General features: G+C 35.4%; 1 protein-coding gene across 1 annotated transcript; it reads left to right on the top strand.

Moving 5' to 3' along the window:
* The first annotated feature begins 77,924 nt into the window (after positions 1-77,924).
* On the top strand, positions 77,925-104,732 carry LOC131062500 (calcium-transporting ATPase 10, plasma membrane-type). Its single transcript, XM_057996167.2, has 7 exons — positions 77,925-78,754; positions 82,987-83,041; positions 83,136-85,090; positions 85,178-85,336; positions 92,988-93,159; positions 93,503-93,801; positions 104,186-104,732. Exons 1-7 carry the CDS (start codon positions 78,578-78,580, stop codon positions 104,462-104,464), a joined length of 3,096 nt encoding a protein of 1,031 aa, XP_057852150.1. The 5' UTR covers positions 77,925-78,577; the 3' UTR covers positions 104,465-104,732.
* Positions 104,733-144,179: the final 39,447 nt, after the last annotated feature.

The raw sequence follows: 144,179 nt of genomic DNA, 5'->3' as shown, positions 1-144,179 counted from the left end.
ACTGGCATGGCCACTGGTTGCAAACTCCGCTTCTTATTGATTGAATTTGACAACCATAAAGGAACAGTGGGAGTAGTTGATATCATCTGAGTATCTTTAGTCGGAGTCAAGAAATTGGGTTGATCTGTCTTTGGAGTTTCAATGAATTGGACTTCATCGTCTGCTCCATCTGGGAAAGTGAACTTGTCACTTGAATCCCGCTCTGGTGATGTCATTTTCTGCTTCTGGGAACTAGGCTGCTTCAAAGCTTTGTTCCTGGAATGGGATCTCATCCTAGGAGCCGTGACTTGTGATCGGGAAGGAGACTTTATTTTCTTATCTGAAGCCAGTGCATCACCTGCAACATGAGAAAGTGGAATGTCAGATTGAAGCGGTTCTGAGAGAGAAATCACCTTAGGAGAAGACTCATTGATGTTTCCATTTCTTTTCCTTTGCAGCCAATCATCCGTATAAGTTAGTATGGATCTGGCTCTCAAATTAATATCATCATCTTCCTCCTTGCTCCAATCAGCTGTCAAGGATTTTGCTTCGTTTGATCCTTCCCATCCGGGTTCAACTAAAAATGAACCATCTTCGACAATTCCTTGTGTTTTGAACTTCAATTTGAAAGAGCTAATTTGCTACAAGGTGAGTCTAGAATGATCCCTTTTCAAGACTTCTTCTTCATTTTCATAGTCTTCCCATAGATCTTCTAGCTGCGGAGCAACTGATGAGTTGATTTCAAGGCCGAGGGTTAGGGCTGCATATCCCTTACTATCAAAGTTTCTCCTGCTGCAATAGAAACCTAGATTGAATCCCAACAAATTGCTTCCAATGATGGAAGCGTTATTCATGTTATTACAGACCAAAGAGCGCAGCTTAATAGGGAAAACCGTCTCCCATTTCTCCTGAGGGAGATTATCCTTAATAACAGCAGAAAGTTGCCTGCACAATTCGGCTAAAATGAAACAATCAAGTGCATATCGAGGCAACCTCACAGGTTCTTCCTCAAACCCTCCGACTCTCAAATATGTTAACCTAGGAAACTGAATAAAAGAACTCCCATAATGTTGAACCAGCCTCAGTGATTCAGGAGAGAGTCGTGGCATCTGAACACCTTCTAGAGCCGAATAAATGTTTTCAAACAATACATCATGCACCTTACGGAAATCCTCCAGAACTCTGTCTTTTTGCAACAACGGACAATATTGGAAGATGGTCATTTCCTCATTCCATACCTCATGCGGAAGAGTGGTGAGATCACACGTGCAGGCAATACAGTAAGTCAAATATGAGGCCATACGAAAATCTTCTCCAGACTCTTTGGTGCGTTTGAGCTGGCTTCTCAGGGAAGTGGCAATAATATCCGCCCAATCCATCCATTGTTCACCCTTTAAGATAATTTCAATGTACCTATACATCCATTCTTCGAACAAACATACATCAGCTGAACCTTTCACCCTGTGTAATAATACCACCAGGTCGTGTATGTGGGGTTTCATGTGGCTTCTAGTAATGACCTTGGGGAGTCTAGACCCACCTCCATAGTTAACCTTGGTCCATTTCCTGGCAAGGGTGCTTCGGTACACACTAGGGTTTTCCCGATACTCAGCTTCAGCTTGAATGGGTGAGAAAGCGGCAAAGGTACTTGCTGTTAATTTCAAAACAGAAGAAATGGTTTCCCTGGAGACAGGAAGTATGGTATTACCATTTTTGCTTACTATGCTCTTGCTTCTTACATCATAATGGTCAATGCAAAGTTGTAGGAGTTCAGGGTTTACGAAGGCGGGAGGAAACGCAGCAGCTTCAATTAACCCGCTCGTTAATATTTCCATACATCCCTTAACTTCTTCCGTATTCGCAAGAAAATTTGCTTGAAGACTTTCCACATTTACCCCTTCTAAATTGATATCACAGATCACTGGTCTTTTACATTCAAGGCTAGAAACATTACCGAGAAAATGCATAATCGACTTCATTCTCAACTTAAACAAGCGAGACCTCTTTCAGACAAACCTTTGAAAATAATAGTTTTGCAGAACAGAACAAAGATTACTAAACTCTCACCTGTTTTCCGTTGAAAAGCAAATAATCTTCTCTAGCTTCCCTAACTGCTCCTTCTCTCCGAAATCAGACCTCCTTTCCTTTTTCCTTTTTCTTTTTTTTTTGGATAACTTACCAGGCAACTGAATGAAAATTTATCACAGGGAAACCTTATACATGGGAAGATCGGATAATGATAGTTCATCACCTCACATCAGGATTGACATGCTCGAGGCGTCGATGCATAAATGCCTCGATTAATGATGTACCCTTTCGCATGAGTTAATAATAATTGATTTCATGCAGTATCCAGTCATTCCTAAAACGAAGGTCTACTCACACTCATAATAATGATGCCCTTTCCCTTGAAAAAGAAATAAAATCTTTTGATTTGACATGCTGACGGGACCATTGATTGCTTGAGAGAAAGGTAGCGCATCGTACTCCAAAAATAAACTCCCGCCGTTAACACTTGTCAAGAACCACTTTGAATAAGCTTGAACCGAGCTTCAAAACGGTTCAAAGTATTTCAAAGAAGACCGCCGCGATAAAAGATACTTCCTGCCAAAGAAAGAATGTTAGTGTGAAAAATTTGGTCGAACCACTTTGAACTACTTCGAATCGAGGTTCGAAATGATTCAAAGCGATTCAAAAGGAAGGGGAGGAATGACCGTGGAAGCTTGCGACCTTGACCAACTTCTTCAAAGGACGATAGACACTTAGATGATGAAGGGGAGGCCTCGAATAAGATAAGCGGGGTTTTTTAAGGGGAACCCTTGAATTAATATGGCGACTCTAAACACAACTAACAGTTTGGTCAAAGTATTCGTAGGCGTTTGTTGTTGAAATGAGAGCAATTTCTCTATATTTTAGGGTTCCTAGCAAATCTTCAAAAGTATATGTTATCAATAGAAATTTAAACATATAATTATTTCTATAGGTACTTCTGGATTTGATTGTGTGACTTTCTTTGCATCAACTTTTTGGATCACACTCTGTAATCCATCATTAGGATATTTAGAGAATGTCAGGATATGAAATAAGGTAAATTATTGTTGGAGTATTTCTATGTTTGTTATTTTTATTTAGCAATGGTTTGCACAATGGTACTAGAGGGAATCTAGCTCTAGCAAATCCCTCACCTTATATTAGCAGAATACACCTTAAAGCATGAGTGGGGAGGAGCTCAAAACTATTTTTTAGTTCAATCATAACAAAGCCCCAGGATCTAATGGGCGTTTGACATTATTTAATCAAACTTTTTGGCAAATTGTCAAAGAGGTTTTGATTCACACTATAAAGAATTCAAAGAAGAACAAAAGAGTGTTCATTCAAATCAACACATTCACAAACTCATTTAATTGCAGCTTGCCTAAAGCCTTTTCTCCAAAAAATCATTTCAAAAAGATAAGTTGCTTTCAATCCAAAAAATTAGATAGCAAACAGTTAATTCCAATTCAATTTTTTTTTACATATAGCCAAACAACAAAGACTAGTTGCAAAACTTAATAAATTTGGTATATATGATTGGAACTTCCTCCTTATAACTTGGCAAAATTTTATTTCCACAAATAGTTGATTGATTGGATATGAAGATATATTTGCATTACCATAAATGGAGGAACTAGGCAAGAAAATCCTCTCATGCATTCCTTTTCCTTATCATAAGAGAAACATGCTATAAAGTCCCACCAATAGTAAAGGGAGGAACTAGATATACAAGATACTACAAATATACCATCTTGTGCTCCACTTGTTGCCCTCCCTAAAACATAATGACTCAAAATTTGTCATTTTTCCAGTTATCTCAAACTACATAAAAAGGACAGTTCTTAATATCTTGGGATAAAATGAAGGCTAGGTGCCATTAAATTATCTTGGATTTCCAATGCATTGGAAAACAACAAATCAACAATGGGAAACATTTTTTTATAGAATACAAATAAGAAACTAAATAATGTACATCAAAATTGAAATTCATTTTCTGGTCAAATCCAACTCATTAGAGTAGCTCTACATGTGATTCTATCCATCTCCTAGTTGTCATCAAAAAATTTATTGGTAACCAAAAATAAATATTTACGTTACAAAGAAAATTTATATAATATATACCGATGATTTTACTTCTTTTTTTTTGAAAATTTGGCAATGTACTTGCAACAAGAACTTAAATTTGATGGCTAGCTTTTGTTACAAACTGAAATAATTCAAATACATGTAATATTTGAAGATAAATTTATAATCAATCATTTTCAATTCCTAACATAGCATTGAATTGAATTTAAATTATAAACATGTGAGTACCTCAAATAACTAATGATGAGACTAAAGAGTTTGAAATCAGAAAACTGAAAGCACTTAGATTTGACTAGAAAGATCACAGACTTGGGATAGGTCTAAAAGGTATTGCTTAAGGTGTTGCTTTAGCTAAGATAGCACTCCATTGGCCTAGCAAGACTTCAAACTTCCTCCAAGACACCTATCACCTGCCAAGAAGCACCATAACCTCCTTAAGATCACCCCAAGCCTTCAACAACCCCTAGTTATAAAACTCCAAAATGTTAAAAACAATTCTAACCAAACCATACTAAGTGTAGAAACCCTATTTTTTAATGTAAGATAGAAATCAACCCAAATGTTTAGTAGTATTATCACTTGCAATCCTAAACACAAAAATAATAAAAGACTGGCACATTGCATAAGACATATTTAGATTGATGATAATGAAAATAATTACTTAATTCATGTATCAAATATAGAGCTCAAAAACCCTTGGAAGGGGAGAGCTAAAATCTAGGGAGACAATGAAGTGTTGAAATCATATATCCTACTCAACAAGATAGAGTTGAGGATATCACACAACCATTAAGAATCAACCTTAAGTTTTCTTAAGAAAATACTTAAGCTTTCTTGTCACAAGACATGCCATTGTAGGATTCGAATTTGAATTCTATTGAAACTCCACTTTGCACCTCTTCCTTATTAAATTTGTACAAATTTCATTTTATCTATTCCATCCCATCCCCTTAGAGTATAGATCCGGACAACAAAACTAACCAATCCTAGTCATTATTGAAATTTATATATTCAAAGTTGTTAATATATCAAGTGGAACAAAGTGACCATCAAGGGGCAATGCCAATTTGGAATTTTAAAATTATTTTTACATATTCGCGTTTTTGATAGAAATATATCTGGAAACAACTGAAATATATCTAGAAACATTTGTGTTCATATCCTATTTCATTATTGATACTACATGTCCAACTTTTCGAACCCTCTTAGGATACAAATGGTTCTTAAAATATAACATGAACACAATTGTTTCCTAATATATGCTTGCCAAATATGCCACTTTATAATGTCGGTCTTGTTAATATTATATACAAATGGAACTGAAAATCGTACAAGCGCCTCAAAACCCTAAAGAGAATAGTAATACAAAACTGGCAAAACTATAGTAATAAGTTTTTACTAAAACTCTAGCAGACGCATAAACTCTAATTTTTAAATATTTAATGGACGCAAAGCCCATTTTCCTCTAAATTTTATGAGCACCATAAAATTCCAAAGAGTACATAAAGATGACTTTGTTAAATCCTTATCAGAAACATGAATACTTTAAATTAAAAAATATTTTTTTTTTAGTGAAACCCTACCAGACATAGAGACCATAATTTTTAAATCTTTCACGAACAAAATGCACGTATGCTAAAACTCTATTAGTGATGGCATACCCATACTTGATTATGCTCACTACAATAAATAATTCTATGCATTATAGGGAGAGGAAAATCAACAACATTGTGTAAATATTGTCACTTGATCTGATTGAGCATACATATGAATAACTTGATGGGGTAGCATAGGCAGTTGTGGAGGACGAGGCGACAAAGGGTAATGGTGATTCAATACTTGACCATAGTGATCTAATGGTGGCGGTGGAGCCCACTACTGTTGTTATTATGCACCTTGGAAACCCTTATTCATAATCAATAAGTCACACTAAAATAAGAAATCTCCGTACCTTTCACTAAAATTAGATATTTTTTCAACATTAAAATTCTGAAACCCATAAATGAAAGCACCAAACCCTATTTTTTCACACTCGTAACTCTAGTGCTACTGATGAGAAAGAATGGAAGAGGTTGCAGAACAAAAACCTTAGTGTGGATAATAAAATGAGATGATCAGTTGATTGCTCATGGAAAAAATAACCAAAATATGCTCAAATTTACTTCCACTCATTCTTTTGCCCAAAATGCATGTTCTTTTGTCTTGATTTTTAATTTAAGAAAATTAAAATAGTTTTAATTTTCTATTTAAGCTAATTAAAATAATAATTTTATATTTATGATAAAATATTAATTTTGTCTTTAAAAAATTTCTTAAAAGCCCCTTCTATGTAGTAGTGTTTTCTCAAAACCGTTTGAATACTTTTTGAAGAGACGAGGACTCACAAAACAACGAGTTTCTTACTCAAAATTCTCAATAGAAGAATTGAAATGAAAAGGAACATGAAAATAGATTAATTTGCATCTTGGTGCCTTAGATCGCGGGGTCTCGTGGACGTCGTTAAAATTCCTTCATTCATTCATTCAGACCATACTTATGACATTGTTGTACCAAGTGTGATGTAAAAAGACAGAAGCTGGTTGTGCTGGATATTGCAATCCATACAAACATTTGACCATCAATTCCACATGTACGATATATAGCATTATACCAAGTGTGATGTTAACCAACATGATATCCACCTATGGTTCACACATTGCCACTGAACACTTTCTTGTACACTTAACATCTTTTGATCACACATACCTAATATATGTAGATATATACATGCAATTGGAAACTCGTGCATGAGTATATCAAGTGTCAATATTCAAAAATATCTGGTGGGTCATGTAATATTTCATAACTCAAAAATATGTTGTGGGTAAGGCTTTAGTTGTATGTATGTTATTGTGTTTTATGTGTAGGTTTGTTGCCAGATGTATGTATAGGTTGGTTCAAAGATGTTATTGATATCATGTTATCTACACATAATGAATTTATAGTTCACCTTATTGGTTTATGTTTCACATAATTTGATTTCTCATTCATGAATGCATTAAAATTAATTGACATCAATAGTTACATGCATATATGCTAATGTGATGAAATTTAATAATTCATGTCAAAGACATATATTCTGATATGGAAAAATGATGATTGTTTAAATCAATAATGGTGCATTAGAAGTTGAACTAGTTGTACAGTGGAAGATGAATTGCATTGGGCATAATAATGAGTTTCATCTTGAAAACTATATTGAGTGATGGGGTCATATTTTATAGGGTCTAAATGTATGCATCACATAAAAGCTATAAGATTTGGCATTAGATACTAGAAATTGTTAGTATTTGAGTTTGGAAAGCTAATACATATGAGAATAAAATTTGAAACAAAGTTGGACACCCTAAACCAAAAATGGGAACTTAAAGTTAAGAATAAAAGGAAAAATTAAAAAATATGACAAGAAATATGAGGTGTGAAAAAGAATGCCAAAGTGGATAAGTTGGATTTAATGTCACATTGCATGTTTAAAGGTCCATCTCATTTTTATGAATAATTTTGAAACTCAAATTTGTATTATGGGGCGTCAATCTCTTGGGGAATAAGTTTTTTATTTTTATTTTGATAAAAGGCCTAGGCCTCAAATATATATTTAATATTTAAAAATATGCACACAAGTTCAAATACATAGGAAAGATAGCTATGAGAGAGGAGCAAAGAAATCCTCAGAGAGAGATAATCCTATAAACTACTCGAAAAATACCACTAGAATCATACATAAAGCAGACATCTAGAATTTAATCACCAACAATACAATGTATACGATCATAGTCTCATACAACAACAAAAATCTGAGAGAACAAAATAGGCAACACGAGCCCATAAGCTTATGCAAACAAAAACCCGCAAAGTAGCAAGCACCAAGAAGTGTTCAGACCACTAGGAACACCAAAACAAAAATCTTGATGCAGTATTAGTATATTTATACTTTAATTTTTCTAACACTTGCACCATTGTAATGTTTTTATTTATATTAGTAAACTTCAAATGTTTATTGATAGACACTAATTATATTTGGGATGAGTCACCATATGAAATAGTTAAATTTAATTTAAAATCAAAGGGACTAAGATGCATTGAAAATGACTCTATAATAATTGATTGTATGTGTGATATAGTCTAGGATGGGTAGTTCTCTAGAAACAAGGTTAGGAATATTCTTATGGTAGTTCAATGTAATATATAGTATTATTGGATTAGATTTTAGGGTCAATGTGTGCATCAAACATGACTAATTTAATGGTAGGACCAAGAATTTTGACAACCATGAATTGTTCCTTTCAATTTAACTCCATGTACAATAGATAGTGAGTGAATCTGTCGAATATCCATAGCATCACCATCAAACGGATTCAACACCCTAACTTTATCCCCTTCTTGTAGTTTATAGATACATTTCTGCAAAAAAAAAACACACACACACACATTATATTGAGATATAAAACATTCGATAACACAGATAAACATTCAACAAATATTTATAAGAAACTAGAAAATGATGATAGGAGTTATAGTCATTTATTTATTCATTTAAATTATTTTTGTGACTAATAGTATAGAGGAGTAATAGTCATTTATTTAATCATTTTTATTTATGCAACTAATTTTGTAGTTGTGATTTTTACCCGATGATCAAATTAGTCATTTATTTAGTCATTTATAGTTGTGTTACAAAAAATTAGTAGAATTTAGTCTTTTTTAGTTATCATGACTAAATTTTTTACATAGTCATTTATTTGCCAAATTCTACTAGTGTAATTCTCATAGGATCAAGAGCATCTCCCTCCCTAATAATGATAATCTTCTCAACATCCAATTTGTGGATGACACAACTATGTTCATTAAGCTTAGGGAGGAGAATATGGACTCTCTGATGTGAAAACTCAAGTTTTTTTGTGATGCCTCTAGTACAAGAATAGCCAACTCCAAATCTATCATGCTAGGGTGGATGGAACAACCCCCTCAATGCTTTGGTAAGTTCAACTTCCAATGGGTGACCTCACTAAGTAAGATATCTAGGCATCTCATTTGCTATCAAACCGAATTTGAAAGAGATGCGACTATGGATTAAAGGGAAAACTGAGCATATGTTAGGCAAATGGAATAAACAATATCTTTCCTTGGCTTGAAGATTGCAAGTTTTCCAAAAAAAATCTTTCTTCATACGATCTATATTATGCCTCAGTGTGGCTTTTTAGTAATTATCAAATCAATGACATCCAAAAATATATCAAAAAATTCCTACGGTCTAATGGCAAAGGACACAATAAGATGCACTCTGTGAAATGGCAATGGTGTTATCTTGACAAAAAAAGAAGGGCTTGGTCTTAAAGACCTTAAACTGTAAGGTATTGCATTGTAAACTAAGTGGATCATTAAAGCCTTGGATGGGAAAGAACCTTGGAAGATCCTAGCAAGGAACAACATTATTCTCTCTGTTCCCAAGAAAGTCATCACATAAATTCCTTCCTTTGAATGATCTACTGATTGGGAACTTCCCTATAACCCCTGCTAGTTCCAATGTATTTAAAACTATTTGGAAGGCCTAAGAGCATATTGCAAGTCTCATTATCCATAATAAGGTCATTGTTGATGGTAGTAGTATATGTGGGGAAAGATCCATAAGGTGGAATCTCCTCCATAAGGACAAGCCTCTAGCTATCTTACAGTGTTGTTCTTGCCGAGAACTAAAATCTTAAGGGAATTAAATATTTTAAAGATATCATCAGTAATGGGTAGCTTAAAACTTGGGTGGCTTTAAGCCATCAGTTTGACATTCATCCCTCTAATTGGAGGACTGACTTTGTCCTTACAGATGTTTGTAACCAATTATACCTCCCCAAGGATTGTTCCTAGGATAGTGAGAGGTTCAAAGCTTTCAATTAGTGTGATGGATCTACCTTGCTTAAGATTAGTGCAAAGATGATTTACAATTATTTATGTTGTGATATAGATTTAATCAATTTTCTTAATCAAATCTAAAATTTGAATTATTTTAACAAACAGTGGGGGGATATTTGGTGTAGGATTTGGTACACCGAATTGGAGCCTAAGAAGGATTGCTTCAAATGGTTGCTTATTTTGCAGAAACTTCCTTACAAAAGCACTCATCAAGAGTGTGATCTGTGCAATATTTGCAGGAAACCAAACATTATTAAACACATCTTTTTTGAATGTCTCATTGCCAAGGAAAATTGGAACATTTTTTGCTTTGATTTGTATGGTTGGGACAATAGTTCCACCAGTCTTGAGATGGTTTTTGGGTTTGTGCATGGATTAAATAAGCTATAATAATTTTTGGTCAATTCTCACTATGAAATCTTTTGGCAAATCTAGATTGCTAGGAATGAGGATAAGTTTCAAGAAAGTAGAAGGGTGCTTACCGAGTCTTTTAGGAGACTCATATTCCATAATGTTGCTTTGTAGGCTACAAGCACAATGAAGAATGCAAACCATTTGTGAAAGGCTTCCAAGATTTTACAAGGGAATACAATGAAATCAAATGGAACAAGCGGAAAAATTGAGCTATACATCAGAAAGACACTAACTGCAAAGCAAAGGGAGTTACATTCCACATGAACCCAAGAGATTGCTCAAGTATTGAGGTGGTAAACGCCATTGATGGTATAGGAACTTCTAGGGATAGCAAGATCTTCTAGACTATTAGTGTCAAATGTTATATGCATATTCTCCATTTTTTTTGATCTTATGCCACTAATAAGCTTTATATGGTTGTTATAGTCAATTGTTTGGGATTTACATTGTGAATTGTTGTAATGTGAACAATTGTAACTCTCTACTAGTTTATTTGTAGTGTTTTCATTGAAATATTTTTAATATATATAAAAAAATCTAAAAGCTTTGACCAATAAGCATGAAGAATTAAATTATGTGAACTATTTTTCTAATGCTTTTATCCTTTTATATTTATTGAAAATCTACAAATTTATTTTATCAGTTATTCTATTGGCTAATAGTAGTGTACAATAATATTATGATGATGTCAGCTTGAATTGTTTTGTCAAAAAATTTAGGCATTTTTATAGTACTATTGATAATTATTTAAATGTGGACAATAATGTTACTATTTCAAAATAGTATTAATGATAAATTTTTAAATTTGGACAATAATGTTACCATTTGAAAATAGTCTTCAAAAGTTTGACATACTGATAGGTAGACCATTTGTGTTTTTGGAACCGACTAATAATTTTGAAATAATAAAAATTTTTAATCACTCACTTTCAACAATGTGCATTTTATAAACAAGAGTTGCTGAGCAACGAAGTTCCTGCCAAAGAATGATAAAACAAAATTGTTTTTGTCTATTTTGGCTTATGAACCATTCCATTATGCAGAGGCAACACGTTGACAAGGACAAAAAAAAATAGGTCACATACATATTGGTAATTGAGACAACTGCTGAAATAAATTTTGTTACAAATTGTCTTTTTATATATAAATGGCATATTGAGAACGATATTAGAGAAAGAGGTCCAACAAGTATTTAGACAAAGAAGATTGAATCTGCAGTGATAAGTCCAATTTGCACAGGATAAAGATGACGCCCACGAAAGCTCCCATACATGAAAGGAAGTCCACCTTATGAAGCTTCCATATGAAATAAGTTGCATGATAGTCTTTGAGACCCAGAACTGCTCCAACTATTATGGTAGCCAAAACTACATTAGGAGTGTAGTACAAAAGAGGAGTAAGAAGTAGAAGACTGATCATGACTGATACAACCATTAATAAGGTCGAATCAATAGTTTTGCAACTTGTTGGAACCCTAGATTTTAGCAAAACTTTAGGATCTCCTAAATGAGATAATTTAGTGAACACCCCAAAAAATGCACCCATGAATCCTGCTCCCAATGGGCAATTTGACCTTGCAATTATTTTTACCACCCATAAATAAGTATGATCATCTATATTGAGCTTCCCAGAATCAAATTTGATACCTCTGTCAAATAGCAAAATTTAAGTGCATACTAGTCTGAGTCACAAAACTATTCCAAGTAGCCACTTTTGAGAGTTGATAACTTGGTCCCTATAAGCACTCATTCTAATCCAATTGTTCCACTCAATTTTCTATATGAAAATGAACTCCCGTGTCAGTTTTTAGAGACCTATGACCTCATTTGCTATTTTTCCCAGGTCAATTCCATTTGTGATTTATTCATTTTATTACTTACACATTGCAAAATCTACCAAAGTGGCTTGCTATTGAAATTATTATTTCACACTTGGATTACAATTAGACTAAACCAATTGATCCACATAATTGTTTGTATCACAATAGACCACAGTCCAAGGTTCTGGAACCCTACTAATCCATTTGATAATTTTCTTGAGCTTAAACCAAATACAATTTATGCATATCTGGAACTTGCATAAGGGTAAAATTGATTGTGGAGCCTACTTTGGAAATTAATATCTTTCACCTCAGAAAGAATTTATCAAAGTTGTCACTTGCATTGCAATCTCTGGTTAAATGTCTACATGATTGCCAACTTTTGTGACCTCATGGTATGATTTGGATGGTTTTCAACATTGATTCTGGATGCAAAAATCATGATTGGACACTTTTTACAAAATATTAGAGTGCACAATTTGATAATGTTTAATCAGTTCATGACCACAAATTTACTCTGAATTGTTCCTATCACCTGTTCAAATGAATTATTTGGAAAAATAAGTCAGAGCAAGGTATGGAGTGTTAATTCAAGAAGGATGGCTTATTTGATCATCAGATAAGGTTAGCATTGTTACAAGTTCATTAATGAAAGACATCTTCTTTATGAAATTTGATAATTCAATACATTTGAATTATTGAAACCAAATGTTTACTATATGTGGGAATAAATGCAGCTCCCATAAGGGTAGAGCCCAACATATAGTTTTAAAATCGGATCGACTTTCATCTGTGCAAACCCATAATGGCTTGTTATTCGAACTCCAATAATAATATTTGAAATGGCCACATTATATGTTTGAAGAGGAATAACACTCAAGAGAAACCAAAATTTAAATCAATCAAAAATGATTTAAATTAATCATTATGGAGCATTATAAGAAATGATCTTATATATAAACTATATATGTGATGGTAAAACGAAAACCATTAAGTTGGTTAATATAAGCCAAAGTGGTGGACCTCGCAAAGAGAAGAGTTTGCTCAATTGTGTTATCGGCAAAACAAGGCTAATCTACATAACAAAAAATAGCTTCTCCGAAATGGTATGTTACAACGAAATAGTGTTGCATATTTTGATTAACACAATCAAAAATATTGGTGGGCCCCAAGTGAATACAATTATCTGGTGTAAGACCAAATTTCATGAAGAAGATATATTAGTGAAAGATGAATATACTTTCATAAAGAGATTTTGATAAGTGAAAAAAACATAGTAGCCAAGTAAAAGTGTTTCATTTAAAGAAGGTAAAAGTGTGAAGATTAAGTGGGTGTGAAGTTACAAATAAAATTATATGAGAGAACAATCAACCAAGGGTAATTAATGAAAACCTTTCAGAAAACGTTTTCACATTTAAAAGGTAATTGTTTATCCATTTGCATATTGAAGAGGAATTGATATATGCTAAGTTGAAGTATTATTACACCAATAGAGTAATTAATTTTACAAAGGCAAAAATGCAGTTAGATGTATCTTTTATGAATTATTTCATTAAAAGGTAAAACATACATGGTATGACAGGCTATAACCTCATAGGAGCCCGTCATATTGTGATCAAATCTGCTCATTAATGAAGATGAATTTATCAAAATGGTTTTCTTGGTTAGTTGCTCCTCGGCACCACATTTTGAAATTCTTAATTTCGTTAAGAAAAGAAAAAGTTATGGACATTCTATCAAAACTAGTTTTCAGCAAAAATAAATTATCAAATAAATTGATAAAACCTCTCAATTGAAGTTGGACAAAAATACTAAAGATGGAAGAGGTAATAGTTTTCAAAGATTTTATAAGGATATAATTATTCTACCCAAAGCATTTACTTCAACATTTTACAAGACTTGAAGGGAATGATAATGAATCATACGAAAGAATGAATGAAGTGGGAATAATAACTTAAGTGGTGAAAAGATGGGTGAAGTATTTTGAAAGGGAAGAATTATTTTGAGAAAAATAAAATCATTTCAAAGAGTTTTACATGGTGAACGTTATAAAGTATATTATGATAATTTGTTAGCCTCCACATAAAATCAGGTCAGAAAAGATTATTTCACTGTGAGGTGAAAAATAAGTAAAACATTTTTACTTGATTTATGAGAAGTGGGTGAAGTGTTCAATCAAGGAAATATTTTATCAATGACCAAGAAGAGTATGATAATTCACAATGGACACTTTTAAATATATTTTTTCCATATGAAATGCATTATGGTATTTTCTTATTTTTAATACCCACAGTTTGTGCAAGGAAGGATTATTTTTCAAGTGAAAATTATTACGAGAAGTTGTCAGTGAAGGAGAGTTATCATAGCTATCTTCAAGAAATACAAAGGGACTAAAATTAAAATATTTTTAACCTATTGAAGATGGTTAATCAAATGAAAGATTGCATCACTCAAAGTGAGGGGTTATAACCCTAAAATTGTAGTGTAAATTAACAAAGGTGGTAATTAATATATTTTAGGGCAACATGACTTTGTTATTAAGCATTGTAACAGTTTGAAAAAACTCATTGAATATTATAAAAGGAGAAATCAAAACCGAAGATAAGGATAATAATTAGAGAAGGAGTAGATTATAGCCTGAGGCTTACTATTGTACTATTTTGGCGAATATATATAATATAATCAATCATTTTTCCTTTGTGTATGTGTTGCGGATTACTGCATTTTCTGTAGGCAGTTGCTTATGATATTATCTAAAGGAGATAAGGTTATTTATGTTCTTCCAATAAAATTTTGTGTTTCATATTGTAGATTTGAATCAAAAAAGATTTACTTGCGAATTGTAATTGTTCCTTGTATTTCTTCCTTGGATGGTCTCTTAAAGTTAGGGTTAAATTCATTCAAGCAGTTTACAATATAGACATTGAAGTAGAGCTCATAAGAAACAGTAACTGACAGACTCATCGAGAGGGGGTGGGTTTAAAAACTGTCTCATAAGTTTACACAATAAGTCCTAAAGAAATATAAAGAATCTGTAGCAGCAAAGAAAGGCACTGGTCATCTATAAAATACAACTCATCAGTTCATACTTTCACATTAAAAGTAATAGGAGTAGCTGAGTAGGAATTCTAGAATAAATTAGCAATAGTGTATATATATATATAAATTTCAAGCACAAAGATCAAATAGCTTCTACAACAACAATCTTGAACTCATCTGCTATATCTCCATCCTAGGAACTTATGTCATTCTGAGATAGGAGGAAGTCAGATCAAGACACTAAATCTGCTATAAAAAGCATTAGTTGAAGGAATAACTAGTGAGTAGGTATACCCGACTAGGTTCCGCAGAGCCTAAAGTGAGAGAGTTTGAGCAGATCAATTAGAGGGTTTGAGCATAGGAGCTGGCATTTCCTTAGAACCTATCCAATATGTTGATTTGGAACCCAACACAACTGACATTGTAATTCACTGCAAAGTGAGAGAAAGATCTTGCAATGGAGGGTTTCATACTTCAGTTCATTAAATTGCTCTTAACTTTGTCTAATTGATTTGAATTGAGTTTGTATTAACTATATACCTGTTGTAACATAGCAGGAGGTGCAAGAGCCTGCCATGTTCATCAAGCCAATGGCCATCATCTCTTTGTTTACATCAACATGGTAATCATTGATTGAAGCAAATGTATTCCCACATATATACCTTCCTGTAAAATTACTTAACTCCCTTAAAAGTAACCCAAGGAAAAAAAAGAAAAAGAAAAAAGATATTTTTTTCAAAAAACAATGGAAAGTTGTTATTGATCTACCAAATTGGAATGATGGGTAATACCATAAGAGAAATAAGTCCAGTGACAAGGCATGTTTTTATTATTAGTGCCAAATATTCACCACCAAAAAGAAACATGTAATTACAATGATTTAGTGAAGTTAATTTGATTTTTGTCAGTGATTTACAATGTCCATGAAGTATAATACATTATAACAAAAATCATATTATTATACTTCGTGGGCAGTTAATTTGATTTTTGACAGTGATTTACAATGAGTTTTTGTATTCTTGGTTCCCTGAAGGTTAGACCTCTAAAGGAAACACTAGACTATTAGGAGTAAGTTCCTCTAAAGAAACCTAAGCAAAAATAAATTTGGCCTTAGAAAATATAGAATATCCCAAATGTTAAAACTAAGCCCTTTTCTCTGAATACTGAGAACAAAAAGCATATAGGTGTATGATTTACTTGCCCCTTTCGAACATTCCTTTGCTAATGGTGATTATTCTCTTTGAAAATATCATGGTATGTACAAGCCATTGCAACTTCATTGCATTGCTTTCTTTTAAGGCCATAAAGCTTCTACTAATTGGTGAGAACAAAACATGATGGACATTGATGAAATCCAACTAAGAACTAGTATGGTACTAGTTTGCAAAGTAGCTGAAAATTTACTGAAGCCTTTTTCTCAAATTTAAAAGGAGATGAAAATTTTGGAAATCCAACTAATTTTTTTTTGAAAGTCATATTTAATATAGTCTGGTATATTTAGTCTTCAAAGTAGTTGAAAAGTTATTGAATTCACAACATTCCAACCCTTTTCACAATGTAAAATGCAGTCCAGTATTAGTCTGCAAAGGATATTCTAGTTGAAAAAAACTTGGACAATATAAAAGGAAACGACAAAATGCAAGGCATTAGAGATGAAACATACATTTGTATATAGAGAATAGACGGAAGCATGGTCAAGTTCTTTTGAGCGGTCTCTCACAATAAAGAATGTACAATGGCTAATATAGGAGGAAGTGGCCTACATAACAAAGACCTGCAAAACAAAGACAAAACATAATTTCAATATTCTTATAAGGTAGAGGCACATATCAATTCTATATAACCGAAGCCCCCACAAACATTTCAAAGATGCTATAGTCCCATAGCTCATGACTACAAGTCAATTGAACCCAATGAACAGTATGATAGACTTGTAAAGCACTGAGAGGGGAGGGGGTGGTGAATCAGTGATACAAAAAACAAAACTACTTTAAACATTGACACGTAGAAATACTTAACAAGTTTTTTTAAACAATATACATGCAATTCAAAATGATATAACAACATCCACAATAAGTATAACATCCACCATAACACAAGTGTTTATACGTGGAAAACCCAAATAGGTAAAAACCACGGTGAGATGGGACTCACAAGTTAACTATCTACAGTAATAGATAACTGACCGGTTAAGGTCTACAAATTGCTCTGCTAGGAGTGAATCATGTTAAAGATCCCAAAGCTTAGTTAAAATCTATACCATGTAAAAGGTAGTACCCTGTAAGGAGTAACCTCGGTGGAGGATTTCTGAATCCAAATTAATGGATCACCTGGTTAGAGGATTTGTACAATGAATCTTGTTAGAGCTTACTCGATTAGGGGATTTGACTGTTGCAATGATTAGAAAACAACAGGTTGTGTGATCTAGTAGTAGCATAACTTGCTTGTATAGATACTCTTTTGTGCACTCAACACTTCTTTACCATCATACTCTACAACTTAATACTTCTGCCTTCGCAAATAACATATCTCCTTCACTCATACAAAATAATTCATTGTGATGTCAATATATATAGACATTTAGATTTCATGTCGGCCTCTAGAAATCATATCACAATTACCTAGGTGCAGTGTATCTGGTCAATCAATCATAATGCATCACAAAAATACCGCCAAGAATTGTCGGTAAGGATAACTCATCACGACTAGTAATAACTCATCACATTATCAATGAATACCGGTTGGAACAATCAATACCGGTTAGAGTTAAACATATAAACCGTTTATCCTTTGATGCTCCTTTGATAATCTCCACTGGATCTTCATGTTGATGCTGAGTTAAGTATAATCACTGGTTGTCTCCATGCATATACCAGTTGTCACCATGTGTCGGTTAGATATAAACCTCTAGTATACCGGTTGTAATATAAACAACTTTGAAGTCACACCGGTAGACAATTTGAACATATGTGTGTGTATGTGTTTCATCAATGACAACATATGATGAAGTTAATCATTACAATCACCATCAAGCCAACACAGTATCAACGCAATATGCAATGTTTGGACTAACATCACCCTGTGAATGAAAGTAGACAACATTACCAACATACTCTATTTACCAAACTATTAGCATCTTGGCATGAAGAAATAAAAAATAGATTTGCTTGGAGACCCAATTAACCAAGGATTGCCAAAAACCAGTATCTCAAGGAGACAAGATAAAACCAAAATGCAATACTTGGACCAACATACCCCTTAAACCAAAGAAGAACAAAATATAATGCCAAAAAAAGATATCTTTCGACACTGAGTTTTAACAATTGCGATTAAAAGATCAATCCATGAATGCATAGTTTTCAGATTTGAATGCAACTTATTAAGCTGAAAATTAAAGAATGTATAAATTAGCAACACAATCTCAATAATCAATTAGTAAAATAATCAAACCCAAGTCACATTGGTTTCTAATGTGGAAATAAAGCATATTACCAAGAAGGGACTTGAAATTACTAAAAAGTAATTTGATCAGCAAACCAAAATCGAAGCCCATTGTAAATGGTACAAACAATACCATCAGACTACTCAAACATCATGTTCAATACCAATTCAACCAAATTCCAAAACTTTGGAGGACAAATGCGAAAAAACATTCAATGCACAATGCACTTGGAGAAAATTTTTGAGCAAAAAGGAAACGTATTGAAGCTTTCTAGTTATTGTATATTAAATCAAAACTAGAACCATAATAACTATCCGATCAACTTTAATACTTGCAACTAATTATTACAAGATTCACTCAACTCTTCATTGCTATGCTTTTAAAGATAAGTAGAGAAATCTATGCAAGAAAGGAAATCTTGGATGAGTAAAGCGAACTATAAGAAGGCCCCGCTCAAGTATAAAGAATTGGATGTCCATAGGTCTCTTCTAAACCTCCACATTTGCAACAGTAATGGTTGAAGCTTATTGAGTCTGGCTTACACCTGCCAACTGCATTTGTTTGAAGGTTTCTAAAAACCTTTCAACAAATGCTTTATGTGCATATCCTGCAATCGTTGCAATCCATGAGACTACATCTCTTTGAGGCATTCTGTCAAGAATTCCACATTTGACATACACATCTACCAGGGCAATTGTAAACACGTCTAAAAAACTAGAGCTCCCATTTTGGCATAGGCATGGAGGATGGTGGCAAAGGCTATGGAATTTGGCTTGATACCTAATAATTATATTTGCTAGAAGTTTCTGAAGCATTTTTAACAAATCCATTTTGTGCATATCCTGAAATCATTGCAGTCCATGAGGACACATCTTTTAGAATCATTTTGTCAAACAGTTCATGCACCCTATCTATGCCTCTACCTAAGAACTTGTACCTCAAGGCTACACTTTTAGATAAGTAATGTTCTCAATGAATTAATGTCTTCAAAGCATTTCTAGTTTTGCAATAATTTCAGAAGTGTGACAAACAAATACGATGGACACTTGTTCACTATTTTCATTGCAAAAAGTTTACAAGCAAAATCTGTTCATTATGAATCAATCTAGCAAGATGTTGACGAAAATAAAATTAATAAATCAATAGGTCTTAAGGGAAAACAAAACACATTAAACGCTTAGCCTAACAATAAGCATTGTACAAGATATGGAAAAGTTTTGGGCAAAAACAAATAACAATTAAACCATCAAAGGCATTGGTCCACAAGAAGACATTATACATATACGAGGGAAGAAATCTTGAAACCATATGACTGACATTTCATATTTTCATAAATCCACCTAACAACCTCTCCATTTACAAGCTAGAAGAGAATGAAGTAGTCGATCATTCATAGCCAGAAGTAGAAATCTTACTTTCATCTTCATTTTTTGAGAGAGGCTTGTGGGCTTCTAAGGACCTTAGTCTCATTTAATCTCTATGCTCCTCTTGGATATACTCAACTAAGAGAGTTGTAATTGACTAGATCATTTATGTATACGTCCGCTCAACGTCATAGATCTAATACAAATTGGAATAAATGGTATCATATGCTACATTTTCAAATCGTTAAAAAAAATAAAATTGATTGCCGACTAGAACTTTTCAATCAGATACAATCTGAATGCTGGTTGAATTTTTAGAAAATGAAGCACCCTAAACAAAGGAAATCGCAAAGATTAATGACTATTGTTCAAAATTTACTCACATATGCATTCAAATATGTTAAAATTTTCCACTAAATTAGAAACCATATCTCACTAGAGCTCATATATAGAGACTTACAAACTCATTTCCAATGCTACTTGAATTTCATAAAACAATTGGGGCATAAGAAATTCAAGGCAAAAGTATTTTACATATATCTAAATTATTGATCTCATCTGAAAGGAAAGTCGCCTGAAAAAATAATGTGAATAGGAGACACAAACATAGGCTAGGTACTTCAATTGGCATGGACATCAAACCCTAGGGTAGAATTCACTAAACCTGCATGGAGTAGATGTCATATTTTTCATCAATATTAATTATACTTATTACCAATTCATCAGCCACCATTGCCATTGTGAGAAATGAAAAAGCACAGTTTATTTATGGAGCATGGTTGAAGAGCAATCCCTCACTAATCTGAGTAGAAGGATATATGTCTGTAGAGAACACTTCATAAACCCTTAGACTAGAGTTGATGTACCATGCGGGATCGTCTCTCCGTCTGCCTCTCGCCACAACTGCTCCCATATTGCATATGGTGAAATAGATACAGGTATAGGCACAAAGAGCATAAAAAATGTGAAAAAGGTGTAAAATAAATGAGTATGCAAGATGTTGAAGCAGAGTTAAGGCATGTGGATTATGAACAAATGCCATCTGGTCCTGAAAGCCCCCATATCCTTGATATTCCCCAATAGAACATAGGTTTTTGTGCATGGATTGTCACCCTGTCTATGGTGGTGTGGCAAGTGTGGAAAGAAAGAAACTACAAAATATTTTATAATCAATCTTTGTTTGTAGAAGAGATGTTGGCAAGGATTGAGGGGTGTGTGAAGTGGTGAATGCCAAGATGGGTAGAAATAAGATCAAGTTCTTTTCCATGTGGGAGAATGAGGTTCAGAAGACGTAGATTTTCTCAAATCCCCAAAATTGCCCCTTCTGACACTGCAAAGCCAAGGGTGAATATTAAGTGGGTAGCTCTAGGGGGGGTAGATTTAAACTCAATGTTGATGGTGGTGTTGTAAAAGGAAATCCAGGGAAAGCCAGTATAGGGTGTATTATCAGAGAGTTTTGTAAATGTGTCTAGGTGTTGGCAAGAAATATTGGGCACTCAACCAATAACGAAGTGAAAATGGAGGCCCTAATTCAAGGATTGTTTTCGTGCAAAGAAAAAGGAATTAAAGATCTGGATATTGAGGGAAACTCAAAAATTTGTATTAATGCGATTTGTAAGAATCAAATTTGTAACTAGAAACTGAAGCCTTGTCTGTCTCAGATTAATTCATGTCTACAGTCTCTTGGCGATACCTGTATTACTCATATTTTTAGAGAATCCACTAAAGCAGCAGATTTCATGGCCAATATTGGTGTCAATCTGAAAAATGGTGAGATTATCACAGTTGACTTAGATCGGTAGATTGAATTGGCTAACATTCTTGATGAGGATTGGAGCCTCGTGGTAGATCTCCCAAGGTCAAGCATTGATTAAATTATATGTCTCACGAGTTGGGAAAAGAGGCAGTAAGGAAGTATTTTGATCTATCTCATCCCTCCTAGGTATGGTTTGGAATCTTTGACTGACAAATTTGCTAATTATTTTTTAATCATTTCTACTAAAACTTTGTAAATGAATGAATTTTGGGAAATGTTCTAGATAAGAAAGATGTGGGATGAAGGTTCCAATAAATATGACAAGGTACCATTGTACCAAAAAAAAAAAAAAAGATCGATGATCTGAATGACTCGACTGTCAAGATCTAAGAACACTGATTTATTGAGAGAATTAAAATGATGGAAGAGTATTTTCTAGAGGACGGTATAAATCACACATTAAGATTTGATTTCTATTTTTAAAAAGTTGTAAACATTCAGAATTGGCTGACATTCTGTAGACTTAATTAATATATTAGTGTGTGGTTTCTCCACATAAGAACGATACTAGACAAGATTTAAAGTTCAACTCAGCATATCTCCTACACAAAGAAAAATGGAGAGCTTTGAGACAGGGAATGGGTAATCATTAGATCATAATGGAACAGAGTCTTTATCAATCGGTGGTCTGTGTTTTCGTAGCAGTCTTCACGCAAAAGGTTGCCTCACACTGAGGAGAATAATGTTATCGATGTAGCAGATCTATGGATTTGTTTTCAGTCCACTCTTTATTATAAATGTGTGCAAAATGTGATTGGTGGCATAATACTTTAAAGATATGTCATGTCTTAGAATACAACGATCACAAGATACATGCAAAATGTGGAAATTGTTATAAGTACACTTGACGACATTGATGCAAAAATTGTAATTGGCTTGGTAGAGATATTACTAAAAATTGAAAATTTAGCATTACAACAACCATTGGTATTTGCTTAAGGTTTTAGAATTCTTTTTTAAACAAACCCATTTTGCTTGCACTATTTTTTTTCATGCTTCGATGAATGCTCATACTATGTATCAAAGCTTCCAGTTTAGTGATGGCTTATCATTTACATTTGGTTGAAAGTTACGTGAAAGGAAGTCAAAGTGCAGAATAATGCTTCCAAATGCTAAATCTAACAAGAGAGGTGATGCCGAAATTTCTTACAAACTTTTAAACAATTGTAAAATAGATAAACATATATAAAATCAGATTTAACAAATGAAACCACAACATCAGATATACGTGGGAAAACCCTTTCAAGAAAAAAACCACACTCCAAAAGCCAGACTCAATTGTATTATCAGCAACAACAACAATTCCAATACAATGTACAAAGACAATGCTCTTCAGGAGTAGCTACAACAAAGATTTCGAGAATAATTCCAATAACATAACAACGCCTTCAACCTGTCTCATCCAAAACCACTAAGGCATCAACATATTTATAGAGCTCATCACAAAGTGGTATGTGCCCATGGTTTCCAAAACCAACTTCAAATCACAAGAGGTAAGTTGTGTCACAAGCAACATCTTGCTAATCCAATGACATGTTGCACATAGCAACTTTCGAAGCAACAACACCTATCTCTTCCATAACGGTCATCTTGCCAAATATAATGTAAGGACAACATAGAAGTTACCATGACCAAATAGGTACCTTCCTTACCTCTCACCACTTGTCAAAATTGAACTCAAAACCTAAATACAAACTGCCAAAATATAACTCTTCATGACTCTTCCACCGAACTAGAAACCGCCATAGTCATACTAGAGATTTTATCATAATCTCAACATAGCAACCTATGACACTAGTTTCTAAAACTTCGGGACTTCCAAGATGAAATGAAAAATAAAATAAATAATTAAATTAGTATGTTTGAACTCTAAGATTGAAACACCTTAATCCCAACATATTGAACCCCTTTTTAAGGAATTCATAATGTATCCCTGCAGCCATCGCATTGCATGAGAATGCCAACAAAGTTTACAACGTTAGGATATGTTCCAGAGTGCTTCATTAATTCAAAAAAAAAATCAGATCTTCCTTGCAAAATCCATTTTGTGCACATTCTGCAATTAATTTCTTTCATTCTTTGTGATGACATCTTTGGAGGAATTCTTTCAAACAATTCAAAACTTGTGTATACTTCCACATTTTGAGTACATGTCTATTAGTTACACTTCTCTGCAAGCATTCCATAAGAGTTTGGACGTGTTCTTTCAAACAATTTGTGGGTTTTGTCTTGGCTCCCACATTTTGTATTCATGTCTGCCAAAGCATTTAACAAGGAATTTCTGAAGATTTTCGGCAAACGCATTCTCTGCATATCGTGGAATCATTAAATGATATGATATCCCTCTCCCTCGATGTATTCTGACAAATAGATCATGTGCCTGTCAATGCTTTCACATTTCAACTATGTTTCAAACAGAGGATCAATTGGGGAATTTGGCTTTGCCCTGCAGTTTGCATTTGCTTGAAACTTGATAAAGCCTTTTCAACAAATCTATTTTGTGAATATCGCTGAATTATTTGCATGAGAGGGAGGATTAACCAAGAAAATATTAGAAGTATTCTATTAAATAATTCAATGTTTTTCTATTTTAAAACTTAGTGTCTTATTTCGGAAAAAACACATAAGTTTTGATTGGGATTGAATTTGGTTGCGAAATTTTAATATCAGTATCAAAGATTGCTAGATGAGCTTAACCCAAAGATTTTTCTTCATGACAAAATCTAAGATACAAAATTTTAATGTTTTATGAACATGAGACGTCAAAAATTGAAAGATTAAAATCTCTTAAACTATGAACTGGTTTCAGACGAAAATTGTACCCATGACTCAAAATGAAGCTTAGGGCGTGTACCTAAACTGATTTCCCTCAACATCTTGTAATTTTTTAATTTTTTTTTATGGAGGTCCAGACCTGTGAGCACGACAGCCTAGCAAGGGCATGAAGCCCGCGAGCTGCTAGCCCAGTGAGGGCCTTCACAAAGTATTTTTTGCCACCCAATATGGGAGCATGAGCCAATAGGTTGAACCTCTTTGGCTAAGAGCCAAGGACTAAGGGGTATCCATTCTGCCAAATTCGCCTCAGGCATGATCCCGACCTCATCCCTTATGATGTCGGAGCCTTGCACTCGGCAAGACTTGATCCCTGGTGGGCTCATTTGGAGCCATTCAAATTCACCAGTAGACCAAAGGCCCATTGACAACACCTTGTAATTTTCAAGATTCATCCATTTTGTGTTTTGACTAACATATTTTAGGGTTGACGATGATGGGATTTAAAAATGACAACCTTAGATAGCAATGACACACGTTTACACATTTTGGGAGCTCACAAAGACATATATTGATACTTCATAATATTACATCACCCTGAATGCAAAAGTTTAAATTTTGGATGTTTCAAAAATAGGACCACACACACATACGCATACACATACACATACACATACACACGCATAAAAATGAAATTTACACCTTGAATTTCCTGTGCAACCTTAATTGATCCAGGTGGAAACATTGACGGCCACCAAATATTGGAATGTGGATAGCTTGTAAACCTTACATGTTTTCCTAGGTCTACAGATTGTAGCGTTGCATTAGAAGAACATATCATCTAGGGTTAGGGCACTCGTAAAATAGTGAAGTTGTTATTGACAAATTTCACGTCACAGACAATGCATTTAAGACGGTTTATATTTTGTCAGTAAGCCAAGTTACTTCCAGCCATTAGCACAATTTTTATGGTGGGACTGCAACTTGGATTTGATAGGTTATTTATATTTTGTTAGTAAGTTAAGTTACTTCTGGCCATTACCACAATTTTTATGGTGGGAATGCAATTTGGATTTGATAGGTTATAAAATATATAATTACAATCATTAGTGGTAACATTTGTGGTAAAAATGTAATTTAAACTTGAGATTTTATAAAATATATTTGTCTCTCAAAATTTTATGAAAGAAATATCTCTTTCTTTTATTTCAATTATTGAAGATTTTGTATATATATATATATATATATATTCTCATATATATTCTTTTATATATTCTTATGTCCTCTTGTTGTTAGATTAATGTAATTAGATGAATCTAAGTTTTCAATTAGATGTTTCTAATTTTATAATTTATAAGTTTAAACTTTTCCTCTCATTGGATCTTTCTAAGATTTTTTAATTGATTCTATTTTTTTTAACTTAAATCTTTCTAACTTCACACTCTTCATTCCTTATACATGTATTGAGGATGTTTCTAAATTTCAAATTTAAGAATGATATCTTATTTACAAATGTAGAAAATATATAAAAGTGATATTTTCTAATTATTATTTGAAAATAAATATATGTAATATCTGGATATTTTTCTTGTAAATAAATAGACTTAATTATTCATTTAAAAGAAAACAATATAACATAAAATAAAATGATAATAATTATAGACTATGTAACTATGGAATAGTAAAAAACTATTTCTATGTACTAGCTACTGATTTGCCTATCGGCTTTAAATTATGCCCTCCCTTTGCATTATTTGAAACCCTAATTTTTTTTAAGTAAAATACATATCAACGATTATAGGAATTGAATGCCTATATAATTTAAATATGATTAATAAATAATTAGTTATATATTTAGAACTTTAAATTTTGCTTTAAATTTCTTATATTTGTTTATTATTTCATATTATATTACATTTAACACAATATAACTTGTTTGGTAAATACAATTTTAGAAAATTTTAAAATAGTTTAATAAGTAGAATTTATATTTTGTGTGTATTGATGTGATTTTTATGCGTCCTTTCTCTGTATTTGAATTTTAGTTTTTTTTTAAAAACTAATTGTCAATTTCAGTCTTTTTCCCAATAATTGAATGGACAATTTTGTTTTGACATTTCATAGTGCTTGAATTAACAAAAGAGATTGTTACACCTACCGATATGTTTTCCTTGATTTAATACCTATACTTTCTTCTACTTCATTCTTCTCGGGAAATGGCTAAGCATACAAATAGTCATGGAATCGTTCAACTCTTCAATGAAGATACAACCAAAAGTATCCAAAACCCCTTAATACCAGTGGATGTCACAACTACAGAAGTTGAATCATGTTTTTTTGTGAATCAAACAGAATGTGTTGGAATTGATGTCCAAAATCTTGCTTCTATTGTGTCAGATAGTTGTCATGATATTGTACAAAAATTCAAAATTTCTTGCCAAACAACACGTCTTATGGAAGAATTGGAAATCAAAAAACTTCGAGAGACGGTTTCAACATTCCAAGCCACTTGCATCAAATTAGAGGGACTATGCGATTTTCTTAAGGAGTTATATCGTAATGAAGTCTACTCAATTAAGGATACCTCCAAAATCATCCATACTTATGAGATGATTAGTTATTTCAACTACTTACAATGTAAAAAGCCTAAAATTGTCTTCTAACTACTTATAATGTAAATAGCCTACACTTATAGCCAAACTTCTATTTTTCTACAATGGAACCTACCTATATCTATCAATGTAAATTCTTGACACATTATATAATGACTCCTCTTTTGAGAAGAAATGTTAATTAAATGATTTTTTTCTTATATTCAATGATTTGTCATGCATATAAAAGTAGTCTACATTCAACATTCATCCTTTGATTATGTTATTATGTATTTTAAATTTGTAGAATATTACTTCCTTAGACATATATTCATAATGTGATTCTTTGAGGTTCAACCATTCTTAGATTTTACAAAGTAGATAATTTTAAAATGTTGTTTTTTGAAAGTTTGTTTCCATTTACCAATTCATATTGGTTTATTTTAGAATTTTCTTTTCAACCACTCTAAAATGTTGCAACTTATGTATTTTATAATGCAATGTTCTTTAAAGGGGACATATTATAAAAATATTATTCCCACTCGAATTCAACATCATGGCAACACATTTGTTTTATCGCTATCTAATTCTCATATTTCAGCTTATTCACATGCCAGATTCCTCCGACCAAGTTTAAATTGTATTATGGCAATGTTAATTGCAGATGCCATTACAAACATTCTTGCAGGGATGTCTCTTGTTGCCCCTTCTTTGCAATGCCCAAAGTGTTCTACTTATCTATCTGGCAACTTCTAATGTCTCACTCAAGTTCCTCACTCACCTCTGTAGAGAAAACCATTTTCTTATCGTCAACACATCTATTTACAAAAAATGAAATGGTGTCATTGCATAATAAATGCATGTTGTTGTATTTAGCAATGTCTATTGCCCTATCTACTGCAGAAAAACTCAGAGGATTCACATGCTCTAATCCATATGAAGGACAACTTCAATCAAAGATCTTCTTGTGTACCAACCAAGAAGTTATGTATGTACAAATCTATGGGTAGAAACAAGACTTGTCAATGGTGCACTTAGACAAATCAAAATAATTATATACAATGATGGTGAAAAACCACCTCAACTTCCCTTTATCGTTGTTGTTCGATTCAAACAGTACATAGGCCCAGCTTGGGATCAAAACAACCCACAAAATGTACAGGTGTAACTCTAATAAGTCGTGGTCTTCGACGTCCAATACCACTAAAAATGGCATGGGGCTTAACAATACACAAATCACAAGGGCTCACCCTTCAAAGAGAAGCAATCGACATTGGTGACATTGATCGACAAGGCTTGACATTTACAACTATTCCAAGGGTCCATGAACTTGCAAGTCTTCGTATTCACCCTCCATTCACATTCCAAAGATATGCACGCATACAAAAAAACCCATATGTTGCTCAACAAAAAGAAGAAGAGGCACGACTGACAACATTATCAAATGTACACTCTTCATCCAACCAACCATAGCTACAAAACTCCATGTTTGTTCCATCTTCTATTTCTACAATACTTATACCTATCTTCTAAATCTTACTAAGCATGCATTATCAAACATTAATAATTTTACTATGTTCTCATGCTTCTATACATAATGAATGCCAAAATTTTCTGAAATTTTAAAATCTTAAATAATTGATAAAACAAATTTTTATATTTCAATCAAAATTAATGTAACATATGTTCAATTGCCTAGAGTTTGTAACTATATGGAAAATGTTCTATAGAACTCTATTTGACAAATTTGTGGTGTTTGTAATAGTGTGTGTGGTGTTCAAAAGAATGATATGAATGAGGAAGATGTGCAACGTATGCAAAAAAAATAGGACCTACTCTTTATATGTTACTTATGCATTTGCTTGAGACATTCCAAAGAAATTTCAAATGTAAAACTTATGTTCAATTCCATAATGTTTACGATTATATCGTGCATTTTCGACATATTTGTTTTTTTAGAAACTATTAGTCATTGATCATATTTCCATATTTATATATGCTACAAATTCTGAAATTTGAATCTTCGTACCCTTCATTCCAATCACCTTCTTTTGCTGATAGATGAAAAATTGCTTAACTTGTTTAGCTTCTTCAAAAAATGAACTATAATATATAAAGTTAACAAATTTGACTTTTCCACTATTCTTTTATTTCCCCTCTTCAGTGTTTTGTCCAATGTTATTGCATTTGGCGTAACCATTGCACACCAAGGTGCAATTTCTAGTCTTAATCATAAATGAAAGTGTAGATTTAGTTCCAAATTTTGGACCAAAATGAGTCCTCAAATATAATTAAAAAAACTAAAGCCAATTTTAAAACACAAGTGTTGCCTTGGAAAATTTTTAATTACAAGCTATCTAGTGAGGATAGATTGAAATGTATTATGGTTTAGCTAGTTGACTACTCTTTTTGCCAAAGTCTTGAAAATATGAAACATAGCTTCTAGGATTAAATATTAGTTAAGAAGCAACGAACTAATGTGTTTAAAAACTTGAATCCTGTCATTTTTTATCATGAGTTGGATTGGAAAGAATTTGGTTTTGGTTTTGGCAAGCATATATTAACTAATGTGATCATTGATTCAATTGGCCAATTTTTTTAAAACCACACATGAAAAACTAAATTTGCTATCATGTTTTTTTAAATATTTTTCATCAAGTAACTAGTAATACTTTAACATCTTTTTTTAAGTGGTATTTCTAGTTTCGCAACGCCAAGTATTAAGCAAGAAGAATGTAAACGCCATGGATTGGCTCCGACAAATCAAGTAGCAAGTTTTGTTATTTTTGTCCGAAAACAAGTTTAGTCAAAGTAAAGTGATTCTTTAGTTTATGAAATGATATTATATTGTGTCTCTCTTTTAGCCATATAGTGGTTGAGCCGTAATTCTTTGTAGTCTAGATTTCTCTTTCAACTACATATTGGTAGCTTTCATTCTTGTAACCACTTTGTTCCCTATTTCAAAAAATTAGATCCAACTAGAGCTACTAAATCCTTAGTATAGTATGTGTATATTATCAGCTTGGTTTTTAAACAATCACATTCAACTAGAGCTTTCTCTAGTGTGTGTTGAAAGTCCTCGCCTCTTCTCCCGTCTTCGCTGCATGGTCACCCTCATCTTGAGAAACCTTCCTCTACTTACCTTACTCCATTAACCTATCGTATTTAGACCTTACCTTTGACTTGGCACATCAATGAGCACTGTGGGGTCATCTTCTTTGAGAAAATTCTATTAGATAGATCAACTCAGGTGTATTTAGTGGGGGAATGTCTAGCTTCTATTAAGAAAAGCATCTATCATCTATTCTTTGTCATCATTTACTACATCTTATATTTATTTTTTTATAATTATTTTGCTTATATTTTAATTCCTTTATATCTGCCTAGATTTCTAAATTTTAGTTTAATTCTTTTTCTCACTATCTTAGAGATTCTTGTAATTTTAGGAAACTAAACTAAATCACCTTCATTGTTTATGAAATTTTTTGATAACAAATATCAATTGCAGTGTCATAAATTGTACTTCTTTAACTAATGAGGCCAATTTCACACTCTCCTAGCACTCATTTTAGTGTTATGAGACCATTTCTAGCCTTAAATTAATCTTTAATACAATAATATGAGTCCTTTCTTATTTTAAAACCTCAATGCATTCTTATTTAAGCCCTTATTTTGGGTGTACCCTTTAATATTGTTTTATTTTAATTCCATGTGGGTCCCATCTCATTTTAAGTTTTACCCCCATTTAAATTTTTTCAATCTTAATATAAATTATAGATCCAATATCAAGGCCCTAATATATCGCTTCCCTTAAAATTCGAGCCCATTTTGTCAAGACTATGACAATCGTTACAGTTTCCGACAATTTTTGGTTGAAATTTTCAAAGTAATGTGTTGGCCTTGGCATTTCCAAATTTTTCCTCAAAATTGGGATATGACCATTTTGAGTCGGTCTTTTATCAATTCAAAGTTATAATTTCATATATAAGAAAGTTAGCCTTCATCGTTTGCCAAGCATTAGGAAGTGATTTTGAAGTGCAATTCTTATGATGAGAAAGCTCTACTTGAAGTTAATTTCCTTTGCAGATTCAAGGATAAATTAGCAATATCAAGTCTTCATCAACATTTATTCATCATAACGGAAGCTTCAAGGAATGCTGGAGGATGATAGGGAGTTGGTGGCTGATGATCGAGGCTTGTATGTCTCTCTAAGGGGTTTGGTATGATTTGGCACAAACCATAAGACATTGACACAAATATAACAGGTTGGCAAAACAATCACTTAACCTTCCAAATGTCTACTCTAGTCAACAAATGGTTCTAGAAAGATCAAAAGCCATAATGCAAAGCACGTAACAACATCATATCAATACAACATCATTTATTTACTATTTTTTCATGTGGTTATGTTCAATTTAACTAGTGCAAATCAAAATATATTGAAACCAATCATCACATGCACGCTAGACAACATAGTCATGAGATGTAACAATTAGGTTCATACTTAAAATACAATTGAACTCCTAAAAATTGAAGAGAAGTAATATATAGACAATATAGTTAGATTCTCCAATTTGCAAGAGCAAATAATGAGATGCAAAGAACTGCAGAGCATTCCTCTGACCCATCTTGATGAATAGTAGAATAGTCTCAACTTAGTAGGCCTTGGAAATGGTAATATTGACTTTGGTGACATTAAAAGAGAAACATACAAACTAAACATCCTCCTTTGTCTTACTTTCAAACTATGCACTCATATCTTCAACTGTAGAGAAATGCAATAAATCTCTTGAGCCAGAGACATGAATACTAGCATAACATACTTGAACTATATCTTTACAATAATCGATCAATTAGAAACATTTTGACATCTAATCATGAAATTCAAATCGTCACATAATTTGGCATCCAACCATGAAAACAAGTTCAACACATTTTGACATCCAACCATGAATATTCAAGCATAGAAACATAGGTTGAACACACTGTCACCATAACATCAATCTCTTCTTTAGGATATCTAATTAAGATTATTCAATACACAACACACTACTCCATATATGCAACACAACATACTGCACCAATCACATCATCAATGAAAACACCATATTTGCAATTGTATCCAATTAACATTGATGACAACACCATATATGAAACAATATCCCCCTTTTTTCGTTGATGGAAACACCTACTATGTGCTCCAACACTCTCCAATTTCTCTCCCCCTTTGAGACTAAGGGTAAAGGGTAAGGAGTCTTCATTACAATCTACAACTATAAACATGCTCCCCCTATTAGCATGAACTACCTACTCCCCTTGAGAGGTAGCCCACATTAATCTAGGAAAAAGATATGAAATGAATTGCTCCCCCTAGATAGATGCAACATATTATACATCTAGTTGGAAGGATGGGAAACAATGCCTAATTTTAATTCGAGATACTCAAATGTGTCCTTTGAAATATATTTTGTAAAAAAATTGCAAGTTGATCCTTTGTAGGTACATATTCCAATTTTACTTCTTTCTCTACAACTTTTTCACTTAGAAATTGATACCAAATAAATATATGCTTGGTTTTAGAGTGCATCACTAGATTCTTTGAAGTATTAATGGAACTTGTATTGTCACAAACAATAGGAATGGGCTCATCATATGTTACCTTTATTTCCTCCAAGGTCTCTTTCATCCACAAAACTTGGGTTCAACAAGGTGTTGTTGTGATATATTTTGCTTCTATTGTTGATAGGAAAACTAAGTCTCACTTCTTACTAAACCATGGGACTAATCTGCTTCCCAATAAAAAGGTTCCACCTCTTGTATGTCTTCTATTATCCACACTATTGGACCAATCAACATCAGTTTAAGCACTCAAGTCAAATTCATTACCCTTTGGGTACTATCCAAAGTCCAGAGTGTTCTTCAAGTATCTAAAGAATCTTTTGACTGCCTTCATATGAGTTTCTTTTGGATTTTCTTGAAATCTTGCAACTAAATACCGCATGCACAATATCAGGCCTGGATGTAGTCAAGTATTGTAGGCCCCCAATCATAGATATATATTGAGTTTGATCGGTAAGAGGTGACTCACCAACCTTGCTCAAATGACAACTTGTTGTCATGAGAGTTCTCAAGGGTTTGCATTATTCCATACCAGACTTCTTCAAGATTTTCTTAACATATTTAGCTTGAGAGATAAAGATACCATCATCTAATTAAGAAATTTGAAGTCCGGGAAAAAATGACAACTCACCTAACATAGACATATCAAAATTCCTTTAGCATTTATTCAACAAATTTGTTACACATTGCATCATCTCAGCCAAATATTATATCATCAACATTATTGTAACGATAATAAGATTTATTTCATCCTCAATTTTGGTATAAATATTGCTATCTATGGTACCTTTCTTGAAACCTTGTTGATGTAAATACTTGTCTTGTCTTGCATATCAAACCCTAGGGACTTGTTTGAGCCTGTATAGTGCCTTCTTAAGTTTGCATACCATGTTTGGGCCTCTGAATAGTTGAAATCCATCAAGTTTCTCAATGTAGACTTTTTCTTCTAGGTCACCGCTCAAAAATGTAGATTTGACATCCATTTGATATATCTTGAAGTTTTTATGAACAACAAAAACAATAAACATTTTGGTTGCTTGCATTTTGACATCTAGAGAAAAAAAATCTTTAAAATTAATTCCTTCCACTTGAGAGTAGCCTTTACATACCAACCTTGATTTCTTTCTTAGAACCTCTCCACCTTCATTCAATTTGTTTATAAACATCCATTTTGTTCCTATTACACTCTTGTCTACAAGCCTTGGAACCAATTTCCAAGCTCTATTCTTCTTAATTGATATAATTTAGTTCTTCCATTGCTTATATCCATCCTCATCTTGTTAGAATCAGAGATCAGTGAGAGGAGGGGGGTGAATTAGTGATCTACCAGAAATCAAATCCTCAAACTTATTATTTATCCACCGATTAGCAATGCATAACAAAAAAGAACATAAACATGCAACAAAGAGTACATAAATCCACAACACTAGAATTTTTACGTGGAAACCCGGAAAGGGAAAAACCATGGTGGGGCTGGAACCCATAATATTCATATACTATGGCCAAGAGTACATAAATATTACATAGATGGGGAATGCACTTGCATTCAGGCTCACTGCTCAAATATAGTTGTCTGGAAGGCTTCAACCTTGAGGGAAGTCTCATTGAGTTACAATTTGATTACAATGAGAATATACAATGAAATGAACTTTTAATTAGCATCTAACTATGCAAGAATGAGTTCCAGTTAAGCACTGAATCTCTAACTGTCTTTGCTCTGTTGAATACTCTGTTTTTGTCTTAGTCAGCTTCTGGTTGGTCTGAAAGAAAAGTCCGCACGTGAAACTGCGCTCAATAGCACCAAAATGGATCACCACACCACTAACACACACCGAAAATAAATCGCCAAATCGATCTTATATATCTGTTCTTAACAAAAAAGCAATCTCCTTCAAGTCAGCTTCAGTCTCGAACAAAACATAGCACTGGACCAAAATATTATAATCACTCGCTTCCTAAGGGTCTTCCCAATCACCGAGATCACAAAAACAATCACCAAAAATACCGCAATCATCAAAAATCATTCCGGACCAAAACATTACCGAAATACCCTATTATACAAGTTAACTCCCTACCGGTTAACTCTAGCTTTCCGATAAGATGAATCACGACTGCCAGATAGAATCACCAAGAAGATTTGCCATCAATGACAACCCTAGGCCATAAATTAGGCATCGAAAGTCACTGGATGAGTGTCAGTTTCCAACAATCTCCCCCTTTGGCATTGATGGCAACACCTGTGAAAAATGGCTGAGTGTTGAAACCTATACACCGGATGAAAGAATAAAAGAATTCTAAGCCTCGACAATCTAAAAATCTGCATCACCAAACTATACACTCTATACACAATTACTCTGTACATTTTTCACCTCACCCCTCCCCCTTTGACAACAATGCCAAAGATGGGGTGTTGCCCAAAATTGATATACAGATTACAAACATTTTACAAATACTTGAAGAGGTCAACATAAATAGTCTTCCAAAATCCCAGGTGAGTTTCCCACCCACTCTTTAGGTTATCCATAATTGTGATAAATGCATTAAGTATAGTAGCATGAATTTCTAATTCTCTCAAATATGATGATACAAGCCGGGCAATTTCCTTCATACAGTTTGCCTTATTACTTAGCATAGTATCTAACCGAATGGCAATCAAGTTCCAGAGTTCACCCTCTTTCCTCGAAACTTTCTCCTTATCCACTTGAAGGCTTGAGATCTGATCATTTAAGGCTATAATATGTCCTTCAATACTTCTGGTTAATGCTACATTAGGGTCAAAAGATTGAGAAATACTAGCAAGCTTGCCCTGGTAGACACCTATCTATTTATCAATATCAATAGTGAACTTAAGCAAAGTGAGGCAAGATTTATATAATTTACCGACTTCTGACAATGTGTCATAAATAGTCTACAATCTCTTATTCAGTGTTACCCTATCATATTCAATCATTTTCAGGAATGTTTGTTTTCTAACTTCCTTAAACCTGTCCAAAACTTTTAGAGTAGTCATCTTCTCCAAAGAATCAAAATTGGTATTTACATTGTTAATCAATTGTAATAATTTATCGGAGGGGCTGTTATTTGAATCTAATTGTACATTGGAAGCCACCTTCTGCAAAACATCTATAGACATCAAAATTATCTTTTTGTCTTCATTCTCTGATTTCACCAGATCTTGACTAGCTTGAGCTTGCACTACAACAACAAGAATAAGCTTCTCGGCAGGTGACATCTTCCCAAGATCAACTGAGCCATCAAGATTGATCAGAATCTGAGGCAGGATCCCTATAACTAGAGGAGTGGCAATTGTCGGATCAGCTATGCCTTTACCTTTGTCCACCTTAGTTACCTCAGCTTCTCCTGACATATGCATCCTTCTTCTCTCCATTCTCCCCAATATCAGTCTATTGAATCACAGGGGCTACAGAGTTATCTATCACCAGAGGATTGTCACCAATCTCAACATCAATTGTGGTATTACCTTTGTCTTCCAGTTGATCTTCAGACTGAGTCTCAACCTTCTGACTTCCGGAATCACCTTGCTTATCTTCCAGCTAAGATGGTCTAAATGCATCTTTGTACAGAGGGTCATTCTGAATAATCTTTTCCATATTTCTTTTGTCTCTTTCCCCACCTCCTCTACATTCCCAATCATTAATCTGTTGATTTTGTTCTTACTTTTGAATTCCTTTCTGTTTTCCTCTTCAATTAGTCTCTCTGCTTCGTCATGAGTAATACAAGTATGTCTATTTACTAGCTCTCTCTCCTTCATTTCTCTATCAATTTTGCTTTCATTCATTCTTCTAGCATCTATTAAACTGTACAAGTCCTTTGGAATTGACTTTTCTAATTCAATTAATGTCTTACTAAAATTATGTAAGTATAATACTACTGCTTCCTCAACTTTCCTTTGGTCACCATCATCAAAATGCTCAAAATTTGTTTCAAGATTCTTCAAATTGCATCCACTAATATTTCATTTATCAACTGATCTGTTGATAGTGGAGGAATGATAGTGTACTTACCTTGTATGTTGTCAGACTCAAGGTCTCTGTCGAGTTGAATTTTGACCTGTCTACCTCTTTGGGATCTTCCAGTAGGGGTAGGATCTGACTTAGTCTTTTTTCTTTGTGCTCCACCAGATTGAGGTTTTCTCACTAGTCTAGCAAACTCTCCCTTTTTCTTAGCTCTTCCTGCCTCTTCCTCAAATCCAGTTTCTAAGGCCATCAGAGATACTACAACATAGGTTCTTTTGGGTTCTTCTTTCTTCTTCAACACACCTTTTCCAGATGGGCTAGGTTTTGCAGGTTGTGCCACCGGAGTGGGAGTGAAATTAGTTACCTTAGGTTTTTCCTTGGAGGGAACCGGGTCAACCTTGGGTTTCTTGGTTTCCTCTTTGGCCTCCTTTTGAGCATGTTTTTATCTTGCTTTCTTCACCTCGTCCTTGGTGAAACCCATTTGAGCAGCTACTTCTTCTGCCATCTCAGTGACTTTTCTCTTTCGGGTAGGAGCAGTGAACTGCATATGTAAACTAAGGTCCTTTTCCTTGAATGTGCCAAATCTCCCTTCCTTGGGATCCACTAGTTGACTCGGAAGGTGTTGTGCACATGCCTCAAGTGTACCAAAGTCAACTTCATACCCATGGGCATGATCTAGACTATTTGGGGCTCCACTACTTCCATCAAACACTAATCCTTATCAACCATGAAGCAAATAGTTTGCTCATATTTCTCAACTACCTCCTTCAGAATCCTCTCCCTATTCTTCATTGTGGCTTGGAAGTTTTAAAAATATCCCAGAGGGTAGATATCCTCATGGTTGCATCACCAACTCCCCATAGACCTTCCTTGATCTGCATGGCCACCGGTCTATCATAGGCCCATTGGACCTTACTGTTGATACTGGGTATCTCATTTAGGAAGTAAAGTGCCAGACAAATAAGGAGTGTACCAAATTTAAAAGTATTCTTTTTATCCTGCTTAACTTTCTTCAGATTGCTCAATAATTCATTCAGAAGTGCAGTGCACAAATCATACTTATTATCTTCCTTGAGCATTTGGTACACAGAGTAGATAGCAGTACTGGAGACAGAGTTGTATCGATTAGATTGGTAAACCTTGTATCTGACTACCATTGAAGCAAAATTCACATCATTCTCCAAAATGTCATTCACAGTCATGGCTCTGGTGTTAAATTTGGATCCAGTGGTAGCTATGACGGTGTCATTTGATACTTTTCTTAAACTGGGCACATCACCAGTTTCAACTAAACCAGTTACAACATGGATTGCTTGCTTGTTGATTTTGTGAGGCCTATCAAGCCATATAAACTCATCATGTACGCGGCTAAGGATGTAGCGGATCCATTATGCCTCATCAAATAGCAGAAAATGCATGAACTATGAGAAACCCTTATCCTACAACACCTTATATTCGGGTTTGAGATTTCCCAAACCATCGGCCAAATGCTTGTTGAATAGGTCCAACATGTCTGCATTCCCAATCTCTTCAAGATCACAATGAATGTATGCCCTGATATCTTCATTGTGCAACACGCCATAGGGCATGGATGAGAATGCACCTTTCTGATGATCCTCGACCGATTGAAATGGATGTTTCTTAAAGACTGGACAAGCCCTATCCTTAATTTCAACCACCAAAGGAGTCACAATACCAGAAACTGAAGCCATTTCAAATCCTAGGGTTTGTGAAAAACTGAAAAATCTAAACAGATAGATACCTTGCTTCACAACAGGGCGCTAAAATTCACTTAGAAGTTTTTGAAATTATTGTTGAGGTCACCAAGTTGCTTTTCTCTCTCCTCTGCTCTTACTCACTTGATCGCATTGGGACAAATGAAGTCTTGAGATGCACTTTTATCCTTCGAAAACCTATTTTTTTACTGTAATAAATGCAGTAATTGATTATCATGATCTTCATGAAATTTCATACCAGAGAACAAGATCCTTCAGAAACTTTCGGATATCATCTGCACATATGATTCAGTCCTTCTGCAATCTTCTGGAATCGATTCTAGACCACCAAAGAGGGGGTTCTTAGAATCTGCATGAAAAGCTCCCCCTAAGGTATAAAGCCCTAGTTACCGATTGAAGATCCTGCACCGGATTTGGGTGCAAACCCGTTGTCAACTTTGGATTCATCCTTTCTCACCCACATCTTCTCATTCTTCTCCTTGATCTCTTCTATTTTTGCTTTTCCTTTCTCATCTGATTTGTTCTTGTCTATCAGAGCATTGTTCTTGCTTTTGCAATACTTTGCAATGGGACCAGTTTTGTTGCATGCTCGACAAACAACATTATTCTGCATAGGTCTGAAGTTCATCTGATTTGGTCTTGTCCTGCACTGATTAGAGATGTGTCCAAACATTCCACAAGCATAACATCTCTTAGCTTGAAGGTTATTCACTACTGCTCTACACACATTTGACTTGAGTCCAAAGTTATTGCATATGAAACACTGACCAGTAAAGGTAGGAACATTATTCATGTTGTTCATCATATTGTTATTGTTCATCATTCCATTATTCATCCTACTTCTGCACTGACTCACCATATGACCAAATTTGTTGCATGTAAAATATATACCATTAAATTTATGAGCATTAGGTTGTCTTATCGAAGGATTCTTTCTCTTCTTCTGATCAGGTTTAGCATTTCCTTGTCCAGATCTGAAGGATTCACCTTTCTCAAATCCTAGACCTCGCATATCCTTTCCATGTCTCTAACTTTCCAGCATCTCATCAAGCCTTGCTAAACTATCTTTGAATTTGTCTTTGTATTCATTGGCAATAGCAAGTTCATCCCTCAAGGTAGCAATTTGTCTTTCAAGTTCTTGACCATTATTCCTTGATTGTGTCAACTCATCATTCTCATAGGTAAGTCTGAAGCATTCATCAACTCTTTCCTTCAATGATTGTGCCAGATTCTCTTCATTCTTCTTCCAATTCTCAATTTCCTTAGTCAGTCTCATCACAATGGATTGCATCTCATTCTTTAAAGCAACATTTTATCTCTCAAGATTGTTAACCTCATCAACTTTGTCATGGTATTCCATGATCTGATCTTCTTTCTCCTTCAACTTGTCCATTGATTCCTTCCTCTTTTCTATACAAATACTTTCTTGATCCTTTAGCTCACTAATGAATTCATCAACAGCATTCAGGTTCTTCTTCGAGGTACATACCTCACTTCTAGTTGCATCAAGATCCTCAAGTGCCACATTGAGTTATCTCTGCAAACCAGAATCCATAGAATCAATCTCCCATATCTTCCTCAAGCGGTTAAGCTTCCTTCGAGGAACTAGGATCTTATACCAATTGTTAGAATCAAAGATCACTAAGAGGGGGGGGAGGGGTGAATCAATGATCTACAGGAAATCAAATCCTCAAACTTATTCTTTATCCACCAGTTAGCAATGCATAATAGAAAAGAACATAAACATGCAATAATGAGTACACAAATCCACAACACCAGAATTTTTACGTGGAAACCTGGAAAGGGAAAAACCGCGATGGGGCTAGAACCCACAATATTCATATACTATGGCCAGGAGTACATAAATATTACATAGATGAGGAATGCACTTGCACTCAAGCTCACTGCCTAGAGCTCACTGCTCAAATATAGTTGCCTAGAAGGCTACAACCTTCAGGGAAGTCTCACCAACTTACAATTTGATTACAATGAGAAAATACAATGAAATAAACTCTCAATTAGCATCTGACTATGCAAGAATGAGTTTTGGTTGAGCACTGAATCTCTGACTATCTTTTCTCTACTGAATACTTTGTTTTTGTCCCAGTCAGCGACCAGTTGGTCTGAAAGTAAAGTGAGCACATGAAACTACGCTCAATCGTACCAAAATGGATCACCACACCACTAACGCACTGAAAATCAATCGCCAAATCAATCTTATATATCCAGTCTTAACACAAAAGCAATCTCCTTCAAGTCGGCTTCAAGATGTGTAACATGTAGGTCCAAGTCAACTTCAATCTTGAACAAAACATATCACCGAACCAAAAGATTATAAGCACTCACTTCCTAAGGGTCTTCCCAATCACCGAGATCACAAAAACAATCACCAAAAACACCGCAATCATCAGAAATCAATCTGGACCAAAACATTACCAAAATACCCTGTTATACCGGTTAACTCTAGCTTCCGAATAAGATGAATCATGACCTCTAGATTGAATCACCAAGAAGAGTTGTCATCAATGACAACCCTAGACCATAAATCAAGCATCGAAAGTCACTGGATGAGTGTCAATTGCCAACACATATTTGCTGGCATCTTTAACAATTCTTGGTTCTATTTTTTACAATAAGAAAAAGTTCACTTCTTCATTCATCTTTGCAACTCTTCTCTTGGTATGCACACCTTTATTTTTATCTCCAATTATCTAATCTTTTGGATGATTCTTCTAAACATATTTGACTAGAGTTTTAGGATTCTTCTTAGGTGTTTCCTCCTTCTCTTAAGGTACCTCTTCTTCTTTTGTGCTTGGAGGTTGAATCTGATTTGTAGCCTTTTGCTTCATATGTGTTATGATTTAAATCTTCAGAAGCTCTAACATTTGCACTTTCAACAACCTTTTTCATTCTTTTAATGTATCATCTATAGGCTTTGCTTCTAGTTGAGTACCCAAGGAAAATTCCTTCATCAAATCTCGAATCAAACTTCCCCAAATCTTCTTCATCTCTCCTGATATAACTTTTCACTCACAAATAATCTGAAGTACTTGACAATATCAGGTATTTAATGCCACAACTCATAAGGAGTCTTGTCACTGTTCACTCATAGTTGTCCTTTGTTAATAATGTAGACTACAATATGAACTAATTTCTTCCAATACATATCAAGTAAATTAGTTTCTTTCAACATTGTTCTTTACATCTCTTGAAGAATTATATTTTTTGTTTCTACTAGTCCATTTTTCTTAGGAGTTCTAGGACTAGAAAAATGCCTCTTTATCCCATGTTCCTCAGAATTTTTTTGAAATTAATTTGATGTGAATTCACCTCCTCAATTAGACCTTAGACACTTGATTCTACTGTTCATTTCATTTTTAACTGTTGACTTAAAAAATTTAAACATGCTAAAGGCCTATGATTCTTCTTTAAGAAATTAACCCAAGTCATCCTATAAAAATCCTCAATTAGTAACATGAAGTATCTTTCACCTTGAATACTTTTTGTCCTAGTTGGTTCACATGAATCAACTCCAAAGGTTTTTTGGACAATAACTCTTTTATCTTGAAGTCCTTGTTTGGTTCCCAGTCTGACATTCTTTGCATATTGTGTTTGCAGGCTTGACAATCTTTGGCATGTCTCTGATTGCATGTGTAGAGTTGATCTTTACAAGATTCTCAAAACTCATGTGTCCCATTCTTTTGTGTCATATCCAACATTTAATGGTTTGCCCTAGAAGTTATCTCCTCTCATTAGCTTCCCTTGAGTTATATATATTGCCTTCAGTCCTAGTTCCTTATGTCATCAATCTTCCAGACCTTGCCTTCCTAATTTCACAACCTTTTATCATAAAAAGTAAGATTAAAACCTTTGGCTCATGTTTGACTTACATTTAGAAGATTGTGCTTGAGACCCCTGATATAGAGAAAATCTTATGTCTTATTCTTTCCATCAATATTTACTGTGCCTTTTCCACAAATCTTTGTAGAAGAATCACCCCCAAAGTTAATTGATCTTCTATTTCACTTTTTAAGATTGATGACCTTACTTCTATCATTTGTCATGTGGTTAGAACAACCATTATCAATCACCCAAGATTTTGTCTCTTCTTTTGCATAAAACATGGTCCACACAAGCATGGGCCTTTTGATGTTCTTATCATCTTTCAGAGTGCAAGACATCTTCATAGGATTAGGATCTTTAAGAATAGTCTTCTTCACACATTTTCAAGGTCACTAGTATTGTTTCCAACAATCAGGGCCATGAAGAGAGCTTCATCTCCATCATCATCAAGAGCACTGAAATCCTCATCATTCGAGGAGTAATAGATCACTTTGGAGTATAGAGTTCTTTTGGAATTGTTTCTCTTGAAAATATTGTTATTATTTGATTCTTTATAGGGGTGTTTAGAAGCATAATGACCAATTTTTCCATAATTTAAACATTTGAAAGGTAAATTACCTTTGTATTTTCCAATTCCCTTCTTCAACTTTCTAACAAAGTTCACTTCTTCTTCATCAAAACCATTGCTCTGATTAGATGCTTCAATTCTCTTTTCCTTTCTACTAGTTTTGAAAGTTGCTTCCTTCTTAGGGGATACTTTATCACTCTCTCATTTCAAAAGCAGTAAGTGCACTAAATAGTTGATCCATTAAAAAGATATTTAATTCTCTAGCTTCCTCGATAGAAGACACTATAGGATTATAGTATGTGAAAAGATACCTAAGAATATTTTGCACCACAATCGGTTCTTTCAATTCTTCTCCAAGGCCTCTGATTACATTGACTACTTCATCTACAAAAACAGATAGCTAGAAATCTCCTCATCTTCTGACGTTCTTAGGTTCTCAAATTTACCTTTGTAGATTTATAGCTTGTCTTGCTTTACTTTAGTATCTCCTTCATAAATACCACTAATATTCTCCCAAACATCCCTTGAAGTGGAGCAATGCATCACCTTTATGAGAGCAACATCAACTAGTCCACTCAAAAAACATTTTTTACATTAGCATTGTTTTCATATGCCTTGATCTTTGTCAAATAAGTTGGAGGAACAAGAGGAGTATAATTATTCTCAACAAATTTCCAAACACCAAACCCTAAAGAGGTCAAATAAGATTCCATCCTTATCTACCAAAAAGTGTAGTTTGTTCCATTAAACCAAGGTGCCTTGTGAGATCCTTCTTGTTCCATCCTAAATCTTCCTCAAGTTGTTAGGCTTATTCCAAGGAACTTGGATCTAACACCAATTGATAATCACATAGAACACTAAAGGGGGGGATAATTGTTGAATGAAATCTTAAAACCCTTCAACACCAATGAAAGCCAAATACTTCTTACAACAAATCAACAAAAATGAAAAATAGAAAGAACAAAGCATTGAACACCATTGCATACGAGAACACCAAATTTACCAAGAAAATACAACAAGGGAGAAACCAAAATGAGCAAGTCACTTGAATCTACTATCCAAACCCAATCTTATAATAAAATAAATAGATTTACAACTTTGTTTTGGGGCTACAACCCAAGGAAGATACAACTCCTTGAAAAATAGTTTTATGGCTTTAACTAAAGGAAGTTCACTACTCCCTAATGATTAAAATATTAGCAAAAGAGGATACAACCTCATAGTATCATAAATAATTGTTCAATTCCCACAACAACACTTATGCACCATCGACTACCTTCGAGTCACTGCCCCTATCAAAATTTAGGACTTATATGTATGCAGATGCCTTCAACTCACTACCTCGGTATAAATTAAAAAAAATTTTGCACACTTCACAACTGCCACACAACCACCACTCCTTTTGCAATGATTTGATCTTTCATTTATATAATTTACAATCATCAACAAACTCTCCAAGTCAGTGAAAATGAAGCATATGAACACGAAACATGCATTGGCCAAAGAGGTCAGCCTTAAGAACATCCACAAAGAGAAGAGAATAGTTGTTGTCCAATCCAAAGGATAAACAAAACCTAATTCAACTTAGAACACACATCCATGCTTGCCAAAACATCAACAAGTTGGCACACATTGTTGGCATTTCATGAAGATTGCATTAATGAAGTTTAAGTGTTGTCATTGATGTCAATTGTAACTGGTAATGGAGTTTGCAACCGGTAGTTGAGCAAGTGATGGAAACCGGTATTATAATTGAAGCAGTGAGATCAACCGGTAACTCTACCTGTTGATATGCCAAACCCTAACTGATGGAGCTTGGTGAATCGGTTGTGTTGATCTATGATCAAATGATGATCGGAGATGATTATGCCACGTATGCATGATGCACGTGATGAGTTTCAAGTGGTTTTTGGCAAGTAGAGATACCTGTTTTATCTTGGGAATGAGCGAGTACATTGCATGAAGTGGAAACCGCGTGATGAGTTGCAGGATTCGATGAGTGGTGATTAAGATGCGGTCAAGGTTGTCTTGAACAATGTGCTGATGATTTCTATGTGATATAACGGTCATGTTTGAACCAATTTGTTTGTAATCTCTATGAGATATTAGGTTTTGTGATGTGTTACCGACCTATTGTTTTGCTTATAAGGTCGATGAGTTGTTTTGTTGTAGAGTTGGCAATTTTGGTTAAGTGTCAGTGTGATTGATTGTTGAACCAGAAGGAGTGTCTGCAAAATGTTTGAATCCAAATAGGAGCATGAAAAGGATCTGATCAAGCATAGTAGTGCTATTACCAAATCAGCAAGACCATGTTGTTCTCTAACAATTACAACAATTAAATCCCTTAACCAGGTAAGCTTTAACATGCTTAGTGTTTTCTAAATCCTCTAACCAGGTGATCCATTAGCTCGGATTTCAAATCCTCTATCGAGGTTACTCCTAACAGGCTATTACCTTTAACAGGGTATTGTAGTCAATCCCTTAACAGGGTTGTCCTTAACTGGACTTGTTCCTAACAAGACATTTTTGTAAAGCTTCTAACAAGGCTTGGCTCCTAACAAGGCGAACTTTAGAAGAGATCATAATACTTGTGGGTATTCATCCCCACCATGGTTTTTCCCATTTGGGTTTCCACGTCAAAAATCATTGTGTCAAGTGGTGAATGGTTTTTGTGGTTATGTTTTGATATGGTTAATTTGTCTAACTGGTAAAGTCACCTAGATATGTTAAGATGACTGGAAGCGATCTAAAAAGTACATTTACTAATGTTAGTAAAGTGTTTTGATGTTTTGGTTAAATGGTTTGAGAGTTTCAGATCTATTACACTGTTATTTTCTTATGCCAGTCAACCGGTATACTTGATAGTGCAGTTGCAGTTTGTAGTTCAGTGTTTGAACCAGTTAGTTCAATGATGGATTTATGAGTTAGGTTTGAGTTTGGTGAAAGTTTAGTTTATTTTCTATCTACTGATTCACCCCCCCTCTCAGTAGTTGTCTGAATCCTTATTGATTCATCATATCATCACACATACTCCAAGTGAATTGACATGAAATGTATAGGCATGAAATGTGCACCCCTAAAGGAGTTCAACCCTAAACACTTTTGCAATGCGAGTTAAATCATTATTTACATCATCAACAAACTCTCCAAGTTAGTGAAGATGAAGCATATCAACACGAAACGTGCATTAGCCAATGAGGCCAGCCTTAAGAACATCCACGAAGAGAAGATAATAGTTCTGGTCCAATCCAAAGGATAAACAAGACCTAATTCAACTTAGAACACACATCCATGCTTGCCATAACATCAACAAGCTAGCACACATACTCCAAGTCGATTTGTATGGAATGTATAGGCATGAAATGTGCATCCCTTAAGGAGTTCAACCCTAAACACTTTTGCAATGTGAGTTAAATGTGGACCGAGGTAGGAGATAGACTGGACCCAAATCATCATAGCACACCTCTCCATGTTGGCACAAACCGCAAGACATTGACACAAATATACCAGGTTGGCCAAACAACCACTTGACCTTCCAAAAATCCACTCAACAAACAATTTTGAAAAGAATAGGAACCATAGTGTAGAGCACATAACAATATCATTACTATACTATTCTTTCACACCGTCACATTCAATTTAGCTAGCACAAACCAATAAATAATCAAACCAGTCATCACATGCCAAGAAACACAGTCATGAGATATAACAATTAGGTTCATACTTGTGGTAGACCTTAACACTTGAAACTCGAGGAGACATAATATACAGACAATATGGACAAATCTTTCGAACTATAAGAGAAAATAATGAGATGCAAAGAAGTACAAAGCATTCCTCTGACCCATCCTCATGAACAATAGAACAGTCTCAAGTCAACAGACCTTGGAAATGGCAATATTAACTTTGGTGATCTAAAAGATAAACATACAAACTAAACATCCTCCTTTGTCTTACTTTCAAACTGTAGATTCATATCTTAAATTGTAGAGAAATGTGGTATAATCTCTCGTGCTAGAGACACCAATACTGGCACAACATACTTGAGCCATCTGTTTGAAACAATTGATCAATCAAGAACATTTTAACATCCATGACTGGACTTCAAAGCATCACATAGTTTTACATCCAACCATGAATTTCATATCAACATATTTTTACATCCAACCATGAACATTCAAGCATACAAACATAGGTTGAACACACTGTCACCATAGTAGCAATCTCCTCTTTGGGATATCCAATTAAGAGTGTTCAATACACAACACACTAGTCCATATTGGCAACATAACATAATGCAACAATTATATCATTAATGACAACACTATATATGTGTAGACGCCTAAAATTATCCAATCTAATTAAATAAATATCTTTATTTATTTAATTATTTTAGCCTAATTCTTCTATTAATTGAATAAATCTTTATTTATTTAATTAATTCATTTATCCTCTTCTAGCCTTATTTCTCATTTAAATAAATACCTTTATTTATTTAAATTGTCATTTTCTTAAATTAAATAAATACTTTTATTTATTTAATTGATCCCACTTCTTCTATTAATTAAATAAATCTTTATTTATTTAATTAATTCGTTAACCTTTTCTACCCATGACACATGCCATTCATCTCTTAATTCCTACACTACCTACCCTTTCATTATTTTATTATTTTCTCTACCTACCCTCTAATCATAGCCGACCATTTATCTTTTACACCTCTCAATCTTATCCCTCCATTTCTTATAGTGTCTTCTATATAAGGAGATGCTTCCTTCATTATCAGACCCCTAGACATATACATTCTAATCAAGCATCCTAGCATTTGAACTTTCATATGCGATCCTACTTGCAACCACATTTCCGTTCTTTGTTGAACTCTTGTGCACACATAAAATCTGAGAGCAAATATATCAAGCAAGATCAATGGAGATAGGAAGAATGGAGATTCAAACCCTATTGGACATGTGATGGTATAATCTTTGTGATTTTATTTGATTTGTATTGTCTTAGGTAATCTTCATATGTTATGGTGGATCTTTGTTGTTGTCAGGCTAGGGTTTTGTGGTTGAATTCATTTAGTCTTTCAATATTGTTGTTATCCATTTTCACCATATACAATATGTACAACAATCTCCAGTTGATATCAATGACAATATTGTTGGAAGTATGTGTTGATGTGTTGTTGTGTTTGTCATTGATATCAAACTTTTGTTTCGGGTCGGTTTAGAATGTGTATGGTCTGGAATCTCTATGGTGCAGAGTTATCTTGTTGTGTTGTTGATGTTGTAGTTGTTCTATTGGTTGTTTCAGAAGTACTTGGGTCCAGAATATGTTGCTGGTGTTGAGTATTGCTGTTATCTTCATTAGATATAGTTTTTCGTATCATGAATATGATGGTTTTGTGTTCCAGAAACATCTTTGTGTTCTTCGGGTGTTGTGTTATTGATCGTTGTTGGTTGTGAGATTTTATGTTTGACCTATCCTTAGGTCCAGATATGATTTGTGGAAGCGTGTTTGATATGTTATGGGTCTCACCGTAGCATGTAGAGATCCGGATTTGAGTTATTTGCATTGGAGAGTACGTTCTTGACCACTAATTGCTTATATGGATGCATAGTGTGTGGATATTTTGTTGGTTATGTTCCAGTGATTGTGGATCAATGTTCATTGATTTTTGGAAGATGTGTTTTGGTCCCCTCTTTCTCTTGGAGTGGATCAATGTGTGTATTTTTGGTTCGGAAAATGTATCTTGATTTAGGCTGACTTGGTTTAAGCTTTGATGATCTATATCGTATATAAGGATGTGTATGATTGAGTTGTGTAGTAAAGCAAAGAAGAAGAAGAGAGAGAGGGGCAAGGAACGAAAGTGTGTTGAATATAGATGCAAGGATAATCAATGAGGTTTGGTAAAGAGCAGAACAAGAGTTGTGTTCGAATGATATTCAAGTTGTGTTGAGAATGTGACAAAGATTTGAGATAGAGTGTTGGTAGTTGAGATCAAAGTTTTGTGTGTTGATATTGGTCGCTTGATGCAGAGTTCAAGGACAACTTCATGATCAGGAGATCCTTCTTTTCATATCATTTTTTGTATCTTTCCCTGAGTGCAGTTAGCTTTAGGTTTTTCAAGTCCTCTTTTGTATCTTGCCCCATGAGCAATTAGCCTTGGTATGCAAGTCTGAAGTAGTTAGCTCTTTTCTTTATAATCTGACATACATAGTGGATATATTTTTGTGGGTAGGTGCTCACCATGGTTTTTCCTTGTTTGGGTTTTCCACGTATAAATCTCGATGTTCATGTGTTGGATGTGTGTTGAAGTTTAATTGTTTATGTGTTGCATTTAATTTTTATTTTGGATTTATCCCTGTCCCCTATCAGTCTTGCCTTGGGCTCAATAAATACCATATTTGCAATAGTAGCATAGTGATGAAATTAAGAAAATGATAATGGTAGACATGGTCCTTTGCTGAATATAATTTTCATTATAGGGAATATGGATTTTTCATGCAAGCTTCACAAGATTTTAAAGAGATCTTGTCATGCATTCTTGGTTTGTGCTTATATTAATGAAATGTCTTATAGCTTGTCAATTGCAATAAATAAATTCCTAGAATGATATTTTTTTTAAAAATTGTTAGAGCAAATTGAAGAAAAGTTACAGTTTCCAAGTACTATCCATCAATGTACAACATTTTTAAGATTTCAAAATTACCTTTGGGGAGCTTCCAAGGTATTGTTTTATGGATGACTATGTTGAATATATTACCATAAATAATTAAATGACAACCATAGATGTTGGTGATATTCAAGGTTGTGTTTTGCATCTAGCATACTTAATTGAATTCCAAGTAGCTTATAGTAGTTGTTCTAGTGTTGTTTTCACTATAATGTCTTTTTAAAGTGACTTGGAATGGTTGTCTCTATTTTGCACTCATTTTAAGCATAATTTTCTAAAACCGTTTTATATTTTAGTGTGAACAAATTTCCACAATCCATGAAACTATCTATTCAATGCTTATGGATTTGAAATTTTCAACTCCTTGAGCTCTCTCTCATCCTGGTGATGGTTCACTAGTGTGACCTTAAACATTGATGCTAAAAAATTTACACGCAATCAAATCCAAAAACACTAATTGATAGTTTTATATTTTGTTATCTTCAAGATTTGTCTTTATTTTCATCTCTTCCATAATTATTATTAAACAATATTTACGGCTACATAATTTTTAACATTTTGTAAAGAATCTTGATTAAACAAAAGATAAATAAAAAATTGCTATTTAATTATTTGTCATTAAAAACAATTGCATTGAATTAATGTATTGAAAACTAATAATAATATATGAATTAAAAAACTTAGGTAGATAAGATTTTGAACACCTATGTCATTAGGTAAGTTAGATTAAAGAAAATGGAAGTTTTGTTTGGGTCTCCTTAAGTATATATTCTATTAAAAAATAATCATTTAAAAATAATTTTATTGCCCATCATATTTTATAATAGATTCTAAGCTTCGTACGGACTTCCCGCCATTTGTCCTCTTTTTAAGTGCAAAACGAGTGCAAGGTGGTCCCCACACGCTATCCTCATAAGTGCACAACGTGTGGAAGGTGGTCCCCACACGCAATTTTCTGTAATTATCCTCATAAGTGCAAAACGTGTGGGTGGTGGTCCCCACACGCTTTTATTATAAAGATCGTCACGCGCTTTTAATAATGCGCTAACCTTCCGGGAGATTCTCCTGTTAAAAGACGGACTTTTTTTTTTGCTTTAAAGCTTGCTTTTTTTTTTCCCGAAAAAATACAATCCTTAAGAGAGAAGTATGATAATATTTTAGTGCACACCCAACAAATGTGAATCTATTAAAGTAAATGTTCTTCAAAGTTGAATATTGGGTCTCTTTTCTTTTTTATGAGTGTGATGGATGTGCTTTGATATATTAGTAATCTGTTTTTTTTTCATTTGATTCTTGTTATGTAGGGTGGATTCAATTGGCAATAGCTTGTTAGTGGAGTTATGATCTCTTTTAATGTTTTCGACAATCTTTATAATATTATAAATTTTGATTAATTTTGATTAGATTATGGACATTTGTTTAGTTAGATGTGCGTTTGATTAAAGAATTCTTATAATATTTGAAAATTGCGAGTTACAGGAAAGTGAAGAATGTCAAGCTTTTAAAGATATATAGAATTGAAAAAATAATTAAATAGTCAATCTTCAAATGTTTGAATTATATCTTGTTTACAAATTTTATAAACTATATTCTTAGAAATGTTATCTACAAAGAGGGCTACTTTTCAATATAGCACATGGTTAAAGATTATGTGCATTGGATAGAAAATGAGAAGGCAAAATGCTTGGCGAAAGGGACACAACCAAAAAGACATGATAGTATGTTCTTTTTTACATAAGGGGTTGAGATTGAATGAAGCAGAAATAGATGTTAATATTGAGTTTAGATTGAAGAAGTTTCTAGGCTATAAGCTAGGCTCGAGAGTTGGCCTTGAATTTCTAGAGGGCTAAGACATTGGAGTTGGAAAAGGTGTGCTTTCATTTAGCATTCAACTTCTATTTACATTGGAGAGAGAAGGGAGGATTTGTAAATAAGTTTAAGCGGGAGAGCAAGATTTTACATTCATTTGACCACCTCAAGAAATTTCTAATATAAAAAATGAACATATTAAGTAGGGGAGGAAGTGAAACCAACAAGACAATTTGAGAGATGACTAGGGATAGCTTTATATGTATATGTATGTGTGTGTGTGCTTGTATGTATGCATGTATGCACACGAGCGCACACAGACACACACACACATGTGTGTGTGTGTACACACACGTACATACATACAAACATACATATGAACACACACACCCACACACACATATATGTGTGTGTGTGCACGTGTGCATGCACACACACACATACATCATATATGTATGTGTGTGTGTGTATATGTATATACATAGATACACACATATATAGACATATGTATGTATATATGTATGTATGTATGTATGTATACACACACACATGTGTGTGTGTGTGTGCACGTGCGCACACGTGTGTGTGTGTGTGTATCCATCCTCCTTTATGAACTTGAAATAGAGTGCACCCTAATTTTGTTTGATTTTCTCTTTGATAGTGATGTGGATTTTTCTATAGTAAAACTAGCATAACCTTGGTATGGAAATGATAATGAGATGATAAAAGCATAAGTGTGCTTGATGTTGATGGATAGCTTGATTAGGTTGGATCCCTCTAGTTATAGAATTCGTAAGAGACAAAATCAAGGGATAGGATTGATTGAAGATGGATGGTTAAGATTGATTGAGGATTAGGGTTTAGCTTAAAATTGTAGCCATGTGACAAGGGTCGCATGAGGGGGAGTATCTAGGTTTAAGATTAGTTTTAGGGCAACATCCTTATGTAAATGGCTAGAATTAAGAAGTTTAGCTCAAAATAAATGGATAAGACATAAAGCTATGTTGACTTTTAGGAAGGCATCTAAATTCAATGAATGGGAACAAGGATTAGTTAAACATGTGAATGAGACACTTGTCACATGATGGAAATTTTAGATTATGATCCATGCGAACAAGTTAAAGGGCTATGATTTAATGGAGAAGGATAAAGAGATAAAGTTGAATAATGAAATTAATTATTATTATTTTGATAGAGTATAAAGCATACAAAAGGTCGTACAATTTGAAATTTTAGGACAACATACAGTTGCATCATTCAATCAAACCTAAACAAGTAGTAGATCATATTTCCTATACGATATATGTCATTCTATTACCTACCATCCTACTATGTATATGACTGTTTGAAATCATAATATACAAAAAAGATGCCACGTGATTGCCAAGATTTGCGTGTCATATTTTAAAACTACTTAGAATATTAGTAAATTGTGTATCTTTAGGGAACTCAGATCTTTAGCTTTCCTGCATGATAGATTGAGATCTTCCAAAATCATAGAGATAGTAGCAAATTTGGGAGACTTTGGGATTCATGTTGTTTGTCTTCGAAAGTTACTATTTGCACTATACTTGTCTAAGTCTCTCCATCCAAAGGGGGAGTCTATGTCTAAGATTGCTTCATTGGAGTTAACCACTTCAACAACAAAGCTCTCCCCTTGATTGAATTGAAATTTGGCATTACATTGCTTCTTCTCTTTCTTTTCTCTACTGGACTACTTATCATTGCCTTTATCCTCTTTCATCTTGCCTTCATTATATTCTTTGAAAAATTTCCTCAATCCTTGTACATAGGGTCTATTTTACTCTTTGGTATAAGCTCATGTGTGCCTATACATAGCCTCAGATGAATTTTCCCTAGTTGTGCCATCCTCTAATAGCTACATGAACTTGAACCTTGAAATATCTATGGTCACAGTTACTTGCAATGCAACATTGACAAAAATGAGTCTCTTACAATACTTAGTAAGTGCCCTCTTACTTCCTTGAAACTTCTCCTCATTCCTTAACAATCAAATATGTCAAAGAATTTTAGTAGAAAGTATTAGCCAAAAAAATTACAATTATTGTTCATTCCATGAATAGTACCAGTTAGAATTTTAGCAATAACAAATTCATTATACCATCATTTCAAGTTATAGAAAAACAAATTCCAAATTTCTTTAGCCATGAAACAATCAAAGAAAATATGATTGATATTATCAGGGTTTCTACACACATTGCTTAATTCATCATTGTTGTTGAATAATTTATAAGGCAAACTTTGCAACAAAATTAACCATTTAAAAATGCCCCCATGGGCTCCATAGCATTGTTCCAAAGCTTACTAAGAATTTTGCCTGATTTTGCTTGACCAAGTAACCTACCAAACCCAATTAAGATAGTAAAAGAGATTAGTACCATTACAAAGAGTTACATAAGTAGATCAATATAACACTAGTTTTATGCAATGAAGTACCGTTAGACCATTGAAACTTACTATAGTTGTCATTATCAAAGTAACATATCTCAGGGAGAGAAAGAGGAGTGCAAGCTTCTCTCAGCATACTGTAAGTTCTTCAATTAGATTGAGGGAGACCAAATTCTTAGCCAAGAGAGGCCCGAGACCTCAATTGCCCCTCATGTAGGATGTCCTTAGCAGAACATCCTTGAATAAGAGAAAGAGGCCTATCTTTATAATACAAATTTCACTATATGGATCTCTCTCTATTAATCCTATTACAATAAAAAATGATATCTTTGTTGGTAACCAGGTTCTTGACTTGCTCCCAAGCTTTCCATATAGATTTGAGTACAATAGATCCAATAGGGTTAACTAGGAAACTACCCATTAGTAAATCATTGAGAGGAAGCATTTTCTAGGCCTTAGCTTGTTTGGGAATAAAGAGGCTAATTTTGTTTCTAACCAGTACCTTCCAAGGTTCCTCCCCTTCAAATTCTTTAATGATCCATTTGGCTGTAAGGTATAATATGCCTTTGATCTTAATATATTTTAGACCAAGCACTGCCCTCCCCCCCCCCAACTTCTTATCCATACAACACCATTGTCATTTTAAAGAGTGTTGTTTACCCTTCCCTTTTCCGTCAGACCATAGAAAGCCATACATGCATAGTAGATGTCATAGGAGGAACGAATCTTCTAACGAACTTGAATTCTTCCCGCAAGAGATAATAATTGCTTGTTCCACTTCCCAACTTCGTATCGGTTCTCCCTTCAATCCAACTCCACATGCCTCTTAGGCATGGATTGATTGCAAATGGGATGCCTAAGTATCTAGCTTTCTTGGTAGGCCCGCCCCATTGGAAGTTGTATTTATCTATCCATTGTGGGGGCTCTTCATTCCACCCTAACATAATATAATTTGAGTTAGAGAGCTTTGCCCAAAAGCATCACAAAACCATGTGAGTTTTTTTTCATCATGGATTACATATTCTCTTCATTGAGCTCTAGAAATAGAGTTGTATTATAAACAAATTGTATATTTAGTAGATTTTCCTTATTGGTGAGTGAAATTCCCTTTATCTTGGGAGAGAGGGAGGATTCTTTGGGTAGATAGTAAATTGTGTCTAACGCAATAACAAACAATGCAAGGGCTATGGGACAACTAAATTTGATGGACCTTTCAAGGTAGAATCGTTTAGTAAGAGAGACATGAACATCCACTTGAGCATTATCATTTTTCATAAGCATTTTAATAATATGATAGAAATTAGCAAGGAATCCAAATTCTTCAAGGGTCATGATTAGGAAGGACCATTCAACTCTATCATGTGCCTTTTCAAAGTCTTGTAGGAACATGACAACATTTTGATTGGATATTTTGGCCCAATTCATGACTTCCCAGCTTGTCAAGTGGTTTTCCAGAATATACCTACTTTTGATAAATCATGTTTGGGTGTTGCTAACAAATTTATGAAGAATAATAATCATCCTCAATGCAATAATCCTAGCAAGAATCTTGTATGGCACATTTATAAGATTAATTGATCTTCAATTCTTAATGAGGGCCTTGCCTCCATCTTTAGGGATCATTTTTTAGATACCTCCATTAATATTGGCTCCCAAAGGTCATTTATCCAATGCCTCTTTGTATATACCTTTAGCAGGTCTTCATTGATTTAATCAATACTTTTTGTAAAATTTCTCTAGAAGCCTATTTGTTCAAAGAGATTTATCATTATTGAGTGTATTGATTGCTTTCCTGATCTCCTCTAGAGTAACCTCCTCCTCAATATTGTCTGGGTCTTCCTTAGCGAGCATCTTTGGAATGAGTTTCCTACAAAATTTTATGGAATCTTGACATTTGGGGCTATGACCCTCAACAGTGAATCATATTTTGTAGAAATCAACAAAAAGGTTTTTGATAACCTCTTGATCTTGGACTATTTAGTTCTCATCCCATGTCTTATTAATTATTTCTTTGTATTCTTTATGTTTTAGATACTCGAAGAAGAATTTGGTCTCTCTATCCCCTTCTTCATCCAATTCACCTTGGCTCTCACTCTTAGGCCCCAAATATTTTTAATTTTGATTCTTCTCAAGGATTTTTTTACCAGAATCAGAGTCTCATTAATCCCTGTGTGGGTTGGATCGTTTGGGAGTTTTAGTTATGTGATCAATAGTTCCTCATTCAATAAATCCTCCAATATTCTTTGACCAATTGCTTTCTTCTTCTCAATTGTTTAAAAGATAGTCTTCCAAATATTGACATTTTGTTCCCACCTCTCTATAGTTGAATTATTCTGCATACCCCACTAGTTAATTTGTCTCAAGATATAGATAACATTGAGCTGCAATCCTCATCCTTAAGGAGGTTAACATTGAGCAAGAAGTTACTGCTCTATTAGGAGTTACACCAGGTGAACCATATGGAGTTGTGTTCATCTCGTGTGCCTTAGAGGGGGTCAAATATGCTTAAATTTTCTTTCATTTTAGACCAAAAGTATTTTTATTTCCTTTCTATTCAAGTTTGGACCCCCCCCCCCCCCGTTTTGTCTTCTTGGTGTTCAATCATGTTAAAACCCTTCTACCCAACAACAATAACAAAGTCAAGGCTAGGCTCTAATAACAATTGAAAGGAATCAAAGTGTAGAATAACGCTTCGAAATGATAAATCTAATAGGAGAGTAAATGCAAAAATTTCTTACAAATCCTTTATCTAATATAGATTAGATAAGCACATAACACCAAATTTATGTGGGAAAATTCTTTTGGTACTCCAAAAGCCAAAGCTCAATTGTATTAATAACATCAATCAATGAATACAATACAATTCATAGAGACAATGCCCTTCAAAAGTGACTATATCAACAAAGAACTTAGGATAAAATTTAGCACATAAAAGCTTCTTAGAAGATATCCAACTTATCATACAAAATACTCTAAGAAGCCACATATTTATAGAGCTCAACACACGCGGAAAGCATCCATGATTTCCAATTACAACTCCAATTCCAAAGAGGTATGTGGTGTCACAAACAATTCAAGTTGTCATTTCTACGACACGTTGCACATAACAACTTTCCAAAGCACTAACATATAACTCATCTATAATGGTCAACTTTCCATATGCAACACCTACCTCACACCACTTGTCAAAAGTGAACTCCACCATAAATATCAATTGTCAAATGATAACTCTCCATGACTCTTCCATCGAACTAGTTATCATCATAGTAAATAAATGAAACTGTCATAGTTCCAACATAACAACCTATGACACTAGTCCCCTTATTCTAGGACTTCTAAAGTGGGTGCAATAAAATAAATAATAATTAAATAAGCATGTTTGGACTCTATGGTTGACAAACCCTAATCCCAACAACCTTATCCTAATAGATATCTAGGGTAGATTGTAAAAAAAGTGCATGAATGGCTATAAAGAGCTCTAAAATGCCCTTCCAATGTCATAAGAACTATAAAAAATGGAGATCCAAATAAATATTTATAAGCTCGAGAGCCAAACATGAAAATCCAGCTTTAATAGGTGATGAAATATAGCAAGAAAATTGAGAAAAATAACCACCATCAAAAAATGCTTAGAACTAACCTTTCAACAACATCTCATTTACCATTGAATTACAACATTGTATGCCCAAGTTATACCAAAAATGAAAAAGTATCTCTTTTAAGGCAAATCAGGGCTAGGGCGGTCTAGTGATGTACAACTAACGTCATGTTGAAGTTATTTGAAGTTAATGGATGTAATATGCCTCCAAATGCTAATATATACCAACTTGTTAGAATATTTGATGGAATCTATGAAATAATAATGAGAACAAAAAATTATTGTCCTAATTTGTAAAACTGCCTATAAGTCATAAAAAACCATATAATTTAGTTGCAAAAAACTATTGAGAAATGTCTAAAACCATTGAGGGAATCTTGAAACTTCTAATAGTAAAAAATTGTCATCTTTGAATGAAAAACCATTGAATACAAAAACAAAAAACCTCCAAAAGTTGTTGAAATCTAATTATCGCTTGAAAAAGACAGTCTCAATTGTTGTTTTTGAAACCATTAGTAAAACAAATGGTTATCAATGTTGTACGTTGATTGCCAATAGAGCAAAGGATATCACTAGTAGAGTGGTAATAAGTGGCAAGGTTGGAAAACCTAATATTGGTGGAAAGCATTTGTCACAAAAATTAAAATGCTGCTGATAAATGAAAAAATGCCAAAAACAAATGTTAACCTACCAAAAAAATTATAAAAACATAAAAAAACTAAATATGCACTATCTAAAAATGAAAATTGGCTAATGAAATTTGATGCAAGAAACCATAATTTTATGCAAAGTTTGATGCAAGCCTTGCATAGCGACTACCTAGCAATGGTTATGCCACACAACATTATATGGTTGTACAATGTTTATTGAGATCTATGCAACCCCTCAAAAAAGTTGACTCTGATTTCAACATTTGGATAAAGTGTACATAGAGTTTTTGAACAATTTGTATGCAATAATGAGGTTTGATTTTCTTTGAGATGTACAATTTTATCACTCAAGACCAATTTTTTTTTTTTAAATGAATAGAAAATTAAACACATATCACAAAAAGAGAGAAAACGTAATAAGAATTACTATGGAGGTCAAAAGGTCTATTGATCCAAAAAAGTCATGAGTAATTATGAATATGCAATCTTCTGATGTGCATTAATAAATAGTACAACGTTGAATCTTTATAATAAGAAAAATGCAAAAAGCAACGCTAGATGAAATCCTACGTGAAGATAAAATTAGATCATGACATGTATCCTCATCTTATGACTTGAGATAAAAAAGAACATGACCTAAGTAAGCTTAAGTATCTACTATGGAAACTGATCTAATTAGTTATGTAGACACATAAAAAAATTCATTAAAATGTCCTCCTAATTAAACTTAAATTTTCCCATTATCGGGTGGATACTTATTATATAATATCCTTATTATCCATTATTCATAATATATTATCCATTATTATTCTTTGCTAGATTATAATATTCATTCATCAATATTCACTATTTCATTATTTCTCATTACATCATAATAGTCATAATATATTATTAATTCATTAAAATCCATTAATATATTATATTATTAAAACCATATTCGATCCATCCTCTATTTATCTTGTTTCACTCCCACCTATTACGCTCACCTAATGAATATTGGATAAACACTTACACCTCCAAACCAATATTTAATCCCACATTCATCCTACAACTTGGATCCACCCTCGGGATATCTATTTAAACCCAACTGTAGACACCTAAAAATGTCTAATTAATCATGTACTAATTATTCGTCTAAATTAGTTAAATAATTATTTAATTATTTAATTAAGTTAATTAATCTTATTCTTCTAAATTCATATTTCTTCATCATCTTACTAATTATTCTACTTTCAATTATGTCATCGTTTAATCATTTAAACCATTTTCTAATATTAATTAAATATTAATTATTTAATTAATTATGATTTTTAATCCTTCAATTTTTTTTTATTTAAGGGGTAAACACTTTTGACCTGGAGCTATGAACCAGTGAGGCCACAAACGGGGGACCCCATCCCCCTGAACCTTGGTGGCCGCTTCACCAACGAAGTGTTTTAACCGCAACACTACATGTCCAAAGACTTTAATCCTTCAATTTAAATAATCTTTATTATTTAAATAAATTCATTCTTAATTTCTATTTCTAATAATCTAATTAACCCTTTTCTAAATATTAATTAAATATTTTTCTTCTAATTTCAAATACATGTGCATTATTTCAAAAATCAAATTGAAAATAAAAGTCAAGTTCTAAATATATTCAAATATCAAATTGAATTTAAAATAAATTCAATATTTGAATTAAATCTCATGCAAAGATTAAATTGAAAATCCAACTTAAAGTTCAAGCACGTACTAAATTAATCAATTCAATCAATTAATCAATTAATTCAATTATCTCTTCAGTCTCTATTTCTATCTTTTAGTTAGCTTTTTCTAAATAAAGCTTTCTTTGTCATCAATCAATTATCCTCCAATCATCCTTTTTCATCTTTCAATTAGTTTTTTTCTCAATCAGTTAACTCATTTAATCTATTTAATTTATTATGTTTCACCTCAAAATTAGCAGTTCAACTATCAATCAGCATGTGATCTCACCTGAGTTCCACCTCTCAATCAATCTCACCCAAAAATCTATAAATTGAACATTCAATCTCCATTTTCAATAATCATGATGAATCACAAACTTTGAATCTTTGTGCCATTTGCAGGTTGCCAGCACGATATCTGAGAGCCACCATACCACAAAGAAAATCTGTCCACTTAATTAAATGAATATTTAGTATTTATTTGATTATTGTTACCGCGTCATTCTTCCTTCATAATAAGAGTAAATTCCCCTTTAAAATTTCATTTGGAGTCTTTGTCTTTCTTGCAATGCCTCGGTTTGAGCCCTTAGTCCGTTTGTAAATTGTCTTTAAATAAAAAAATGTCGAGTTTTAGTAATTGGTTGAACTCTGTAAATGCATTGAACCATCTTGAATCAGGTTCATTCAGTTCAATTAGATTCATTCAGTTCAATCGGGTTCATTCAGTTCAATCGGGTTCAAAAGTTTAGTCGAGTTCAAAATGGTTCAAAGTAGTTCAATAGGATCCAAAAGTTCAAACAGTTCAGGAATGTTCAACATGTTCAATGAAGTTCAAAGGTTCAACGCACAACCAAAATGGAGAGGCAAAGCAATCAGTGGACAAATTTGGTCAACCAACAAAAGTTTGGAAGAGGGATATTGATTCACCATTTACTCAGGCAACAATTGGTTATTTTTTTTAGAGGATTGTGAAAGAGTTAGCATGAAGAATGTTTATAAATTTCAATGCAGCCTGTAAATACAAATTTTCTGAGATAGCAAAATCAGTCTCTGTGCAGGGGGTATGTCTCTCACTTCAATCATTGGATCAAGTTGGATTTCGGATATGTTTTATGAAACCTATTTTTACAAGTTCTCACCAAAGGAATTATGGAAATTCAATCTGGTCTGCAAGATACACTTAACAGAATACAAGTCTAGAACAAAGAACATTTTCTGATTTTTGTGACAGAAAAACCATCATGTTGCGGGGGGAATATCTTTTTATTCCACCGTTGGATGTTTCCCATTTTTTGATATGTCGTGCACAGACAAGTTGTGCATGTTTCCACTGGAGAGATTAACCGAATTATGTCTCCTTCAAAAGATATGGATGACTGAGTGCGGGTTTGTCCAAAATGACCAACAACAACCAAGTTTCTTGTTTTCAAACATTAAAAAGGCACGACTTATATTTGTAACAATGAAGCCCATAATTAATTCATAAAGCTTATGTGTTTTAAGTTATAATATTTTCATATTAAAACATTATGATTAAAGATTACATTGAAGCCAAGAAAGTGTTGAAAGAATGAAGACAGTTATTTATATCCAGCTGTCAGCATATGATATGTTAAGATTCAGTTTTTGGAACTGAAAGTGTCTCGCCAAGAGGAAAAGAAGGATAAATATGCAAAGAAAGAGATAGAGAAGGGGTTAGAATAGTTGACTTACTTTTCTGGTTTTTAGAAGTTATGTTTCATGAAGTTTCTGTTTTGAAGAAGGAAAGATCAGACTTTTAAATCTAAAATGGAAAAGGATTTATAGATGTATTATCGTGCCTTTGTTGCAGGAGAATATATATATATATATATAAAGATCATATTGTTTTTGGGAGAAGGAAAATCTGTGGGTTTTGAATTAGTGTAGATACATATCTTTGCATATGCTTATCTAATCAAATAGCAGTAATGACCTTTCTATTGCAGAAAACTATTATTTTTCTGGTACTCCTTCCTTTGGGTGTTTGTTCTTAGGAAATGATTTGTGTTGGAAAACATATTCGTTTTCTCTCATCTGTTCGTTTCTTATTGGAATTGTGGGAATGGTGTTCTGAACTTTGATTCAGTTACTTTCATCTCTTGCATTGTAAAGATTAGAAAGATGGTTTTTTTTGAAAAATGTGTGAAATATTGGCCTCTCGTTTAAGAATGAAGCAGGCAGCCTTTCTTGCTTTCCGGTTAAAAGCAAATGTGTGGTTAGAACCAATTAATTTATTGAACATCTGACCGGAGAGCTGTACCTTGTAAAATTCAAAGGAAGATTATCAATCCCATGATAATCGATCCAACTGTTAGTGCTTTTTGTCCTTCATTCTGGGCATTGAGAGTTAATTTGCATATTCATTTTTGAAAGACAAATCTGTTCACTAACAATTATTTAACCATCAATCAATAATTAATTAAATTAATATTTAATTAATTCATCTTAACCCTCTTCTCCTATTAATTAAATAAATTATTCAATTTATTTGATTTAATTCACTTAACCAAATTCAGACTATTAATTAAATAAATAAATCATATTTGTTTAATTAAATCTTCTCTCACATTTAATCCCCCAAAATCCCATCTCTCACATTTAAATAAATTGACATTTATTTAAATCACCTTTATCCTCCACCCACTTGCATTTTCCTACAAATGCAAGTTGTACAACTATTTTAAATAAATAAATTATTTATTTAAAGTCCTATTTATCCTCACCCACTTGAAATCTTTAATGGTTTCCTTTAAAGCCTTCAAACTTAATGACTTCCTTTTAGAGTCTTCTCAAACCTTTAATGGTTTCCCTTAAAGTCTTCAAACTTAATGGCTTCTTTCTAGAGTCTTCTTAAGCTTTTAAAGGTTTCCCTTAAAGTCTTCAAGCATTTAATTCTTTATCTTCCTTTTCTCATGTAAATAAATTAAGATTTATTTAAATCCAAAATTCACATTCATATTTAAATAAATAAATATTTATTTAAATATCTATCCAAATGCAAATTACACCATTTAATTGAAATAAATGATTTTATTTTAATTGAAAATCCCAAAATTCTTCCCACTTGCATTCTCCTACAAAATCCACTTGCATGCCTATATATCTTCTAGATTCTTCTAACTCTTCTAATTAGCCTAATCCTATCCTAATCATTGTCACATTCCTAGATAAAAAGGAAGTCACTTCTCAAAAACCTCTAAAGTCTTCCAAACCATTAAAGGCTCTTACATAACCATTTATGGTTAACTCACCTTTTACCTTTGGTTAGAGACTTTCCTCTAACTTAACCATCCTTTTGACTCATGGGTCTCTTCAAATCATTTATTTCTTTGACTAAGGTAACCATTTAACCCTTGCACATTCATTTATCCCTTGGATAAAAGGAATATCCATTAACCTAACCCTAACCCAACCCCCTAGGGTAACCATAATGTCTCCTCAAGCATTCAATGCTCCTTATCTCTCTTCTCAAGCCTCCTCATGGTGACACTTGTCAACATGGGATTGGGTTGAAAGTCTCACATGGATTGAATATATTTCAATCCTAACCCTTGTTAAGATTGCTCGATCTTAACCCTTCATTTCCCCATTTGTTTTATAAATATAACCCTACTCCTCAAGCAAGGAAGGAAGCATTAGAGTATTGTTGTTATACGGGTATTAGCATAGAGCTTTTTCATAGCATCACTATCTACACTTACATAGCATTTATTTATCATATTCAACCATCTTGAATCTCCATATGGCATCCATGGCTAGTGCTAAAAGCTGAGAGCTAAACTCGTGTGGAACTTGGAGAGGAGAGGAACAAGGGAGAAGCATCAAAAGGCATCATGGAAGCATCTTAGGGAGGCTCTTCTCCTTTCTTTTGTTTCGTTAAACTTCTTTCATGCTTTTTGAAACCTCTTTTGATATGTTTGGAATGGTTTTTAGTTCTTTGTTTTGGTTTTATGGTTGAAACTAACTTACTAACATTGAACTTTGGGACATCTTAGCAAATGATATAGTAGGAGTGGTGGAGGAGTCAAGGATAGGGGGTTTTGTTTTAAAGAATTTCAACAACACTTTTATAGCCTTAATTCCAAAGAAGGCAGAGTACACATCTTTTGATGACTTCCGCCCGATCTCATTATGCAATACCATATACAAGATAATATCCAAAGTCATGGCAAATAGATTAAAACTAGTCCTGGATTTGGTCATTTCTAGTGAAATTCAAGGACAGGGGGTTTTGTTTTAAAGGATCTCAACAACACTTTTATAGCCTTGATTCCAAAGAAGGCAGAGTACACATCTTTTGATGACTTTTGCCCGAGCTCATTATGCAATACCATATACAAGATAATATACAAAGTCATGGTGAATAGATTAAAACTAGTCCTGGATTTGGTCATTTCTAGTGAACAAAGCGGTTTTGCCCCAGGTAGATCTATTTATGAAGGTATCATCCTCACACATGAAGTTGTTCATTCCATTCGGACAACGAGGACATAAAAGATGATGGTTAAGGTGGATATAAGGAAGCTTATGATGAGGTGAATAGAAACTTTCTTATGAAAGTCCTTTGGAGATTTGGTTTCAGTAAGGAATGGATTGCATGGGTGCAAAGTTGTATCAGCTCCCCTCGATTTTCAGTCATTATAAACGGAAGCCTTGAAGGTTTTTTTGAGTCTAAGAAAGGTATTAGGCAAGGTGATCCTCTCTCCCCCTTTCTGTTCATTATGATGGCAGAGGTTCTTGGGAGGTTCATTTCCAAGAAGTGGGAAGAAGGGCTTTGGAAAGGTGTGCAAATTGTAGCAGGAGTGAATCCTTTAACACACCTGCAATTTGTAGATGACACTTTTCTGGCAGGGGATGCGACAGCTCGGGAAGCTCGAGTTATTAAGGAGGCTTTGGATGTGTATGAAAAGGATTCTGGTCAGAAAGTAAATTGGTTCAAATCTGAAATTTTCTTCTTTAATACTAAACCTTGTAAGCAGAGGGACATTTGCAGAATTCTGGGCATGAAAGTGGGGTCTCTTCCAGGTAAATATTTCAGAATTCCTTTTTTCAGGGGTGAAAATAAGTTTGATCTATGGAAGAATATGATTGATAGCTGCATAAATAGAATGGATGGGTGGAAAAGCAGATGGCTTACTTCAGCTGAAAGAATTTTAATGTTAAGATCTGTTTTGTCTGCTATACCTATACACTCAATGATGTGTTTAAAGATCCCGAAAAAGGTTATTAATGTAATTCAACAAATGGTGAAAAAAATATTTTGGAATGGAGCAAATGATCATGACAAAATCCCCCTATTGGCATGGAACAAAATTTGTCAAGCGAAAATAAAGGGCGGTGTTGGGTTGAGAGGTTGGCATAAAATGAATATTGCTTTAGGGGCTAAACTGGTGTGGAGTATATACACCAAGCCAGACCAAATGTGGGTCAAAGTGTTGCGAGCAAAATATCTGGATTCTCCAGAAGATCATAGAATTTTCACAATTCGTAACCCCCTTAAAGGATCAACCATATGGAATTTCATAATGGATTGTCGAGGGGTGGTCACTGATCATCTCACGCGACAGATTGGTAAAGGGTCAAAAGCAAAGTTTTGGGAAGACTCTTGGGCAGGTTTCTCAGCCATTAGAGATATAAGGGACTTCTCAGAGATAAAGGATCACTTGGTGCAACTTTGGGGTGACCGAGTAAAGGGCTATATGAGGGTTGTTGATGGATATTTTGGAAAGGAATGGGTATGGAAGGATCTTACGACAATTGATTTGTCTGCTTAGTCTCAGCGATGACTTATGGATGTTTTGGAACAGAGGAAGAACTTTCTTTCAGGTACAAAGGATAGGGTAATTTGGTGTGGTGCTCAGGATGGGAACTATTTAGTTAAATTGGGTTATCAATATCTGGAAGGCGGGGAGGAGAGTCAATCAAGGATTTGGGACCTTTTTTGGAGTAAAGAGTGCCTTCCGAAAGCTGGTGCTTTTGCATGGTTAGTTGTTAAAGGTATAATTCTAACAGGGGAGAGAAGGAAAAGGATTGGTTTTATGGGCCCTTCTATATGTGTGATGTGTAGCAAGTCGGAGGAGTCAGTAGATCATTTACTTTTGAGATGTGAGGTTGCACAGAGGTGTTGGTCTGATCTTCAAGAGAAACTAAATTGGTAGGGCCCTCTTCAATGCTCCCTTAAAGAAGTCTTTGAAAGTTGGCCAATGCAGCCAAGTAAGTTGACCCTCTCAAGTGTATGGTGAATAAGTCCCTCTGTAGTCATATGGAAGATTTGGAAATAGCACAACCGCAGAATATTTCAGGATAAGGTTGAGGATGTAAGCAGACTACTGCTCAGAATTAATAGGAAAATTGAAGAGGTTGTAGGTGCAGCAACTTCCCAATGTTTTTCGGTGACTTCTCCCTTCACCTTAATGGATAGGAATATTTAGAGAGCTTGGCCGGGAATCAAAATTAGGCATGGATCAGTGACAAACAATAGGGGGCAGAATAAGAAAGCTTTGGAAGCTCGGTGGAAACCTCCAGAAAAGGGTTGGTTTAAAGTAAACTTTGATGGGGCAGCTCAATCTAGCAGAAATGTGGCAGGAGCAGGGTTTGTTTTGTGGAATGATGTTGGAGACTTAATTAAGTGTGGAGCTAAAAGACTTAGGAGATGCACGAATAACAAGGGTGAAGTGCAAGTTGCTCTACTAGCTATTGGATTGGCCAAAATCCAAGGTGTTCGAAACCTCCATCTAGAAGGAGACTCCCTAATTATAACTCAGGCCATAATGAATGGGGAGATCAAAGCATGGCATTTACAAGGATTTATTGCTCTGATTAAAGAGGAGTTTTTTTTGTGTTGAAAAATTCAAAATTAGCCACATTCAAAGAGAAGGTAACCAGACTACTAACAAACTTTCCAAATGGGTTGTCCTTTAAGTTAGAAGGCGAAGTAAGACTAGAAGATTTCCAAGGGATCTCAATATTGGATGATGCGACAGTGCAATGAGTGGGTTTCAGTCGGGGGGCGAGTGATGTTAGGCTAGTGACGTCATCTTGCAGTATAATATGTGCGGCTCCCTCTCTGGGAAGTTGATTTGATGTCTCACACATGGATTGGCATGATGATCCGATTAGAAGTGGTATTAACAGTTGAAATCGGCAGCGTTTATGAGATGTCAAAATTTTTTAATGAGAGGGATTTCTGGGACATCACATTCAAAATCTTTCACAAAGATTGGCGAGCATGTTAATATGGGTGGCAGATGAAGTGAATTCTCCAAGGACAATGGGAAGTGTGATGGCATGATTAGTAGGGTGGCATGTCAAATCAATAACTCAGGACTGCAAATGGCCTATAAGAAGGCGAAGTTCGCCCGGTTAAAATTGACAAAGAACGAAGTGGTAGCATTCATGAGCATATTAGCTTAGGGAGGAGGTGAATTGGCAGAGTGTAGGTGCTCTTAAAAATAAAAACATGGATGCAAATTTCACAGTAACCACAAAAAAATAGCAAAAGGGTTTCAAGGGAGCTGTGAGCAAAGATAAAATGTCGGGGATATTATGATTCAAGGATGCAGAGGCGGTTAACATGACAATGGAGGTCGTAGGGCTTTATTTCATGGAGAATTCATCAAGGTAGAAGGTGAATTTAGATGTTATATCAATAGTTATAGCTTGGGGTCTGGAAATTGGTGAAGACACAGAAACAGTAAAGTGGGCAGCTACATCCATTTTTTATGATGCTTTGCTCGAGGGTTTGCACACCATATTGGAGTGGGTTATGCTTGGGGTTGGATTGGACTACTCAGAAGGCTTTGAAGAGGAAAAGGATGTTGATGAATTTGGCATAGTTTCCTTTGTTCGATGGATTGGGAAGGTGGACAAGGAGGCCTATGTTTTGGAAAGAGCGTGGGCCTGGGAAAAAATCAAAGGGATAATTATGTGTCATGAGAGGGAAGACAATGAGCTGACACAGGCATGGCCGAAGGTGATTCCCAAAGGCAAGCGATCAGGGGTTAGGAAAAGAAGAGTGACTGATGCAAGCTTCACAATTGACATTGGTTTTGTTTTTGTTTAGATTGAGTTGAAGGTTTTAAGAGTATAGGCATTACATATAAAGTGTCATAAGATAGTTGTAGTTGGTTTTTTACAGTGCATAGTAGAATATAGCGGCCTTTAGTTGGGTCAAATATTTTCTGCAAGATGCAATAGGGTTAGGGTGATTTTTGTTGTTGGAGGTAAGGGAGTGTAGTTCATTCTGTGTGAAGGAGTGAGAAAGCTTAAAAATGTGGGAAGGGTCTGATGTTAATGGTGTTTTTTATTTTTTGGCTAAGGGGTTTGGAATTTCAATGATAAAGTATGTAAGGATAATATCCATAGTAGGGCTATTTTGCAATCCGGAAGCCCAAATTTTTGTTGTAATCTCTATATTTTATAATGCAATAAAATACAAATGATTATCGACCAAAAAATAAAATAAATAAATAAATTCAATATTTGAATTAAATCTCATGCAAAGATTAAATTGAAAATCCATGTTAAAGTTCAAGCACATGCTAAATTAATTAATTAATTCAATTATCTCTTCAGACTCTATTTCTATCTTTTAATTAGCTTTTTCTAAATAAAGCTTTCTTTGTCATCACTCAATTATCCTCCAATCATCCTTTTTCATCTTTCAATCAGCATTTTTTTATCAATCAGTTAACTCATTTAATCTATTCAATCTATTATGTTCCACCTCCAAATTAGCAATTCAACTATCAATCAGCACGTGAGCTCACCGAAGTTCCACCTCTCAATCAATCTCACCCAAAAATCTATAAATCGAGCATTCAATCTCCATTTTCAACAAAATCACGAACTTTGAATCTTTGTGCCATTTACAGGTTGCCAATGCAATATCTGTGAGCCACCATTCCACAAAGAAGAGAAGAGCAATGGAAGCTATATGCAATCATAGAATAGGGAGAATTGTTTGAATATTTACATTCATGTTTCTTGTTTTGTATCATTTCATTGAGTTTTTGTTTGAATTCTATTAGCATAGGGATTCGTGATTTCCCTCTGATTTCTAATTGATTACATTATGAATTTTTACATACGACACCAACTCCTCTCTCTTTCAATCATCTACCAATTCAATCTTTCATTTGCATGCTTGCATTTTTGAGGTTTTCTCTTGCATTCAAGTTTTCATATTTGTTCATTGTGCTCATTGAATCTCCTTGATCTCTCATCTCTATGTCATTTCATCATATTTGATATCTTCATATCCGTCCATCATAGCTTCTTGTGCAGGTGCTTTTGAGAGCGCCCATATCTCAAACACAAGATTTTGATTGGTAGGAGATCAATGGAGTGAGATTTTTTGTTTAACGCATGTGTGTGTATGTTTCATTTTCAGTTTTGCATGTGTGTTATTGTAGGTACTCCATTAATAAGATGTTGAATCATCTCAATCTTGTGTCATACGATTTTAGATTCTATTCTCTCCATCTTCAAGTTTAATAGTTAATTAGAAAACATCTGTTTACTCTAACAACTATAACACGATTGATAGTTACATGCAAAAAAAATTAAACTCTACTTTACTAGCCTTGTTATTACCTACACCTAGTGGTTTTTTGTACATATAATGTAAATTTGTTCATAATTTTATTGAAATTGTAGATGACCACATAGTCAAATCTGTCATGCACACATTAGATGTTAATAGGTTGGTTATAGATTATAGTGAAATCAGTTATACTAAGAGTGGATGTGAAGCAGTATAACAATATTCTTTTTTAACCTTCTAAAACTTATTTAATTACTTCAAGACTTAATTCTAAATTAACACATGAGAAATCAAACAATGAGCAACACACCAATAATAAATTTTATGTGGAAATCCTTACAAGAGAAAATCGCAACAAAAATATTGCTTGTGTTAATTGTTTTGTTACAAAATTTGTAGGCACCAACCTACTGAAAGGAAACTTGCAACCTTATATAAACACTTTCCACATAACCCAATTGAGAAATCAAGCAAATAAACTAATAGAATCCATATGCAAAGAATAGAAAACATACCCATCAAATATGACACAAGATATACCTTGGGAAAACCCTCACGAGGGAAAAACCCAGCCTCCAAAAGCACCTATCATCCATGTATTATTAGCAATGCAACATTACTGTAGTGTCCTAAAATTGTGACACTTGCAATTTCGACTGCATTTGGGTCTTCACGATGGCGGCGCAACATTGAACCTGAATGGAGACCCCGAAACCTACTTACGACATCAAAAACTGCATATTTCTGCACCCTGGCCTGATCCTCCTTGCACCCTGTTGTCCCGGGAGGTGGGACCATGGCGCCCAGCGCCCTGGTCCCTGGCCCTATTTTGGGCCCGGTCTCTTGTTGGGCATCGGGTCTTTAAGTTTGCAATTCGGAAAATGATGCTTCTAGGTCGGCCTAAGGTCAGAAAATCAGTCTCTCAACCCTAATTGACAAGTATATAAACTACTTTTCCTCTCCTAGAAAGGGAGGAAGAAAATAAGCAAGAGCAAGACGCGAAAGCGATATTCAAACATTCAAACATTCAAGCATTCAAGCATTCCTTCAAGCAATTGAGTATTCTAAGTCTCCATTCAAGGCTAGGTGTTGCATTCAAGACAAGGATTCAACCATTGAAGAGGAGATCACTTACAACATATAACGTACAACATTCATTACACCTTCGCATGTAAGAATACAAACATTCTTACAACAAGGTATCAGTACTTGTTTACATTACAAATTACATTTATAGCATTCTCATTTCTTGGTTAATTCCAAAACCGGGGTTTGACCTAAAGGCAAACCCCTAATCCTTAACCCCCCAATCATCCTCTCTTTTCTGTGTGTAGGTTGCAGGTACGCGACTGTAATTGAAGATCTGGAATCCTTGTGCAGATTCGAACGGATCCACCTTCATTTCGCGGATTTTTCGGAGGACCGTGTGCACTCCGGGCGCCATCGTCACGTCAACTTTCGCTCAAATTTGTAGGACAACATCGTCTCGACATTTTACTGCTAATTTCAGGTCCGTAGCTTCATCTCGTATCCCTATCTTTGTTTATAAGTGAATCTTTCCTACTTTGCATGCATTCCTAGTTCAATCATTCTATCTACATTATTTACAAAAGAGGGTATCCTTGATGTCTTAACCCTTGAAACTCATTTAGAATCCAGTCTTGCATTGTGTGGGATTGGATCTTGTGGGTTTCAACCCCTCTTTTGAATGTAAAGTCTCTCCCAAGTGAAAACCGTCAATCCTAGTGACCCTCCCTTCTCTCTCCTTGGAGTGGAGTGGAGGGAACATCTAGAGTTTGATTTTCCGCTTTACAGTTTGGTGAACCCGACGTGAACATTCTAATTCTGATTATTCATGGTTAGATTTGAAAAATTTGTTTCCTTAATTACATTTCCATGTTTGATCTTTTGCAAATTTTAGAGGTTAATTGCATAAAAACCCTAAAATTTTCTTTTTAGTAATTGAGCTTGTGAAATGTTTAATTGTTAATGCTTGTTTCAGATCTACCCTTCTATTGCAAATTGTCAATTCATATTTGTGCTTTAATTCCGAAAATTAAGTGGTTAAGTGTCAAAACCCTAATTTTTAAAACCTTCTTGATTCAACCTTTGACCGATGATTTCACTGATCAAAACACCTCCAAATCGGCTGTAACTTTGGATTCCGCAACAAAATCACAATATCTCTCATCCTTGAAAATTTTGAAAAAAGTTGCGAGGACTGTGTGCACCCCGAGCGCCATCGTCCACGACATTTTTTTTGAAATTTCGGGAGCTAGATCTTATTGTATTTTTCTGCTAAAATCCAGAATCTTGGCTGATTTTATCAATTCTAACACTTTCAAAATTAAAGTCAAAGTTGGTCTAGTGATTGCTTGGATTAGGGCTTATAATCATTCAAAAAATTGTTGAAATTGAAATTTGTGTCAAAATTGTGCTTCTTACAGTCCTAAATCTGAAAAGTGTGTTGGCATTCATTTGAAATTTCAGTGCTTTATTCAAATTCTTGCAGTTTGTGACTTTTGAAATTAAGTGTTTAATTGCAACAACTTTGATTTCCGCTTTCAAATTTGAATTTTTGCATGAAATTGAGTCAACTTTTAAATTTCAAAGCTTGCATTGCTTTCAGTATTCCCTCTAAAATCATAAAATTCAAAATTTCAGTTTCCCTCTCTTTTTCAAAATTCAAATTTTGCATTTTTCAACAATCTTGGTAGGGTTCAATTTTGAGATTGCAACTTTAATTTGGCCTATCTACAGATCGTAAAATCACCCAATTTTTTCAGATTAGCTTTAAAATCACCATAACTTTCATCTCTGAAAATTTTGAAAAAAGTTGCGAGGACCGTGTGCACTTCGTTCACCACGGTCCCCGACATTTTTTCTGAAATTTCGAGAGATTGTCCTGATTGTATTTAACAGCTTAAATCTAGGAGATTGGCTGATTTTATTAAAATTTGCTACTTCTAAATTCAAAATCTTCTCTCTCTCTTTAGTGCATGAGTTTTACAACAATAAGCCCTACTTACACTATTCTCGTTAGACGAAGCCTTAGAATTAAGTCTTTCCAAGGTTTAATTACTGAGGAGATGGAACATAATTTGAATGGCCTTTTTAACGAGGACATGGGTAATTCCTCTAATCCTCTTAATGATGAAGAAGCTCTCCATGAGGTTTTTGTAGAACAACTTTCGAAATTGGATAACCAATTTGATGATTTTCGACAATGGATGTCTCAAGAATACCCTGATAGTGAAGCTCTTTCATTAATTGAGGGTCTAAAATGTATGGTTCAAAGTGATAAGAATGGAATTGATATTTTGCGTAGTATTGCACACATTGTGGATTCGAATGTGATGCCTATGAAGAGTTGCGCCAAAACTTTAGGTTATACACAACCTCCTACTCAAGTTAATCATTCTATTCCTTTGACAACTCCTATTGCTAGTATACCTACTTTTACATCAAACATAATGACTACTTCAATACAAGACATTCCACCTATGATCACCAGTCATGGGGGCAATCCTTCTTCTTCAATCAACCCTCTTCCTTCATTCAATCCAACTTCTTCATTCATTCCTTCAATGAGTGTTCCTATTATATCTCCACAAATGAACACGACGCAAGGGGGCAATTCATTTAACCATTCCATTCCTCATAGTGTTCCTCCTTTCCAATCATCTCCTATGACTAACTATCATAGTGTCCCACCACCTTACTCTCAATCAATACCTTCTTTCAATAACATAATACCTCCATCACAATCTAACACGTCTAATATGAACTCTTCGACTGAAGCGACCATTAACAATCTTGCACAAACTGTCTCTTCTTTACAGCAACAAATTGCCTCTATGAATCAATCTAAGTCTAGTGTGCCCACATTTGATGTTGCGAGCCCACTTTCTCTTGACATTGTTCGAGCTATTCCCCCTAAACATGTTGAAATCCCGCAATTGGAGCTTTATAATGGTAAGGGTGATCCTCTAACACATGTTAAGACCTTTCAAACAATATGTACCGATTTTCCTTATGACCAAAGGTTGCTTGCAAAACTGTTTACTAGAACATTAAGAGATAAAGCCCTATAATGGTATTGCTCGTTGCCTTCTTATTCTATTACTTCTTTCCAACAACTTGCAAATGCTTTTATTCAAAAATTTCAAAACAATATAAGCCCTAAAGTTACTTTGATTGATTTAATGCATTGTAAACAAGGTGTTAAAGAAAAAGTGACTGATTTCATTGGTAGATATAAGCATTTGTATGCTCAAATTTCTTTTCCAGTACCTGACAATGATATTCAAAGAATCTTTATTTCTAATTTACAAAAAGATATTAGAGAAAAACTTTTGTTTTCTGAGTTTACTTCTTTCCAATAGTTGTGCGCAACTCTTCACAATTATCAATTGACTGTGAGTCAAATGGAACAAGCAAATCCTATGGCTCCGATTGATAAGGGTGATAGTAGTCAACAACCATTTGGGAAGTTTAAACCGAACAGAGAGTCCATTAAATTCAATGAAAACATCATCAACAACAATGTGAATGCAGCATCAGGTGTGCCTCCTATTTCTAAGTTTTTCAAGAAAGAAAGAAAGTTTACTCCTTTGAATGAATCATTGCATAGTATTATGAATAAGTTATTGGAACAAAATGTTCTTACTCTCCCTCCTATAAAGCAAATAGATCCTACAAAGATTAATTCGCCCTATTTTGATAACAAATCTTTTTGTCAATTTCATCGTCAACCTGGGCATGATACCGAAAAATGTTTTGCTTTAAAAGGTAAAATTCAAGATTTGATTGATAATAATACTATCTCTGTTTCTAGTGTGAATGATAAAGGCAACACATCTGTAGCCCCTCCTAACCAAAATCTTAAGATTTTTACCGATCCATTACCTTCTCATACCTCTAATGTGGTTGAGACTAATGATTCCTCTTTTTCACCTGATAATCTTGTGTCTATGACTTCGAATGTGATTAACTTTGTGGAACAGCAGAAAATCCCTAAAGAACCTTCCATCACATTTGATTCCAGTGAAACTATCAGGGCACCTGATGGTCCTTTATATATAGTTGCAAAAGTTAAGAATACACCTTGCCGTGGAGTGCTTATTGATCCTTCTTGTATGATTAATGTTATTACTGAAGAATTTCTTTTCACTTTGCAATTGAATCAAGTGATCTATGATGAAACAAATGTGGTTGTGAAATTATTTGATGCATTTTCTTCTCCTGCAATTGGTTCTATTACATTACCTATTGAGGTTCATAACAAATCCCTTGATGTGGACTTTGCTATTATTCCATTGTCCGAACAATTTCGTGTGAAGCTAGGCTATCCTTGGCTATCTTCCATGAAAGCTATTGCTTTTCCTATTCATAAGTGTTTGAAATTTCCCCATAATGGTGAAGTTGTCACTGTCAATCATAGTCTTTTTAAACCGGCTGAAAGAACTTCTAGTGTTCCTATTGATTATTTTTGGCCTAAACAATTCCAATCTCTTCCACCGCGAAGTGATCATCTTTTCAAATCTTATCAAAAGTGGAAAAAAGATATGATCCTATCTCTAAGTGAACCTAGAACACCCAAACTTGATATTCCTATCGTTCTTGAGAAGGAAGTTCTTCCTTTGAAAGATAAAACTAATGTCTTTCCTCAAGAAGATTCCCAACCCATCCCTATGAATGTGATTATGCCTATATCTAATAAACTTTCTAAAAGTAGACTTATACCTCCTCGTCATGATGGACTTGGTCTCCTTCCTAAACCAAATATTCCTCCTTTATATGGAGCAGTTCCTCCTCCTTCCTCTTATGGAGAGAAGAGACTTTCCTCTTCTCCTATTGTTCAACCCAAGAGACCACAACCTAAACACCCAAGTGATAAGGATGAGAACATTCCTCCTCCTCAATCTTCTCAACTTCCTACTAAGACTAGACGAAATCGTTCTGCACGCGAATGCCGACAAAAGCGTCGTCTTAGAGCTCAGGCAGCTACTTCTCAAACTTTGCAATCCCCAAAAACACCGTCAGCTAGTATTATTCCATTTTCTCCTCAGCCGAAAATCAAGCCAAAATCTCCTAAACATAAGATGCATGATGGTCTTGATCCTGTGCGAGTTAAAGATCCTATTTTTATAAATCTTGATGATGATATAGATGAAAATGTTATTCATGATGAAAATGTTACTCCTCTTTCTTCTGATAGTGAATATGAATATGTTGATGTTGATAACCATTTATCTAACGAATTTTCTAAAGCACTTATCCTAGCTCCTAGACAAGAACAACGTGGCTCGGAACATGAACATAGCCCTTGCTTGGATCTTGTGATAGCTCCATCTGCTGTGTTGGATGTTCCTCTTCTAGCATGTTTCCTGCCTTCCCGAAATATTGATCAGCAAGATCGGGGGGTGGATGACGTGCTAGACTAGTAACATTAGCATAGCAGACTCTCTCCTCCTCTCTTGATCTCTTTTGTTATTTCTTCTATGTGTTATTCTCATTCTTCTATTTGTTGTCCTTAGTGTTGTCTACTCGAGGACGATGCAAAGCATTGAGATCCAGTGGCAGTGACATGGTGAAGGGTAGGAGCATTCATGTATGAGATGGTGGTCACTTTGTTTCTTGTTGCAAGTATCTCGATGAAGCACGTGGAGCACTTGGATTCCATGACGGTATATGTGCTAGAGGGATTGTTTCCTTATTCATGTTGTGGTTACTTATTGCCCCTTATGCAATGTATACAACAAGTGGGAGAATGTTGGGAAAATAGGTGTTGTACAAGAAGTGGGAGAATGCAGTCCTTTATCGCCCCTTATGCAATGCATACAACAAGTGGGAAGATAAAGTCCTCTATTGTTAGTTGATCCTATTACTCTCCCTTCATCCTCCTTCCCTCGTAAAAAAGAAAAAAAATCAACCTTAATATTAAAAGATTTTATTTTTTAAAATGTGGGTTATAATAAAACTTTCACCATTAAATGAGAGCATTTAACAATTAATTGATACTTTGATTTATATAACAATGATCTATAAACGATAATTATGTGAGAGGTGTTCTACAAGACACCAAGACAAGAGAACATCATGTTATGATTATGTAATTACAAACTAAAATATATTTAAAAAATTGAAATGTAAAACAACTCTTAAATAAATAATTTTAAAATAATTTAACATAAACTAAAATAACTTAGATCAATAAAAATAACTCAAAATTGTCTTTCATCTCGACTTTTTGAAGTAGATGTATTTAAGATATCACTATTTAACATCATTAACATTTTTGAAATTCTGTTGAATGTATCCAAAAGTAAAAGAAGAACTAGTCCAAGACAGACCTCTATCTTTAGACTTTTTATAGTAAATTTATTTAAGATATCCCTATTTAACATCATTAACAAGTTTCAAACTCCCTTCAATGTATATAGAAACAATAAGAAAAAATAGTGTAAAGCTTGTATACGGTGAAAAATGATGATGAGAAACTATTGCAAAACCACAAAGATCCAACCACAATAAACCCTAGTCCTACAATGAAACATTCACCATACACCAACGAAGATATGTAAGAACATGCAAATCAATACATTGAACAATAATACCATTCACATGTCAAGTAGGGTTTCAATCTCCATTGATCTTGTTTGATATATTTGCTCTCAGATTTTGTATGTGCATAAGAGCTCAACAAAGAACAGATTGTGGTTGTGAAGTCGCTTGATTGCAAGAAGGCTTGATAGTCGCATTAGGTGTTAAAAAGAGAGAAATAATCCTGTTTATATAGAAGATTCTTTAGAAAATGGAGGGATAAGATTAAGAGGTAGAAGAAATAAGTAGTCGGCTAGGATTAAATGGTAGCTAGAAGAAATAAAAAAATATGAAGGGGGTAGCTAAAAGAAAATTAAGAGATGAATGACATGTGTCATAGAAGGAAAAGCTAACGAATTAATTAAATAAATAAAGATTTGTTTAATTAATAGAAAAAGTGGGAGCAATTAATTTAGGAGAGAGATAATTTAAATAAAGAAAAAATATTTATTTAAATAAAAAATGATTAGAAGAGGATAAATGAATTAATTAAATAAATAAAAATATTTATTTAAATAAATAAAAATATTTATTTAATTAAACATAACGATTTTAGATATCTACAAAACTAATCTATTTCTTAAGTAAATGTATTTAAAATATAGCTATTTAACATCACTAATGCCTTAAAACTCCCTTGAAATCCAAGATTCATCTCTCTATCTCTCAACTTTTTAAAGTAAAGGTCTATCTCTAAACTTTTTTAAAGATATTTGAGATAGCACTATTTAACATCATTGTGACCTTTGAAACTCCTTTGAGAATAACAAGAAATAATTTTAAAAAATTCCAAAAAAAAAAAACAATAAAAAAATAAATATCACCATTTTTTAAAAATAAATATAAGAGACCACTACTTAACATCATTAACCTCTACGAAACTCCCTTGAATGTACCATACCCTGGGGTGATAAAGGGAAATCGGTCCAATGATGTATTTCGGGCAAAATAGCAGTGCTCAATTTAGAGTGCCTTCTGCTATCGTTCGTAGAAAACGTGCAGACAGAGGAAACAAGAAAGATACCAGCAACTGCATAAAAATTGCATTGCAAGTTTAATAACTGTTAAAGATTGAATCTTTACAGAGAAAAATTGCTAAAGAACTTGCTGTGAAATAATGGTCGAAGAAGCAAAACCTCCAAAAGGAAAAGAAGCGGAATGCGTCAATAATTTAATCCACGACTATACAATAAACCAGTAATAAAAAATTGAGGTACACAGTTGCTTTTTTGGAGGGGGAAAAATGGGTTGAATAAAATATAGATTTTTAACGCTGGCCTATGGACTACATGGAATACGAGATTCTGTAATTAGTTTGTTTTTATCTCTCTTTCTTTTTCAGCCTTCCATTTTTAACCAAATCTCAAAAAAAAGAGCTGAAACCAGAATAATTCTTCCGAAGGTTGTGATAAGCTTCTGCGAAACAAATCATCTCCACAACCCAAAAACATTGCCTGAAACGCGTACCATTGCTTTTACTTATAACCCTTGAATACACAGAGCAAAACATAAAGAGTTGACTTGTTCGTAAACATGGAGAACTATTTGAATGAAAACTTTGGAGGAGTGAAGCCCAAAAACTCATCCGAAGAGGCTCTGAGAAGATGGAGGAAGTTATGTTCAGTAGTGAAAAACCCAAAAAGAAGATTTCGGTTCACTGCAAATTTGTCAAAGAGATCCGAAGCAGAGGCTATGAAAAGGACAAACCACGTGAGTACCCTTTTACCTTACTCTTATTCTCTCTGTTTTTGTGTACTTTGAGTTTCATCGATTTGTTTGTTTTTTAGTATCTGATCTGGATCAAACAAATATGGTAGATTACCATTTGAGGATGCTTAAAAGATTTCATTATTTCAGACATACATAATAAGAAGGTTTATGATTATAGTGATAGACGGCCAGTGGTGCAATGATCACATCAATCAAAAACATTTGCAGCCAGCGGAACAAAATGAAATACCCATCTTACTAATTCGGTCAGAAGTGAGCGCAACACCCATTTTAATTATTTGATTACAACTCAGGAAGTAACTGGCATTGCCCTGAGTCTCACCAAGTTTAAATCGAAAAGGAAATTTCAAGTCTTAAGACTGGAAATATACCCAAACAATTAGAGACCTATAGCCTACACATATCGATGATATATATGTTTCCGATACAGTAGCCATAAGGAAATGCAATCCTAATCGCGAGTACATTTTGGTACTATTAACATAGATACGGTGAACACCGTTACAACTATTTCCGTATCACACATCATACTCTAAAAAGCAGTACGAAGTTGTAGCCTAATCCAAAGCAACCTAATCGATTGCCCTGCAGGAACCATAAACAGAACAGAAATAAATGGAACCAGTGGGCATACACGTTAAGACTGCCATTATATATAAAATACATAAATTAGGGAAACGGAACAAGGAGGAGAACCTCTGTTTGTGTGTTTCTGGTATTACCGTGTGAGAATTTTAACCACTGTGTAAGGTCCAAACATGTAAGGCAGAACTTATCACTGATTTTAAGTTGGCTAATTCGATTCGGCCTCCTATTAGAACCCTATCTAATGTGTCTCATTCTCCTTCTGTGCTCTGTTCCCATCTGTGCGTTTGGCCCCAATTTGATAAAATTTCAAAATTTGTTTAAATCCGTGCTTTGTTCCTGTCATTTGTTCCACTAGTAATAACGGCTAAGGACAAGTAAAGTTTGCAATTTTTTGTTGTCGGGATGTTTGCAAGTCTACAAACTGCCCAAAACCCCAACAACGTAAAGTGTTAGAGTTCAGTATGTTGGTGAGTTAACAAGTTTGCAAACTCACCAAAAGGCTGACAAGAAATAGCTAAATTTGAAAATTTGGCAAGTTCACAAGTTTGTGAAGTAGTCGACAAGGTTCAAAAAGGGCCAAATTCTTTGATATAGAAAGAAATTCATTGTTTAGATTTCAAATGTTGGCAAGTTTGGCAACTCCCCAAAATGTCAACAAAAGAAGGCATTTGTTCAGAGTGTCGATGAGTTTGTAGGTTCATTACTTGTTGAACCTCCGATATGGTTCATGGAAGACCCAAAACCCCGACAAGGTAGGTGAATGTGAAGAAAAGAAGACAAGAGATGTTGGTAGGTTCAAGATTCTTTGAACCTTCTAACACAATTCAAAAGCTGTCGAGTTTCCTCAAGATGGCCAAAATGATGAAAGGAAAAGTTAAGGCAAGAGATTGTTAGCAAGCTCAACATTCCTTGAACTCATCAATAAGGTTCAACAATACATGAAGTTGTCAATGAAGACAAAATTTCAAGAAGTTCCTAGGTTCATGAATTCCTCAAAATCTTGACCAAGGTTCAATATACACCTCGACTCTCGCTCTCTCGCATTCTTTGCCTCGTCTCCTCCCTGCATTCCCTTTCTCCTCATGGGATAATGGGCTTGTGGGTGGATATTGGCACCAAATTTGTTCCTCCTGAAGTTATACCCCTTGCGTCTCCTCTTCACCTTGGGCCTTCCCTTCCCCACTAGGTGTAGACCATTGGGTGGAATCGGGACTTTGGAAACTAGTTCCAAGATCCTTGTTTTCCCCCAATGCCTTGATCCTTGCCATCTGACGTGTTCCCCCTTTAGACTTGGACCCTCAGGATGATTTGGGACCTTGAAACCTAGTTCCAATATCTGTGTTCTTTGTGTTGACCTGTTTCCCATGATCTTTCTATCCTTGTAACTTCTTCAGTCCCGAACCTAGGCTCTTTTGTGGTCTTGGTCCTTGATTCCTCCTTGCCTTCCTTGGTCCCTAATTCTTTTTCCCTTCCCACCGCTAGAGCTTGGTGTTCATATCCCTTTAGACTCTAGACTCTTGGGGAACCTTTCACCTTTGGACTTCTCCCTTGTTTTTCCTTCCTTTTGAGATCTAGTCTCGGCCTTTCCTTTCCCCATTAGTCCTGCCTCCCATTTTGGTTCTTGTGTCTCACAACCTTTTCATCTCATCCCCGATTCTTTGCTAGGCACCACGACAACCAAGAAACCCTTGCTCGATGCACTGTTTCACCTATCCCTCTCCCACTCGAGGGACATTTCATCTAGTAGGAGTAATCGTGCTCATTTTTAATGAGCATCTCTATAGTTTTTGAAGGCTTTCCTCATGTGCTAGCACATCATGAACTAGTTCACCATTAATGGCGAAAGGCGGCTGCAGATCAGAGTAAAACATTTCTCCATCCTTTATAGGTGTAGCTGGACATCTTAAACCGTGATTTTGGGTGCGACCTAGGGAAAGGCTACACCTGACGGACATGGACATCCCTAGCTGCGTGCCGGTTGAAGGATTTCCATATTAATGCACATTTTGATGCCCATCTCCTAGGGTTGCGGGTATTTGGGATGTTTCTTTCATTTGGGGAACTCCCGACACTAGGCAGTTTTGCAAGGTATTTAAGGCCTGAAATTTTATTTGTGAAAGGGGAATGGAAAACTGAAGAGGAGCATTTGCAGAGCCAGCAGCAAGGAAACATTACAGGAAGCCCTAGGGTTTCAATTTCAGTTATGGGTATCCTGTTTATGGTATTGTATTGATGTGGGTACATTCAAAATTTGTAACAAACTCCATGTAACCTTTGAAGAACAAATATAAAGTGGCTTATTAATGGTATATTTCTTAGGCCGCTTCTATATACATAATATTGAACATTAAGCCCATCATCTGTTGCAGTCCATTGACATAACACTTTGGCATACTTAATGCCGTACCTTTCAATAGTGGGAGCAAATTTGGCTACAATCGATCAGTGTTGACATTCTTTAAGTGCTGGTGTGAATTTTTATCACCATGTTTACCAAGATGTTATTGGAAAATGCTGGGACATCAAATTGGATGGTATCTACTTATCAAAGATTACATATGCAAATCTTGAGTTCAATTTAATACTGATTTGTCCTCCGAAAGGTTGATAGTATGCAAAATTCCCTTTCTTAGTTTTCAGTGAGCCGTGTGAGTTCATCTGATCAGTTCTCAGTTACAAAGAAGATAGGTGGTACTAGAACATCAAAACTAATAGTAATAATCTTTTTCAACATTTATGTCTTGAAAAGATGCATATCACATAAAAACTAATATTTATGTGGGGCAACCCATGCCCCAAGTTGAGTGGATTGGTCTCCTCCAGAAAATATCCTAACTTTGGATTTTCTACGGACTATGGCAAGCCATAATTTAGAATTAGATAAAGATAGCTTTTATCTTTTTAAAAAGAACACATAACTGGCCGCTGTAACTTTTAGTGAGTAAATATATATTTTTGCAGTCATGTCCCCTTATCAATATGCTTTTTTTTTTCATTAACTACAAAGGAAGACTGATATGCCTCTATTCAGAATTATGTTAGTGCAGAATTTGGATTGTAACTGTAAAATCATAAGTAACTGCATTGGGTTCCATTATATTTTTGGTAGGATGTTTCTAACCTGCTGTTGTTGCTGAGAGATAATATCTCAGCTTGGTCTATCTAGCTAAATATTGAAAAAATGCTCCTCCTGTTGCTGAAAATAAATGAATTATAAAGCTTGTCATTTGATAATTTTGTTATTAGCAATTGTGTGTCAAGAAATTGATTTATGACCAATCTTTTTGGCTCAAATTTATGAGTGTTAAAACGTTGGTCATGGTTGGCTTTGTGAGATTCTCCAGATGTTTAAGTATTGTGCATTTTGCAGCAAAAAACTCATTCAAATGTGCATGGATTTCTTTGAATGAAACCCAGAGTGCATTCTCAAAGGAATTTTTCTGTTAAAAATATTGTTATTTCATTCCTTTTTTTGACTTGTGTTTAGTTTTCTATAGATAACATGCCTGACATCTTTATGTCAAAATTTTATGCCGTAGAAAATTCAAATTTTGAATTAATCACAAGGATAAATATATGAAAGAATATTTGATTTGTCTTTGTGATCATTTTGTTTGTAACAGGAGAAGATAAAGGTGGCTCTTTTAGTTTCAAAGGCTGCGCTTCAGTTTATTGATGGTAAGTCTGTTATCAATTTATGACTTGTCCGTACAATTCATCTTTCATATGGAGTACTTGCTGTTTTCTTATATTTTTTCTTATGATTGGAAAGCTGGCCTTTCGGGTTCCACTGATTATGAAGTGCCAGAGGAAGTCAAAGCATGTGGTTTTGGCATCTCTGCTGATGAACTAGCATCCATGGTAGAAGACCATAGTCTCAAAAAGTTAAGAGCCCATGGTGGAATTGAAGGAATTTCTGAGAAGCTTTCTACATCAATTACTGATGGGATCAATGCTGATGAAGAAAGCCTGAAGCACAGACAGAATGTCTATGGTCTTAACAGATTTGTTGAGAAACCACTTCGAGGATTTTGGGTATATGTATGGGAGGCATTACAAGACACGACTCTCATGATTCTTGCAGTCTGTGCAGCTGTGTCTTTGGCCGTTGGGATTTCTACAGAGGGATGGCCTAAAGGAGCCTATGACGGTCTTGGCATTGTTCTCAGCATTCTTTTAGTTGTATTTGTAACTGCAATCAGTGATTATCGACAATCTTTGCAGTTCAAGGATTTAGATAGGGAGAAGAAGAAGATCTCAATACAGGTTACTCGAAATGGCTATAGACAGAAAATTTCAATATATGATCTTGTTGTTGGGGATTTAGTGCATTTGTCAATTGGTGACCAAGTGCCAGCAGATGGGCTATTTGTATCTGGCTTTTCATTGCTTATAAATGAGTCAAGTCTAACAGGTGAGAGTGAACCTGTAACTGTGAACAAAGAGAAGCCATTTTTCTTATCAGGAACGAAGGTCCAAGATGGTTCTGGCAAGATGTTGGTAACAACAGTTGGCATGAGAACTGGATGGGGTAAATTGATGGCAACCCTGAGCGAAGGCGGTGAAGATGAGACACCACTACAGGTCAAGCTCAATGGTGTAGCAACAATAATTGGAAAGATTGGATTATTTTTTGCCATTATTACATTCTTGGTACTGACAAAGGGATTAATTGACAGGAAGATCATCAGTGGGCAATATACGAGCTGGTCTGGAGACAACTTTATTGAGATCTTAGAATTCTTTGCAATAGCAGTCACAATTGTTGTGGTTGCAGTACCAGAGGGACTGCCTTTGGCAGTAACCTTAAGCCTTGCCTTTGCCATGAAAAAGATGATGCATGATCGATCGCTGGTGCGTCATCTTGCAGCATGTGAGACAATGGGATCTGCAACATGCATTTGTAGCGATAAAACTGGGACTTTAACAACAAACCATATGACTGTTGTTAAGCTATTTATTTGTGGCAATGCCAAGGAAATTCAGAATGCTGAGCAGGCTAAGAAAGTTAGAAAGGAAACATCTGAGCATGTGTCCAAAATGTTAATGCAGTCAATATTCCAAAATACAAGTGGTGAGGTGGTGATGGACAGGGATGGAAGACGGGATTGCATAGGCTCACCAACAGAGGCTGCCCTTTTGGAATTCGGCTTAATGTTGGGTGGAGATTTTGGTGGATTGCGCAAAGAATCTACAATTATCAAAGTGGAACCTTTCAATTCACACAGAAAAACAATGGCTGTTTTGCTGGAGCTTTCTGGGGGACGATATCAATGTCATTGTAAGGGTGCTGCAGAAATTATCTTGAATATGTGTGACAAGGTATTAGATTCAACTGGACAAGCTGTTCCACTTGATGAATTAACCATGAACAGTCTAATGAATGTTATTGAGGGTTTTGCTAATGAGGCTTTACGAACACTGTGCCTTGCTTATATGGACATAGGAGATAATTTTAATCCCCAAAATTCTCTTCCAGGACATGGTTATACATTTATAGCTATTGTTGGTATCAAGGATCCAGTTCGTCCTGGTGTCAAGGATGCTGTTCAAATCTGTAAAGCTGCTGGAATCACCGTACGAATGGTTACTGGAGACAATATTAACACTGCAAAGGCAATTGCCAGAGAGTGTGGCATTTTGACTGATGATGGTTTGGCAATTGAAGGTTCTGATTTTCGTGGAAAGAGCTTAGAGGAGATGAGAACGCTAATTCCGAAAATTCAGGTAACAGGGCCTTGAAGTTGCTTTTGGTAGCTTACTGCAGCAAATTGAGATGCATATTTTGAGAAGAAATGAATCAATTTATTGCAGGTTATGGCTAGATCATCCCCATTAGACAAGCACACTTTGGTGAAACACTTGCGTACAATGCTTGGTGAAGTTGTCGCAGTTACTGGTGATGGCACAAATGACGCACCAGCTTTGCATGAAGCAGATATAGGGCTTGCCATGGGCATTGCTGGCACTGAGGTTTGAAAATTTTGGGTTATTTTGTCCATTGCTTAAAAATGCCTATATTAATGATTGTTTTATGCTCAATGTATCTTGAAGCATGTTGCCAAGTCTTTCATAATTAATTTTATAGTAAAAAAAGAAAATGCATCTTGTGCAAGTGCTTTGCTCCTAGTTTTTCATTTTTTAATCTTGAGATGCTTCTGTACTTCAATTTTTTGTTTCATTGTAAAGTTGATTTTTTGCACAACCACATCTGCTTCAAAAAGAAAAAAGTTGGTGGTTCAATCTCTCCTGGTTCTGAAATTGATGAACCTGTCATGCATTGAAATTTAAATCAAGGGTCTGATATCATGTAGAATCAAACTCATGTACAAAAAGAAAACTGGTCTGTTTCTCAAGATGAATTTCAAATTATTTTTGCTGATATTTTGAGTACATGTTATGCTTATTTGTATCCATAATGAAAAATAGATGATGAGGTCTATGTACTCTACACTAACAGTTTTGTAAAGGGAACTTCGATAAGTGAGTGTTTGTATGTTGTAGGAGGATAAGTGAGTGTTTGTATTTTGTAGGAGGATATATCCTCTCCTGCCAGTCACTCTTATAACTGCCTTTCAAAAGTTCCAAAGTTCCCAGACTCAGACTCGGCTCGGACTCGGCTCGGACTCGGCAAAATAAGAAAACCCTTGAAATTTAGAGATTTTTAACGATTTAAAACTTGTTTCATACACCCATTATTGAATTAAGCTTAAAGACACTATAACATCATCAAATAGAAGCTAATTTGATCACATACATAAACATACATCCATCACATGCATAGAATTGTAAATTGTAGCTGAAGGAATTAGAAAACATAGATATATAGAGTTATAAATGTTGTCCAATGTATATAAAATCCATGACTTCAAATCTTCCCAAACATATATGTAACTGTAAAGTGTAAACAAAAACAAGTCTATGGCTCAGGCTCTGGCTTAGCCTCGTCTATCTGCCTCCTAGAAAAGCGTCTAAGGTAGGTCTTGGATGACTGAGTAGCCATAGTCTCTGCTTGTGATGTGCTAGTCTGAGTAGCCATAGGTGCTGTGCCTGATCGTGCTCTATCCTCCTCCTCTGCCATAGCCACAGCCTTAGCCTCTCTGTCTGCTTGGTCAACCCACCCAAGGTCCTCATCAGTGAAGACTAGATCGGTGGACTCAGTGATCGAATTGGACTCGGGGTCAACTTCCTCTAGAGTGATCGGAGAGGAGTCAGCGTCCAAAATCTGTCTGGTCTTGAGACGGAGGTTGTAATGAACAAAGACTAGATCATTCAACCTCTACACAGACAATCTATTTCGCCTCTTCGAGTGGATGTGCTCGAACATGCTCCAGTTGCGCTCACATCCAGAAGCGCTGCATGGCTGGCTCAATATGCGGATGGCAATTTTTTGAAGGTTTGGGGTTGAAGGCCCAAACATTTGCCACCATCTATTTGAGATAAGGAAAAGAAAAAAACATTAGTCTCATTTCCAACTTTAAAGGTAGATTATAAAATGAAAAATTTAAATGCATGTCATAAACTTTAGAATTTTCTACCTGGCTGCAATTTTGTCCGACCCTCTTTGCACAACTGGCTGGCAAAGATCGCCCCTACTGCATTATTAAATGCATCCATCTCGAGCAGTGTAGCTGTGGTATTAGTGCCCATCCGTTGTACTACTGAATATAGCCCGCTAAGAACCTCCTCATCCGCTTTGAAATCAACACGGAAACAAAATGAAACGAAAAATGTTATGTTTTTTTTTTTTTTTGACTGCACTTTTTTAAGTGACGCCGGCCGGGTCACGACCCTCGGAATCGGCGAGTCAGGGAGTTACTCGTTGACTCGGCAAGTCAGGCGAGTCATGCCCCCTGACCTGTCCGAGCCTGGGTCAGGGTCACCGTGACCCGGTAGGGGTCACCCAGCTCGCTGCCTTGCCGCGAGTCATGGAACTCTGTTCAAAAAAAACTTTTTCAATGGCAAGGCAACATGAGAAATGAGGTGTACTTGTATGCTGTGGGAGGATATGTTGCTTCATGCTAGTCACAAGAGGAATTACCTGCTTATTGGGTGTGGCCCACTTTTTGTAACCGAGGTCCCTATGAAATGAACATTATGTGATGCGTTTGGCACTTTACTTTCTGGTATCTACCATATGGTGAGACATGGATGTTATGCTAATCCCTATTATGGCCTTGTGATATGTTTTCTTGTATGGTCGATGCATCAATTTTTGTGTGTGGGGGAAGGTATGGGACTTGCATAGGTAGTGGATTTCTAGCTAGTGGTACAGAGTTGAGCCAAGTGGTTAGTTTTTCTCTTTTCTTTTAATTTTTAAACTATAGATAAAGGAGCTCAGATACAAGGGGAATCCTTGTGCTTGCACAGTGTTGATGTTGTTGTGGAGTTATGCATGGTCCTCTCCCAGGCATTGAGTGACAAAGAATGTAAATGGCACCAACCTTACGAACAGGGCTTCTCCAGAAGGTCTGCGATGGTCATAGCACTTTCAGTACTTGGGTGGTTGGGTCATCTACGATTGCTCATTCAACGAATAAAAGAACTTGCTATATGGATACCTTAAGCATGAACTCTTGATTTATATGGTCAATACATACAACCATAACTACTGAAGTATAACTGAAATAATGCTATAATGACAATTCCTTGACATAAGCAGCATAACAGTGAAAATAAGATGTAGAGAAACAAAGAACAACAAACCATACACATCATAAAGAGAAAATTTATGTGGAGAAACCATACGCATAATAAAGATACAAAATTTATGTGGACTAACTTTCTAGAGGAAGAAACTCCTTGGGAAAAGTAAGGTAACATTATTTCTCTTCACAATATGATGTTTGACAGCTGCTTAACAGAGATTTCGCTTCTGGTGTGGAACAATTTGTAAATCTGTCTCTGACTTGCTACAGAACCAATTCTGCTCTGCCCTGTGCATCTTCGCTCAGTTTTCTCTCTACTATTGGAAAATGTGCTAAAAGTACTCTTTGCAGTGAAAATGAAGGTAGTTATTGATAGCAGCTGACTGTTGGGAACCTATCAAATAAAATTTAGAAACCTGTTTCTATTGTAGACTGCTGGCATCCCATGTGCAATTCTGTCTACCAACTCATTCTGTCGCCCTCATTAATTCCAGCTTTTTATTCCAATGCTTGTGCTGGATGGGATGCCAAATTTGAAATTTGTGAAGATTGTAGCCCAAGCAGTGAAATTGTCAGGACAGAGGAAAAAAACTTCCAACTGGAATTACAACCACACACACATCTCAGGAATTTGTTATTAGTGCACAGCTGTGCAAGCGTCAACAACATTCTGTTTAACATGCATGACTCAGTAACATTCTATGTGATCATGCAAACTACAAGTGCCTTACATGTGCCCTCTGCATTGTGCGCAAGTCACTGTGTCCCCACATGACATTGCACATGACTCACTATGTCCCCACATGACATTGCACATGACTCACTATGTTGTTGCACACCTGTATGCTTGACTCTGTGTATCTTTGCTTGCCACTTGGCAGATATTGCAGAGTCAATAGTTCTTTAGCCATGTGAATGGAATGCCAACTGTCAGGGAAGTTCAATTGCCAAGCAGTTTGAAGGTTCAAGTGGTTGGAGATTTAACCATTTCATCTTCTAATCATTTTTGTAACCATATTGTAAATATAGTAATTGATTCCCTAGGAGGAATGTTAATAACTGAATAGACAAAGGCAAACCAGTTTGATATGTTCACCCCATTCTGGTCACATGAATTCTCATTCCTAGCTTTGCAATTATAACATCAGATTGTAACCAATTTATGTCTGTTTGAATAAAAGTAGAAGACAGTTCATAAAAAATTTCCACTCTTTTTGATTGCGTATTGTTTTCTGTTGCATAATCTATAAACCCATCTTTCGCTAAGATTGGTTTGTTCCCTGGACCACCTGGGATCTGAATCATTTTGAGAGGTCAAATATTAGCTGTTTCATGTTGTTAGTTACACTGCCATGGATGGGTCGCACAAAGTGACATTTTTAATTTATGAAATCCAAACCTGACTGAAATCAATGATAGATTACGATTGTTGAGGAGGCATGTCAATTGCCTGGATAGATTACCCTAGCTATATCAAGAACTGTGTTGCATGCTCTACTCTTCAGGTTGTGAATCTTTTGCTATGTTTGTGGTTTGAGAAGGGAGGTCACGCAAAACACATTAATTTTGGGAAAGTTTTCTGTTGGAATGGAACATTATTTATTTGCTTACACAATCTAATTCAGAAGCAATTATTGAATATTATTTATTTGGTCAAATTTTCTCTGTTTGAAAATTCCTGTAGAATGAGTTTTGGTTGTGGGTGATTTTGGATGTATATTTATTCAACATTTTGTAGTACCAGCAGGGTCCTTGTCAATAGTTTGTTGGATGCCTTGTTGATGGTGATGTTGTGGATAGGTAATGATATCTTTCTGATTTACAAGCATATATTTATTAATGTCATTGACAGGCAGTTAATTGTTGTGACCACTCATTTGTCACCATGAATACCACCACAAGAAGTAGTTGAGAGTTGATATTTTGTCTACTATCCTCATATTAAATCTCTCTTTCTATGTGCTCCGTATTATTATCCATTCCCTTGTATATGTCATGTTAGTGGTTGGTTGCATGTGATATTGAGTTGTACAGAGCAACTGCATTGTTAAATCTCACTAAATAGTTCAGATATAGATACAAATGAAGAAGGCATAGTACATCAGGTTGTGCATTTATGAGCAACATCCAAAACTCCATAATTTTTGAGCATCCCTTGCTGTTCAGCCAAAAAGAAAAACAGTTAAAGTGTTAAAGCCTTTTGGAGACTTTCTAATGTTATGGTTCCATGACAGCTTCACCTATGCTAAATTCAATTGCTCAATTTAGGCATAGTCATGAGGTTTGCACGAACCTCAAAAGATTTTTCAGAAGCTCAAATTTATAAAGAGGGTTGAACGTACTGGACTAATTAGGGCAATGTCAGGTCAATTCAATGAAATTTTATAAAGAGTGTTAAGTTTATATAAATTCTGTGATCAAGAGGATAGAAAAAATAAAGATGTAGTCTGGAATTTAAATTTGAACTGCAGTTGTGTGAATGAAGGAAGCACAACACTTATTAATTTTCGGTATTGTCCTCCTCCCCATCGTATGCATGTTATATATCTAAGTGAATGAGAGGGTACGTATGGAAGAGATATGTCTTCCCACGTGGGAAGACACATCTCTCCCTACGTACCACTCAGCACATTAACAAACATATCGCAATTTGTTTAACCTAGCCCGTAAACATTAATGGGTGCAACCGATAATATTCCCAGCCCGATAACAATGATGGGGTGTGACTGGTGGCACTCACCACAATTTGATATTTATTTATAGTTTATAGTTAACGTGTATACTACTTATGTTAACATATATTTAATTCATGTATCGGAAATGGCACGACCGATGTTACAAGAATTAACAAAGAGGGTTGAACCTATTGGACCAATTAGGGCAGTGTCAGGTCAACTCATTGACCATGAAATCATCTATTCCTTTTGTCATGACAAAGTAATGTTTCAAATTTTTAAATGCATTTTTTTGCCAAGGGTAGATGGAGACTTACAGTCTCACAGCTCTATATTTCAGGAGCTAGAAAGCATTCCTTGTTTCCACATGAAAATTTTGGCCCACTTTATTATGACCGTACTGTTGTGGGAAGCTCTGTGCAGTAGTTCTCAGGTGGTCTACAAACGTGGGTCTTCACTGCGGCAATTGTTTCACCTTGTCACTCAGTCACATATCCTGGGAAAATTTTGAAATACATTGAGCACTGGGCATTGAAATATATTTTAATCATTTTCATAATATAGATTTGAGACTTTCCAAACCTGTTTGAAATTCTGAATTTTGCCACAAAACATTCACCTTCTTAAACCCACAAAACTTTCTGAACCTGGTTACCATGGAGGTAACAAGCAGTAAATTAATTATATACACAAATAAAGATTGTTCTGATAAAAGTAGATTCCCAATTATTAGTTAACTGATCCTAAAGTTGAATAACTTTACATATTGAATAATATGACAGCAACAGCAGCACTGCGAAATTGGTCAAGTTATCACAAAGAGTTAGAGTAGCATTCTGGTAATTACTGGCTTTTTTCTATGTTGCTGATTCAGGTACGGGAACCGGAACCAGAACCCGTTACGGCATTATGACAATTTTTTTCCATGGGTATGGGTACAGGAATATATATGTATGTTCAAAATTATAAATTCTAATTAAATCCATAATTGCCAATAAATAGGTTAACAATATTCTCCTTAGGGCACCATTAAGTTTCACATTCGGTCACAAATCTGCAGTCATCAGATTGCATGCCATTCCAAAAGAAAGAGAATTTAACTCAATGGTATTTCTTAAGGATGCTCAAATGGCCTATTGGTGGAGTACACAATGCTTCCATAATGGACTGCTTTAATGAAGAATTACTGATGTAAAACTGATCTCTTATAACTGATGACATATGCTTACTAGGTGGTGAAGAGTGAACAACCACCTTGACCAGCAAATGCTTGTTAAATGATCAGTTGAGTGGAAGGATAAACTTGCCATTCTATTGGTCAAGCCAAACAGGCTGAGTAGATGTAATTACATGGAGAATGACTGATTCCACCTATGTTGTCGAAGTGTATCCATGCCTGGGTACACCTGGGTACCCCCTCAAATGACCGAATCCACCTATGTTGTCAAAGTGTATCCATGCCCGGGTACACCTGGGCACCCCCTGGGTTTGGCCAGGGTACAACCCAGGCGCCCGAGCAGTACCCTGGGTGAACCCAGGAGCGTACCGGTACCCAGACTGCACCAGGACCCGGACCAGAGCCTCAGTCCAAGTATCCGGTAACATAGGGCTTTTCCTTGTAAATTTGTCGTTCCCAGAATCCAGAACTTGGAACATCCCTATGCCATAATTTTTGTCAAATATTTTGATTTTTAAACTACATTTTATATGGATGTTTATCATATTTTATCATTATGCTTTATCCAAGGAAAACTGCTGGTATTTCACAAGACCAATGAACAAGGCTGTAGGTGAGATTGGTGGGAAATAAGAGGGACACAAAATAAAATATTTAACAGTGAAATTAGGAATATTATCCAAGTTTGGAATAGAAAATTTGGGCTGTCATATTAGTATGTTGATGGAAGCAAGCAACTAAAATAATTATTGTACTTCTTAGCTATCGTTAGTTGAACTTCCCTTCAGATATTAGACTGGTTACAGTACTGTCTGTTTCCAACTTTTAAATTTGGAAGAGCATTCTTCTGGAGGCAACTAATCACAGATAGTATTGTCTGAAAAACATTATTTTCTCCACCTTTATGGTGGACTATAATTTCTATTACCAAATTTGGTCTTGATGCTGTGTTTTATTGACTGTTACATAGATTTTAATTTTGAGACGACTTTTATTTATAGGAGGGTTATCAATCTCCAATGCAAGACACATTGTAAATTGTTTCTCTTTACTATCGTGTTTCATGACACATATACTTGCTATAAATAATGTATTAATCATTCAAGTTGTAATTTTATGTGCAGGTGGCAAAGGAGAGTGCAGATGTGATTATTCTTGATGATAATTTTTCCACAATAGTGACAGTTGCCAAGTGGGGACGTTCAGTTTACATAAACATCCAAAAATTTGTGCAATTCCAATTAACAGTTAATGTGGTTGCCCTAATTGTTAATTTTTCATCAGCATGTGTTACAGGTAGGCATATATTTATATATAATAATTTCCTATTTTACTTATTTGACAATTGACTTTCTGCATGCTTGGTACCGTACTGCAGATAGTAATTAGGACATCAGTTTATCCAGTTAACAGTTAGCATGGTTGCCCTAATTATTAATTTTCCTTAGCATGATTTCCAGAAAAGTATAGATATTGTTTTCCTATTTAGTTATGCAATAATCGACTTTCTGCATGATATCTAGCTTACAGTAGATCGTAAACTAGGTTGTCCATATATGTTGTAACCCTAATGAGATGATGTTCTACTATTTGAGCAGTCTGATTTATTGCATATCATATCTTGGTATTTAATCAACAGGTACCACTCCCCTGACAGCAGTTCAGCTACTTTGGGTTAATTTGATCATGGATACTCTTGGAGCGTTGGCATTGGCAACTGAGCCTCCACATAATGACTTGATGAAAAGACAACCTGTTGGAAGAGGCCAAAGCTTTATCAGTAATGTTATGTGGAGGAATATTTTCGGCCAAGTAGTATATCAGCTCTCTGTAATGTGGACACTGCAAGTAGAAGGGAAAAAGCTATTCAAGCTGGATGGTCCAAATGAAGATTTAGTTCTAAACACGTTGATATTCAATTCATTTGTATTCTGCCAGGCAATTTTTCTCTCTCTCTCTCTCACTTCCTCTCTCCCATTATGTTTGTTTTTAACCACTTGTTAGAAAGGCAAATTGTTTCTAGTTTTAGACTTGAAGTTAGTCCACTCTAAATTCCTATTTTATTTCTTTGATAGTATTACTGATGTTTGTAATCACACACATATTATCTGTTAGGTAACTGAAGTACTTTGCACAAGGTATATTAACTTGCCAGGTTGAATTTGGCAATCGGCTAGTATGAAATTCGCCTTTAGTATTTATCACTTCCACTGGTTGGGCTTTAATCTTCATTTTCGACTGAAAATTGAATTGGTATTATTGGTACTTTGTTGATTAATTAGACATGAACAATGATTTGAGGACATCTACTTTGTTGGAACAGTAGAATATTGCCACCTGGTTTAAATGGATGTATGATATGGATATGAAATATATTATTGAAGCATTTTTGAAATTCAGATTTACACGAGTTTGTTAAGCATTTATTTTGATATAGAGATCATCGTTTTGGATAACACCCACGATTTAGATTTTATATGATGAATATGATTATGCAACATTGTGCACAGAATTCATCTGCCGTGTTTGTCAAAAAGAGCTTTCAAGACATGCCAATCACAATTAATGGGTTACAATAGCATATGAAAAGTATATTATTGAAGCATTTTTGAAATTCACAGATTTACGCGAGTTTGTTAAGCATTTATTTCGATATAGAGATCATCGTTTTGGACAACACCCACGATTTAGATTTTATATGATGAATATGATTTATGCAACATTGTGCACAGAATTCATCTGCCGTGTTTGTCAAAAAGAGCTTTCAAGACATGCCAATCACAATTAATGAGTTACAATAGCATATGAAAAGTATCCCCCATTCACATTTAGCTGACTGTTTGATGCGTTTTGGTATGACACTCTGGGGTACAAGGTCTTATTGGGCAAAATGCCAAGCTGAATTGGCCGACCTCTTGCATCAAATTGGAACACCAACAATTTTCTTTACCTTTGCGTACAGCAGATATGTATAGGTCAGATTTGCATGCACTAATGCCAAGAACACATGTGACTAATCTACAAAAAGCACAAAAGTGGCAATGACAAAATATTATTGACTGCCCGCTTATTGTGGCAAATTACATGCATCTACAATATACAATGTTTTGAAAGGAAATACTACAAAAGGAAATGAAAGTAAAAGATTATTGGTCTAGTTATGAATGGCAGCATAGAGGAGCACCACATGTGCATGGATTTATATGGCTAGAGGGAGCACCAAACATAGATAACCTTGATTGGAGAAATGATCATGAAATAAAAAATGTTGAAAAATATTTTGATTCTATTATTCATGCATGCAACCCACGAGGAGATCCACATCAAAGAAACATATAGGTTTGATATTAATTTTCAATTATATATTTATTTCAAAATATGTTATACTTAATTGTTTTGTATTTTAACTAATAATATATCTTATATCGTTAATGATATCATATAAAATTTTACACAACATCCATGCCTTAATAATACACAGCAACTGAGCCAAATATACTTAGAATGTGAGTATGAAGAGTTACTCAATTGTGTTGAATGTCATACTGTTGGACACAATGGATCACTGAGAGGGGGGTGAATCAGTGATTTAAACACTTTCCTGCCTTAGGGATATACTGGTAGCATATAAAACAAACAATGGGTAGACCGGTTACTCAAACAATACAAACTGAGTGTACACACACATAAAAAAATGCATCACGTAACACCTGATGTACGAGGAAAACCCAATGTGGGAAAAACTTCGGTGAGAATAGCTGCTGGAGATCTTTTCCTCCAATCCAGCCCCACAATGAAAATGATCTGATTACAATTTTAGGGCACCAACCCAAGGAGCACCAACCCTTGATTTATGAGCACCAACTCAAAGGAGCTACAACCCTTGCACTAAGCACCAACTTAGTGATCAAACTGATAGATTTCAAATACAGTAATAAATCTGATAAAGTTTTGTAACTCTTATGTACTCTGTTCTACCGGTTTCAACTTTACCGGTCACTTTCACAATCTCTTCTGTTGCTCTCCCTCTCTGCCGGATCTCACACTCTGCTTAATCTTTTCTGCTTCTGTCGAATCACACTTAACTTCTGCAACATATCCATCGGTTCTAACTCTGCAGGTATTCCTTCCCTTTGTATTCTTCACACACTCTACCGATGTGAACACCTCTACCGGTTTCCTTCCTATGCTGTAGTATATCACCTACACACACAGTCACTCGGAATTTTCTTTCCAATTGTTTTGACTGCACACTAATCACCCTTCTTCGCACTCTCTCATCACAAATCAAAGTCTCAAGTTGGCATATTCAAACTTGAGCCTTCCTGCCAAAAACCAATTCAAACTTTGGGCGGTTAGGGTTTCTTCTCAGCGACCAAATCTGTCTTCAATCCGATCCAATCTTCCTTGGATCGATCACCTGCATTGAGGAAATAAATTGTTATGCGTTTTTCATTTGTCCAATGCATGTATGCTAAAAATAGCAAACCTAACCCTGCTCTTTTGCTTTGATTTTTGTCGACCACATTTAAGATCTAGCTGTTTCTTGTTTGAGGTCATCCTGTAATCTGGTTCCATGCTTCGATCATAACGCCGACAACTCTTTGATCTTCTTCTGTCGTTCATTCTTCATTTAGCCGCAAAACTTATGATTTTCAATCCGCAAATCAAGGGGGGCTTCATTAAATGCTTACCTGTCCCTGCAACTACCTTGCCTCGACGATGCAAACACATCGACATCTCCCTTCTTGCCACCTGGCATCCACATGACAGACACATCGACATACAACCCATTCACCGACATAGGGTCGGTTCATACTTATTCATCCGACAAATCCTTCTACCGGTACATACCGTTACCGGTATGTCCAACACATTGAACATTTGCTTTTACCGGCAACACAACACGTCAGCAACTCACCTTATCCTCCGGTATACTACTTCATTGTGATCTTGTTAACATTCTGCCTCTTCATCACAAATTGGCAGCCAACCTTGATACATACCGGTTTCATGCCTTGCCGGTATTTACTTAACATGTCAACACACTTCTCAATATCACCTCTTACCGGTGATAACTCATGCTTACACCATACCGGTTGACATCAATGGCAACTCAATGCCAACACATACAATGTGTAAAGAGGGTGCTTGCAATCGTAAGAGAAGAGGAAGAATGGTTTGTAGGTAAGCTATTCATAGATTCAAATATTTTGTATAAATAATTAATTAAATTATTTGTACAAACTAACAAGTTACCTTTTATTTGTAGGTACAATGCACCATGACCATTGCATCTAGACAGATCAAAATTATTTGAAGATCCAATGACATGAGATAAAATATATGAACTTGCAAAAAATGATGATCGAGTAAATACACATAATCCTAACATACTTCAATTATGGAGAGCAAATGTTGATTAGCAATCGGTACTTTCAAGACATGCTATAATGAATTATATTGCAAATTATGCAACAAAAGTTGAAAAGAGTTTAGAAACGTATCATCAAATGTTGATGCGATTTGCAAATATCAAAAATATAGATGAAGCAACATCAAAGGCATACTAGAGACTTCTAACAAAAACACTTGTTGAAAGAGACATTGGAGCACAAGAAACATGTTATATGTTATTGGAGTTGCCATTGGTAGAAACATGTTATATGTTATTTCAAGAGAGGCGTTTAAGCTAGTGACAAAAGTTGAAGGATGCACAAGCCCACAATCTAGGAACCTACTAATCCTTGTTAAAAACCTTCAAATATTCATAAAGCAAACAACGTTAGTACTAAATTAAACAAAAGGTTCCAAGTCAACTAGTTGAAGAGACTTTTATGTTAAAAATGTCTCAATTGCTAATATCATTCTTGACATGTTATTGCGAAAGCACAAGTAGACTTATAAAAGGAACAAGGACGTACACCAATTGATGAAAGGAGAAGACATGGATTCCACTAGCCAACAAGGTATTTTATGTTGGGTGATTCAGGTAGTGTAACAAAATGATCACACTAGCAAGTCATGCTATACTAGGTATTCACCACTTGAGGAAGTGTAAACAACGATCACACTAGCAAGCAATGCTATACCAGGTGATCAAGACAAAGATTAGATGCTAGAGTTAGAAACTGTGCCTTAGGGGGTGCTATGTAACACAACACTACAACAAGATATCCTTAATGAAAATGCATGCGTTCCAAGCTAAGAAGAAGATCCTTATAAAGAATACAATTCTCGAGCAAGGGAGAGATAGTTGTAAAAGAGATATCTTGCAACAAGTGTAAAGGGATCCTTGTCAAGGATACATGACTATCATAGGGGGAGCAAGACATTTTTGTCTAAAGATATCTACCTTCGAAAAGAGAGATGTATATTAAAGATGATATCTTCAACACTAGAAGGGGAAGGAGACCAAGAATACACACCTTCTTAATTGCTAGGAGAGAGGATTCTTGATGAAGGATTGTACACTTTCAACACCAAGGAGAGATCATTTAAAAATATATACTTTCGAGCAAGGAAGAGGTCCCAATGAAGGATATACATCTTTAAGCAAGTATAACATCCTTATGAAGGACAAACAATTCTATGCAAGAAAGGCAAACCATTAGAAAAGATACGACTCAGCAAAGGGAAAGTGGATCCTAATGAAGGAGGAATGTTTGAAAACTATTCTTGCTCCCTAGTATAGACAAAAGAATAATTAAGCTATTATGTTGCTACCCAAGTATGATTGCACATGAAATTGTACCACCATGAATGACAATGAGCCCCCAAAAGGTAAGCTACGAGTGTCACATAGTGAGGAGCAACATAATAGGAAATTAATGTTGTTTAAAAGGTATTGGACAAAGGTGCCACTCATTGTCACTTGTCACTTGAATGATACAAATTACGATAGGTTGTTGAATTTTACACTCCAAATCTTGGGATTTCCTTGGTTTTGTTTACAATTCTTACTTCAATTTTTCCAAGGGAGAGTAATCAAGTTGGCTTTAAGAAGCTGAAACAAAATACTCCCTTGTTTAGATGAAAATTTAGGAGAAGAAGACATAGATGTATTAGACAATGGGTGAGGGGATGTCGAACCTAAACCTTGTCTAGAAAAGTGTAGTGTAGATTTCTCATGAGCCTCAATACTTTGTTGCACACATCCTAAACCATGTCCATTGTATCCATGTTTACAGTGAATTTTAAAACCAACACCATAGTGTTTCTCGAAATCAAATGTAGGATGCTTAGTGGGTGTTGAAATGTCAAGAGGAAAGGTTTCACTTTTAGGTTCAATTGGGTTGAAATCTAAAGAGCCAAAGTCATCATCAAGACATGTGTTAGAAGAAGAAGAGGTTGGATTGGTTTTAAAAGAAGCTTGGATAAATGACACACTAGGTTTTAAATTCGGGGGCTTTGTACTCTCCACAAAAGGAGGTTGTAAGTCTGAAGGACCCCAATTATCTTCTAAGAAAGCATCATCAATAGGAGACTGTGTTGTAGAAGGAACCATGGGATGCTCCAAGAAGCTTTAAGGGAAGATATAGATCCTACCTCTTTTTGGACACCACTATACGGATTTTTATCACCTTCTAGAGTGTACATATTGTTATTATAAATGAATTTGAGATTGTGATGAAGAGAAGGGATTGCTCGCATGGCATGGAGCCATGGTCTACCTAGAAGAAGATTGGATGTGAGAGTATCGTGCATGACATGGATAGGCGTGGGTAGGATCATATCACCCATCTTAATAGGCAATGTCATTGTACCTAACAACTGTCTATCGACATTATCAAAGCCACAAATACAAAGAGAATTATGTTGAATGAGAGAGGTATCCACTTTGATCTTATGTAATAAGTCAATGGTACAAACATTAAGATCCGAGCCATTATCAACTTGTGTATGTCTTATTGCATTACCAATAATGGCCACAATAATCATGAGGGGATCATATTGATTTTGAACTTCCAAAGGAGGTAACTCATGTTGTTTGGACACAATATATGGCTTTGTTTCAATCATATGATCAAGTAGGGTTCCTACATCATTTATTTAGCAGAATGTGAGACAACCACCTTTTATAAAGCTTCTTGGAGCATCCCATGGTATGTAGGCGAAGTTTGTATCAAATCCTAGAGGGAGATCTTAGTTGGAGTAGCATGAAGCTGCTCAACTAAATCATACCTCTTACTAACATGTTGTGTAAGATGGGGGGGTGGAGGAAGAAAAGGTTGAGAGGGAGGAAGAACATTTGAATCTTGTTTGTTGTTACAAGTGGGCTATTGCATGATAATTGGGTTGTTGATTCATCCTATCTCCTTGGGTGAGTTGTTTGGCATAGTTCAAGATGTAGTTGGGAGCTCTAGTTGGATTTTGAACACCTTTAATAGCAATTACTGGTTTGTTTTGAGGTTGAGGTCCATCTTGATGAAGATGGACAACAATTTTAGGCTTCACATGACTAGAAACATGAATAACATTGACTTGGTTGGGCTCTTTATTCATCAAAACTTCATCTTTAGGAGAGAGAGCATTGGAAACATTGCCAGTGATATCCTCCTCTTGCACCAAAATATCCTTATGAATAAGATCAATTTTTGGAGAGGGACAAGCATGATTCACGAATTCTTCATCTCTAGAAGAGATGTCATTAAAGTTAATAGGAGGTAAAGTGTCATGAAGGGAAGTTTTAATGGTATCATCCTCTTGCTCTAAAATATCTTCATGGGCGGGACCAATTTTGAGAGAGGGAGAAGCATGATTCATCAATGCTTCATCCTTAGAAGGGAGAGCATTGAGAAAGGTGCTAATGTAATCATCCTCTTGCCTCAAAATGCCCTTACGGATAGGAGGATCTTTAGGAGAGGGATGGAGGATCATAAGAAGAGCTAAGAAACTATCACATCCATGAAATGGCTTCATTGTGAAAGTAATTTCTTAAGCATACAATTATACATCCACAAAGATATTTTTGCTTTCTATATAATAACAATGAGATAGCAATGATGTGAAATGCAAGCACATAACCAAGAGATTTGAGAAATGAATAATGCAATATGATGTAGCAATGATATGATCAATTAACCACCTATGTAAGCAATATGAGCTAGCAAGATGATGATTAATCAATGAATGTAAGCACATAAAAGATGAATTTAAAAAATTAATGTCTCAAAATCTGAAAATTTTATGAAATAAAACTCAGATTTGAACATCCAAATCATAAATTATGCAAGGTATGTCGGGTTCACCAAAATGAAATGTTGGGAAATTGGGTTTCACTAGCTTAAACATACAAACTAGGAATCATTCCCAATCCCATCAATTCATTGGAGAACCAATGAGGCCCAACTTCAGTCCCTTAGGAGAGTTGGGCACTTGGATCAATTGTTGTCTTTTTGATTGCTATTATTGAATATGATGAAGACAAAAAATGATGCAAGAACTAGGTAAAGTGCTAGGAAATTGACAAGATTCAGCATAAATAGAAAGATACAGAACAAAAAGTCAACTCAAATGCACACATTTAGAAATGAGACAAAGAGGAACTTGTCACAAAAAATTGGAGTTGAAAGTGCCAATCATGTGTGCTAGGTGCCATAGACCTAAAGGTGCTTCCATTAGCTAAAACTTTGGATTTCAGATCAAGATGCTTTGTAGATCACTCTCCTTGAAATTTGGCCAAAAAGTGTCAGACACGTGCAAATTGACATAGTTCAGGGGTTTTCGGCCATTCAAAATTTGAAACTGTGTGCCTCAATCTGCTTTTTGCTGATTTGCAACTTTTGATGGTCGGGTCTATAACTGCACGTAGAAAAGAGGGAAAATGTTGTGTTGTATAGGAGTTTGCCTAAGTAAAACCTTGGGTAGGAATTGACCTCCACTACAACTATGATTGACTAGATAAGAGAGCTTACCCTTGGTAGGGCAGAGGCTAAATCTAAAGCGAAATATTGAATTGACAAGATTATACTTCAAGATTGATAATAGTGGTGATGCAAGAACATGATAAATCATAACAAAATCCATTATGAAAGCATACTTGAAGATAACTTGCTATAGCTTGATGCTCCTTGTACTCAAATGTGCTTTTGAAGGAATTAGGAATGCTTGTGAATGAAAGTGCTAGATGTGTAAATGAATTAGAAATTATGTCTCTATGTAGGGTTCTCAAGGTATTTTCACTTTTAGGATGACTTCCAATAGTCATATCAAAATATTGGGATCAAATCACTAATGGCGGGAACCAACATCCTAATATATTCAAGTTGGGGCCTATTTTGGAGGGACTAAGGTGCTAGGAGCCATAGTCTAGCCGAAAAGGGGCAAAACAAGGTGGTTCAAGAGGGCATAGACCCAGGACATTGGATCAAGTCACGCCATGAGCATATGACGATAGTTTGGATGAGATGAGGCTAAAATAGGGTGAGAATGACCTAGAAGGAGGCACACTAAAGCAAGGGCCTAAAAAGGAGTCTGAAATTGTAAGAGTTTACAATTTATGACACTAGACTAAGATTTTGTAGCATTGTCAATGACAACACATTGACCAATATTATTAGCAATACCTTTAGGGATATTTTCATCCCAAAATTTCAATAGTAGCGTAAGGAGCCTAATTCAAATAGATCCATGTTAACCTTGGTAGCATCTCAAGGCCAGTAGCCCGCATTTTTAAATGAAGACATGCCTTACCAAGAAACCACGGATGTTTTTTGTAGGATTCTTGAAGAATCCTCCATGGATTGAAAGGAGAATAAGAGTAATCTGTTTAACAAGGCCCCGCACGAAGTTGACCTGAAATATTCTAGCATTTGGACACATAGCTATGAATAACATCTATGTTCAGCTGAGATTTAGAGAATCTCCCAATGAGGACGGATTGTATACCAGTAGAAGATGTGTCCACCAAAACATCAAGAATCCTAAAAGAGGCACAAGGAACATCCTTAGCAAGGGACTTGTAACCCTAGGAAGGAATAGGGCCAAGAGAGGACTAACTGCCACACCTTTGGGGACTTCCTAACCCTTGTGATCAAAGCCAAACCATCGCCAAGACTAGGAGGCATGGATGAATTTGAGTCCTACACGAGAAGAACCAAAATGGGAAACATACCATCATATTTATGATCTTGGGGCACCACAATAGAGGTGACAACTCCTTCACTATACAACTACATATATTTCGCTTACAAAGGAGAAGGCACACACAATGCATCCCTACCAGGGCACCCAACAAATAGGAAACCATCCCATTCAACTTGAGTAATCAGGAGGGAAATGGGGGCCACCTCTTGGGGTTGGAACCCCTTATGTAGGCCAACACTGAATAGAGAGAAGGATCAATAGCCATCACCCTCTTTCATAGAGGCAAACCATCACCAAGACAAGGAGGCATGAGATCCAAGTCCTACATGAGAGGAAATGAAATGGGATGCAAATTATTAGAGTTATGAGCATGGGGAGCATCAACAAAAGCTCCATCATTGCATTTCTGCTTTAACTTTGTGTGTTGTGTAGGAGAAAGCACATGCGATGCAACCCTATTAGGGTTCCTGCTAAATAGGAATCCACCCCCAACGTTTGCTTGAGCAGCTGATACAGCCAAGACGGTAACAAAGGCCACTGCTTGGGGAATGAATCCCTTATGCAGGCTGAAATCTGAATTGAAAGAAGGTTCATCCGACACTAGCATGAGCCTAGGAGCCTCAAGGTAGACAAGACAAATGCCCAACAACCGAGCCTCTAGTAGGAGGTCCAACAACAGTTCATCCTTGTCAACATTGTCCCAAAATCCACTTCTCCATCTCCATCGTCCCCATTGGATTTGAAACCATCACCTCTGCTCCAGTTCTTGCTCAATGCTATTACAAATGCTTGTAAGCTAGATGAGATGCTGAATAATAGGATTATAAGCTAAATGATAGCGAGGAACTACTGGTACATTGAGAACATTTGTTACTACTGTGCATAAAGGCTTAGATAGCGAGGCAAATACAAATAGACCCCTTGTCTAAGAACACTCATACTTGTACCTCAATAGAGTTAACCATTCAAAGTGAAGTTAAATGCATACTTTTATTTCATTCTTCAATATTTATGGCAAAAAAATTAGGCTTTACATGTGTAGTACTAAATAGTGTCAAAGTAATTAACATCTAGCATGGATCTTTTGAATCACATTTGTCCAAATGAAATATGTCAAGTTCAAACATTTAGCAAGTTAGAGAGAGATTCCTTACAATTTGATTGGAAGGTATAGAATTTGAATTTATATTTCAAGCTGTGCTAATTTTAGATATTGTGTCTTGCCTGTGTGCAGGTCTTTAATGAAATAAGCTCGAGAGAAATGGAGAAGCTAAATGTTTTCCATGACATCCTAAGAAATTGGGTTTTCATTGCTGTGTTGTCATCCACGGTTGTGTTTCAAGTGATAATTATTGAATTTTTGGGTTCTTTGGCAAACACAACTCCACTCAGTTGGAACCAATGGTTGGGTAGCATACTAATAGGCCTTTTCAGCATGCCAGTTGCAATGCTAGTTAAAAAAATCCCTGTTTCTTTGAATCGGCAGGTGGAATCAAAATTGAAATTCGAATAGAGAGAAATTGTTATCCCAGTTTTGTATCAAGCAGTCTGCTCGTATCCGATGCATGCCAGATTTACTATGGGGAAGACTGTGGTGCTGTAGCTGATTTATTCTTCTAAAATGTTATTGTGACAATCACAAGTCCCTGCTTCAGAAATGTGATTAGCATAGTTTACGTTTGTGTTTAAATTTGAATATATATTCTCTGATGGAAAGTCACAGTAATTCCTTAGTACTAATTATCGAGTGTACAATATGATATATCTGATGTATTTTTTCACCCAAGTTTCTAGTTTGGCAACATTGAACTGCATTTTTATTTCTTTACCACCACCAATAATAATATATATTGAAAATGGTGGAGATAGCACGTTAAAAGTGGATTTTGTTTGGACATACTTTAGCATCATCGAAATCATGTTAATTCCTGGAAGCACTATAATTATATCCTTGTGTCATGCTATGTAAAAAAAATTGATATTCATAGGAAGTATTTTTTAATGGATAAACAAAAGCCCGTTTGTTTCTTAATGGTGAGTGGGCTGCTTTCTCAGTGTATTTTCCAGTTTTCTTCCTTAGTTAAGAAGTCAATCTTGTCATTGGAGCTTGAATTCATTGAAAGGTGACTCCTCTGCCATATCCACCAATCTGCATTAATATGGCGACCACTTCATTTCACGGACACATTCCAGTTTTGCACCTTCACCGTCAATGAGTTTTGTGCCCCGTCTCACCACCAGACCCGAGTTGCATAATCTTCATATGAAGAAGGAAGTAGTGTTTTCTTGCTGAAGGCACATTTCGTCACTTGCATTACCTTGGGGAAATTTAATGAGCATTCTATTACATCTCAATCTTTCCGGTCACAGTTTCTATTTTTTCAATGCTTGAAAGTTGTTTGTTTTGCTTTGGAATTCTGTTCGACATTGAGAGATCCGTTTACAATCATGGCATTTGCCTCATTTACAATTGAAAAAAAAAATCTTAAAAAGTTTTTATTCACGAGTTTCTTATTTATAAATTGTAAAGCATATGGTCATTCAGCAGATATTGCTGCACACTAAGCCCAAGCTTAAGGGGCCAAAGCTAGTCTGCTAGAACACTCTACATGCAGACACACGGACAAGTCTGGGCGTGGAAACACTTAAAATTGGTTGATGAATTGAAAGAACCATAAACAACTCGAGCATAAAATCAGATTGTTCATTTCCCTTGATCAGGCAAGGTTTATCTATGCACATGCCACACATGTATTAGCCACTGCTTTAACTTTGTAATTGTTTTTGATTAAGGTAAACAGGGATTTGTAACTTTGTAATTGTTATCTAAATGATGTTAAAAAAACATTTTGTTTGGTAGGGGTGAGGGCCCTATACATGTGCACTGTAACTTTGTGTTTTCAATTTCTTATGTAGACATTTCAAATTTATCTCAATTTTGTACGGCAGTTGATTTGTCAGTTCCCCTAAAAAAATTAGTTTTCAAGCCCACATGGCCAAATATGATGCTGCATCAGCATGCATTTTTGTGAAGATGTCCAAAATGGTCCCAAATTGTGATAGGGACCGATAGGTGTGCACTAAGTCGTGTTTACTTGTGTGCTGATGTGGCATCACATGATTGGTACTTTTTGAATTTTAGAGATACTTTTTTGGGTTGAAGTATTGACATGACATTTTTAGAGCACCACTATTGGTCCCTCTACCCTATTAACAATTTCCTTGGAAGTTCAACACCATGATGTTCCAAGGTTTATTGTGTAAAGTTCAAATTCATATAAAGGTGCTAGTGGAAACAAACTGATTGGCTCATGTTAGATCCATTCTGCAGTATTTGCTCTATTGAATATATACACATTCTAGGGTAGATAAATTATTCTAAGAGGATGGTCACAAGTTTGAAGGATAATTAAGGTTAACAAGGAGGCTGCATTTATCGAGGGTTTTGAAACATTTTAATGTTTTATTTGTTTTGATATGGAAGGAATCTGTGGCCCAGAGCAGCCATACATTGGTGGCAATTTGACTACCATGGTTAAATTTTTTCTGTCAATGGCATTCCCCAAGAGTATTGCAGAAATCACTATTTAGTATTTTACCGTGAGAATAACAGTCTTGTGATAATGAGCAAAACAAATCTTGAAAACTAAATAAAAATGTCAAATCTGAGAATCAAGAAGTTTATAACGAGATGCAATTCATTTATTGAAAAGTAAAGATAAAGCTTTGGGACCTCAACTATCAGCTTTTCAATTCATCAACGGTAGCTCTATAAGAGTTAGATTGAGGACAAATCTTTCCCTTAAACTGCTGCCTTATACTCCTATTCCTAATATTGTGTCCTATTGCCATCATATGATTGGGCTGACTCGGGGTGGTCTTTGAGGGAAACTTTTATTTGGAACAAAATGACAAACTTTTATTTGGAACAAAATGACGTAAGCCCGTTACACTATGGAGGACCAAATAGCATGGAATGTGAAGTGGAAACATTGTTGATTTTTAGCCCAATTCATGGAATGGACATCCACCACTGGGTAATGATCCTCAACATTTTCAGTTCAAAGGAATATTTATGGTCTACGATTGGCAAGGATTTCTATTTTGTTCAGCCAGCCTTAAAAGCTCTTTTAAAATCAAAAGTAACAATTATGTATTATACTCATGTCGGTACCCATGCTTAATAACCATCGATATGGTGAAACAAGCCTCCTTCTGAAAGCAGAAAGAGGTGCTTTACCACCTAATCGTTAGTACTGATGCTCTCGGCAAATAAGGCTAACCCAAAATGTTCGTCTTCTCCGACGGATAAATTTCAATGTGGTATCCCAAAATTACACCATTCCTTTGATTTTGGGTTTTATCCTCATTAGTGAGGTGCCTAACTATACGCCTTATAAGTGTTCTTTAAATGCGTTCTCCAAATTGTCAAAAGCGGAGTTCCTTGCTGGCTATTTTAGCATGTTCATATAGGGCATAAGTTCTTGACAAACTTGATGTTTTTTCTCCAATAGTACCGATTCGGACTTATTTGATTCATATATCAATAATTATTTGAAGTTCAACAATTTTTGACAAAAAGCATAAACACGAGTTCAATTCCCAATTACAACAGCCCCTACTACAACTTGCCCAAACTTTGAATGGCACACAAAAGCACAGGGAAATTGGTCTTTTAAAATAAATGAACCATTTTTCCACATTACCTCATTTTTTTGTCAATCAATTTATATTACTACGAAGCAATTACTTTTTTATTCCGTCTTCTATGAAAGTTTTAATCTCCGTATGAGCAATCATTTTCTAATAGGGATATAATAGAAAGATTGTAGCATAAATAATGTGGATTAGTTGATCGGTTCATCACTATCCACGACTTCGGGAGACTTCTGCACATCACAACTTCGACTATAATGATGCTCATTTCGCTTCTTTTCATCTCGTGTCCTCACAATGAGATCAATAAACCCTCTTAAATTTATCCTGCCCAGGATAAATTCAGTCTTCCCTGGCCATATTTCTTGCCCAGGATAAATTCAATCTTCTCTCGCCTGTTACGAGATGGTCTAGCTTCATCATACTCGACAGTTACATCAACAATTTCAGCAGACAATTGTATCAAAAAGAAAATGCTTAAGAGAATAAATATTTTTCTCATGGAAAATAGAGCTATGGTAACACGAAGCAAATCTCCATTCTTGCTCTAGGGCACTTATTTACAATCACGGAACTATCTCTGCAACTAGTTTAATGGTTAAACGGTCAATGGTTTCTTAATCAAGTGAGGATTGAACTTTGAACCAGTTCTCCAAGGGCTCTACTAATCAGCTTATGACTTATTAAACTTAGAAATGGGAAGATAAAAATCCGTACCATTAAACTAAATGCAAACTTTTTTGTTCTGGATTGAACCTCCCATTGAACATTTGTTTGTTTTGAAAAACAAAAAGGGTTATTTCGAAATTCATTTGGATTTTTAACAGACAATAAAATCTGAACATAACGAAGCAGTCTATAATATCTGTCATTTAAAACCTGCTTTTTTCTGCCATTCAATGGAAAGCTCAAACGCCAGACTAAATCCGCAAATGGAGGGAGTTTATTGTTGGAAATGCCATTGTAATTGACTTTACTTGGTTTCTTCTCCATGCATTGCTGCATACTGCAGTTTTAATGCGTGACTCTAGTTGTAGCTGTCAGTGCAGTTTTGGCAATTTTTTTCAGCTTTTGCTGCTGTTGCAGTTATTAACTTTCTTCAGCTCTATGCTGATGTAGTTTTGTAAACATACTCATGTAGATGCTGCTAGCTGCTTTGCAACTGTTATTTGTAATTTTTTTCACAGCTTAATCTAATTTCAAAAAGTGGCGTTGCAGCCTTCTTTGTTTCTTGAGTTTCTAGTTGCTCTTAGGTCAATTGCAAGCTAATGAATGAAGAAAGAATGAACAAATTCTAACATGTAACGTATAAATTGTTAGGGTTTAATTTTTATGTTTTTTTTCTTTTCAGATAGATAGTAGGTTTGAGAGTGTTTGGGTTGCTATTCCTTTAGGCGGGCAAGATTTCAAAGTTCCTCATATTTGCTTGCTCCTTTCCCTATTGGGTGCTCTTATATAAGTAATGGTGTATAAAGATAGGACGTGGCTAATTTTCACATAAAATAATATTATGTATAGTTTTTTAAATTCACAAAATATAATAGATTTTTAGTGAAATTTTTACTAGCTAAATTTTCATGATCAGTAAAACCACAAAAAATTGAGTGAAAAAACATAGTTTTTTACAATGTCATTTTATGTAATATAGTATTTCATTTTACAATATTATTAATATATATCATTTTATAATATTTATTACTGATTCAAAATATATTCAAAGATTGAAGTTTCTAATTTTTAGAATAGTTTGTAATATGAATTCAAAAATCTAGTTATTTTTTTTATATTCATTATTGTGGAATCTGGAGGTGTCATTGTGGAAGCAAGACTACGGGGACTCGAACTCAAGACCATGGGGAGCATACCCATGCCTCAAGACCATGGGGAGCATACCCACACCACAACCGGGTGAGCTAGGGCCAAAACCCAAATCTAGTTAATTTAATCTTTAATATATTTTTAATAAGATTGTGTAAAATTTTGACATGTATTATTAATAGTTGTGATCATTTAATATCAATATATATATGATTTTATGATGTTTATATTACAAATTTATATATTAATTGAGAATCTTATCAAAATTAAATGCAATTGTTTTTAATTTTTAAGATATTTTTAATAATAGTCTTTAATATTTTTAAATATGAATTTAGAAACTTACTTGGATTGTAACATTAATTATCTTTTTCAAATTTAATATGTATGAATGATAAAACCAATAAATAAACTTAAATATAGAAGATTTATTCTTAATAAATTAAATACTTTTTTGCAATTTATACTTGGATTGTAACATTAATTATCTTTTTCAAATTTAATATGTATGAATGATAAAACCAATAAAGAAACTTAAATATAGAAGATTTATATTAAATTCTTAATAAATTAGATACTTTTTTGCAATTTATACTTGGATTGTAACATTAAATATCTTTTTCAAATTTAATATGTATGAATGATAAATCCAATAAAGAAACTTAAATATAGAAGATTTATATTAAATTCAAATTAAATATTTTTTTGCAATTTATATTTTTATTAAAACATCAAATAAAATGCATTGAAATGACCAAACCGTCATATGATTAGGTAGGGGCGACCATCAAATTCTATGCTAATGGAATCCTATTCCACAAACCCTCAACTTGGGACCTTTGGAAAATATGATGGGAACTACCCTCACACCTCTATGCTCTAATACCAAATGATGGCTTACCCCACACACATTTGCTAGGGCTTCAATCAATAACAAACTTCCACAGGCTTCCTGAACCTGAACACTAAATAACTATAAATAGTTTCTATAACAAAACATATTAGAGACAGGAACTATGAACAACTAAATTGATCAAGCATCACAACATTACATAAAGCCAGGAAACAACTTTGTCAATCATTAACACAGATAATGAACACCAGAGAGTTTGCTTTATTTCTGTAACTCATTAAAACAAAATTACACACATTGACAGATGCCAACATCCAAACAGTTAGGCCATAAACCTGATCGGCCAGACTCCCCTCTACATTCCACCTTGGTTCAGCAACTACCATGCACACATAACCATTCCCCCTCTTGGCACTTTAATCGCATCCATTTCCCAATTCCAACGTTTCCTTAGACAGAGGACTATACCATTGATACCTCCCCTCTTTCAACAACAACACTTTAGCTCCATGTTGTTCCGTGATCTTCAACCAGTCCACAGTTTCTCCTTCTTCTCACAATGGCTTTCCTCCTCACTTTTTAAGTTGCTGACAGAAAAATGGTTTCCAAGACAACCAAGGGACGTTCCTTTACCTCCCCCTTCCATCGTCCTCTCTTCTCTTTAACAAAATCTCAACCAATCGATATGTAAGCAGCCTTTCTTGTAACTGAAAACCAACGATCAGGTAAGCTCATAACTAGAAATCAATGAACATGTAAACTGCCTCCTTCATCTTGTCCAAGTGGCCACAGGTGTTGACGACCTGGACAATAAGAGGTTGACTACAAAAGACTTGTTTAACAACCAAAACTGGGACACAACTAATCTAAACAAAATATAGGAAGGCGATGCTCCTGCATCAGAATATAATAACGACATACTAAAAAGATGTTAGAGTGACATCTTGACTCCTGATTCCTTGTTGTCTCTTACAATGCCATTCTTTTGTACGTGTTTATCTAGATTGCTACAGTTGAGGGGACGGGTATCGATAGTCGTTATAGCTAACTTCGTGCATATTAAGTTTTTAAATGGTACATCGGATTTTGATGAATTTTTTTGGTTGTCTTTTTATGCGACTTAAGAGATTTTAGCTATCGTTTTGGCTTCTAGGTAGTAATGATGAACATTGTGGGATTTGTTATACACACAAGGGTAAAAAAGTGGTCATTTCGAGTTGATGTCCCATACATATTCCCTATTGCCCTTTACTTGTTCGCTTTGACCAACTCAAAATTTTCACATTTGATTCGATATTTATGCACAAATGCCCCAATAATTATGTGCTATTAGTACCAATATATCTGCACAATTGGTCTAATTAATAACTTTTTTCTAGCTATTGGGTATATCAATGGGCAACTATTGGTCCACTAGATGATTTTTTAGTGGGCTTTTAATTAGCGGAATTCAATGAATGATGATTGGAACATGGGCGGTAACTAAGCCCCTTCTCCTAGTATGCCTTTTCCTAGACCTTTGTCATTCAAACAAAGGATTTTGCTAATCACCATGGCCAATTGGGGTCGCCATTGATGAGCTCAGATTTGGATGTAAATGGTAGAAAACTTTCAAATGATACAACATGTGGGGGCTCGTGCGAGGGCTTTAACCGCTATAAACAACAAATAACTTTATCAATTTGGAGGATCTTTTTTCATTATCATCAATATACTCTAATTTTGCTTCAAGCGCTTATGTCCAACTATTGAATATAAGGATTAAACCCTATAGTTTTTGGGGATTAGTGGATGAAACCTCATTCATTTCTTAGACTTTAGAGGAAGAACACTCTTTGGTTCTTAAGAGCAACTTCATGTGAAGGTTGCATCTACACTTCAAGTTGGAGACTTCTAGTAGTTTAGGAGATTTCGACATTTTGGTATTTTTTAGAATATATTTGAATTGTTGGAAAAGCAATTCTTCACAATCATTTGCATTGAAATGCATTGAAATCGAGTAGTTAGTTCCAAACAATATTACATGTGTAAATTTATTATATATGTTGTATGTATTTCACATTTTTATTGTTTCGGTAATCTATTACCAAAATAAGGTATTTCAAATTTAGTATTTTATATAAATATTTTAGTTAAGAGTCATTACATGTTATCACAATTCAACAAGGTAGGTCCATCTCATAATTGGTATTATTTCTTTCATTCTCCCTCATAATGACCATGCTAGGAAAATGTTGTCTCAACCTTACAATTACATATTTATATTAAGTTTGCATTTGAGTATGGATTGGTCCATTTTTTTTCTCAAAGGTTATGGATTGGTTAAATATACACATTGGTAAACTTTCATTGCAAGATCATGTCTGAATTTGAAGTTATTAAAGTTTCTATTTTGAAAGTTTCAAAGTCCAGTTTGAAGGTTTTAGAGGCATTTTTTGGGGATTGGAAGTGGCATAGCGGGTCATAGCTTGTTAGAACACTTCACAATATTTTCAGTAGTACATACAATTCATTAATCAAACTCCTAAATCATAAGTTTTGGCCTCCAAAAGTTGGGTGACCTTAAATGGAAGATGCGAAATTGCTTTAAGACAAATGACATGTAAGGAGTTACACGTGTTGGTGTGTGTTTTGACCCATCATAGTGCATCTTTGGTTGGAGATAAGATTGGAAATCAATTTTGGGTGGCTTTAGCTCATGGTTTTGTAATACCATTCAAGGGTTTCATGTACAATATCTCCTAGAAATTAGGTTTTCGTATTCTGTTTAGAATTGACCAAGAGAGAGAGATTTTTGATACTCCATAATTAACAAAATCAAACCCTCATGAAGAATAGACAACTCTGAGTTCTTCTTATTATCTCTAATCCTAGACTCAAGAGAAGAAAGCAGATAAAATGGAAAGGAAACCGTGAGGAAACTGCTTGCTTATAACGAAAGTGATTGAGCAAAATGAAATGATACCCAAACAAAGAAGTGAACCTACCATCATGTGTATAATATCTCAAAATTACCTTGGTAGAGTTGGCCCAGATTAGTTTAATTGAGCTCTTAAAATATCCACCAAAGACGATTTTTACCAATTTATCTCTCTCAAGGTTTCTTGAAAATTTGTTCATTGTCACCTTTGAAGTCTTTCTATCTTAGAAAATCTTTCTGTCTTTCGTAGGCAACCCAAATTTTTTGCCAATAAAGTCCTCTGAAATCTCCAACTTCATGCCATAAACAGACACAATGTGGTTCTTCCAACCCTTAACAAAAGCCCTAGTAACATGTGGATCACAACCATGAAGCTTCTCTAAATACGAGGTGTAGACACATAAATTTGTCCACTTAATTAAATGAATATTTAATATTTATTTGATTATTTAACCATCAATCAATAATTAATTAAATGAATATTTAATTAATTCATCTTAACCCTCTTCTCCTATTAATTAAATAAATTATTCAATTTATTTGATTTAATTCACTTAACCAAATTCAGACCATTAATTAAATAAATAAATCATATTTGTTTAATTAAATCTTCTCTCACATTTAAATAAAATTTATATTTATTTAAATCCCCCAAAATCCCATCTCTCACATTTAAATCACCTTTATCCTCCACCCACTTGCATTTTCTGCAAGTTGCACAACTATTTTATTAAATCCTATTTATCCTCACCCACTTGAAACCTTTAATGGCTTCCTTTAAAGTCTTCAAACTTAATGGCTTCCTTCTAGAGTCTTCTCAAGCCTTTAATGATTTCCCTTAAAGTCTTCAAACTTAATGGCTTCCTTCTAGAGTCTCCTTAAGCCTTTAATGGTTTCCCTTAAAGTCTTCAAACTTAATGGCTTCTTTCTAGAGTCTCCTTAAGCCTTTAATGGTTTCCCTTAAAGTCTGAAAGCATTTAAATGCTTTATCTTCCTTTTTCTCATGTAAATAAATTAAGATTTATTTAAATTAAATTCAAAGTTCACATTCACATTTAAATAAATTAATATTTATTTAAATATCTATCCAAATGCAAATTACACCAATTAATTGAAATAAATAATTTTATTTTAATTGAAAATCCCAAAATTCCTCTCACTTGCATTCTCTTACAAAACCCACTTGCAATCCTAACCCCCTTCTAGATTGTTCTAACCCCTTCCTAATTAGCCTAATCCATCCCCTAAATATTATCACATTCCTAATCAACTTGGAGTCACTTCTCAAAGCCCTCAAAGTCTTTGAAAGACATTTAAGGCTTTAAGTCTTAAAATGGTTAACCTCTAAAGTCTTCCAAACCATTAAAGACTCTTACATGACCATTTATGGTTAAATCCACTTGCACCCATGGTTAGAGACTTTGACCCCTAACTCAACCCTCATGTAACCCATGTGTCTCCTCAAGCATTTATTGCTTTGACCATGGTTATCCTCACTAACTCTTGCACAAGAATTTATCCATTGGATAAAAGCATTATTATTTGAATAATGAATTTATTCACTCAATCCAACCTTAACCTTACCTCCCAAATTAACCCTCAGGTCATGTCAAGCATTTAATGCTTCTTCCCTCTCCTCTCAACCCATCTCATGTTGACACTTGTCATCTTGGGATTGGGTTGAAAGTCCTCACATGGATCATAAACCATTCAATCCCGACCCTTGTTGAGATTACTCAATCTCAACCATTCATTGCTCCATTTTACCTATAAATAGAGCTCACATTCCTCATTTTCAAATCCTCAAGCATTTAGCATTCTTAGCCATAATTCTAAAAACTTGTATGCATTTACATTATAGTCTTTTTAGAGAGAGCATTTAGCATAAATCACATATATTGTCGTTTTGGACTAAAATAAATCTTAGTTCATTTCATAGCATGTCTAATTAGTTTGTTTTACACTTCCATAGCATAGCTAAAACATTTCAATCTTGAACCTCCATAAGGCATTCATAGTGCCAAAAGATGTTGAGAGCTACACTAATTTGGAACTTGGAGAGGAGAGGAACAAGGGAGGAGGAGCTACAAGCATGGTGTAAGGCATTTGGAGATGTCTTCTTGCATTTATTTTCATAGTTAAATGCTTTATTGTGTTTTTAGTGTCTCTCTTGGTATGCCTGCTTAGAATAGTCTTTGGTTGATTAACACTAACTCTCTTTGTTTCTTGTGTTTTTAGTGTGTTGTCTCACCACAGGTTTTTCTAACCATCCTTTTTGCAGAACATCACGAGGTAACCCCTCCTCCCACCAATTTTTTTCATATTCGAGCATGACTCTGCATCCCCTCACAAGAAATCAATTCAATATGACTCCTATTACTACCTATGATGGAAGAGATTGTAGACTAGAGTAGCAAATTGAAGCAAAGCATATCCCACCACATATAGAGAAGAAAGGGGCCCAAAATGTTGCCCAAAATTTGTGTGGAAGTCACATGAAATGCCAACTATTAATCATAGCAATTAATGACATAACCACTTTAACAATACTGACTCTCATGATTAAAAACGACCTTAACCTCAAGGGGAAGGAGATCACAAAAATCCCATCTATTCTTCAAAGAATTAGAAATTCCGAGATTCACAAAATAATTAGCTAGCTTATTTCCTTCCCTATAAATAAGGGAGATATGACACTCTTCAAAGGACTTCAGAATAGAAATCGAACCCCTTATAATACTTTCAATAGTCTAGCTTAGGCTTTGAGGCAATTAATGATATTTAGAGAGTCATCCTCAATCCACAAATTCTCAAAACCATGAGACTAGACCAATTTCAATCCATTGTAGATAACATTTGCTTCAACAAAGTGGTTTGTCTAGGTACCCAAGGGGAGTGCCATTTTAGATTTTGTTGTCTTTTATTTTTTTGGATTTTTTTTTATGATTTTTCAATTTTTTTGTTGTTGCTATTTCTGGACTTTATTTTGTTGGAGCACCCAGGAAACAATTTGCAAACCAAATATTAAATGCACTATCAATATTATTAAATAATGCATAACTAATAACTAATAATGTAAATCTTGGTTACCTAAGTAAATAAAAGTGGGATTAAACCACATACACCAACACCCCCTTAAGTGCAACTTATGGAGATTATTATGTAATATGGGTCTTGAAAAGAATGCCATATTAGGCACTCATGTACAACTACATGCAATGCAATGCAATCTCTCACAAACAGAGAAAAGGAGAAAAACCCTATGGGAGAAAACTCCTCTCCAAAAGAGAGAACATGAAGGACAATAAAGCCTCCAAAATAATGTTCTAAAAACAAGAACATGAAGAACATCACTAAAGCATGAAGAAGCCACAAACAATTGTGGAAAGAAGATTGATGTGGTTTTGTAACTGAAGAACCTCCTCTAAAATAAGATGACAATCAAGATCAAGAGGACAACAACTGCATGAGTGCCCCAAACAACACTACTTGAACAATGATCAAATGACAACAATTGCAAAACATTTATCAATCCGATAAAAAATATAGATGGCACATGAATTTGCACGAGTGACCCCAATGAGACTACTCAACCAATGAAGTTGCATGAGTAATCTCATCATCACTACTCAACCACTAAAATTTGAAAATATAGGTGCAATAGTCTAAAGAACGATGATCAATTGAGGATAGAAGGTTGCCTCCACAAAATAGGAATGCAAGAATTCTCAACTCACTCCAATCAAAATTGAAGAAGCATTATAACAAACAATATAATACCTCACATAATGCTGACTAGGGAGAGGCATAATAGGTCCACAAAAACTATGTACCACCAAGTAATGCATGAAAGGGATGATAATCTAAAGTGACCATGATAGAGTACCCGCAACTCGAGAAAAGGGCATGCCACCATTTAGTCAAATCTCCAAACCAAGTGCCTGTAAATGTTATTGCAATTTCCAATTTAATGAACAAGTTATATGTTAGATAGTGTATTTTCAATTTTTGTATTATTACTATGACAATAATAATATCGTCTTTCTTTTCTGCAGGTCTGAAGGATGAACATGTATCGATTTCAATGTCATCCTTTTCTTTTGAATGATGTATATATAGCAAGGCAGCCACGATCAAGTGGCACCTTGATCGGACATGTCTTTTAGACATGTCTGACCAAGATGTCACTTGGTCGTGACTATCTACAGATTCACTTGGTGTTTATAATAACTAATCGATGTCAAAGCAAATGATAACAGAACGATATAAACACACCCGATAATGAATCGGTGTCAAAGCAAATGATAACATATTGATATAAACACACCCGATAATGAATTGGTGTCAAGGCAAATGATAACAGATCGATATAAACACACCAGATAATGAATTGGTGTTAAAGCAAACAAGCCCGATAACAAATAGCATTAATATGCCATCGGGTTAATACCCCGATAGTATATTAATGCTGATTCATAAATGAATCGACATTAATATGTTATCGGGTTACTAGCCCGATAGCATTTAGATCGACGCTTAACTATGTTAAGCAGGTCGTCGATCTAATCCATCTTTATCCAATATCAATATCATAATCAAGATCAATGTTACAGTCTGATAAACATATTCAGTTCGGAAAGCATAAATCAGATAATCTAATAGCATAGATGAGTAAACCAAAACAAAATAGAAGAAAATAGAGGAGATTAGGAAGGTCTTATCTTGCAGAAGCTACTAATGCATTAACAGTGCCTAGTCAACAAACTAAAGTCTCTGATGAAATGTTTTGAGAGTCGACTGAGTAGAAAACCTACAACTTGCAAATGAATGTGAATGCCAAGCAAAGCAAAAAATTGGCCCAAACATCCAAATGGCAGTTAATGAGAAGCTGCATCATCAAAACATGACACGAGGTCTACAAAGAACAAATGGAGATCTTGATAACAAAAAATTCCTGCTAATAAGGAGAAAGTCCTAACTAAACAAGGTATTGACAACATGTAGACCAACAAAAACAATGCCTATATAAAGCTGATTTAATCCAAAAGGATCCATTGTAGACTGATTGAGAATGTCACACCATCCAAAACAAAGAAGTGGACAGACAATAACAATCAGGATAATCTCCATTAAAGCCAATACATGGATCACGGGTACAACAAAGCTGACCAGAAGGGTTTATAGGCTGCCAAACATGAAATAAGATACCAATCTGCCAAGGAAATATAACTACATGATCTCATTGAATACACCGCCAAACATAACAATCAACCTCTCAAAATGCCAAGAGAGACGATATAATTAAAATGAATGTGGCAAGTTTGCATAGGAGTTGAAAGGAAAGCACAATCTGTCAAAACAAATCTGTGAAATCACAACGATAAAGGCATGGTTTGTTGGGTTTTGGCACAAACAAAAAACCATAAAGAAATGGACGTGATTAAATTGATTTTAAAATGGGGTTATAAAATTCGTGTTATTGACTTTTTTCAATTTTTTTCAAAAAATCAAAGCCGCAACTAACTTGCTGATCACGATCAGATCTGTAATTTTTGACAAATTTTGTGTTATTGACTTTTCATGCCGTTTGGAGCCAATTTAGCCACCTTAGGTATGAGAATTAGTGAAAACTCTTGGTTAGGAAGGGGTTGTCAGCTCTGATACCATGTTGGAGCACCCACAAAACATGTTGGAGCACCCACAAAATAATTTGCAAACCAAACATTAAATGTTCTATCAATATTATTAAATAATTCATAACTAATACCTAATAATGTAAATATCGTCTACCTAAGTAAACTTAAGTAAATGTAAGTGGGATTAAACCACAGACACCAACACATTTTTCTATTAGTACTCGATTTTTGATTTTCTACCTTTATTGTGCGTGTTGGAGTGTACTCTAAAAAAAGATCTAACATACTGATATTTTCCTAAAACATGTCTTAAAACTCTTTCTATGTCCTTATTAAGATAAAAATGAGAAGATAGAATGGATGTAATGGATTCGAATGACAATAATCTAAACTATCTAGGGTTGAAGGAAGTGGGGCTTGCCCCCAAGTGTAGGGTACTTGTAGACAACAAACTACATGACACTAGAAATTAGTTTTCATCGTGCTACTTTCTTAAGGTGTCATAAGAAGGGTTTTCACATTTGGATGAAATTATTTTACTTGTATTTTTTATATGATTTTTTTAATTTTCTGATATATCTATTTTTTTAATTTTTAATTTTGACATACTCTTCATAATAGTCCAACAATATCCTATTGTAAGTAGTTTCTATGCTACAACCATATTACTTATATGTTTCACAAATCTAGCTGGTTTCTTTTGAATTTAAATATCTCAACAAAGTATCAATATAACCCCTACAATAGAGGGTGAAATGGAATACACATTGGATGAAAGGATTTTGTTGATTTGGTAGAAGACTAGGAGGGATTATGTTGTCACGAAGATAAGTGATTATCTTGTATTTTTTTTTTAATTTCATAACTTTCTATCAAACTTTAGCTAAGATATTATATCGGATATGTTTCAAACTTGAACCTTGACTCTTTGCATTACCTAGGTCATATATGAGCACATTAATATGTCTACTTAGATGATATAATATATTTATATATGCTTAAAAGTAGACGTGTGATGTGATTAGATTGGATAGTTAGTACTATGTGTCATGTTTTCCATGCTAACTTGTTATGCAACATTTTGATCAAGCTAGCTGAAGCTGTTACTAAAGCCAATATTGTGTAGCTTCTTGTAGTAAAGACAAAACTTACGTTCAACCAATCAATAGGTGGTGTAATCAGCTTGAATTGTTAAAGAATGCTACTATGGAATTCTTCAATAACATGACCAACCTCCTATACAAGTGTTATTTAATGATCTATTATGTTGTAGGAAATGGACATTTATATTTTGATATGGTTATGAGGTTCCAGTCTTATTAGGACTCCTATATGTTTTATTCTTTCCTTGTTAATAAATCTCTTTCTATATCTGAGGAATGAGTGCTAGTTAGTTATATATTTAGTCATTAAATTGAGGACTATATATGAGTCCAAATGAACTTGCAAGGGGAATGCTTTTAAAATCTCTTCTTTTGTACAAGATTTATTGAACACACCCTAAGATCAAGAAGGGGGGTTGAATTAGTCTTGAACAAAACTTGAAACTTTATATCACAATTCAAATTCTCAAATCTTTACTTTGATCAATAATAATAAAGATAAAGAAATAAACACATATGCATAAGAGAACACCAAATTTACATGGAAAACCCAAGAAGCAAAAAACCACAGTGACAGTTAACTCACACTATATGCACAATATTACAATTTGTTTTAAGGTTCACTGCCTAAGGAATCTCACTACTCCCATAAATAAGTTGTAGCTAAGGTTAACTACCTCAAGGCAAGATACAAAGGACCTACTAAGAAAACACACTGTCTCTAAGTAGGATACATGAATATATGAGTTACAATGAATAAGCCTTTAACATCATTACATCCAACAATCTCCTTAGAATGTAGCCACTCTTGACACAATGCCTCAAGCAACCATTGACAATTCAATGCTATAACTTTCACTATCTCAAATTTGCATCTTCCTCAATCCTCATGTAAATCCAAACTCTTGCAACTGATTTGATCTTCTATATATATATACATGACCTCAAAACATTAATTAGGTCAACCATAGCAAGGGACAAGGAATGATCCTAGCAAGTTGGCCAAAATATAAATTTCAGTGAAAGAGGTCCAATATAGGTGTAGCGTCCTAAAATTGCGACACTTGCAATTTCGACTGCATTTCGGTCTTCACGATGGCGACGCAACACGCAACCTGAATGGAGACCCTGAAACTTGCTCACGACATTGAAAACTGCATTTTTCAAGCACCCTGGCCTGAACCTCCTTGCACCCTGCTGTCCCGGGAGGTGGGACCAGAACGCCCAGCGCCCTGGTCCCCAGGACCATGGCGCCCAGCGCCCTGGTCCCTGGGTCCTATTTTGGGCCCGGTCTCCTAAGGGGTCTCGGGTCTTTTTGTTTGCAAATTGGAAATTAACTTTCCTGGTCGGCCTAAGGTCGGGAAAATCAGTCTATCAGCCCTAAATGACAAGTATATAAACTACATTTTTCTCTCTCATTTGGCATGATGAAGAGGATATGTGTACAAAGCGTGGAAATTATACTCAAGCATTCAAGCATTCAAGCATTCCTTCTAAGTCTCCATTCAAGGCTAAGTGTTGCATTCAAGACAAGGATTCAACCATTGAAGAGGAGATCACATACTACATGCTACAACATACAACATACAACATACAACATACAACATACAACATCTAAACCTTCGCACATAAGGATACAAACATCCTTAGAACAAGGTATTAGTACTTGTTTTACATACATTTACATTTACAGCTCTTGCTCATTTCTTGGTTAATTCCAAAACTGGGGTTTGACCTAAAGGCAAACCCCTAATCCCTAACCCCCCAATCGTCTTCGCTTTTCTGTGTGTAGGTTGCAGGTACGCGGCTGAAATTGAAGATCTAGAATCCTTGTGCAGAGACGAACAGATTCCCCTTCGTTTCGCGGATTTTTCGGAGGACCGTGGCGCCGGGCGCCATCGTCCTGACAACTTTTGCTCAAATTTGCAGGACAGCGCCGTATCGACATTTTATTGCTAATTCCAGGTCCGCAGCTTCATCCTATAACCCGAACTCAGTTTATAAGCGAATCTTTATCACTTTCTATGCATTCCTAGCTCAATTCTTTATCAATATTCTTTACAAAAGAGGGTAGCCTTGCTGTCTTGACCCTTGAAATTCATTTAGCATCCAATCTTGCATTGCGTGGGATTGGATCTTGTGGGTTTCAACCCCTCTTTTGAATGTAAAGTCTCCCCCCTAAGTGAAAAACCATCGAATCCTAGCGAACCTCCCTTCTCTCTCCTCGGGGTCGGAAGAGGGGAGAGCAACTAGGGTTCGATCGCGATTTTTCCACTTTACATTTTGGTGAACCCGACGTGAACATCCTTTCTGATTTTTCATGCTTAGATCTGAAAAAATTGATTACATTTCCATGTTTGATCTTTTGCAAAATTTTAGAGGTGATTGCATAAAAACCCTAAATTTTCTTTTTAGTAATTAAACTTGTGAAATGTTCAATTGTTGATGCTTGTTTCAGATCTGCCCTTCTATTACAAATTATCAATTCATATCTATGCTTTAATTTTGAAAATTAAGTGGTTAAGTGTCAAAACCCTAATTTTTGAAACCCTCTTGATTCAACCTTTGTCCGACAATTTCACTGATCAAAACATCTCCAAATCAGCTGTAACTTTGGATTCCGCAATAAAATCACAATATCTTTCATCCCTGAAAATTTGGAAAAAAGTTGCGAGGACCGTGGCGCCGAGCGCCATCGTCCCCGACATTTTTTCCGAAATTTCGGGAGCGAGATCTTACTGTATTTTCCTGCTAAAATCCAGAATTTTGGCTGATTTTATCAATTTTAACACCTTCAAAATAACAGTCAAAGTTGGTCTTGTGATTGCTTGGATTAAGGCTTCTAAACATTTAAAAATCATTGAAATTGAAATTTTGTGTCAAAATTGTGTTCTTACTGTCCTAAATCTGAAAAGTGTGTTTGCATTCAGTAAAAATTTCAGTGCTTTATTCAAATTCTTGCATTTTGTGACTTTTGAAATTAAGTGCTTAATTACAACAACTTTGATTTCCGCTTTCAAAATTGAATTTCGCGTGAAATTGAGTCAATTTTCAAATTTCAAAATTTGCATTGCTCTTGACATTCCCTCTAAAATCATAAAATTTAAAATTTCAGTTTCCCTCTCTTTTTCAAAATTCAAATTTTGCATTTTTCGACAATCTGGGTAGGGTTCAATTTTGAGATTGCAACTTTAATTTGGCCTATCTACAGATCGTAAAATCACTCAATTTTTTCAGATTGGCTTTAAAATCATCATACCTTTCATCCCTGCAAATTTCAAAAAAAGTTGCAAGGACCGTGTTGCACTCCGAGCGCCACGGTCCCGGGCATTTTTTTTCGAAATTTCGGAGACTGTTGTGATTGCATTTAACAGCTTAAACCCAGAAGATTGGCTGATTTTACTGAAAATTGCTACCTCTAAATTCAAAATTTTCTCTCCTTTTCTAGTGCATGAGTTTTACAACAATAAGCCCTACTTACACTATTCCCGTTAGACGAAGCCGTAGAATTAAGTCTTTCCAAGGTTTAACTACTAAGGAGATGGAACCTAATTTGAATAGCCTTTTTAACGAGGACATGGGTAATTCCTCTAATCCTCCTAATGATGAAGAAGCTCTCCATGAGGTTTCTGAAGAACAACTTTCGAAATTGGATAACCAATTTGACGATTTTCGACAATGGATGTCTCAAGAATACCCTGATAGTCAAGCTCTTCCTTTAATTGAGGGTCTAAAACGTATGCTTCAAAGTGATAAGAATGGAATTGATATTTTACGTGGTATTGCACACATTGTGGATTCGAATGTGATGCCTATGAAAACTTGTGTTGAAAATTTGGGTTATAAACAACCTCCTACACAAGTCAATCATTCTATTCCTTTGACAACTCCTATTGCTAGCATACCTACCGTTACATCAAACATAATGACTACTTCTATACAAGATATTCCTCCTGTGATCACCAATCATGGGGGCAATCCTCCCTCTTCAATTAACCCTATTCCTTCATTTAATCCAACTTCTTCATTCATTCCTTCAATGAGTGTCCCTATTATATCTCCACAAATGAACATGACACAAGGGGGCAATTCATTTAATCATTCCATTCCTCCTTGTAGTGTTCCTCCTATCCAATCATCTCCTATGACTAATTATCATAGGGTCCCACCACCTTACTCTCTACCTTCTTTCAATAACATAACACCTCCATCTCAATCTAACACATCCAATATGAACTCTTCGACTGAAGCGACCATTAACAATCTTGCACAAACTGTCTCTTCTTTACAACAACAAATTGCCTCTATGAATCAATCTAAGTTTAGTGTGCCCACATTTGATGTTGCGAGCCCACTTTCTCTTGATATTGTTCGAGCTATCCCTCCTAAACATGTTGAAATCCCGCATTTGGAACTTTATAATGGTAAAGGAGATCCTCTAACACATGTTAAGACTTTTCAAACAATATGTACCGATTTTGCTTATGACCAAAGGTTGCTTGCAAAACTATTCACGAGAACATTAAGAGACAAAGCCCTACAATGGTATTGCTCGTTGCCTTCTTATTCTATTACTTCTTTCGAACAACTTGCAAATGCTTTCATTCAACAATTTCAAAACAATATAAGTCCTAAAGTTACTTTGATTGATTTAATGCATTGTAAACAAGGTGTTAAAGAAAAAGTGACTGATTTCATTGGTAGATATAAGCATTTGTATGCTCAAATTTCTTTTCCAGTGCCTGACAATGATATTCAAAGAATCTTTATTTCTAATTTACAAAAAGATATTCGAGACAAACTTCTGTTTTCTGAGTTTACTTCTTTCCAACAGTTGTGCGCCACTCTTCACAATTATCAACTGACTGTGAGTCAAATGGAACAATCACATCCTATGGCTCCGAGTGATAAGGGTGATAGCAGTCAACAACCATTTGGAAAGTTTAAACCGAACAGAGATTCCATCAAATTCAATGAAAACATCATCAACAACAATGTGAATGCAGCATCAGGTGTGCCTCCTATTTCTAAATTTTTCAAGAAAGAAAGAAAGTATACTCCTTTGAATGAATCATTGCATAGTATTATAAATAAGTTATTGGAACAAAATGTGCTTACTCTTCCTCCTATAAGGGAAATTGATCCTGCAAAGATTACTTCACCTTATTTTGATAACAAAGCCTTTTGTCAATTTCATCGTCAGCCTGGGCATGATACTGAAAAATGTTTTTCTTTAAAGGGTAAAATTCAAGATTTGATTGATAACAATACTATCTCTGTTTCTGGAGTGAATGATAAAGGCAACACATCTGTAGCTCCTCCTAACCAAAATCTTCAGATTTTCACTGATCCATTGCCTTCTCATACCTCTAATGCAATTGAGGCTAATGATTCCTCTCTCTCATTTGATGGTCTTGTGTCTATGACTCCGAATGTGATTAACTTTGTAGAGCAGCAAGAAATCCCTAAAGAACCTTCCATCACATTTGATTCTAGTGAAACCATTAGGGCACCTGATGGTCCTTTATACATAGTTGCAAAAGTTAAGAATACACCTTGCCGTGGAGTGCTTATTGATCCTTCGTGCATGGTTAATGTTATTACTGAAGAATTTCTTTTTACTTTGCAATTGAATCAAGTGATATATGACAAAACAGATGTGATTGTGAAATTATTTGATGCATTTTCTTCTCCTGCAATTGGTTCTATTACATTGCCTATTGAGGTCCATAACAAATCTCTTGATGTGAACTTTGCTATTATTCCATCTTCCGAACAATTTCGTGTGAAGCTTGGCTATCCTTGGCTATCTTCCATGAAAGCTATTGCTTCTCCTATTCATAAGTGTTTGAAATTTCCCCATAATGGTGAAGTTGTTACTGTCAATCATAGTCTCTTTAAACTAGCTGAAAGAACCTCTAGTGTTCCTATTGATTACTTTTGGCCTAAACAATTCCAATCTCTTCCTCCGCGAAGTGATCATCTTTTCAAATCTTATCAAAAGTGGAAAACAGATATGATCCTATCTCTAAGTGAACCTAGAGCACCTAAACTTGATATTCCTATCATTCTTGAGAAGGAAGTTCTTCCTTTGAAAGATAAAACTAATGTCTTTCCTCAAGAAGATTCTCAACCCATCCCTATGGATGTGACTATGTCTATACCTAATAAACTTCCTAAGAGTAGACCTATACCTCCTCGTCATGATGGACTTGGTCTTCTCCCTAAACCAAAAATTCCTCCTTTGTATGGAGCAGTTCCTCCTCCTTCTTTTTATAGAGAGAAGAGACCTTCTTCTTCTCCTATTATCCAGCCTAAGAGACCACAACCTAAACACCCAAGTGCTAAGGATGAGAACATTCCTCCTCCTCAATCTTCTCCACTTCCTACTAAGACTAGACGAAATCGTTCTGCACGTGAACGCCGACGAAAGCGTCGTCTTAGGGCTCAAGCAGCCGCTTCTCAAACTTTGCCATCTCCAAAAACACCTTCAACAAGCATTATTCCATTTTCTCCTCAGCCGGACATTGAGCCTAAATCTCCTAAACATAAGATGCATGATGGTCTTGATCTGGTGCGAGTTAAAGATCCTATTTTTATAAATCTTGATGATGATATGGATGAAAATGTTATTCATGATGAAAATGTTACTCCTCTTGCTTCTGATAGTGAATATGAACTTGTTGATGTCGATAACCATTTATCTAATGAATTTTCTAAAGCACTTATCCTAGCTCCTAGACAAGAACAATGTGGCTCGAAACATGAACATAGCCCTTGTTTGGATCTTGTGATAGCTCCATCTGCTGTGTTGGATGTTCCTCCTCTGGCGTGTTCCCTGCCTTCCCGAAACATTGATCAGCAAGATCGAGGGGTAGATGACATGCTAGACTAGTTACATTAGCATAGCAGATTCTCTCCTCCTCTCTTGTGTTACTTCTTCTATATGTTATTCTCGTTCTTCTATTTGTTGTCCTTAGTGTTGTCTACTTGAGGACGATGCAAAGCATTGAGATCTCTCGATCTCTCTCATGTTGACTCAAAAGACACATGTGTTCCCTTCTTCTAGGTGACCTTCCTTGATTGGGGAATTAAGAACAATTATGCATACATACATATGATATATATACATGAATTATCATACAGCATACTGACCCCAAGGAAAGCGAAGTCACCTTGTGCTTTGTGTTTTGTGTCTATTATCCTTGGGTTTATCTCACACTTGGGGGCTAAATCCTTGTGATAACGTGCTCCTTTCCTTTCTCATTTCTTATGTGTATCACTACGTTAAAACAATCACCCCCGGTGAGGCGTGTGCGATCGCTTTAACGTAGGGGGGCATACATCCCGTTCATATCTTTTCAAGATACTTGAAAATTTCTTGGCAAATTTAGCCTTGCCTTGAAATTTTTTGATATCTTTCTTGCATGACTCATAGTGAGGGAGCCTTACTACTGACAGTCATGGTTCTCCTTCGTGATCTTCCCTTTTACTTTGTCAATCGAAGTCGTAAGATCCTTAGTCCACTGGGGGCTTGGTGTGTCTTGCCTCCTTGACGTGGTGAAAGTCTTTCAATGTTGTTTCCTTGTACTTTACCGGAAGTATGAGCATACATACTCCCGCTAAAGTGGGGGCTAAATGTAGCGTCCTAAAATTGTGACACTTGCAATTTCGACTGCATTTCGGTCTTCACGATGGCGACGCAACACGCAACCTGAATGGAGACCCTGAAACTTGCTCACGACACTGAAAACTGCATTTTTCAAGCACCTTGGCCTGAACCTCCTTGCACCCTGCTGTCCCGGGAGGTGGGACCAGAACGCCCAGCGCCCTGGTCCCCAGGACCATGGCGCCCAGCGCCCTGGTCCCCAGGACCATGGCGCCCAGCGCCCTGGTCCCCAGGACCATGGCGCCCAGCGCCCTGGTCCTTCAGGACTAGGGTGCCCAGCGCCCTAGTCCCCAGGACCATGGCGCCCAACGCCCTAGTCCCTGGGTCCTATTTTGGGCCCGGTCTCCTAAGGGGTCTCGGGTCTTTTTGTTTGCAAATTGGAAATTAACTTTCCTGGTCGGCCTAAGGTCGGGAAAATCAGTCTATCAGCCCTAAATGACAAGTATATAAACTACATTTTTCTCTCTCATTTGGCATGATGAAGAGGATATGTGTACAAAGCATGGAAATTATACTCAAGCATTCAAGCATTCAAGCATTCCTTCTAAGTCTCCATTCAAGGCTAAGTGTTGCATTCAAGACAAGGATTCAACCATTGAAGAGGAGATCACATACTACATGCTACAACATACAACATACAACATACAACATACAACATCTAAACCTTCACACATAAGGATACAAACATCCTTAGAACAAGGTATTAGTACTTGTTTTACATACATTTACATTTACAGCTCTTGCTCATTTCTTGGTTAATTCCAAAATTGGGGTTTGACCTAAAGGCAAACCCCTAATCCCTAACCCCCCAATCGTCTTCACTTTTCTGTGTGTAGGTTGCAGGTATGCGGTTGAAATTGAAGATCTGGAATCCTTGTGCAGAGACGAACAGATCCCCCTTCGTTTCGCGGATTTTTTGGAGGACCGTGGCGTCGGGTGCCATCGTCCTGACAACTTTTGCTTAAATTTGCAGGACAGCGCTGTATCGACATTTTACTGCTAATTCCAGGTCCGCAGCTTCATCCTATAACCCGAACTCAGTTTATAAGCGAATCTTTATCACTTTCTATGCATTCCTAGCTCAATTCCTTTATCAATATTCTTTACAAAAGAGGGTAGCCTTGCTGTCTTGACCCTTGAAATTCATTTAGCATCCAATCTTGCATTGCGTGGGATTGGATCTTGTGGGTTTCAACCCCTCTTTTGAATGTAAAGTCTCCCCCCTAAGTGAAAACCATCGAATCCTAGCGAACCTCCCTTCTCTCTCCTCGGAGTTGGAAGAGGGGAGAGCAACTAGGGTTCGATCGCGATTTTTCGCTTTACAATAGGATATAGAGAGGACCTAAAAACATCTTATTACATCTTTCCATGCAACCCCAGTCAACAGAGATGTTGGCACACATCCTCCCAAGTCAACAATGGGGTAACGTGTAGATAAAGGGTGTAGGACATAACTAGTTGACCCAAAATTATAACCTCCAAATGAATTCACTTAATGCAGATCCCCACGAGGCATGGTAGGACCCAGATACATCTCATCACAATCTCCAATGCTGTCGTAGACCCCCATATTACAAGTCACCTTGAAAACCAACACCAGGCAGTATGCGACACCAAAAAGATAAATATTGTCATGCATATCACATAGAGACAGTCCTCAAACATCCAACAATACTTATAGCTACTTATATCACACTTACATATTGACACAAGTTGGAAGAACTAAACTGATATAGAGCTCTTCATACCTGAAGGGCTAGGAAACACAATCATAAGATAAAACATTGAAAAACATACTTGTGGAATATTTCATCACTTGAAATATGAAAAGAGACACTACACAGACATTATAAGAACACCCACCAATTTGCAGCAACAAAAACACCAAGACAGAGAAATGTTGAGCATTTTCTAGAGCGGTCCTAACAAGCCACCAAACTACCAACACACTGTATTTACTAGAAACATTAGCTACACTACTAGGGACCTAAAAATATAGGAAAACATCCACAACATATAGATATTAAATCTAGAAATGCAAGACCAAAGCATCAAACATTGAGAAATCCAAAGCATTCTCCCAAACTCTCTTCACAACATAATTTCTTGCATATTCACACTTCATCAATCTTCAACAACTAAAACATCATTGTAGCACTTTTTGATCATTCAAGAGTAGAAAGAGAGATGAAACAATAGCTTGTAGAAACTACAATAACATCAACACCATCAACAAAATATCCACTTTACCATCATGCTTCTAATTCTCATCTTAATACTTCTAATCCTCAACTTAACACTTCTAATCCTCATCTAAATATGATATCATTATAATAACAAATCAACTATCCACTCATGAGCATTAGCACCATCACTATTTTTCAACACATCAACATCATACTAAGTATAGACATCAACACCAAGAGGGTGGACATTCAACCATGAATATCCTTATACTTCAACAACATTAAATTAGAAACACTTTTTTAGTCTGTGAGTTTAACATTAATATTTCATGTTTTTCAAACAAAAGGATTAAAATGAACCTCATAGTCTTTTTGGTGCAACTAAAATAAACTTCATTTTTACTTTGATGCTTAAAACAAACTTAATCTTTCATGTTTTTCAAACAAAAGGATTAAAATGAACCTCATAGTCTTTTTGGTGCAACTAAAATAAATCTCATTTTCACTTTTTAGTACTTAAAACAAACTTCATCTTTCTTATTTTCAGGCAAAGGGATTAAAAATCAACTTCATTCTTTTGGTGCACTTAAAATCCACTCCATTTTTCAGTTTGGTGCATAAAAAGAACCTCACATCTACATTTTTTGTTACAAAGGCTATACGATTTCATTTTGTTGACCAGGTTTATTTTTAGTTTGCCAAGTGTCCAAAATAGTTTTTATCCTGGCTAAAAAGAACACCATATCTGTTGGAGCAACATCTCCAAGTAGCAAATCACATTGAAATAAAAAGTTTAAAAAGAACAAGTGTCTTTTGTGTTTGGCATGCTTGTGCAAATCTGTAGAGTGGTCCCAATTCTAACACACACTATCCTCTCCCTTGGCTCTCGTGGTCCTAGGTGCAAGAGAAAAGTGTTAGTAACGCTCTAAATTTTCTATTTTTAAGAGAGGCTTGCTAAGCGACACATCACTCTTGGGACGACCTTGCGCAGTAACTCCTTCGAGCCGCTATAGAAATCAGGTGAGAGCGAAAGCTGTAGCCTTGGGTGTAGTTGTTCCTACAGTGTAACTTCCCGAAATGACATATGGGCCCTGCCATGAGTTACAACGATCTTAAGTGAGTCACTGCAGAATGAACTTACACCCAAAGACATCGAACATTACTAGACACCTCTTATTCTAGAAGCCCACCTGTTTTATTGATCGAGGATATTTGTGAAAAGTTCAGTGCAAGAGCATATATGGTTTTGCTCCCAAGATACTCACCATACATATTTCCTTGAGTAGAAACAGGGCTTTTTGAAAGGCTACTTGTAGCTTGATGAAAGTGGTGACTCCCCCATCATAGGGATCACCTATCTGTTATGCTCGCGCAAGACTTAGTATATCACATCCTTACCTGCCATAACGAGATACATAAGGTATGTAGTACCAAAGTCAAAGAAATATCAAGATGTGGTTTGAAAATATCGTAACTAGCCTTTACCTTAGGGATAAAAAGCGTTTGAGTTGTCTTCGTCTTGTTTCAGACCAGTAAAAATTTGGGCTGACTTTAGGCTTGGGAACATACATACATTTATAAGGGTCAAAAAGTTCATGTTTGGGTTGATTTAGACCCACACCTATTGTGCCTTTATTGAAAAGGGGCAAGACTATGTGCTTGTGTGATTCTTGTCAAAGAATTCAAAACAATTGAAACAAAGTATCCATCCAATAAATCTACATCAACATTGATCATTTGTATGACCATCACTCATATCTTGAGAAAAAAGAAGTCTACACCAAAAGACCAAGTTAAAGAAGAGACAACTTGGTTCAAGGGCCCTTATCAAGAAAAGGAGATTTCTATATCAATAGACAACTCTTTCTCTGACATATAGTATTATTGCATTATATGCGCTTGTACCTTTAGGGAAAATCCAACGAATTTGACAAAGAGCCTTTGAGCAATAGAGCTTTCACTCAGTATAGAGCTTTTGATTATCGCAATAACAAAAGGGGCAAGATCAATCCTTCTTTCTTTCCTAAAATTTGTATCACATACAACGAAGTTCGAAAGGAAACACCAACCCCTGTAAGAAAGGAATAAGTAGAAACCCCCTTCATAATGGAAGAGTTTTATTGAGAGACATATCCTATCCACTTTCACATCCAAACGTCACAAATTCACTCAACTCTCAACACAAAGAGGTCTTTTCCTTTCAGATATTGCTTAAACAAACCAACAAATCACTTTTAAGGTGTCTCTACATCTAGGATCAAACATCCTAAGAGACATTTCTACACATCTAGATAGGTTAAAACTAGTTTATGAGTGCATCCTCTCATTACTAGGTAGATTGGATTATAACACATCTCAAACCTTGATATACCTCATCACCTCAAATTGTTGAAAAACACAAAAGCAATTCAAAAAGAACTCTGTTGACATCCAACCTTTAGTATTAGAGATCTATCTTCCACCAAACATCTCAAAAAACTTGTCTTCCATCAACCATTTCATCACACTCTTACCATTTTAGAATCTTGGAAGACCACCTCATAGTCATTTTTCACAAACATCAAACTTTTAAACCTTGGCTCAAACAAGATCAATGAAAAATCGACAACCAGAAATTGAAGAGGAGGACAAAAACCTCAACGATTTTCATGAGGCCTTTGGAGGAGGCACTAATGATGAAGATCCCAGCACTCCAACTCCAAAAGAACTAGAAAGAGCACAACATATTCCAAAATTCAACAGATTCTTTGATGAAATTCTTAGAAACAATTCCAATGCTCATTTCTTGAGACTCACTCAAGAGGATGCCAAGCTTCCCTCCAATTTTGATACAACACAATTACGACAAACATCCGAGCAACATAGCCATCACGATGGTGGAGGAGGTAGAGATTACTTCCGCTATGGCCCTAATCATCAAGGGAATCCTCCACCTTCACCTCCTTCAGAAATAGACATGTTGAGGCAACAAGTAGAAAATCTCGCCCAACAACTAAAAAGTGGTGTGAAGACCAATCGATTCTCATTTAACGACATTTATCCATATCCATTTGATAGGAACATGCTTATGCCACCTTTTCCACAAGGGTTCGAAACACGCAAATTTGAAAAATATAGAGGCAAAGGAGATCCTAGGAACCATGTGCGAGAATTTCACCCTGCTTGCTTAGAGGTGGTCTATGAGGACACACATCTAATGCACCTCTTTCCTCAAAGTTTGGGAGGCACAACCACACAATGGTTTTCATGACTGCCGGGTGGTATAGAACATTTGGAAAACTGGTCCAAAAATTTATTGCTCATTATGCACACAACATAGAACATAACGTCACCATGGCAGATTTGTGCAACACAAAACAAAAACCAGGGGAGTTCTCAACTTTCCTACAACGGTGGAGACAACTGTCTAACAGATTCTCCCTTCATTTACCTGAGCAAGAATTAGTCAAAATTTTCATTTCCAACTTAAATGATGAAATGAAATTTTATTTGGACATGAAGGGCATATAATCCTTTGAAGAAACGACAACTCAAGGGCTCAAATGTAAAAGAGACATCATAAAAAAGGGACTTATCAAAATTTATAATGAAAACAAAGATGGTCCTCGTCCACATTATAATAGCGAATTTTTTTTTTTTTGGAACAAAAACAAGAATGTTTTCAATGACGGGATAGTGGACACAAGAACAGTGAAAATTGCACAATCCATGGTTAGGTTTGCAAGACAAAATCCCCCTGCTAACAATAGCACCAACAATAATCCATAAAATCAAGGTTGCAATACACAACAAGAGGAACCAAAACAAAAACATCAAAACTAGAAGCCAAAACACACATATACGCCCTTAGGGGATGATGGTATGATGAAATAATGAAATAATAAGTATTCGGTAGATACTGAGAGGGGTGGGGGGGGGGGGGTTGAATCAATATACTGAAAAACTGATACAAACTTCCCAAACTCAAATTCAATCACATAAAGTAAACTTTCACTATCAAGGTCAATACTCATAAGAATACTCAACATCAACTGGTTAACTGTTATAACAACTTAATAGTAAACAACTTCAATATTGTAAACATCAAAATGCTTAATCATATATCAACACACTCCATCTCTTAATGCTTCTAGTTATCATGCCTTATCAGAAGTTAATCAAACCAACAAATAAGATCATAACCACAAAAACATTCACCACTTGACACAAATGTTTATATGTGGAAAACCCAAATAGGTAAAAACCACAGTGAGATGAGACTCACAAGGATAGCTATCTGAACTCTTCTGAAGTTCGCCTTGTTAGGAGCCAAGCCTGTTAAAGCTTTTACAATAAGTCATGTTAAGAACTGATCCTGTTAGGAATCACCCGGTTAAGGGATTTACAAAATGCCTTGATGAAAAGAAAAATACCCTATTAGGAGTAACCTCGGTAGAGGGTTTGAGAATCCAAGCTAATGGACCACCTTGTTAGAGGATTTAAGAAGTAACCAAGCTTGTTAGAGCTTACCCAGTTAGGGGATTTCACTTCTGTTGTAATTGTTAGAAAATAACAGGTTTTCTTGATTTGTCTGAATAACACTACATTTGCTTGATCAGATCCTTTTAAACTTCAATCTGCTTTTACACAAATTGCAGATCCATTCTGCGGTTAGGCAACCACACACTCAACTGATTGCTTTATTGGTTTTTGATATAACAATTTTAGGTTCCAAAAGCAAAATGCAAGGATCTTCATCCTTTTTCTTTGAACTAGTTCCATATGAGACTTCAGGACATTCATCTACTTGAACATCAACACTCACAACAATTCTCTGTGTTCGGTTGTTGAAGCATTTATAGGCCTTACTCTTGGTGGAATAGCCAAGAAATATGCCTTCATCACTCTTTGCTTCAAACTTGCTTATGTAATCACCTCTTTTAATAAAACATTTTCTACCAAATATCTTAATATAGCTAACATCAAGTGATCTCCGATATGAATATTCATAAGGGCTCTTGTCCTTACCTCTTTTCACCATAACTTGGTTCATTGTGTAGACAACTATTCTTACAAATTCTTTCCAAAATATTTTCGCTACACCTCCTTGTATCAACATTATTCTAGCAGCTTCAACCACTGACCGATTGTTCCTCTCCATGATACCATTTTGCTGTGGTGTCCTTGGTGCAGAAAGCTGCCGCTTGATACCATTCTCATCACAGTACTTAGTAAATTCCTCAGAAGTAAATTCACCACCTTGATCTGTTCTCAGACATTTTATCTTTTTGCCACTCTCTTTCTCAGCTAAGGCCCTAAATGCCTTGAACTTACCAAAAGCTTCATTATTATCTTTCAAGAATGTGAGCCACATGATCCTTGAACAATCATTAGTGAAAGTCATGAAATATCTATCACCTTGAATGCTTCTTGTTCTTATTGGTCCACATAGATTTGTATGAAGCAAATATAACAAGTGCTCTGCTGAGAAGAACTTGATCTTGAAAGTTGAAGAAGTCATCTTTCCTAACTGACATTCTTTACAAAGAGCATTAATCGGTTTGTCTAGCTGAGGTAGACCTCTTACTATCTTGGACTTGCTCATTTTAACAATGTTATCAAAATTTATATGACAAAATCTCCTATCCCAAAGACAACTATCATCTATCTTTGCAATAGATCAGTTGCTAACTTTAGGATTAAGATGAAATAGATTACCTTTGGTTTTTTTCCCGGTTGCAATCAATTCACCTTTGTTGTCAAAGATTTTGCACATACCATTTCTAAACTCCAATGGTTATCCTCTGTCATTAAGTTGTGCCACACTCAGAAGATTATGCTTTAGACCTTCAACCCAATAGACATCATTAGTACTGGTCTTCCCATTAAGAGAAATAACTCCGTTACCTTTAACCATACAAGGTGAGTCATTGCCAAATTTGACAACACCGCCATCAAATTCCTTCAAGGAAAGAAATTTTCTCCGATCACTAGTCATGCGATGTGAACAACCACTATCAATGATCCAATCATCAGAGTTATCCATCCCGGACACCAATGCCTTCTGATCTAATATCTCTTCCTTAATAGCTACAAACACAATATCTCCACTAGCATCATCATCAAATTCTTCATCAGTAATACCACTGTCAATCACTATAAGACAATCTCTCTTTCCTTTGCCCTTATAATTCTTGAATTTGTCTCTCTTGTGTTCATTTTCACCATTAGGATAGTTAGCTGCTATATGACCAATCTTGTTGCATGTAAAACATTTTAAAGGTAGTTTACCTCTATATTTACTAGTGTCTCTAGGTAGTCATTTTGCCAACAAAGCTTCAAGCTCTAGTAGGCTATCTTCATCATCACCATCTCTACTGGATCTAGATTCATAATCATGACAAGTATCTCTACTTTTTCTCATTGATGGGTTAGAGACAGATGCTCTGAATGCAGATTTCGATTTTTATACACTACCATCATAACCATTTAATTGAAAAGCAGTAAGTTTGTCAATGATAGAGTCAAGAGTTACCTTAGTTTTGTTAATGGACTTCAACTCCTAAATAGATGCAACTCAGATAGCATAGACCGATAGCAGGGTTCTCAATACCTTACTGATCACTGTGGCATCTTCCGCTTTCCCTCCTGCACTCTTTATTTCACCAACTATCTCTTTTATCCTTTGACCATACTGCTGGATATTCTCACCTTCAGACATTCTCATGTCATCAAAATCTCCTCTTAGGCTCTCCTCTTTAGCAATCTTAACATGTTCATCATCGCTATAAACCTCTTCAAGTTTTTTTCATACTTAATATGCAGTTTCAAGACCATCAACATCTACGTATTCAACATCAGACAGGAAACTGATAATAGCCTCCAATGCTTGATGATTTTCTTGCTGTTATTTCTTCTGGTCATCAATCAAAGTTCCAGTAGGTGCAATATACATAGTTTCTACATGATCCCACTACTGACTTCCTAGACTCTTAATGTAAATCTTCTCTTTGTCGCTTTATATCCTATAGTTATCTTTGTTGAACTTCAGACTTTCCTTCTTCATCATGATCTACAAGATATTTTCCTCAAGTTGTTAGGCTTTTAGGTTAAAGAGGACCCGTGATGCTCTGATACTAATTGATGATATGATGAAAGAATAAGTATCCAATAGAAAATTGAGAGGGGGGGCGGTGAATCAATATACTGAAAAATTGATACAAACTTCCCAAACTCAAATTCAATCACACAAATTAAACTTTCACTATCAAGATCAATACTCATAAGAATACTCAACATCAACCGGTTAACTATTATAACAACTTAATAGTAAACAACTTCAATCTTGTAAACATCAAAATGCTTAATAATCTATCAACACACTCCATCTCTTAATGCTTCTAGTTATCATGCCTTATCAGAAGTTAATCAAATCAACAAATAAGATCATAACCATAAAAACATTCACCACTTGACACAAATGTTTATACGTGGAAAATACAAATAGGTAAAAACCACGGTGAGATGAGACTCACAAGGATAGCTATTTGAAATCTTCTTAAGTTCACCTTGTTAGGAGCCAAGCCTATTAAAGATTTTACAATAAGTCCTGTTAAGAACTAATCTTGTTAGGAATCACCCGGTTAAGGGATTTACAAAATGCCTTGATGAAAAGAAAAATACCCTGTTAGGAGTAACCTCAAGAGAGGGTTTGAGAATCCAAGCTAATGGACCACCTTGTTAGAGCATTTAAGAAGTAACCAAGCTTGTTAGAGCTTACCCGGTTAGGGGATTTCACTTCTGCTGTAATTGTTAGAAAACAACAGGTTTTCTTGATCTGTCTGAGTAGCACTACATTTGCTTGATCAGATTCTTTTAAGCTTCAATCTGATTTTATACAAACTGTAGATCCATTCTCCAGTTAGGCAACCACACACTCAACTGATTTCAGCACACACTTTTCCAACAACTTCATCGACCTTAAATACGAATCAATTAGGTCGGTAACACAACAAAAACCTAATTCTCTCATAGAGATTACAAACAAATTGGTTCAAGTGTGACCATTGGATTTACATAGCAATCAATACACATTCTTCAAGAAAATTCCAACCACTCCATGACCACTGCTTCATCGAACTTTGTAAGTCATCACACACTGTGCATTAGATGCAATCCACTTTGCTCATTCCCTAGACAATCAAACAAATGAACAAACATGCCAAAACAATCTAAACTTATCCTCATACAATGATTACACGTGTTGACATGATTATCTCTCATCATTAGATCTTAAACCAACAAACTTGATCGGTTAGGGTTTAACAAAAACCAACTGGTAGGGTTTATGGGTTACATTGCATAAAAAGGGTTTAACCTTGTACATCGGTTTACCGGTTCAACTCACAAACTAACATACCGATTTGCAACATCTTCCTCAAAGCTCTTCCTATCACTTACAAGCCAATATCAATAACAACAACAATATCAACAATATCATAGATACCATTACCGGTTCAATTGACATCAATGACAACAGAACATATCTTAATACAATCTTTATGCAAATGCCAATAGGGGAACCTATCGAAATGATCTTACGCCAATTAATATCCTCCAATCTTGTGACCTTACCAAAAACATCCAATTATGAGCCTCAAGTCAAGCATCCATGGTGGAGAGATCATGAACATTGTGACTTTCACCAAGGAAGAGGGCATAAAAAAACAATTTCCATCGACTAAAAATTCTTGTTTAGGATCTTATCGATAGAGGAGAAATGAAAATTGAGAGATATGACTCAAAAACATCCAATGATGATCACTTAATGTTCAAAAATCCACTTCCATCACATGATCAAAGGGGTCCTTCCACCTCAGGGAGAAACACAGATACCACAACCAATTACACACAAGCCGCATACAATTATATTGTGAATCACCTTTATGATGCAGATGAATAAGTTTCAACTCTAACCATAAAAGATCAAAATCCTACATGCAACGTTGTTATGCGCTGTAGCAAGATTACTATTCGAGGGGCACCAATAGGAATGACACCTCTCCCCAAACAATATAATCTTGTAGATCAATTGGATAAGATGCCAAGCCTCATCTCCATATTAGAGCTTTTAAGCTTATCCCACTCACATAAAACAATATTGGACCAAGCTCTCCAAGAAGCGTCCATCCCCACCAACATCAACATAGATCAATTTCGGGCCATGGTTCGTATTCTAAAGTCATCACCATGTCTCATTTTTACTGAAAGTGACAACACATCCTTCCAACAACCCCATGATGCCTCCCTCCATATTGAAGGGTTCATAAACCATCATAGAATCAAGCGAGTCTTGATTGAAAATGGAGCTAGCTTAAACATATGCACCTTGTAGTTAGTAACAACATTGGGTTATGCAATAGAATCAGTGGATGTCAGTAAGAAGATAACTATCAAAGCATATGATGATGCAGAACGTTCTTCTAGAGGAGCTGTTACATTACTCATCAGGGTTGGGCTAGTGGTGAAACATATAATTTTCCAAGTTCTAGACCTTCCTTTGCCATACAATCTCTTGTTAGGAAGACCTTGGATACATGCCATGCAAGCGGTCCCATCCACCTATCACCAATGTATCAAGTTTCGACATAATGGGGTAGAAATTACAATCCTTGGTGATGCTAATCCATTTTCCTGTTATAATAATATTCACCATCAGCCAAACATCATTGTACCTAACAATAGGGAAGTTATCCTTTCCTCATCATATGTTAATCCAACCTCTCTTTCCATTTTAACAAACCATACACCAAAACAAGAGAAATTAAAAATGAAAATGGATGAGGAAGGTCTCGCTGAATATAATCTTAGCCAACTCTTTTGTGTTGGGTAGTTACTCACATCCCCTAAGACTCACGACAAACCCCAAGGTTTACTTCAATCACCACCGACCAAAAGAAATTGCACTTTGGCACAATTAACCCTGGTAAAAGTCAAGAGGAGGAAACCATGGATGAATACTTGGTATAATGGATCTACATAGATCCTCTCAACAAAGAAAGCCTGAAGGGTAAGCTCCCCACTGACAAATATGGCAAAGGCTTCACTATAATGCAAAGAATGGGCTATGATGGCCATAGTGCTTTGGGACCTTGCAAGCAAGGACAAAAATAGCCCTTACAACCTGAGTTGAAACCAAGAGATACAACTATAGTAGGTTTTCAAAGAGAATCTCTTCTTAAGCTTCAATTAAAAGGAAAACCCAACAAACCAAGGATGCAATCCTTGAATATATCTGAAACCTTAATAGCACCAACAATCCCACCTCCAAAAGTACATAAGATAGTAAATAATGCACTATTCAATTCAAATGACATCACATCTTGGTACAATAATCATATGCTAGAGTGTGATTCTGAGATAGACTCACATGAGTGGGAATGAGATTCAGTGCATTTAAATACTTTAGATAAGGAGGAAACATCACCTCCCCCACCTGGCAAGGATATACCAGTTTATGGAGAAGCATGGATTAAAACATTTTGGGTTCCTAAGCTAGAAGAAACTTCCACAGGCCCTACGTCAAATCTTGCACCTGAATCTGACAAGGAGAGTACCATCGATGAACTTCATGCCTCCATATTAACCCTCACTGATGCATCCTACAAACTCAACTTAATCGACGAAGTAATGCCTATCATTCATCCCAAACTCATGGAACCAGCCAAATCCCCCATGCCTTGACCATTTCCAAAATGATGAGGTACTCATAGACTTTCTATAATTACGGGATAACATACCAAGTGAAGATCATAAAGCTGGGTTTGCCATTGAACTTAACAGCGCAATATACTTTGGGGCAGATGCCAAATCTTTCAGCTATAAAAATATTACAATAAAGCATGGATCTTCTAGTGAAAACCATAGTGGCACTTTTTGATCCCAAAAGAGTAAAAACAAAGAGCGTATCTAAAGGTGAAAACCTCTTTGAGGTGCCCAAGGATGAAAGGTTTGACATCCTCCCCTTTAGTACAAATCAGGAGAGATCAACCATCCTAATAGAAGAAACAAAAGAATTCAATGTGGGGATCCCTGAGACTCCTCACAAAATACATTTGGCATCTCTATTAACTCCTGAAGAAGAGCCAAAATTTGTGGAATTCTTCCAGAATTGCCAAATCAACTTTGCATGGTCTTATGCAGACATGCCCGACTTAGATCCAGATTTGGTCATGCATCACCTAACTGTAGTAGAAGGAGATAAACCTATCAAACAAAAGCTCAGAAAGATGCACCCACAGATTACCGTTCTTTTCAAGGATGAACTTAAAAAGCTCTTGGATGCTGGTTTCATCAAACCAATTGATTATGCAGAGTGGATCTCCAATAATGTACCTGTTGGTAAACCTAATGGGGACATCCATATCTATACGGATTTCAGAGATTAAAACAAAGCATGTCCTAAAGATGACTTTCCCTTACCAAACATTGACATGATTGTTGATCTAACAATAGGTCATGCAATGCTTTCTATTATGGATGGCTTTTCAGGATACAACTACATTAAAGTTGCTCCAGAGGATCAACACAAAACTGCTTTCACATGTCCATGGGGAACATACTATTGGAATGTAATTCCATTTGGTCTAAAGAATGTAGGGGCAAAATATCAAAGATCCATGACTACCATCTTCCATGACATGATGCACACCATAATGGAAGATTATGTGGATGATTTACTACCTAAATCATTAACAAGAGAGGGTCATCTTGCAGTACTGAATAAAATCTTCAACAGATTAGAACAATACCACGTCCGTCTCAACCCAAAGAAATATGTATTTGGAGCAACTTCTAGGAAGCTCTTAGGATACATTGTCTCAAGTAAAGGCATTGAGGTAGATCCTGCGAAAGTCAAGGTGATCATGGAAATGCCACCTCCAAAGAATATCAATCAGTTGATGACATTATAAGGGTGACTACAATCCATTTGGCGGTTCATTGCACAATTGGCTGATAAATGTCATCCCTTCACCCATCTGTTACATAAAAATATCCGCTTTCAATGGGATGCAAAATGCTAGCAAGCATTCCAAATTCTTAAAGACTACCTAATGAATACACCATTGTTGATTCCACTAGATCCAAACATACCTCTATTGTTATACATTTCAGCCACAACCACAAAATTATGAGTATTGCTTGCACAACATAATGCAAAAGGAAAAGAATGTGCTGTCTACTACATCTCTCAAATACTGATAGGATATGAACTCAATTAATCGCTTATTAAGCGACCTTGCCTAGCAGTTATCTTGGCAGCCACCAAATTAAGGTACTACATGTTAACGCACAAAGTACAACTTATTTCCAAGATAGATCCACTCAAGTACCTACTCAACAAGGCAACATTGACAGGCCGCTTGGCCAAATGGGTTATGATTCTGAGTGAATTTGATATTGAGTATGTGGACTGCAAAGCTATCAAGGGACATGCTATTGCAGATCAGTTGGCTGATGCACCACTCAAAGGCAACCATCCTCTTATTTCTAACTTTTTGGATGAGGAAATTTTCATGATCATAGCTAAACAACCCTAGAAGCTATATTTGTATGGCTCATACACTAGACATGGCTCGGGGGCAGGTATTCTTTTTATCACACCTTAAGGTGATAGTATTCCGAAGTCATACAAACTCACTTTCCCATGCACAAATAGTATAGCAGAATATGAGGCCTTGATCACAGGACTCAGATTGGCCATGCGATGGAATGTAAAAGAGCTACAAGTATATGGATATTCCCAGTTGGTCATCCGACAAGTCACTGATGAATACCAAACAAAGGATAATAAGCTCATGCCGTACAAAAGGATGGTGGATAGTTTCAAAGAATCATTTACAACTACCACATTTTAGCAAGTACCAAGAGATTAGAATCAAGCTGCCGATACAATGGCTACAATTGCATCTCTCCTGGATCTTCCACAAAATTTGACACGCTATGAGTTTTTGGTAGAACAACTTTGGATCCCTGCTTATGATATCCCCGAATCTGAAATGATATGTCGCCTTACCGGTTTTGACTCCCCATGGTACGGTGATTTTTTCACTTACTTACGTGCCCACACACTTCCCCCTAACCAATCAAACAACCAACAAAAAACCTTTATTTGCCAAACTGCTAGATACATCATCATTGCCGAAACCTTATATAGATGAAGTTTTGATGGTACTCTCCTTCAATGTTTGGAACAAGATGAGAAAAAAAAAGGCTTGGAAGAGGTACATTAAGGAATTTGTGGGGCTCACTCAAGTGGTCATTCACTATCAAAGAAAATCATGTGAGATAGATACTATTAGCCCTCTATGGAGAAGGACTCGTACTACTTTGTCAAAAAGTGCAAGAAGTGCCAAGTTCATGGAGGTCTGATACATGCCCCATCACAAGAATTACAACCTATCACAACACCATGGCCCTTTTGTCAATGGGGACTTGACCTTGTGGGTAAAATCCATCCATCTTCATCCAACGGTCATAAATTTATCATTACTACCATAAAGTATTTCAGCAAGTGGAACGAAGCCATTCCACTCACCCAAGTCACTAGCAAGCAGATCGCCTCATTCATCCTCAATTACATCATTACCAGTATGGTGTACCCATATCCATCATCACAAATAACGATCTCCCTTTCAAAAATCAATATGTTCGTGAACTTTGTGAGAAGTTTCATATCCAACACCATTTTCCCACCCCATATTACCCATAAGGAAATGGTCAAGCATAAGCATCCAATAAGAATATATTGAGGATACTCAAAAAGATAGTCAATGATGCTGGCTGTGATTATCACATTCATTTGAATCCAACACTATGGGCATATCGAACTAGCATTCGAACCCCTACAGGCACAGCCCCCTACTCCCTGGTTTATGGAGCAGAATCCACCTTGCCTATTGAGGTTGAATTACCATCTCTATGGGTCACCTTTCACAATCTAATAAATGATGAAGAATACTGAGTCTCACGTCTTCAGGACTTGGAACTACTTGATGAAAAGTGACAAGATGCCTACAATCACCTAAAAGCCTATCAAAAGTGCATGAGAAGAAGCTATAATCATAGGGTCAAAAGTCACACATTTGAAGTAGGAGATCTAGTTCTTAGGGATAATCCTCACAATCAACCAAACAAAGAACATCGGGGAAAATTTGAATCCAATTGGCTAGGTCCCTATGTCATCACTGTCGTGTTCGCATCTGGGGCATATCGGTTAGCAACTTCAGAAGGAGAACGACTAGCAGATCTGGTCAACAACATGCATCTCAAAAGGTTTCATACATAAGCTGTGTAGAGCATTGGGCTCATCCAATTAAAAAAAATACCAAAACTAGTCTTGAAAAAAA

The sequence above is a fragment of the Cryptomeria japonica genome, chromosome 1, assembly GCF_030272615.1.
Source record: "Cryptomeria japonica chromosome 1, Sugi_1.0, whole genome shotgun sequence".
Classification (NCBI taxonomy): domain Eukaryota; kingdom Viridiplantae; phylum Streptophyta; class Pinopsida; order Cupressales; family Cupressaceae; genus Cryptomeria; species Cryptomeria japonica.
Note: the sequence above shows the minus strand (reverse complement) of the source record. Positions and strands in the feature narration are given on the sequence as shown.

Coding starts and splice junctions, on each gene's coding strand:
- LOC131062500 (XM_057996167.2), top strand. CDS start 78,578: ATGGAGAACTATTTGAATGAAAACTTTGGAGGAGTGAAGCCCAAAAAC. Junction 85,091..85,177: donor CGCTAATTCCGAAAATTCAG/GTAACAGGGCCT, acceptor AATTTATTGCAG/GTTATGGCTAGATCATCCCC. Junction 93,802..104,185: donor ATTCATTTGTATTCTGCCAG/GCAATTTTTCTC, acceptor GCCTGTGTGCAG/GTCTTTAATGAAATAAGCTC.